At 49.8% G+C, this 109,233-nt stretch overlaps 6 protein-coding genes across 9 annotated transcripts; 3 read left to right on the forward strand and 3 right to left on the reverse strand.

Moving 5' to 3' along the window:
• Nucleotides 1-10,631: 10,631 nt before the first annotated feature.
• Nucleotides 10,632-32,302, forward strand: Eloa (elongin A). The gene is made up of 11 exons (XM_042688560.1): nucleotides 10,632-10,758; nucleotides 17,493-17,549; nucleotides 18,724-18,830; nucleotides 22,097-23,297; nucleotides 23,988-24,102; nucleotides 27,048-27,203; nucleotides 27,306-27,403; nucleotides 28,728-28,908; nucleotides 29,115-29,226; nucleotides 29,649-29,824; nucleotides 31,910-32,302. The coding sequence occupies exons 1-11, from the start codon at nucleotides 10,684-10,686 to the stop codon at nucleotides 31,969-31,971; spliced, it is 2,340 nt and encodes a 779-aa protein (XP_042544494.1). The 5' UTR covers nucleotides 10,632-10,683; the 3' UTR covers nucleotides 31,972-32,302.
• Nucleotides 32,303-39,908: 7,606 nt separating this feature from the next.
• Pithd1 (PITH domain containing 1) lies at nucleotides 39,909-50,207 on the forward strand. Its single transcript, XM_042688715.1, has 6 exons — nucleotides 39,909-40,209; nucleotides 40,817-40,860; nucleotides 41,251-41,328; nucleotides 47,645-47,749; nucleotides 48,898-49,006; nucleotides 49,325-50,207. The coding sequence occupies exons 1-6, from the start codon at nucleotides 40,012-40,014 to the stop codon at nucleotides 49,424-49,426; spliced, it is 636 nt and encodes a 211-aa protein (XP_042544649.1). The 5' UTR covers nucleotides 39,909-40,011; the 3' UTR covers nucleotides 49,427-50,207.
• A 2,586-nt stretch (nucleotides 50,208-52,793) lies between these two features.
• Nucleotides 52,794-57,989, forward strand: Lypla2 (lysophospholipase 2). The gene is made up of 10 exons (XM_042688460.1): nucleotides 52,794-52,912; nucleotides 55,270-55,375; nucleotides 55,622-55,653; nucleotides 55,755-55,820; nucleotides 56,240-56,287; nucleotides 56,366-56,436; nucleotides 56,561-56,634; nucleotides 56,711-56,812; nucleotides 56,903-57,076; nucleotides 57,152-57,989. Exons 2-10 carry the CDS (start codon nucleotides 55,298-55,300, stop codon nucleotides 57,200-57,202), a joined length of 696 nt encoding a protein of 231 aa, XP_042544394.1. The 5' UTR covers nucleotides 52,794-52,912; nucleotides 55,270-55,297; the 3' UTR covers nucleotides 57,203-57,989.
• A 60-nt stretch (nucleotides 57,990-58,049) lies between these two features.
• On the reverse strand, nucleotides 58,050-62,952 carry Gale (UDP-galactose-4-epimerase). Of its 2 annotated transcripts, none has more exons than XM_042688457.1 (11): nucleotides 62,891-62,952; nucleotides 61,436-61,561; nucleotides 61,209-61,324; nucleotides 60,949-61,062; nucleotides 60,538-60,714; nucleotides 59,295-59,408; nucleotides 59,145-59,211; nucleotides 58,960-59,045; nucleotides 58,783-58,860; nucleotides 58,527-58,641; nucleotides 58,050-58,436 (listed from the first exon to the last, which is right to left on the reverse strand). In XM_042688457.1, exons 2-11 carry the CDS (start codon nucleotides 61,554-61,556, stop codon nucleotides 58,378-58,380), a joined length of 1,047 nt encoding a protein of 348 aa, XP_042544391.1. In that variant the 5' UTR covers nucleotides 61,557-61,561; nucleotides 62,891-62,952; the 3' UTR covers nucleotides 58,050-58,377. The 2 variants fall into 2 exon arrangements, with proteins under 2 accessions (XP_042544391.1, XP_042544390.1); XM_042688456.1 differs by having other exon boundaries at nucleotides 61,436-61,600; nucleotides 62,891-62,948.
• A 573-nt stretch (nucleotides 62,953-63,525) lies between these two features.
• Nucleotides 63,526-80,221, reverse strand: Hmgcl (3-hydroxy-3-methylglutaryl-CoA lyase). 2 transcript variants are annotated; one of them, XM_042688458.1, is made up of 9 exons: nucleotides 80,141-80,221; nucleotides 74,237-74,320; nucleotides 71,705-71,812; nucleotides 70,736-70,831; nucleotides 69,868-70,016; nucleotides 69,189-69,252; nucleotides 67,593-67,781; nucleotides 65,619-65,744; nucleotides 63,526-64,102 (listed from the first exon to the last, which is right to left on the reverse strand). In XM_042688458.1, exons 1-9 carry the CDS (start codon nucleotides 80,198-80,200, stop codon nucleotides 64,001-64,003), a joined length of 978 nt encoding a protein of 325 aa, XP_042544392.1. In that variant the 5' UTR covers nucleotides 80,201-80,221; the 3' UTR covers nucleotides 63,526-64,000. The 2 variants fall into 2 exon arrangements, with proteins under 2 accessions (XP_042544392.1, XP_042544393.1); XM_042688459.1 differs by having other exon boundaries at nucleotides 80,165-80,214.
• A 3,828-nt stretch (nucleotides 80,222-84,049) lies between these two features.
• Fuca1 (alpha-L-fucosidase 1) lies at nucleotides 84,050-104,677 on the reverse strand. 2 transcript variants are annotated; one of them, XR_006148736.1, is made up of 9 exons: nucleotides 104,275-104,677; nucleotides 103,172-103,306; nucleotides 100,916-101,053; nucleotides 98,040-98,145; nucleotides 94,835-95,035; nucleotides 93,379-93,569; nucleotides 91,779-91,878; nucleotides 84,247-84,458; nucleotides 84,050-84,215 (listed from the first exon to the last, which is right to left on the reverse strand). XR_006148736.1 is itself a non-coding variant. In XM_042688618.1 (8 exons), exons 1-8 carry the CDS (start codon nucleotides 104,646-104,648, stop codon nucleotides 84,318-84,320), a joined length of 1,386 nt encoding a protein of 461 aa, XP_042544552.1. In that variant the 5' UTR covers nucleotides 104,649-104,677; the 3' UTR covers nucleotides 84,050-84,317. The 2 variants fall into 2 exon arrangements, 1 of the variants encoding a protein (XP_042544552.1); XM_042688618.1 differs by having other exon boundaries at nucleotides 84,050-84,458.
• Between the last annotated feature and the right edge of the window lie 4,556 nt (nucleotides 104,678-109,233).

Genomic DNA, 109,233 nt, shown 5'->3' on the forward strand with positions numbered 1-109,233 from the left:
AATCCTAGCTACTCAGGAGGCTGAGATCTGAGGATGGCGGTTCAAAGCCAGCCCGGACAGGAAAGTCTGTGAGACTCTTACCTCCAATAAACCACTAGAAAACTGGAAGTGGCGCTGTGGCTCAAGCGGTAGAGCACTTGCCTTGAGCTGAAGAGCTGAGGGACAGCACCCAGGCCCAGAGTTCAGGCCCCACGACCGACCAAAAAAAAAAAAACAAAACAAAACGGGAACACAGAGAACATTTCTTTGCAGCTGTGAAAACAATGCTCATTCAAGAACATGTGTTAGTCACTAGTATCATGCCCACATAAGCCTTCCAGTCAGTGAAGCTTCTAGACATAGATTATTTTGTTTTGTTCCTTTTAGGGTTGTAATCTCAGCTGGTAATTCAAGGAACAAGGCACCTTGAGTGTAGTAGAGAAGGAGATAGGAAGAAGAACCTGGATGTGGGTAAGGACGTGAGAACAGGCTCAGTGTGGGTAGAGATGGGCACAGTAGGGCCTTTACAAAGGGCATCTGTACAATGTCCATCAAAGCCTTGGTTGGATGCTGGTGGCGCATGGTTGTAATTCTAGATACTCAGGAGGCTGAGATCTGAGGATCCTAGTTCAAAGGTCTGGGCAGGAAAGTCAAAGAGACTCTTATCTCCAATTAACCACCAGAAAACCAGAAGTAGAGTTGTGGCTCAAGGTGGTGCTAGCCTTGAGCAAGAAGAGTACAGGTACAGTGCCCAAGCCCTAAGTTAAAGCCCCATGACCGACCAAAAAAAAAAAAGCCTATGTATGTATGACTGACTCCAGAATTCTGCTTAGAATTACCCTATAAAAACTGAGTGCAATGGGCTGGGAAGGTGGCTCAGTGGTAGAGTGCTTGCCTTGCATGCCTGAGGCCCTGGGTTTGATTCCTCAGCACCACATAAGCAAAAAGAAAAAAGCCGGAAGTGGCGCTGTGGTTCAAGTGGTAGAGTGCTAGCCTTGAGCTGAAGAGCTGAGGGACAGCGTCCAGGCCCAGAGTTCAGGCCCCACGACCGGACCCAAAAAAAAACCAAAAAACTGAGTGCTAGTGACTCAAGCCTATAATATATAATTTGCTGCTCAGGAGGTTGAGGTCTAAGATCAAAGCCAGCCCAGGCAGACAAATCCAAGAGACACTTATCTCCAATTAACCATTGAAATGCCAGAACTAGAGGGGGGTAGTTCAAGTGGTAGAACACCAGCCTAGTAAGGCTGAGTTCAAACCTCAGTATAACTAAAAACAAAAACAAACACAAAAAGTCTACATGTCTGAAATAAGGTGGAGAAAAACCCTAAAAAAGTTGAATCATGTCCTGTGTCAAGAAGATAACATTTCTTTTTTCTTTTTGGCTAGTCCTGGGGCTTGAACTCAGGGTCTGGGCGGCATTGTCCCTGATCTGCTTTTGCTCAAGGCTAGCACTCTGCCACTTGAACCACTCTGCTACTTCTGGCCTTTTCTTTTTGTGTGATACTGAGGAATCGAACCCAGGACTTCATGCGTGCTAGGCAAGCACCCTACCACTGAGCCACATTCCTAGCCCAACATTTCTTTATTCTTCAATTCTTGGCACCAGTATTTTTTTTTTTTTTCCATCGTGGGGCCTGAGCTCTGGGCCTGGGCACTGTCCCTCAGCTCTTCAGCTTAAGGCTAGTGCTCTACCACTTGAGCCACAGTGTCACTTCCGGCTTTTTTCTGCTTATGTGGTGCTGAGGAATCGAACCTAGGGCCTCAGGCATGCAAGGCAAGCACTCTACCACTGAGCCACCTTCCCAGGCCCTTGGCACCAGTATTATTGACTCAGCCATGGGCTGATTCAATAACCATAGGGCCCCACTTTGATAAGAAAACAAATGGAAAAGATTTTTCTATATCCTGCTCCATTAAAATCAGGAAGTAGAAGGGCTGGAGGTGTGGCTCAGTTGGTACAGAGATAGCCAATGAGCTATGGAGTGTGAGTCCCAGTCTTGGATCTAAAAAAAGAAAAGAAAAGAAAAGAAGAGAAAAACCAGGAAGTAGAAAGTAGGGGAGAGGCGGGCACTGGAGAGGGCAGTGCTAGATGATGGTAACTGACTGCATATAAGTTACTCAAACATGAGGCCAAGATCTGAGTGTCCAAGACACAGCCCCCCATCTGCCATTAGTACAGAGGGTACTCTTGGGGTAAATCAGAAAGACGGCCTGAGGCCTAGGCTCCAGCCTCACTGGTTCCAGTTACCTGATCAAGCCTCTATTTGTCTTTCTGTAAAATAGCAGAGCTAAGGCTACTCTGGAAGTGAATTAACCTTTAAACTCCCTGCCTCTGCTGGCAATTCTGAGCTTCCTTTTGGCTTTGTACTTATGGCCAGAGACTGGCCTTCACCATTGTGGCTCAGAGGGCTTTGCTCTGATGGGGAAGGCCCTACACCAGATGTCCCTGTCCATCTCCCTGGCAGGTCCACTCCCTGGCAGGCCTACTCTGCACCTGGTGCAAGGCTCTGCTGCTTGGTTACAGGGCCACTTCTCTAGAGAGTTTGTTCCTGGAGGGCTGCAGGTAGCCATGCTTCTTTGAGCACGGTTGTTCCATGTGGCCGGCTTTGCAGCTGCTTTAACATCGAAGCATCTGAAGCATCATGCTCCCAGGGGACAGGTGGGTGTTTAGCCGTTGTGGGGCATTTTCGTGAAGATTGGGGGGGGTGTACACTGAGACTGCCTATTTGTCTCAGCTCTCCACAGATCTCAAAAGTGCAGATACTGCAGACCTCAGCCTCTGCACCTGCCCTGGCAGTACCTGGAGTAGACCCACCCCCCACTTATATGTCACATGCCACATTCCTTCCTTCAGGATCTAGGTCAAATGGATCCGCTCTGTAGCCACCTGTCATCAGGTCAAGTGGGACTGCCTTTGCTACAGACACTTATTTACTGTTTTCTGCAGTCCTGAGATGGAACACAGGGCCGTGTGCATACAGGGGAGAGCTGAGCTACTGGGCCACACCTGGTCCTTCACTAGCTTCTCATTCACCAGAGGAGAGGAAATAGAAGAAAAAGATGAAGCCGGGCATCGGTGGCTCACACCTGTAATCCTAGCTACTCAGGAGGCTGAGACCTGAGGATTGAGGTTCAAAGCCAGCCTGGGCAGCAAAGTCCGTAAAGACTCTCAAAAAAAAAAAAAAAAAAAAAAAAAACACCAGAAAACCGGAAGTGGTGCTGCGGCTCAAATGGTAAAGCACTAGCCTTGAGCCGAAGAGCACAGGGACATTGCCCAAGCCCAGAGTTCAAGCCCCACGACCAACAAGAACAAAAAAAAGAAAAGAAGATGAGAAGCCAGGCACTGGTGGCTCACTCCTGTAATCCTAGCTACCCAGGAGGCAGACAAATCTGAAGATTATGGTTCAAAGCCAGCCTGCGCAGAAAACTCCATGAGACTCTTCAGTTAACCAACAAAAAGCCAGAAATGGAGGTGTGACTCAAGTAGTAGAGTGCTACACGTGAACAAAAAAGCCAAGTGACAGTGCCCTAGCCCTGAGTTCAAGGCCAAGTACTAGCACACAGGAAAAAAGAAAAGAAAGAAAGGGAGAAAAAGAGCATTTAAAGATTTGAACGTTAAGGAAGTGTGTCCACAGTGTGAAAGAGCTCGCTCAGTTCCAAAGCGCCCACTGCCGTGAACTCCAGTCCCAGAACCGGGTGCCGCACCACCAGCTCCATCTCTCTCTCCCTGACTTGGGCCAGGCCGGCTCCTTCTCTGTTAAGGAAGATGAGTAGAGAATGGATGGCAGTGACAGAGAGGAGGACCGCTCTGACTCTCCAGGACTTACAATGTGCCAGGCATCGTGCTAAGCATTAACTCAGCTTCACCCTTCATCCTGCAGCATAGATGCATAATCTGAGCTTCACAAAGGAGAAAATGGAGCACCACAGAGGACGTCTGACCTATCCCAGGTTACCCAGCCAGGACAGAAAGAAAACCCAGTCTGCCGAGCACCAGAAGTTTCTGTATCTCCTGTTGCCAGAGAAGCCACCTAGGAAGATGCCATCCAGTGCCTCATTCATCCACTCATTCATTTTCTCCTGCGACCCTTCTTCTCTGTCCTGCTATGACTTAGCAGGTTAAGAATGACTCTTTTACTGGCTTGTACTAGGATTTGAACACAGGGCCTCCTGATCTCACTTGACTTTTTTTTTTTTTTTTTGTCGGTCATGGGGCTTGAACTCCGGGCCTGGGCGCTGTCCCTCAGCTCTTCAGCTCAAGGCGAGCGCTCTACCACTTGAGCTACAGCGCCACTTCCGGTTTTCTAGTGGTTTATTGGAGATATGAGTCTCAGGGTCTTTCCTGCCCGGGCTGGCTTTGAACCGCGATTCTCAGATCTCAGCCTCCTGAGTAGCTAGGATTACAGGCATGAGCCACCGGCGCCCGTCTTACTTGACTTTTTTACTCAAGGCTGGTACTCTACCACGTTTGCCACATCTTCTGGCTTTTTGCTGGTCTCAGATTTGTCTGCCAAGATTGGCTTTGAACAGTGGTCTTCAGATCTCAGCCCCCTGAGTAGCTAGGATTTATAGGCATGGGCTACAAGAACCCTACTTTTATGGACTTTCTCATCTTTTTCTTTTCTTTTTTGTTTTGTGCCTGTCCTAGGATGTAAACTCAAGGCCTGGCTGCTGTTCCTGAGCTTTTTTTTTCTCAAAGCTGCGACACTTGAGCTACAGCTCCACTTCTGGTATTATTATTATTAGTAGTAGTAGCAGTAGTAGTATAGTAGTAGTAATTGGAGAGATGGATCTCATGGACTTTTCTGCCCAGGCTGGCTTTGATCTGTGATCCTCAGATCTCTGCCTCCTGGGTAGCTAGGATTACAGGCGTGAGCCACCAGCACCTGGCTTCTCATCTTTTTCTTACATTTCCTCTCTGGTGAATTAGGAGCTAGTAAAGGGCCAGGTGTAGCCTGTGGCTCAGAGCTTCCTTGTATGCACATGGCCATCTCAGGATTGCAAAAAACAATAACTGAGTGAGTGAATGGGTGTCTGTGGCAAAGGCAGGCCAGCTCAACCTGATGACAGGTGGTTGTGGAGTGGATCCATTTGACCTAGATCCTCAAGGAATGTGGCACATGACACACAAGGGGGGGGCCACTCTAGGTGCTGCCAGGGTATGTGCAGAGGCTGAGGTCTGAGGCTGAGGCAGCAGGACATGCGTGTACTATCGCAGTCTGTGGAGAGCTGAGATGAAAAGTCAATCTCAATGGACCTCCCAATCTGCTCCCTAATCTGTAAAGCAGGCAGCGATCATGGAGTGAGACAGCTGTCCCTATATAATCTCATTTAATCTATACAAAGTTGGAAGATCAGTATTTACTGAGCATCTACTGGGTTCCATAAACAGAAGAGATGTAAATACAGGACCCCCCAAATTAAGTCATTTCAAATTGTGGCAACTGCTAGTACCAAATGAAACAAGATGAAGAATTAACAGGTGCAATTACTAACTGGATACGTTTTATATACATTAGAAAGTTTGAAAGTATCAGTGGTACTTGTTACATTGTGTATCCTCTTGTACCAAGCATGTAGTTAGTCTACCACTGAGCTGAAGCCCTGCTTTTCTGTGTGTGTGTGTGTGTGTGTGTGTGTGTGTGTGTGTGTGTGTCCCAGTTGGAACTGAGGCTTGAACTCAGTTCTTGCTTTAACTCAGTTTTTTTTTTTTTGTCAGTTGTGGGGCCTGGGCCTGGGCACTGTCCTTCAGCTTTTCAGCTCAAGGCTAGCACTCTACCACTTGAGCCACAGCGCCACTTCTTGCTTTTTTTTCTGCTTATGGGGTGCTGAGGAATCGAACCCAGGGCCTCATGCATGCAAGGCAAGCACTCTACCGCGGAACCACTTTCCCAGCCCTTAACTCAGTTTTTGTTCTTGGTTGGCTGTTTCACTTAAGGCTGGTGCTCTACCACTTGAGCTTTTTATGCTAGTTAATTGGAGATAAGATTCTTGTGGGCTTTTCTGCCTGGGTTGGCTTTGAACCTGGATTCTCAAATCATTTATTTATTCATTTATTTATTGGTCGTGGGACCTGAACTCCGGGCCTGGGCGCTGTCCCTCAGCTCTTCAGTTCAAGGCTAGCACTCTGTCACTTGAGCCACAGCACATCTGGCTTTTTCTGTTTTTGTGGTGCTGAGGAATCGAACCCAGGGCCTCATGCATATAAGGCAAGCACTCTACCACTGAGCCACCTTCCCAGCCCAGGATCCTCAGATCTTGCTTTTACTTTTATGGTAGCTTTTACAGCTACAGATTCTTTACAGACTGTTCTCCTGAGGGCTCATGCTGGATCTGTCCTCTCTAGATGCTGAGCCTCAGAGCATGCCTTATGCAGTTGATGGGAAGTTCACTGCAGGTTCAAGGCATTCTGTGGAAGGCATTAAGCACCTACTCCTCCCTGGCCTGGCCATCTCCAGCTGGGAGACTTCTCCTCTGCCTTACAGAGGAGTACAAGAATCCCTTTACGGGGCTGGGAAGGGGGCCCAGTGGTAGAGTGCTTGCCTTACATGCATGAGGCCCTGGGTTCGATTCCTCAGCACCACAAAAACAGAAAAAGCCAGATGTGCCGTGGCTCAAGTGACAGAGCACTAGCCTTGAACTGAAGAGCTGAGGGACAGTGCCCAGGCCCAGAGTTCAGGCCCCATGACCAGACACCCCCCCCCAAAAAAAAAAAGAATCCCTTTACATGTCTTCCTAACAATTGCTGTTTTACAGGAAAACAGCTTTATGCCAGTTTATTAACATATGATGGGTCTCCCCAAAAGTCTAGGAAGCAGAAGGAAACCATTTCAGTGACTTCAATATCTTGGTCAGGCGACAGGGTTAATTAACATGGTGAAGTTGGAGGCTGGAGATTGGGTTGTTGCTGATCCCTAACCCTGTATTTTTATTTTATTTTTTTAATATACCACCACCCAGGCTGCTTCAGACGCTGCCAATTTGCTACAATACAGTGGCAGAGGCCAGGGCAGGAGAGGCTGAGGGAGGAAGGCTCTCTCAAACCAGTGTCCCTCTCTCCACCAAAAGTCTGCCCAGCCCACAGGATGTCACTTGAATGCCCTGAGTGCTTCTTCGTTATTGATGGTTGACTTATTTTTGTTGCTATTTTTACTTGTCTTCCAGGGTTTTGAGTCATCCTAAAACCAGTCTAGGATTGCTGTTTTTCAAAATTAAAAGATCTCTAAGTTCCTTTCTTTACGAACAGAGACCATATTTGTTCCACAAACTTAAAAAAACAACACCAAAAAACAGTATGCAGGCCAGAAGATGGCAGTTCCCTGCTCATCTTTGTCCACCAGTAAAGTGAAGCTTTCCTTTCCTTCCTTCTTTCCTTCCTTTCCTTCTTTCCTTCCTTCCTTCCTTCCTTCCTTCCTTCCTTCCTTTCTTTCTTTCTTTTCTTTCTTTCTTTCTTTCTTTCTTTCTTTCTTTCTTTCTTTCTTTCTTTCTTTCTTTCTTTCTTTCTTTCTTTCTGTTTCTTTCTCTCTTTCTCTCTTTCTCTCTTTCTCTCTCTCTCTCTCTCTCTTTCTCTCTCCCTTTCTCTTTCTTTCTCTCTCTCTTTTTCTTTCTTTCCTTTTCTTTTTTTTCTTGATGCTGATCCTGAGGCTTGAACTTAAGGCCTGGGCACTGTCCTAAGTTTTATTTCACACAGGGCTGGTGCTCTACCACTTGAGCCACAGTTCCACTTCTGGCTTTTTAGTGGTTAATTGGAGATAAAGAGTTTCATGGGCTTTCCTACTTGGGCTAGCTTTGAACAGCTATCCTCAGATCTCAACCTCTTGAGTAGCTAGGATTACAGGTGTGAGCCACCATCACTAAGCTAAAATAATCTTACTTGTTCTCATCCATGGCTCTATAAATTGGTTAGGGCTCTTCTAAGATTTCCAGATGGAAATTGAAGCTACCCTTATAGTTTTTTTTTTTTTTTTCTGGTCGTGGGGCCTGAACTCTGGGCCTGGGCACTGTCCCTCAGCTCTTCAGCTCAAGGCTAGCACTCTACCACGGCTTTTTCTGCTTATGTGGTGCTGAGGAATCGAACCCAGGGCCTCATGCAAGGCAAGCACTCTACCACTGAGCCACCTTCTCAGACCCTAGCCTTATGTTTAATAATTAGTTCAGCTGGGTGCTGGTGGCCTAGCTACTCAGGAGGATGCCATCTAAGGATTGAAGAGCAGGAAAGTCCATGAGACTCTTATCTCCAAATTAATCACCAAACAAACAAACAAACAAACAAACCAGGAAGTGGAGCTGTGTGTGATTCAAGTGGTAGAACAGCAGCCTTAAGTGGATAAGCTCAGGAACAGTACCCAAGCACTGATGCTCATGCATACACACACACACACACACACACACACACACACACACACACACACACACAATTAGTTCAGTGTTCAACAAATTTTTATTGAATGCTATTTGTGATTCCCCGTTCACCCCCAGGATTTGGCCAGGAACCAGTGTCTCAGGCCTGTAATCCTAGCTACTCAGGAGGCTGAGATCTGAGGATCATGGTTCAAAGTCAGTCAGGGGAAGGAAAGGCTGTGGGACTCTTATCTCCAATTGGCCACCAGAAAACTGGAAAGTGGTGCTATGGCTTAAAGTGATAGAATGAATGCTAGCCTTAAGCAGAAGAGCTCAGGGACAGCTCCCAGGTCCCAAGTTCAAGCCCCATGACTGACAAAAATAAAAAAGGAAAAGAAAAAGGTTTGAACTCAGGGCTTCACGCTTGCTAGGCACTGGTTTACCACTTGGGACCGGCTCCAGCCCTTTATGCTTTAGTGATCTTTTCTGTAGAGACTTTCATTTTTGCCCGGGGCTGACTTTGAACTGTCTCCTGAACAGCTTCCACTGCAGGTACATGCCATCACACCTGGCTTGTTTGGTAGATGGGGTCTCCCTAACTTGCCCAGGCAAAAGCTCAGTCCTCCCAATCTGTGACTCCTGCATTTGTTTTTGTTTGGATGGTTGAGACCTCTCTGGGGATTATTTGCAATGATCTTGTGTTCTAAGTATGGGCCAGGCAGTTAGTCAGCAATTCTGCCTCAAGAATCGGCCTGCATTCCATGACACCAATGTTATATGTTCAAAATGGAATTTAACAGGTGATAGCTGTGCAGAGGAGACTCTAGGCTTAGGACTAGAATCCAATTCCTTTTTTCACACACCTTTTCTGTACAGTCTTTCATCCTGCAAGGGCTCCTGCCTAACACATCCCCTCCCCCACCTCCCACTGGGGACAGAACTCAGAGCCTTGTATGTGCTGAGCAAGCATTCTGCCACTGAGCTGCAGCCTCAGCCCTTGTAAGGGCTTTTCTTCCAATGCTGACTATATGGCTGGAGTATAGTAGGCCTCAGACATTCAAAGCTGGAGAGGTTGTTCATTGAACTTGATAAATCAACAGCCCAGGGACAAGGCAAATCAATATACTGATAATTTACACTCTGACAAAGGTTGGTTGGTGAAGGAGTTTGGGGAGAGTCCCCAAATAGAGGAGCGGGGCATAATGAATGAATGCCCATTCGAAGAAACAGTTTCCTGATTCGTTTTTGTTTTCTTCCCGAGCTGGACTGTGGGAGAGTCTCTGGGCTTCCCTTCTTTGCAGGAGAGGTTTAGCCTCGTTGCTTTGTTTGTTCATTTGCTGCTGGAGATCTAGCTAGGGTCTAACAAAATCTGACCTGTCAAGAAAGATCTAATCCATGTGGATGTTTTGTCATCGTGGGAATAGATTACTTTCACTAAATAGTAACCACCTGTGTGTGGCCTGTGGTCGGTTCGCGGCCTGAGCTGTGCGGATCTGGGATATTTTGGTGACCGGCAGGTCCTCAGCGGACATAGGAATTCATACATCGAGAAAGTGTTTGAGCGAACTCTGTGGTGGAGGGTTTATTACTTTCAGAAATTCAAGTGTTTGACGTTGGATGAGTCCCTTTCTTTCTCTGGTCCTCAATTCTTCAACCTATTCCGTTTTATTTTTCCCTGGAGAGTGAGGCTGGCTGGCCACCGCCTCCAAGTGATGGGATTACAAGGGGGCGCCACCACGCCCGGCTGGGCCTTGCATTCAGAGTCCAATTCCAGTTCCTTCCCTGTCGTCGTGGGCCTGCTGGCACATTTATCTGGGCTCCCGGGAGCCTCCGTTTCCTCATCTGTAAAGTGGGACGAATCCTTCCGATGAGCTCGGAATTAAGACTGTCCACTGGCAGCGAGGGGACTTAGGGTGGTGACGACAGGGGGCTCCCGAGCTGGCCGGGGCCCAGCCTCAGGTGCGCAGAGGGGCGGGGCCGGAGGGAGAGGGTTTAGAATGCCGGGTCCGAGGCCGAGCCGCGGGACTTAGCGGCCCGCACTAGGCGGGGAGGTCTCGGGCAGCACCAGCGCCCCAGGCCCGGCTCGGCGGGGGCCAGCGCGGGGCTCCGGGCCCCGATCCCGGAACACCAGGCGCTCGGGCTGCGGGCGAGGCAGGGGTGCGGGGGACCCCGGCCCGCGGGCGCGGCCTGCGCGCGGCCGTCCCCGCGCCCGCGCCCCGCGCGCCCCGCGCGCCCCGCGGCCGAGGCCCGGAAGGGGCCAGCCGCGCTTCCGTCTCCGCCGGGGCCACACGGAGGGCGGAGCTCGGCCCGAGGACGCGACGCGAGCCCAGTTCCGGCGAGGAGGCCGCGCCAGTGACAGCGATGGCGGCGGAGTCGGCGCTGCAAGTTGTGGAGAAGCTGCAGGCGCGCCTGGCCGCGAACCCGGACCCCAAGAAGGTGAGCGGGGCGCCGCGGGCGCGGACGGGCGTTGGGCGCGGCGCGGGCCCCGTAACGGTCGCGGGCGGCGTCGCCATTGGGGGCTCCGGGCGGGGGGGGGCGGCTCCGGGCCCCGGCGGGCGCCGGGGGGTCTCCCCGCGGCGGGTCCCGCGGGCCCCCTCCTCCCGGGACCGCACCCCGAGAGCCGGGCGCCCCCCCCAAAAGGGCAGCGGCGCGGGGTGGGTGCGGGCCGCGCGCGCCCCGCCTTTGCGTGGCCCCCCGGCGGCCCCCGGACGGCCCTTGGCCGGCGACCCCCGGCTTCCCCCAGCCCGGCCGGGACGGGGGACCCCGCGCTCCCCAGGAGCCCCTCCCCCGGGGCCGGCCGGGACGGGGGACCCCGCGCCGCCCGGCAGCGCTCGCACGAAGTTGGGTCTGGCCGAAGGGGGGGGGCAGAAGTTGTGGTTAGGTGTCTTGAACTCGTGGGGAGCCGGCGGCCGCCGCGTCCCGTCCGGGGCCTGGGGTGCGGGGTGCGGGGCCGCCCGGGGCCGCCCCCCGCTTCCCGCTGGGCTCCGGCGCTCCTTTCAAAACTTGTCTCCTCGTGCGCCCTCGTCGCGGCGGCCGGGCCGCGGGGGGCCGTGCGGGGCGCTGCGCGGGGTCCCCGCCGGGCCCACCCCGGGACCGGGGCCGGCGCGGGTCCCCGTCCGCCGCTCGCTCCGCCGCGGGCCGACCGACCCCTGGTCTCTTCCCTCTCCTCCCCCCCCTCCCGAAGGGTCAGCTGGACCTGATCGCCATTTTCCAGTTTTTCTGGGAGCGCTCCTTCCACCGCGGCCCTGGCCGGCCACCGGGGGCTCCCCCGCCCGCCCAGGCCCCGCGGCCCCCGGCGGGCCCCCTCCTCCACGCCCAGCTCCGGGAGCGACTTCTCGGGGAGCGCTGCGAGTTATCAGCGCTCCTCGGAAGCTGCGGGGCTCGCCTCTACCTGTCTCGGGTTACACTTCCTCCGGGCCCCCGTGCGCAGCGGCCGGCGGAGTTAGCAGTCGCTCGCTACAATAACCCTTTGTGGACATCTAATAAATGGTCATTATTCCTGAGTACCGGTTTGTCTCCCCAAACACTGTGGGATCTGTGACTGTCAAAAATCTTTTTAAAAAGCAAGTTTTATGTAATCACCCCCATTTGGTCTGTATTTCTGTCTCCCCTTTAATAGCTGTGTGTAGCGTCTAAAGGTATTTTTCCACCAGAATTGAAAACCTGCAGGACCTTTTCTGGTACTGTCGCTGTGAAATATGAAGCGTCAAGTCCGGGGAGGGCGGGAGTATATTTACTTGAATCATTAGTGATTGGGTTTGTTGTTTTTAAAAAAGTGTTTGAGCTTTTTCTGACCAGATAGAAAAGCACACTAGGACCGGGCAGGGGGGTGTAGTTTCTTGGCAGACTGCTTATGAATGAGGCCCTGGACTCCATACCCAACACTGAAAAAGTGGGGGGTGGAAATCACTGAGAACTTGTAGCTTTGCACTGTGAAGTACTATGAAGATTAGAAAATATTGAGGAATCCTCTTTCTGTGTGTTTTCTTTTCCTTAATTTCATTTGTTCATTCGTTTGTTCTTCTTTCTTTCGTTCTTTTTCTTCTCTTTTTTTTTTTGTGCTGGTCTTGAACTTAGGTCCTAGATGCTGTTCTTGAACTTTTTTGCTCAAGGCAACCATTCTATTACTTTCAGCTTTTCTTTTTTTCTTTCTTTTTTTTTTTTTGTTGGTCGTGGGGCTTGGACTCTGGGCCTGGGCACTGTCCCTCAGCTCTTCAGCTCAAGGCTAGCGTTCTACCACTTGAGCCACAGTGCCACTTCCAGCTTTTTCTACTTATGTGGTGCTGAGGAATTGAACTCAGGGTCTCATGAATGCAAGGCAAACACTCTACCACTGAGCCACCTTCCCAGCCCTTTCTTTTCTTTTTTTTTTTTTTGGTAGTTAATTGGAAACAGGAGTCTCACAAACTTTACTGCCTGGGCTGGCATTGAACTGTGATCCTCAGATCTCAGATCTCAGCCTCCTGAGTAAGATTGTAAGTGTGAGCCACCGAGCACCTGGCAAGGGAATAATAGTTGACATTCAAAAGTGAATGCCAGGGAAAGCTGCAGGCTGGCACCCTGGCCTTCTTCCTCTCAGCCTTCAGTTAACCCAACAAGCTCCCACAGGTTGTGCTTGATTATAGAGCAGCACTGAATTGTAACCACATCTTGCTTTCACGCCATTATCAGCCAAAGGGCTTGATTCCACACCTGTGTTAATGAGTCTTCTGGTATTGAACATCAGGGTTCAAGTTATAACTTTTTTTTTTTGTCGGTTGTGGGGCCTGAACTCTGGGCCTGGGCGCTGTCCCTCAGCTCTTCAGCTCAAGGCTAGCACTCTACCACTTGAGCCACAGCGCCACTTCCAGTTTTGAGTGGTTTATTGGAGATAAGAGTCTCACGGACTTTCCTGCCTGGGCTGGCTTTGAACCGTGATCCTCAGATCTCAGCCTCCTGAGTTACAGGCGTGAGCCGCCGGTGTCCGGGTTCTTACTGTACATTCACCTGCAATCCACCCATACGTGGGAGAGGTTCTAAGCGGAGCAACTCAGTTGGCTTTTTAATTTAATTGTTTTTGGTCAGTCATGGGGCTTGAACTCAGGGCCTGGGCACTGTCCCTGAGCTTTTGTGCTCTCCCACCTTGAGAGCCACAGTACCACCTCTGACTTTCTGGTGGTTAATTGAACTAACTTTGAACTGCAATCCTCAGATCTCAGTCTCCTGAGTAGATAGGATTACAGGGGTGAGCCACCAGTGGCCCTGTATCACTTGGCTTTTTGTTCCTGCTGAACAGGAACTGATTTGAACCAGAACTGATTTTCATGGCCGTCCTGTGTTAAATCTTGAATGTGACTACCTGGAGAACACCATCAGGTGGTATTAAGGCAACTGAGATTTTCACCATGTTGTGTGCATACATTTGACGTTTCTCAGTCTCTGGTTACCAGTACTTAGAAAACTGTACCCCTGCTGGGCACCGGTGGCTCATGCCTGTAATCCTAGCTACTCCATTTGAGGATCGAGGTTCAAAGCCAGCCTGGGTAGGAAAGTCCATGAAACTCTTATCTCCAATAACCTACCAGAAAACTGGAAGTGGTGCTGTGGCTCAAGCAGTAGAGCGCTCACCTTGAGTTGAAGAGCTGAGGGACAGCAACCAGGCCCAGAGTTCAAGCCCCCCGACCTACAAAAAACAAACAACAAAACCAAACAAAAAAATAAAAAGAAAGAAAACTGTATCCTTGGTACCTTGGTTTGATAACATCAAGTTTGCATCTGTCTCAGGATACTGAGTGCCATGTTATTGCTTCCTTGGAACTGACTGAGAATAATAGTGATGGGAAGGCCTTTCTTGTGTTGGGCTAGATCAGTTTGAAAGTCTTGGGCTTGAATTTTTCTGGTCAGTTCACTCCTACTCACCTGAGGTCAAGCAGAAAGGCAGCAGGTACTCAAGGTAGTGCTGGGTATGGAGGTCCACACACCCTGTGTCCTGTGCGACTTACAGCAGTGTTAGGTGTGGAGGTGCACGCCACTGTGCTTCCAGTGCTCTTCTCCTGTGCTGCCTTCACAGAGGTCCTGACACTCTGTTCCTGGGTGACCTTTACCACGTGGGCAAGTGGACTGTGATCGAGGAGCTGCTTCTGTACTTTCTTCCAGGCTTGTGTTAGGCATATGCACTATTTTTTTTTGGGGGGGGGGGGGAGGGTCCGGTCGTAGGCCTGAACTCTGGGCCTGGGCGCTGTCCCTCAGCTCTTCAGCTCAAGGCTAGTGCTCTACCACTTGAGCCACAGCACCACTTCCGGCATTTTTCTTTTTGCTTATGTGGTGCTGAGGAATCGAACCCAGGGCCTCAGGCATGCAAGGCAAGTGCTCTATCACTGAGCCACCTTCCCAGCCCCCATATGCACTATTTTCTATTCCTAATGACACAATGTTAGTTATGTTGGGTGCTTCTCAGCTTGTGAAGCAACTTACCAAACTTCACTGCTCAGTGTCACTGTCTGTCAAATAGGATCAAGGTTAGTCATGGGAGGACTGGGCAGAGCAGCCTCACTCAGTGGATCCATGTAAATGCATTAGAACGGAGGCTGAGATCTGAGGATCACAGTTCAAAGCCAGCCCAAGCAAGAAAGGCCATGAGATTCTTATCTCTAATTAACCATCAGAAAACTGGAAGTGGCACTGTGGTTCAAAGTGGTAAAGTGCTAGCCTTGAGCAAAAAGAGTTCAGAGACAATGCCCAGGCCCTGAGTTTAAGCCCCAAGACCAACAACAGAGTAAAGGAAGAAAAAAAAAAAAAAGAAGAAGAAGAAGAAGAAAAGGAATTGGCAAGCTGGGCACTGGTGACTTATGTGTGTAATCATAGCTACTCAGGAAGCTGAGATCTGAGGATGCAGGTTCAAAGCCAGTCCAAACTGGGCAGACAAATCTGAGAGACTCTTTTTTTTTTTTGGGTCCGGTTGTGGGGCCTGAACTCTGGGCCTGGGCGCTGTCCCTCAGCTCTTCAGCTCAAGGCTAGTGTGCTACCACTTGAGCCATAGCACCACTTCTGGCTTTTTTTTTTTTTTTGCTTATGTGGTGCTGAAGAATCGAACCCAGGGCCTCATGCATGCAAGGCAAGGGCTCTACCACTGAGCCACCTTCCCAGCTCCTCTGAGAGACTCTTATTTCCAGTTAACCAGCAGAAAGCCGAAAGTGTGACTCAAGTGGTAGAGTGCCAGCTCAGAGTGGAAAAAGCCAAGCAAAGAGCTCTAGGCCTAGAGTTCAATTCCCAGTAATGGCACCTGCACACCCAGAAAGGAAGGGAAGCAGGGAGGGAAGGAAAGAAAGGAAGAAAGGAAATTGGTACTAGTCTTTGAACCTATAGCCTGGATGACAAAGATGAGCACAACCAGATATGGTGGTCCTCACTTATAGTCCCAACACTCAGGCTGAGGCAGGAGGACCAGGCATTCAGAACCAGCCTGGTTTATGCAGCAGAACTCTTGACTCAAAGAATCAAACAAAAAGGCAATACACATTTTTTTTCCTGAATTTATTACAGTGGAGATAGAATTTAGTAGAGGACAATTTTCACTCCATTCTAAAGTTCTACACTACTGCCCACTTGACCTCTTATTCCTAGTTAAACAAGATTACCATCTGGGCTGGGAATGTGGCTTGGTGGTAGTGTTTGCCTAGCATGCATGAGGCCCTGGGTTTGATTCCTCAGTACTACATAAACAGAAAAAGTCAGAAATGGCTCTTGCCAGAAGTAGAGTGCTAGCCTTAAGCCAAAGCAGCTTAGGGACAGTCCCCAGGCCCTGAGTTCAAGCCCCAGGACTGGCAAAAAGAAAAAGAAAAAAGAAAAAAAGATTACCATCAGTATTCCAGTTGCTCTGCCTAGCGTCAGGGTTAAGTAATTATTCAAGGAGAATGGCCAGAAAAACATACTCTTTACTCCACCTATTAGCAGCATGGCATGGCAGTTAAGAGTTGAAGCTACAAGGCAGAGAGAACAGGTCTTACTAATGATTAAGTGTAAGGATAGCCACAGTTACCTACTGAACTACTTAACTGTGCAATGCTCCTTGTATGGAAACTGCCCACGCACATTTTCTGGAGAAAGGCTCCTGGTATAAACTGGCTGAGCATTGTCTGGTTGAAGATCCACATTAGAGTGTTTAAAGAGCTGTCAGCTGATAAGTGATGAATAATAAGCATGGTGAGCTTTTACAGTATCAGAAACTATGACGAAGCACCTCATTGCTTGTGTCGTGGAAACAGGATCCAATTTCTTCTGCAGTTTGGTGTAACAGGTTCAGAGAGGTTACTTACTTGCCCAAGATTACCTGGAAAGAAGATGAGCTTCTCTGACTCCCAAACCCCACCCTCACGGCTCTTTTATACTGAGTTTGACCTAGTTTTCGGGACTGAATAAAGGAAATGTGGCCAAACCAGGATTTCCTTTCTAACCACCCAGGCATTTTGTGTGTAGCATCAACACAATCTCAGCAAAGCTCCAACTCTGCTGCTCAGGATTACTCTTGGCTTCCTACTAGTGAATGTTGTGTTGGCACCACGTTGCTACCATCTTCCTGCAGAGGCCTCTTCTCTCTACCATCCTCTGCCAGGTCCATGGGAAGTTCCTCTAAACTTGGTATCTTTCTCATAAATCTCTGCCACAGTGAGACAGATATGGTTGCCAGTGACGAGCAGAGTAGGTTTTGGTGCTTCCTGTGTCTTCACCTTGGTGTGGCAGAGCAGTTGAAAGTGCAGTCTGAAGCTAAGGACTCCAGTAAGTCCTGCCCTGCCTGTGTCCTGGGGCTAGTGACAACACTTCTGGAGCCTGTTTTTACTTGTGAACTACATAGTAGCCATACTCATTCCTGGAAGATGCATAGCACTGTGTGAGCAGTGAACATGAGAAATTCTTTTTTCTTTGCTTCCAGTCCTGGGGCTTGAACTCAGGGCCTGGGCACTGTCCCTGAGCTTCTTTAGCTCAAGGCTAGCACTCTACCACTTGAGCCACAGCACCACTCCTGCCTTTTCTGTTTATGTGGTACTGAGGAATCAAACACCCAGGGCTTCGTGCATGCCAGGCAAGCACTCTACCACTAAGCCACATTCCCAGCCCCCATCAGTTATTCTTGTTCATTCCTGTAAATGTGATTGTGACTTTATAGAAGCTAATGTTTGTTTTATTCTCTGCAGCTATTGAAATATTTGAAGAAACTCTCCACCTTGCCAATTACGGTAGACATTCTTGCGGTAAGAACTGTGCAACTTTAAATACTATAAAACTCTGTCCCATAGCCTTGCTACTGACGAGCATAGAGGAAGTTTAGGGGATGGGCTTTTGGAAAGGTTGCATAATGGTTGCATAATTATGACCTTTTTATATGAGATGTCCAGTCTAGACAAATTCAAAGACAGGAAGTGGGTGAGTAGTTATTTGGTGTTGTGGGACTGGAGGGAACAACGTATCTTTGGAGGGTGGTGGAAATGTCCTGGTAAGGAAATCTGGGTTTGAAACCCCAGGCCCAGCTCCAGGAGTTCCACAGGTCCAACTACTTGTCCCTATGTGCCAGATAAAGAGACATTGAGAGGAGAGTTATTTTATGGCACCGGCTGCCACAGGAAGACAGCATGTGAGTTCTCTCTCCCTCTTCTGGGTGCAGGCAGAGCTTATAGGTTTAAATAGACAAAGAATGAAGGGTAGCAAGTGAAAGGTATGCATAGTTAAACAGTCCCAAGCAAGAGTCATTGATGCCTGGCAGCTGGTCAGGTCAGCTGTCAGCTCCTAACTGGCTTCCAAGATGGCCGTAAAGTGACTGCACAGGAGAATGGCTCAGGGCAAAGGACACAGATACAAGATGGAGGAGGCTTGAATTCAAGCTTCATTTCTGTCTTCTGCTTGTGGGCCCAAGTAAGAAATCATTGTTTCTCAGCAAAGTTATGATTATGTCCCTGTTGTAGTAATGATTATATAGTATTAGGAGTATCCTGGAAATCACTGAGCTTATTTACATTGTTAAAATGGTGATTAATTGCAGTGCTGGGGAATAAACCCATTGTGTTGGGAATGTTAGGCAAATACCCTACCACTTAGCTACACCTATGAATGTGACTTGTATTTCAGAATTAAAATAATGAATGAAAAGATTGGTTTTGACACCTGGATTTGAATCCAGGTTCTCTAACTTGCTGTCCACTGAGGCTGACTTCTGCTCCAGGGTTATGAAGAGCTTTTAGATCTTGCTTCAGACCTGAAACATCGTTACATTGTTAAAGTTCTGGAAGTCTTTTAATGACATTTTCCCCTGAGTTTGTATATATTGTTACTATGTGTCATTAGAGACTTGGCCATCAGGCAACAAAGTAACTGATTTGCAGCATGCATCAGTTCCTCTGTCAACTTCTATGTTGCATTTGCCATTTGCAGGAGACTGGGGTCGGGAAGACAGTAAATAGCTATCGAAAACATGAGCAAGTTGGAAGCTTTGCCAGGGACCTAGTGGCCCAGTGGAAGAAGCTGGTTCCTGTGGAACGGTAAAAACATTTATCTTTAGATTTGTTCAGCTTTATTGCTGTCTTTCTTTCCTTTTCTTTTTTTAATATGCTGGTCCTGGGGCTTGAACTCAAGGCCTGGGCACTTGGGTCTGCTCTAGCTTTTTTTTTTTTTGTCAGTCAGTCCTGGGGCTTGAACTGTGGGCCTGGGTGCTTGTCTCTTAGCTAGCTCTTCAGCTCAAGGAGAGTGTTCTACCACTTGAGCCACAACGCCACTTCCAGTTTTCTGGTAGTTTATTGGCAGTAAGAGTCTCATGGGCTTTTCTGCCCAGGCTGGCTTTGAACCGAGATGCTCTCAGCCTCCTGAGTAGCTAGGATTATAGGTGTGAGCCACTTGTGCCTGGCTTCCCTGAGCTTTTGCTCAAGGCTAGCACTCTACCACTTGAGCCACATTGCTAATTCTGGCTTTTTCTGTTTATGTGGTTCTGAGGAATCAAACCTAGGGTTTCATGCATGCTAGGCAAGTACTCTACCACTAAGCCACCTTCCCAGTCTACACCCAACTTTTTTTTTTTTTTTTTGGTTGGTTGTAAATTGGAGAAGAGTCTCATGGACTTTCCTGCTCAGGTTGGCTTGAACAGCGAGCCTCAGACCTCAGCTTCCTAAGCAGCTAGGATTACAAGTATGGGCTGCCCATACCCAACAGCTTTTTTTTTGGTATTCCTCTTCCAACTTCGTCTTACCCCTGCCCCCCCCAACCCCCCCCCCCCCCCCAGGTTGTGGGGCTTGAACTCTGGGCCTGAGCACTGTCCCTCAGCTCTTCAGCTCAAGGCAAGGGCTCTACCACTTGAGCCACTGTGCCACTTCCAGTTTTCTGAGTGGTTTATTGGAGATATGTCTCATGGACTTTCTTGCCTGAACTGGCTTTGAACTGCAATCCTCAGATCTCAGCCTCCTGGGTAGCTAGGATTACAGATGTGAGCCACCAACACCTGGCTCCAACTTCGTATTTAAAATGCCTGTTTGGGGCAGGGAATGTGGTTTAGTGGTAGAGTGCTTGCCTGCATGCAGAAAGCCCTGGGTTTGATTCCTTAACATAAACAGAAAAAGACAGAAGTGGCACTGTATGCACGCGCGCGCGCGCACACACACACACACACACACACATGCACACACGCACGCATGCACACACACACATAAACTTAAAAAATATTTTGTATCATTATAAAAAGAACCCACGATCATTATAGAATGTTAGAAAGTATCTAAAATAGAGATAATACAATTTTCTACTTTGACATTTAAAAATAAGCATGAACATTTTTGGCTTTTTGTTGGGGCAATGGTAACTTTAGTTGTTCTGGAAATTGAACCTAAGGTCTTGCCATACTGCTGTTAGCTATATCCCAACTCTTCCAACATTTTTTTCTTCCTTCCTTCCTTCCTTCCATTTTTTTCTTCCTTCCTTCCTTCCTTCCTTCCTTCCTTCCTTCCTTCCTTCCTTCCTTCCTTCCTTCCTTCCTTCCTTCCTTCCTTCCTTCTCTATTTCTTTTCCTTTTTTTTTCTTTCCTTTCTGTACTGTAGCTTCAACTCATCCTCATATTCTTGCTTAGCTTTTCCACTTGAGGCTAGAGCTCTATCACACCTTTACTCCGGACTTTTTGCTTGTTCATTGGAGATAAGAGTCTTGATTTTTTTTTTTTTTTGGTTGATTGTGGGGGTCTTGATTTTTTTTTTTTTTGGTTGATTGTGGGGCTTGAACTCTGGGCTTGGGCGCTGTCCCTGCACTCTTCAGCTCAAGGCGAGTGCTCTACCCTACCCCTTGAGCCACAGAGCCACTTCTAGTTTTCTAGTGGTTTTTATTGGAGATAAGAGTCTCATGGACTTTCCTGCTTAGGCTGGCTTTGAAATGTGATCCTCAGATATCTATCTCCTAAATAGCTAGGATTTCGGGCATGAGCCCTCAGCGCCCAGATTTACTTCCCATTTATGAATATTTGTTTTCTCAATTTTTTTTTTAAATTAAATTTAATTTTATTTGTGAACATACTGTACAGAGGAGTTACAGTTACATGGGCAGGATAATGCGTACATTTCTTACCAAGCATTGCAGCCTCCTCCTTTGTTTACCCTTCACATCCCTTCCCAGCCTCCCCCCTCCCCCCCTAATCCCAATCCTTCTCCTTCCCCCCCCCCCCCCCCCCCCCCCCCCGCACCAACGTTGTAAAGCTCGTTTTGGACATGACAAGTTGTACTTCTCATTGTTGCAACAGGTCCACCTGTATCCTTAAACAACTGGTTTTTCCCCATCTCCTCCACAAGTTATACTGACATCAAATATAGTGAAAGCAGGGGTTATACTGTGGAGGAGGGACATACAAAGCAACAAAGAGATAATCTTATAAATGAGTTAGAAACACATGCATGAAAGAAAAAAAACATTAAAATACACATCTAAGGGTTCATTTTCCTGACATCACATTATCTGAACTTTTCCGCTTGACTCATACATATACTAGATATTACAAATAAGGGAAACCATGGGACCTACGTTTCTTTGGGCCTGGCTTACTTCACTTAATATAATTTTTTCCAAGTTTTTCCATTTCCTAACAAATGGGGCATGTTTTCTCAATTTTTAAAATTAGTTGAGCTTATTTATCTTGGTGCTACTGGGATTTGAACTTAGCACCTGCTGGGCAAATACTCTATCACTTTACCTATATCCTCATCCTATTTTGCTTTCCTTATTTTCTTTTTTTTTCCAGTTCTAGGGCTTGAACTGAAATCCTGGGCTCTGTCCCTGAGCTTTTTTTTGCTCAAGGGTAGCACTTTACCACTTGAGCCACAGTGCCATTTCTGGCTTTTTCTGTTTATGTGGTATTGAGGAATTGAACCCAAAACTTCTGCATGCTAGGCAAGCACTCTACCACTAAGGCACATTCCCAGCCCCATGCTTTCCTTATTTTCAAATGATGCCTCCCTTTTTGCCCAGGCTTGCCTGGGCCAAGATCCTCCAACTTACAATTCCCACATAGCTGAGATGACAGGTGTGTGCCGTTTGCCCAGCATTACATTGGTTGAGATGAGGTCTCAAGAACTTTTTTTGTCTAGCTCCTTTGATCTCCACCTCCCAAGTAGCTATGATTATAGGCACGAGCTACTGCAACCAGCTATTTAATAAAACAAAACAAATAGCAACACACACACACAGCATTTTTTTTTTTTTTTGGCAGTACTGAGGCTTGAACTGGAGTCTGAACAAGGCTTTACACTGATGTGTATATCTGTTTTTAATTCGATTTTAGAAACAGCGACGCTGATGAACAGGACTTTGAGAAGAGCAGCTCCCGAAAGCGACCTCGGGATGTTCTTCAGAGGGAGGAGGAGATGCAGGGGGAACACCAGGAAAACTGGAAAGCCTCCAGCAGCCAATCCTACAGCCCTGAGCATAGACAGAAGAAACACAGAAAACTCCCAGAGCTAGAAAGACCACACAGAGTGTCTCACAGCCATGAGCGGAGAGATGAGAGAAAGAAGTGCCACCGAGCATCACCCCCATATTCTTCAGACCCTGAGTCTTCTGACTATGGCCATGTTCAGTCCCCCCCAGCTTCTGCTAGTCCCCATCACCATCAGGTGTTCATGAACCATTACAGGTCCCCAGAGGAGGACCACGAGGCCATAACTCCTCATCAGAAGCCTGGGAGAGGCCACAGTAATGCCCTTCAGGACAGACTGGGGGTCAGTCAGGAACGGCACCTGGGGGAACCCCAGGGCAAAGGGGTTACGAACCAAAACAAGGAGCACAAAACTTCCCACAAGGAGAAGCGCCCTGTGGATGCCAGGGGAGACGAGAAGGCCCCTGCTCTGAGCAGAGAGAAATCACACAAGGCCCTTGCCAAAGAGGAAAGCCGAAGGCCACTATCAGGGGACAGTATTAAGGAGAAACAACCCTCTGGTGCTGTCAAGAAAGAGAAGGAAAGAGAAGGTAGCAGTCTGAAGAAGAAGTTCTCATCCACCCTGGAGGTTGCTTCAGACAACCTCCTTAAAAAAACAAAACACAAGGATTTGGAGAAAACCAAATATGAGAAGACTAAGCAAAGTGTGGATGGGCTAGACATCGGGAAGGGGGCTGGAGACCTGTTGCCCAAAACAAAAGAAAAGGTCTCCAACAACCTAAAGGCTCAAGAAGGGAAGGTGAAGACTTCTCATTCAGGTAAAAAGTCCCTGAGCTCATTCCATAAAGAGGAGGAGGCAGATGTGGACGATGAATTTGAGCAGCCCACCATGTCCTTCGAATCATACCTCAGCTACGACCAGCCCAGGAAGAAAAAGAAGAAAATTGTGAAAACTTCCACCACAGCACTTGGAGAGAAAGGGCTGAAAAAAAGTGAATCTAAAAGCACTAGTAAAAACTTGGACTCAGTTCAGAAATTGCCCAAGGTAAATGAAAATAAGTCAGAGAAGCTGCAGCTGGCTGGAGCTGATTCAGCCAAGCCAAGAAAGGTAAGCCCGCAGTGAGGGGGCACAGGTCTGCCTGCACCCTTCTCCTGGTCCTGCCTGGAGAGGCTCGCCCGGCCTTGGCAGCTGCCATATAAATAGCACCCAGGGAGCCGGGTGCCGGTGGCTGACACCTGTAATTCTAGCTACTCAGGAGGCTGAGATCTGAGGATCACAGTTCAAAGCCAGCCCGGGCAGGAAAGTCCATGAGACTCTTATCTCCAATAAACCACCAGAAAACTGGAAGTAGCACTATGGCTCAAGTGGTAGAGTGCACACCTTGAAAAGCTCAGGGACTGTGCCCAGGCCCAGAGTTCAACCCCCATACCATACCAAAAAAAAAAAAAAATAGCACCCATCATAATTTTCTGGGGATGCAGCTGAGGCTCCCATAGTAGAAGGCTTCCTAGCAAGCATGATATCTGAGTTCAAACTCCATTACCACCCTGAAAAATGACAATTTTCTGGACTGAGAATATAGGTCAGTGGTAGAGTATGTGCTGAATGTATGTAAGGCTCTACGCTCAGTCCCTAGTACCCAAAATATTTCCCGTCTGCATTCGTTTCCTGACTTAGCTGTGTCATTCATGACTCCGGCCTCAGTTCAGCCTGAGGTGTGCAATGTTTCAGTGCTCTTAGGCTGGCCTGGAGAGAGCACCCGCGGTGGAGGGCCTCTGCTCACTCTCTCTTTCACAGGTCTCCATGGATGCTGTGCCAGTGCTGCCAGACCTGCCATTACCTGCCATCCAGGCCAATTACCGCCCACTTCCTTCCCTTGAACTGATATCTTCCTTCCAACCAAAACGAAAAGGTGATTTTCTGCATCTCTTTTTTTAAATGGGAGCAGGGGAGTGTAAATCTCATTTGTGCTCTATCTTCACAAATTCTGGAGTTTGATGGCTCGGGTGGAATCCCAGCATTGGTCTGTACAAGGTGTCTGGCCTTGGATAATAATCATTTCTTTAAACCTCAGGGTTTTTGGGGGTTTTTTTGGTCATGGAGCTTGAACTCTTGGCCTGAATGCTGTCCCTCAGCTCTTCAGCTCAAGGCTCTACCACTTGAGCCTCTGCATCACTTCTGGTTTTCTGGTGGTTTATTGGAGATCAGAGTCTCACAGACTTTCCTGCCCAAGCTGGCTTTGAACCGAGATCCTTAGATCTCAGCCTCCTGAGTAACTAGTATTATAGGCGTGAGCCACTGGCACCTGGCTAAACCTCAGTTTTATAACTCATAACTGGGAGTAATAATATTTGCCTACTGTGGTAAAGTAATGCAAATGCGATAATGCTAATAAAGCTTTTAGCTCCAGATTTTTCGTATAGCAATGTTCAATAAATCTTAGCTGTTGCTGTTATTAACAGTCCTTTATTCTTTTTTTTTTTTTTTTTTTTGGTCATGAGGCCTGAACTCTGGGCCTGGGCGCTGTCCCTCAGCTCTTCAGCTCAGGGTTAGCGCTCCACCACTTGAGCCACAGCGCCACTTCTGGCTTTTTCTGTTTATGTGGTGCTGAGGAATTGAACCCAGGGCCTCATACATGCAAGGCAAACACTCTATTACTGAGCCACCTTCCCAGTCCCCTTTATTCTTTTTGTTAGATGATTTTTTTGGGGGGGGGAAAGGGAGGGCAGTCATAGGGCTTGAACTCAGGGACTGTGTGCTGTCCTTCAGCCTCTTTGTGCTCAAGGCTAGCACTCTACCAGTTGAGCCACAACATCACTTCTGGCTTTTTCTGTTTATGTAGTACTGAGGAATTGAACCCAGGGCTTCATCATGCTAGGCAAGCACTCTACCACTGAGCCACCTTCCCAGCTCAGGTTGATTTTTTTTTTTTTTTGTCGGTTCTGTGGCTTGAACTCTGGGCCTGAGTGCTGTCCCTCAGCTCTTAGCTCAAGGCTAGCACTCTGCCACTTGAGCCACAGCGCCACTTCTGGTTTTCTGGTGTTTTATTGGAGATAAGAGTTTCACGGACTTTCTTGCCTGGGTTGGCTTTGAACCACTATCCTCAGATCTCAGTCTCCTGAGTATCTAGGATTACAGGTGTGAGCCACCGGTGCCTGGCTGATATTTTCTTTCTTTCTTTCTTCTCCTTGTTTTTTTTTTTTTTTGGTTGGTCATGGGGCTTGAACTCGGCCTGAGCACTGTCCCTCAGCTCTTCACTTCAAGGCTAGTGCTCTACCACTTGAGCTACAATGCCACTTCCATGATTTTTATATTAAAAGAAAAATGTCAGGCTCAGTGGTAGAGTGCTTGCCTTGCATGCTTGAGGCCCTGGGTTCAATTCCTCAGCACCACATAAACAGAAAAAGCTGAAAGTGGCCTGTGGCTCAAGCGGTAGAGCGCTTGCCTTGAGCTGAAGAGCCTGAGGGACAGCGCCCAGGTCCAGAATTCAGATCCACGACTGGCAAAAAAAAAAGAAAAATGTCATTTGGGCACCAGTGGCTCCTGCCTGTAATCCTAGCTACTCAGGAGGCTGAGATTTGAGGATCACAGTTTGAAGCCAGCCTGGTCAGGGAAGTCCCTGAGACTCTTCAATTAACCACCAGAAAACCAGAAGTGGAGCTGTGGCTGAAAGTAGTAGATTGGTATCCTTGAGTAAAAAAGCTGAGGGAGCCGGGTGTCAGTGGCTCACACCTATATTCCTAGCTACTCAGGAGGCTGAGATCTGAGGATCATGGTTCAAAGCCAGCCCCGGCAGGAAAATCTGTGACTCTTATCTCCAATTAAACCACTAGAAAACCAGAAGTGTCGCTGTGGCTCAAGCGGTATAGTGCTCGCCTTGAGCTGAAGAGCACAGGGACAGGGCCCAAGCCCAGAGTTCAAGCCCCACGACCGACCAAAAAAAAAAAAAAAAAAGCTCAGGGACAGTATGCCCAGGCCCTGGGTTCAGGACTCAAAATTAAAAAAAAAAAAAAAAAAGTCGTTATTTTTGTTTGCTTATTTATTAACTTTTGTTGTCAGTACTGAGGTTTGAACTCAGTGCCTGGGTATTGTCCCTGAGCTTTTTCACTGAAGGCTGATGCTCATCACTTGAGCCACATTCTCACTTCTTGCTTTTTGCTGGTTAATTGGAGATAAGAGTTTTACAAACATTCCTGCCCTGACTGACTTTGAATCATGATTCTTAGATCTTATCCTCCTAAGTAGCTAGGATTATAAATGTGAATCACTGGTACCCAGCAAAAATATCCAGTTTGAATAGCAAAAACATAAAGCCTTGAGCTGGGTGCCTATAATCCTTGCTACTCAGAAGGCTGAGATCTGAGGATTGTGGTTTGAAGCCAGCCTGGGAAGAAAAGTCTATGAGCCTCTTACCTCCAATTAATCACAGAAAAAGCTGGAAGTGGCATTGTGGCTCAAGTGGTAGAGTGCTAACCTTGAGCAAAAAGAAGCTCAGGGACAGTTGCCCAAGCCCAAAGTTTGAGTGTCAGGACCAGAAATAAGCAAGTAAATAAAGCCCTGTATGTGTCCATTAGCAAGAGATGAACAGAATCCCAGCTCACCCACATGGTGGCCTCTTATGCCACTATAAATGTACAGACATGGAATGATCACTCCAATATAAATGAAAAGAGTGATGTGTGAATATGATACTAAGATACACATGGGCTTATTTTTCCATGTGTCTGAAAGGATCCATAGGAATTGTAACATTAGTTGTCTTTGAGAGAGGGAAGGAGAGGCTGAGCACAGGGTGGAAGAAGAGTGTCACTGTGTGGCTGGGGCTTGTGTGACACTCTGGTTTTTCTTGCCCTGTAGCATTCTCTTCACCCCAGGAAGAAGAAGAAGCTGGATTCACTGGGCGCAGAATGAATTCCAAGATGCAGGTGTATTCTGGTTCCAAGTGTGCCTATCTCCCCAAAATGATGACCTTGCACCAGCAGTGCATCCGTGTGCTTAAAAACAACATCGACTGTGAGTAGTCGCCGGCTTTTCTCAGGCACTTTCCACCATGACCTTGTCACTGGGTGGCCAGGCTGCTAGTCAGCACTCTCACCTCTGATTTTCCTTCTGCAGCCATCTTTGAAGTGGGAGGTGTCCCCTATTCTGTTCTTGAACCTGTTTTGGAGAGGTGTACACCTGATCAGCTCTACCGCATAGAGGAATGCAATCACGTGAGTGTCCCATCTGGGTGGGAAGAGGGCAGTCTTTTTTTTTTTTTTTTTTCTTCCAGTCCTGGGGACTGTACCTGAGCTGCTTTTGCTCAAGGCTCATGCTCTACCACTTGAGCCACAGCACCACTTCTGGCCTTTTCTGTTTCTGTGGTACTGAGGAATTGAACTCAGGGCTTCATGAATGCTAGAGAAGCACTCTACCACTAAGCCACCTTCCTAGCCCCAAGAGGGCAAGCAGTCTTTTGGCTGTGTCTTTAGATGTAGCTTTGTCTCTGCAGATTTGCCAGGGCTGAAGGGCAGGTCAGAGGTCAGATTACTGTTCTAGGCATGTTTGGTTTCCCTCAGGGCCTTCAAACATGTATTTTCTAGCACCTGTGCCTGACTTCAGGGTGGGAGTCACAGGGAGTGAAAATATTTCATTGCCTCCCTTGGGCTTGCCTGCTCACAAAGGCCATAGTCATGGGAGAATTGCAGCAGTAGAGCACCTGCTTTGTGCTGACACTCAGGTGTCTGAATATGAAGAGCTCAGATTGTCCACATATCTCTTAGAGGCGTACCAGCCTTGCAGTTCCCTTTTCTTTGGTGTAGATATGCTTTCCTGACTGTCAGCTGCTCTGCTCTGATCCATCTGAACTGTGCATCCTCATTGCTGACCACTGTGCCCAACAGTTCAGTGTGTTGCTGGGGAAGCTCCTGATGGCTTCACAGCTACCCAGAAGCTGCTGACACAGTGCCTCACACATCACATTTTCTAATTTTTTTTTTTTTTTGCCAGTCTCGGTGCTTGGACTCCGGGCCTGGCTGAGCTGCTGCTGCTCAAGGCTAGCTATCCATCACTTGAGTCACAGTGCCACTTCCAGCTTTTTCTGTTTATGTGGTACTGAGGAATCAAACTTAGGGCTTCATGTATGCTAGGCAAGCACTCTACCACTAAGCCACATTCCCAATCCCTTCTTCTTTTTTTTTTTTTTGGCCAGTCCTGGTACTTGAACTCAGGGCCTGGGCACTGTCCCTGAGCTTCTTTTACCCAAGGCTAACACTCTACTACTTGAGCCACAGCATCATTTCTGGCTTTTTCCGTTTAATATGATACTGATGAATCGAACCCAGGGCTTCATACATGCTAGGCAAACACTACCACTAAGCCACATTCCCAGCCCTGTTTTCTAAATTTTTAAAATTAAAATTCTTTTTTTCTACTACAATTGTGGGAAATAGGCTACTAGGCATACTAAAAAGTCTTAGAGCATTTGTTGCTCCTAGATGAAACCAGATTGTGTAAGAGTGCTTAATGTAAGTGACATGTTTTATTTCCTGATTTCAGGTATTAATTGAAGAAACAGACCAATTATGGAAAGTTCATTGCCACCGAGACTTTAAGGAAGAAAGACCAGAAGAATACGAGTCTTGGCGGGAGATGTACCTGCGGCTTCAGGATGCTCGAGAGCAACGGCTGCGAGTGTTAACCAAGAATATCCGATCTGCACATGCCAACAAACCCAAGGGTAGGGACAGGGGACTGGTAGCTGGGAAAGGTCTCTTGCATCTGCAGGTGGACAGGACTGGGCTTGTCTTTAGCTACAATCCTTGTTGTCACACTGGGGCTATTGACACTGATAATCCCCTGGTTTGGGGCACTTGAAAGCCTGTCCATTACTTAATAGCAATGTCTCTGCTCAAGACAGACACTAACATCCACATTTCTCCACAGGCCGACAAGCCAAGATGGCCTTTGTCAACTCGGTGGCCAAGCCACCCCGTGATGTGCGACGAAGGCAGGAGAAGTTTGGAACGGGAGGGGCAGCTGTCCCTGAGAAAGTCAGGTGAGAGCTTTGTCAGGGCAACGAGCCCGAGGGAGCTGCACAGGCAGGCAATGTGGACTGTGAGACTGGGAAGTAGACCTCCCTGAGCCACAGCTTCCTGGACGGCAGCATGGGGTGGGCTCAGGCCAGTAAGTGGTCAGCAGACCTGGCTGATAGGAGGATGCACTTCCTCATGCTTTCCCTTATTTAAGTAGTACAGATTTCTTGGGTGACCAGATTGTTTCTTCTAGGCCACATAAACAGTTTCAATGAAGTCTGACACCTCAATAGAGAGGTAAAGGTTGGCTGAGAGTTGCTCACACAGTGGCTGCCAGGCCCACTGCTGTGCCCAGCACGAGTCTGCCTACAGCAGGCCAGCTTCAGGCTGTGCATGCAGGAAGCAGATTTCTTCCACTGGCATTATCCACTTTGTTCTGATACAGGATTAAGCCAGCCCCGTACACGTCAGGAAGCAGCCATGTTCCCGCCAGTAGCAGCAATAGCTTCACTGCCAGCCCAGAGGAGCCAGCCTACGACGGTCCCAGTACCAGCAGTGCTCATCTGGCTCCAGTGGTCAGCAGCAGTGTGTGCTATGATCCTAGAAAACCCGCTGTGAAGAGTAAGTAGTTTGGATGCCTGATCAGATATTCAGAATGCTTTTGAACCCCTTGAATGTCATTGTGGCTTGTGTCGGTGTGGTTTGTAGGATGCCTGGCACCTGCTCATTGGGACAGTCGGCCCTGACCCTGCTGGGTCCATGCCAACATGAACCCACTGACTGTTCATTTGTGTTCTTTACTTTTTTTTTTTGGGGGGGGGGGTCAGTTGTGGGGCTTGAACTCAGGGCCTGGACACTGTCCTTGAGTTTTTTTGTTTTCAAGGCTAGCACTCTACCACCTTGTTAGAGTGGTTAACTGGAGATAAGAATCTCATGGACTTTCCTGCTTTCCTGCCTGGGCTGGCTTTGAACCCTGATGCTCAGGTCTCAGCCTCCTGAGTAGCTAGGATTACAGGTGTGAACCACCTAGCTTGCTTTTTTTGTTTGTTTGTTTGTTTGTCGGTCGTGGAGCTTGAACTCTGGGCCTGGGCCCTGTTCCTGCATTCTTCAGCTCAGGGTGAGCACTCTACTGCTTGAGCCACAGCTCCACTTCTGGTTTTCTCGTGAGAGTCTCATGGACTTTCCTGCCCGGGCTGGCTTTGAACCATGATCCTCAGATCTCAGCCTCTGGAGTAGCTAGGATTACAGGTGTGAGCCACCAGTGCCCAGCTTTTTTTTTTTTTTTTTGGTTGTGGGGCTGAACTCTGGGCCTAGGCGCTGTCCCTTAGCTCTTCAGCTCAAGGTGAGAGCTCTACTGCTTGAGCTACAGCACCACTTCTGGTTTTCCAGAGGTTTATAGGAGATAAGAGTCTCACAGACTTTCCTGCCTGGGCTGGCTTTGAACCGTGATCCTCAGATCTCAGCCTCCTGAGTAGCTAGGATTACAGGTGTGAGCCCTGGGCGCCCGGCTCTTTTTTTCTTTTTTTTTTAACCTAAGTGTAAACCTGCTTTTTTAGGCAGTAACAGTTCATATTCACTAATACTACATGACAAGTCCTTTTTACAAAGGTGTGTGTGTATATATATGTGTGCTTGTGTGCACAGATGAACTCAGGGCCTAGGCACTGTCCCTGAGCTTTTTCACTCAAGGCTAGTGCTTTGTATCACCTGAGTCACAGCTCCACTTCCAGCTTCTTGGTGATTAATTGGAGATAAGAGTCTCACAAGATGAGGCTGGGAAGGTGGCTCAGTGGTAGAGTGCTTGCCTTGCATGCATGAGGCCCTGGGTTTGATTCCTCAGCACCACATAAGCAGAAAAAGCTGGAAGTGGCACTGTGGCTCAAGTGGTAGAGTGCTGAAGAGCTGGGAGACAGCACCCAGGCCTAGTGTTCAAGCCCCACAACCGGCAAAAAAAAGAAAAAAAAAAAAAGAGTCTCACAGACTTTTCTGCCCAGGCCAGCTTCAAACCACAACCCTCAGATCTTAGCCTCCTACGTAGCTAGGATTGCATGTATGAGTCATCAGTGCCCAGCTCAAGCTGAATATTTTACTCCTTTATCATCTGTTTCCTAATAATTTTCGTATTTGTTTGGTACCAAACACAAAATTTGAGGCTGTCATCAAGGGTCTAGCATGGGAAGAATTGCTGCATGGTCACCACCGGGCCCATGGTGGGCAGGAAATCCAGGTATAAGCCTCAGCCATGACCATATTAACCAGCCAAGGGCAGGCTGCCCTGCTTAGCTGTGGTTTGTATAGCTTACCTGAGCGATGGAAAGATGTGGGTGGTGGTACTGTTTCCTGCTTCCATGTTTCTGATGCAGTTACACCAGGCAAGTGGCCTTGGCATTGGCAAGGATCAGCTTCCCTGCCTGCCCCTTAGTGCACACCCATGGGCACACTCCAGTCTTCCTAAGCTGTGAAGCAGGAATCGGGTGGTTAGGTTAGGGATGGTGAGGCTATGCCCTGGGCAGGGCGTCTGCAAGTGTCTATTGCTTTCTTACAGTGTCAGCAGACAGTTACAGTGTCAGCAGATTATTGCGTGTATCCCTCATGAGGTGATACACAGCCAAGATCAGCGAGATTTCGCTCGGCTTTGTGTGTAACCTATTGTGGTGTGTGTGAGCTGCCACCAGTCTGAAACAACTGCCTCATTTCTCTCCACAGAAATTGCACCAATGATGGCCAAGACAATTAAAGCTTTCAAGAACAGATTCTCCCGACGATAAACTGAGGACTTGCCTTGGAGATGGAATTTGAGGGGGCAGAAATACAGGGACATGGGGGGCTGGGAAAGTGGACTTGCAAAGGAGCTGGGCATCCATCTTTTGTTATGTGGAACCTTTTGGTCTGTCAGTGCTGCACGATGACAGGGGTTGCCCCGAGCACCACAGCCCCCGCCCTGCCTGGAGCACATGGCAGACTTCCGAGCGCGATGTGAAGCCTCAGTCTCACTGAGGATTTTAAGGTCACTTATACTTTTGTTGCTGATTAGCATCTTTGTAAACTATAAGACATAGTTTTAATGAATAAATATTGCCCCAGATTGTATTTATATTACCCCAGGTTTTTCTGATTTTTTTTGTTTTGTTGTTGTTCTCTACCACACATAGCCTTGTATTGTCCAGGTCCTTTAGACAAAAGCCTAGCAAAAGCCATCCCTGCCCCAGGTCAGCTCTGGAGAGGCCTGTGGTCTGGCAGAGGGCGGAGGAGCCTTGGCCTGTGTTATTGCACATAGTGCAGGAGTGTGTGCCAGACAGAGCGTGCTCTGACTGCCCTGGATGGGAGACGGCATGGAGCCCCGCCCCCGCACTCCGTGTCCCCATGCAGGTGCACCTCTTTCATACCCATTCAATAGTATGTATTTAGGGAGGCTGTTTGTAAACGCCGTGTCCTTTCCCGTCCTCTTTGCAAGTCACCCACCCCCTTCTTTTTTAATACTCAGTAAGAGGACACAGAACTTTGAGAAGTCAATTTGCACAGAACCTCAGCAATTTTATAACTTGTAGTTTCTAGTTCAAATTTTAGGTGTTTTTGTCCCCCCCCCCCCTTCCTTATCTTTCCTTCTGCCCACCAGCATGGGGAGGGGGGAACAGACATGGCAGGCTTTTGTAGCTCTGTGTTGACTTGGGAGTTTTAAAAGCAAGCACTTTAATCTCTTGCTCCCTGTGAATGGTAAAAAGTCGTGAGAGTTGGAACGCTCTGTTGAAAATTGCTTTTGTTCCTGCCTTTTCTTTGAAAGAAAAGGTGATATAGGTAGAAGAGCACAGCGCTATGCTATGTCTGGTAGAGAACTCTACCCTCTGCCTTCCAAGTGTGCCAGCCAGGGTGTGAAGGGCCTGTGTCTGGAGGAGGGGGAACCACAGGGTGCGTCCATCCAGCTGGATAGAGGCTCTCACCTCCTAGCTGTCAGGAGCAGGATCAAAATGAGGAGGGCAGCACCAGCTCCTTCCTGGCTTCCAGGTTGGAACCCATGTAGAAATAGATGCTATGAATTTGAGATTTACACCCCATGGAATCTGCAAAGCAGAAGGGAGAGCTGGCTGGTGGGACTGCCAGCCAGCCTGCTAAGTCTGGTCATCACATCAGTTCTCAAAGTCTGGAAGGTGGAATTCACCCTTCCAACCATCCTGGAGACCTCACTTAGGCAACACAGGAAACCCACATAACCAGGGCTCCTCAGTTCTCAGTGTGCATTGCTGGCTAGGGTGCCTGTTGCAATGGGACACAAGTATGACAGTGTTTTAATTTGCTGTATTTTTGAATTAGTAAAGAACTATTTCTCTTGATCACTTGTTGACCATTGCTCTTCTATCTCTAAGCCTGATCTACCTACCAAATCCAATATTAGAGACCTTTCTTCCCTGAAACCAGATGAACATTTTAGATCACAGCCAGGTTACCTCTTGCCGGCAACAGCTTCCTCTAAGTGCCACCTTCAATCTGTCTTGTCGCTGTGTTTCCAGTTGTTCCTAGTTCAGATTCACTCGTGTGTGATTTAATTTCCTTTAGTAGAAGTCTTTTGGTGGAAAGAGAAGAAAGGACGCGGTTATGTATACAACATCTGAATCCAGTTTGGGCACCTAAAGATTTCCTGTAAGCCCTGTTCGCAGAGCCAGATCTTCCTGGGTCTTTCTCTCATGGTCTAGGACTCTTTTTGTTTTTTACAGTGAAAGGGGGGTTATTGTCAGCAGGGGCTGACAGGCTAGCTCTCTTGGGATAGAGTTGGGGACTGTTTGGGGGGGAAGAGGAAACACTGACTTTCCTCACGATCTGCCCACCTAGCTCATTGACATGACTGCCAAGCAAACATACAACAATGTTGAAATTTTAGTCTCTGAAAATGTACAATTATTTTGTACTACATTACATACAAACCACCAAATTACAGATTAGCCTTTTGTGACCCTTCATTCAGGTTCTCCAGGCGCCTTCCTGGAGGCAGGAGAGGCAGGAGCAAGGGCTCATCCTGCTCTTCATTTGTATTTTGGTCCCAAAATGTAAATACAATTTTCTATGTTACTTTTTTGTGGTAATGATGAAGATGAATATTTTAATTAGATAAGTTATACAAAAAGGAAAATCCCATGTCTAAATAAAGAACAAACTCTACCTATTGGAGTCTTTCTTGCATGTTTGGTCAAGGAATGGAGGTCTCACAGGATTTTGTTTCCTGGGCTGAGGCGGTGTGCTTAGTCTTGGGGCCTGGCCTTAGGGGAAGCTGGGTTTCTGTTGATGATACAGGAAGAAGGTTAGGGGAGTGGAGTTTTAGGGGTGGTGAGCCAGAGTGCAAAAGGAGGGGGGAAACTCAGGTGTAGGGAGTACTAGTTGAGATCCACACAGTCCCTGGGGCTGAGCTAAGTGCAACGTACAGGTAGAAACTACAACCCAAAGGTGTGCTAATGTCCATGCTGCATGGTTCACGTGGCAAGAAGGATTTAAAACCCTGAGCTCTTTCAACTTGCAGTCTGTCCCAGGGGGCATGAAGGGCACAGGTGTCCCCTCAGTCTTCTGTTAGCACTGTAGCAAGATCATGAACACGAACACACCTATAATTTTAGCTTCTTGGGAGGCCAAGACTGGGGAAGTTCAAAGTCAGACAGGGCAAAAGAAGTTTGAGAGACTCCATCTCAACCAGTGTTGCCTCTGCCATCCCAGCTAAGGGGAATATAGCTGGGTATAGAGACCTGCATCTGTCAGTGTTGTGAAGCAGATTGCAGTCCAGGTGGCCTAGGCATAAAGCAAGATACTGTCATGAAAATAATACAAAAAGAGTAGAGTGACTCAAGTGGTCCAGTACCTGCCTACCAAGTTCAAGTCTTAAAAGAGTTCAGGGGCTCCAGGCTGGGGATGTGGTCTAGTGGTACAGTGCCTGCCTAGCATATATGAAGCCCCGAGTTTGATTCCTCAGTACCACATAAACAGAAAAAGCCAGAAGTGGCACTGTGGCTCAAAGTGGTAGTGTTAGCTTGGAGCAAAAGAAGCTCAGGGACAGTGCCCAGGCCCTGAGTTCAAGCCCCAGGACTGGACAAAAAGAAAAGTTCAAACCACAGTGAGGGATGGAGGCAGACAGATCAGTCAGCATTAGGAAGGCCCCAAGTACACTGCAGAAATCTCAGCATGTGCTGGGCTTTAGCCCTGCATCCATAGAAGGCACTGGACCTTACACCAAACCAAACGTGTATCACAGAGACAGTTTTCTTAGCCCTCCTCCTAAGGAGGGTATTCTTCACCTGTGATATGGACTTATTTTTCACAATCCTTTACTGGATCTCAGGAAATTGCTTTGAAGTTAATTATGGAATGTGACATTGTGATGGATGATTGCATCTAGAGTTTGTAAGTCAGTCCTTTGTCCCTTCACTACAACATCTGCTGAGATGGGACCTTTTTTTAGATTCTGGGATATGGAGCAACACACAGTTGGGGAGGACTAACCCAATCTGCTCATGCACCTGCATGCACTGTCCACAGGATCCTGTGGGGTACAGAATCTCATGGCCCCATTTGGAAAATAAGGAAAGGGCCAGGTGCCTTTAGCTATGCCTGTAGTACTAGCTACTCAGGAGGCTGAGACCTGAGGATCATGTTTTGAAGCCAGCCTGGGCAGGAAAGCCCATGAGACTCTTACCTCCAACCAACCCTCAAAAAGCCAGAAGAAGTAGCCCGGCACTGGTGGCTCATGCCTGTAATCCTAGCTACTTAGGAGGCTGAGATCTGAGGACTGCACTTCAAAGCAGCCCAGGCAGGAAAGTCCGTGAGACTCTTATTTCCTATACAAACCTGTGTCATGTGAGTATGCCATCTTGGAACTGGATCCTGCAGATCCACTCAGACTTCTGAGAGACCCCAAGTGGGAAGCACCCAGCCTGAGACACCCCCCCACATTCCTGACATACTGAAACTATGAAACAGTAAGTATTAATTGTTGTGGGAAGTCAGTAAGTTTGGGAGTAATGCGTTATACAACAGAAGGAAAGGAACACAGGTAAAATAGGTGGTAGGAATCATAGTTCTTCTAACTTAGAGGTGAAGTCTATCTCTCTATTGAAAAGTGTTTGTAAGCCAGGCGCTGGTGGCTCACACCTGTAATCCTACCTACTTAGGAGGCTAAGATCCAAGATTGGGGTTTGAAGCCAGCCTGGGCAGGAAAGTCCATGAGACTCTCATCTCCAATTACTACCAGAAAACCAGGAGTGGAGTTGTGACTCTAAGTGGTAGTGCTCTAGCCTTGAGCAAAAAGAGCTCAGGGACAGCATCTAGGTCCCAAGTTCAAGCCCCACAACTGGCAAAAAAATAAGTAAATAGAAGTTCAACGTTAGCCCAGGTAGGAAAGTCTATGAGATTATTATCTTCTATTAACCAGAAAAAGCTGTAAGTGGAGCTGTGGGTCAAGCGTACTAGGCTTGAGCAAAAAAGGTCATGGACAGTGCCCAGGCCCTGAGTTAAAGCCCCAGAACATACATACAAATATAATTTCAGTCTGGCTTTAACTACATAGCAAGATTATCTCAAAAACCAAACCCACAAACCAAATACAAAAATCTCCCAAAAGCCGGACGCTGGTGGCTCATGCCTGTATTCCTAGCTACTCAGGAGGCTGAGATCTGAGGATCATGGTTCAAAGCCAGCCCGGGCAGGAAAGTCTGTGAGACTCTTATCTCCAATAAACCACTAGAAAACTGGAAGTGGCGCTGTGGCTCAAGCGTTAGAGTGCTCGCCTGAGCTGGAGAGCGCAGGGACAGCGCCCAAGCCCAGAGTTCAAGCCCCATGACCGACCACCCCCCCCCCCCAAAAAAAATCTCCCAAATACCAAAACACGCATGCTGTGCTCCAGGGAAGGTGGTGACTATCATCTCTCTCTTTTTTTTGGGGGGGGGGGTCCATCGTGGGGCTTGAACTTTGGGCCTGGGCGCTGTCCCTCAGCTCCTCAGCTCAAGGCAAGTGCTCTACCACTTGAGACACAGAGCTACTTCCAGCTTGTTCTGCTTATGTGGTACTGAGGAATCGAACCCAGGCCTCACGCATGCGAGGCAAGCACTCTACCACTGAGCCACCTTCCCAGCCTGTGACTGTTATCTTTTAACTAAGTTCAGGTACTCTACGGGCCCCATCATTCCATACCACAATATCAACGACTCCAAACTTCCAGCCCATGAGGAACTGGCCCAGGAAAGAACGATTACCTAACTAATCCACAAAGCTGAAAAACAAATGCTTGCTGTTTAAAGTTACTAGGTTTAGAATGCATTTTACACACCATCAACCAATTAATACAACACAATGACTTCCTGAACATCATCTTCTGCCCCTCCTCCTCCCTCCCCTAGAAAACCTGAGGAGGAGCTCCTCGCTACTGCACGACTCCAAAGCCTGGTACTTCCTAATAGTATCTGATCTCTTCCCAATTCACCTCTTTTAGCTTTCATGTCTCATGTTCAAGTTAAGAGTTCAGTTAGCTTTTTCTCACGTGACAATTAAGATAATAATCATTGTGCTTTGCACAATGCCTGGCCCATCGAGCTCCATAAACCATCCAAGGATGATGATGGAGATGAAAGAAGTCCAAGTGTATACATGTCCTGCATAAGGCCTGCCATGGTCATCCAGTGGGAGTTAGTCTTTCCAAAGAAAAGTTAAGAAGTACATATTATTCAATAAAAACAACATTGTCTAAGTCTTTACTACATGTAAAAGCAGAAATAGTGAGTGGTCTTGAGTCACTTTGAAGCAGAATTATGCTTGCCTTTTTCACAGATAACTGACATAGGGCATTAAAACATTCCTTTTTTTTTTTTTTTGGTCATGGTGCTTGACCTCTAGGCCTGGGCGCTGTCCCTCAGCTCTTCAGCTCAAGGCTAGCACTCTACCACTTGAGCTACAGCGCCACTTCCGGCTTTTTCTGTTTATGTGGTGCTGAGGAATTGAACCCAGGGCCTCATGCATGCGAGGCAAGCACTCTACTGCTGAGCCACCTTCCCAGCCCTCAAAACATTTCTGAATGGAGGCTGGGCACCAGTTGCTTACCCTGTAATCCTAGCTACATATGAGGCTGAGAACTGAGGATTGAGGTTCAAAGCCAGATTCTGAGACTCATTTCCAATTACCCAGAAAAAGCTGAAAGTGGAGCTGTGGCTCACATGGTGGAGTGACAGCCCTGGGGATGTGGTTTAGTGACAGAGTGTTTGCCTAGCATGTAAGAAGCCCTGGGTTCGGTTCCTCAGTACCACATAAATAGAAAAAGCCAGAAACAGTGCTATGGCTCAAGTGGTAGAGTGCTAGCCTTGAGCAAAAGAAGCTCAGGGACAGTGCCCAGGTTCAAGCCCCAGGACTGGCAAAACAAAACAACAACAACAAAACTCCCACAAAATAAAGGGACAGTGCCCAGGCCCCAAATTCAAGCACTGTCACTAAATAAGTATTAATGGGCCACAGGCAGCTGTTTGAAAGATCAGTTCTGAAAAGTCATTGTAAGAAGGCAAGTTAGGGCTGGGGAGGTGGCTCAGTGGTAGAGCGCTTGCCTTGCAGGCCTGAGGCCCTGGGTTCGATTCCCCAGCACCACATAAGCAAAAAGAAAAAAAAGCCGGAAGTGGTGCTGTTGCTCAAGTGATAGAGCGCTAGCCTTGAGCTGAAGAGCTGAGAGACAGCGCCCAGGCCCAGAGTTCAGGCTCCACAACCGGACCCAAAAAAAGAAAAAAGGCAAGTTAAAGATCATATTAGCTATCACCATAGCTCACACCTGTAATCCCAGCCAGCTACTCAGTAGGAGGGTGAGATCTGACTATTGCAGTTGGAAGCCAGCCCAGGTAGGAAATACCACGCGAGACTCTTATCTCCAATTAACCACTGTGGATCAAGTGGTAGAGCACTAGCCTTGAGCAAAAAAGTTCACAGTCAGTGCCAGGCCCTACGTTCAAGCCCCAGGACACACACACACACACAGTTTAGCCTTTCACTTTACAGGGAATAAGCTTAACTTCAGAAAGACTAAAGCACTGGCCCAAGACCTTACAGCTAAGTGAGTGCCAGTGCTTGGACTTAAGTATGACGTATCTGCTTTGTCTCAGCCACTGAACTGCGATCTTTGGTTGTGTATTTTTGGTCCATCTTCTGTTTTGAGGTGGGGTCCCGTGATGTGGCCTAGGCTGTCCTCTAACGCCTGATCCTCGGGCCTCAGCCCGGCCTGGGCCACCACGCCCGGCGCTGAGTTCTCGAATTGCTCCATTTCATGCATGGCTCCTGGAGATCCTGACGACAGACACCGTTCTTCACGTCACAGATAGGAACCTGTCTCCGCAGGAGGGAAATGCGTTTCTCGGGGCCTCGGGCGTAGGGCCGGCCCAGCACCGGCCTCGGTTTGGGCGCGCACACAGCCCACCGACCAAGCAAAAGGGTCAGGGAGGCGGGTCTGTGAGCGCGCACGTGGGAACAGCGCGACGCCTCTTCCCGGAAGAAACGAAGAAACCCGGTTGTCAGAGAAGAGGGCGCAGGCGGTCGGCCCCGGGGACCCCGGGCGGGACAAGGCGCTAACGCCACTCTCGGGGAAGGTTAGGTAGCGACCACACCCACCTCAGCAGACGCAGATCCGACGTCAATCCTGGAGGGCCACGCCCCCTCCGCGAGACCACACCCCCTCTCCAGGGCGCCTGCGCGGCGCGAGAGCGCTTTTTACGACGCGGCGGACGCGGCGGCGCTTGGCGGCCGGAGCGGGGCGAGTTGGGCGCCGGCGGGCGGCGGGGTAGCGAGACGCGCGGGGCGGTGGCATCGCCATGTCGCACGGCCACAGCCACGGTGGGGGCGGCTGTCGCTGCGCCGCCGAACGAGAGGAGCCACCCGAGCAGCGCGGCCTGGCTTACGGCCTGTACCTGCGCATCGACCTGGAGCGGCTGCAGTGCCTCAACGAGAGCCGCGAGGGCAGCGGCCGCGGCGTGTTCAAGCCGTGGGAGGAGCGGGCCGACCGCTCCAAGGTGGGCCCGGCCCGGCCCGGCCCGGCCCAGGTTGAAAATAACCACAGCCCGGTCGCCGGCCGCTTTCCTATGCCGACCTCTTACTAGCCGTTTGGGAAACGAGTGGGGTTGAGTCTCCCCATCCCCACGTAGGGAAACTGAGGCCCAGAGAGGCCAGGCGGGCGCTCTGGCTGTCCGCAGCTCTGTTCCGAGGCCGGGAGGGGAGGGGAGGGTGTCCCTGAGAGCGTTTTCTCTGCTGGTTGACCCTCCCTGGGCCCGATGGGTGCCCGAGCGGATCGCCTGGTGGAGACCAGCGAGCGGGAGGTGATGGGTGTTTCCCAGCTTCGAGCCTGTTGAGGCCAAGGACCCTCTCTCCAGAAGAAACAAACCCTGGTCTTCCAGTTCGCGATCCAAGAGGCTTTCCCCATTGGGAACCCTCTATTTGGATGATCTGCGTCTGTTGAGAGCACTGTGGAGGAAATAAATTAGCTCCTCCAAGCTAATAAATCCTGGAAGACCAGGAAGCCTGTTTGCGTTGTTCCCAGTTTGTAGAACAGAGTGGGAGATGCCTGAAATTGTAGCCTCTCAGCAAATATTTTGCTTTCTCCTCCTCCCCCCTCCCCCCCAGTTTGTTGAAAGTGATGCAGATGAAGAACTTCTGTTTAATATTCCGTAAGTATCACCTGCCTGAGGCAAAGTCTGTACCCAGCTGCCTCTTCACTCAGCTTGTCGTTGGTTGTCTAGAGTACACATCTGTTTTCTAGAAATAGGGTAAATTACTTCCGGTGGGCTTCAGGAAGAAAGCATTCTGGCTCTCTTGGTGCAGACTAGAAACAGATATATTTATCGAATGATAGCTGAGAGGTTGAGGAAAATTTTTAGAATTTCAGACTGCCAGAGATGGACAGGATCTTAGAAATCATCTAGTAGAAGACTGCCAGATGAGTAGACTGAGGTCAGAAAGGGGTCTTGCTTGGGGGGGGGGGGTTGGTAATAGGGCTTGTCAAAGTTCAACCAGGACTGAATCCCAAGTTGACCAGGTTCTCTTTTGCATTTCGGCAGATTTACGGGCAACGTCAAGCTCAAAGGCATCATCATAATGGGAGAGGATGATGACTCACACCCCTCTGAGATGAGACTGTAAGTGATAAGAGCTTAGGCCCTCAAGAAGCTCCTAGTTCTCTTTCTCTGGTAACACTTTGTTCCAGAATGCCGTTTTTTTTTTTTTTTTGTTTTGTTTTGTTTTGTTTTTTCCTTTCTTTTACCAGCCTCAGTAGATTCTTTCTGCAACAGGTTCTGGGTCTCATCTCTTCTGGCATTAATGACTTTTATTTTTTGTGCTAGGGATAGAACCCAAGACCTTTGCAAATGCACCAAGGCAAGCACTGTACTCCTGAGCCCCATTCCCAGCCCGCTGACATTTTAAATGAAGCATCTTTAGGGCCAAAAGCTTATCTCTTTTTTTCCAAAGTGCTTACCATGGCATCATGCATTCAGAGAGCATTCAGTAACTGCCAGTTGCGTCGATGACTCTGCACTTTTCTAAACCCAGCTGCAGATCTCCATTGATCTTTATGACTCTACACTTGGAGGAAGCGTCAAAATTCCCTCTTGCCATTTCATGCAGTAGTCATCTTTGCATGTGTTGTGTTGATGTGGAATTTCTCCGGTCGAGTTTTTGTGGACTTTAGTTAGCAAGGTTCTGTGTACCTCTTGCAAAATGACACCTGTGGATGCCACCAGAGCTTGTGTTATGGATCCAGACACTTACTATCCGAATTCAGAGAAAATGACAGGCATGTACCAGTCCTTCACGCCTGAAATTCTAGCTATTCAGAAGGCTGAGACTTGGAGGATGGCTGTTGGAAGCCAGTTAGAGTAAAAAACGAGTAACAAGCCAGGCTGGAGATTTGGTTCAAAGGTAGAGTGTCAGTCTAGCAAGCAAGTTAAGCAAATTCAAGGCTTTAAAGTCAAACCCCTATACCACATAGATAGGAAGTGGGCAAATAGGTGATAGATAGATAGATAGACAGACAGACAGATAGATAGATAGATAGATAGATAGATAGATAGATAGATAGATAGATAGATAGATAGATGAGTCTATCTTCTGGAGGTAGGGTTCTTGTAGGTGCCTATTATCACTCCCAGCGTGAAATTTCCTACCGGAATCCTAATTCCAGGGTAGCCTTTCTTAAAGAAGAAAAGTGCTTTCTGAGTGATGGAGGAACTTTACATAAATCTTTTGTGTGTGCCTTCTACTTGAGCCATGCCTCCACTTCCAGCTTTTAGCTGGATAATTGGAGATAAAAGTCTCCAGATTTGGCTTCTTCCCAGGCAGGCTTTGAACCTCAAATCTTTCTATCTCAGCCTCCTGAATAGCTAGGATTACAATCATGAGTGTAGAAAATTGCTTTTAAATTTGTTGTTTTGTGGTTTAGAGATGAGCCTCTGAAATAAACTGCCTATATGTGGCTAGCTGCTCCATGGCTATGCTTTGATTTTCTTATATAAATGACAGTAGTGATAGTTCATTTCATGTGACTGTGATGAGACTTATATGAAATGCTTAGAACGACGGGGCTCTGAAATGTATGTAGCACACGTGTTAAGTATTTGTACCTGCTCATCCAAAACTGGGCAAACTTATGTTCCAGATTCTAAGCTGTCACTGATTGCAAATGCACTATTGATTTACATACAGTTAATAGAGGGGGAATAATAATACTTGGATTTAATGGCCTGGCATTGATAGGTTCAGAAACGTTGATAATCTTAAATCAGGGAAATATGAGGACAGAATAGATGTTAGGTGATATTAAGGAATTACTGTGTGCCTCAGATACGTTCTTTTTTTTTAGTCGGACGTGGGGCTTGAACTCTGGGCTTGGGCATTGTCCCTATGCTCTTCAGCTCAAGGCAAACGCTCTACCGCTTGAGCCACAGCACCACTTCCGGTTTTCTAGTGGTTTATTGGAGATGAGAGTCTCATGGACTTTCCTGCCCGAGTTGGCTTTGAATTGCAATCCTCAGATCTCAGCCTCCTGTGTAGCTAGAATTATAGACATAAGCCACCGGCGCCCGGCTTCAGATACGTTCTTTTAAAGAAATCCTTGATTTTTAGGAGTGTATGCTGAAATCTTTTTTGGGTAAAATTGTATATCTGTGTGTGGGTGTGTATGTGCGCACGCGTGCATGTGTACGTAACAAACTAGGGCTTGAACTTAGGTTCTGGATCCCTTTTCTCTTTTCTGTCAGTTGTGGGGCCTGAATTCCGGGCCTGGGCGCTGTCCCTCAGCTCTTCAGGTCTTCAGCTTAAGGCTAACGCTCTACCACTTGAGCCACAGCACCACTTCCAGCTTTTTCTGTTTATGTGGTGCTGAGGAATTGAATCCAGGGCCTCATGCATGTGAGGCAAGCACTCTACTGCTGAGCCACCTTCCCAGCCCTGTCCCTTAGCTTTTCTGCTCAAGGTTAGTGTTCTATCACTTGAACCCCAGCTCCACTTACAGTCTTTCAGTGTTTAATTGGAGATGAATTCTGTTTTTTTGGTGGTTCATTGGAGATGAGTCTCACAGACTTTCCTGCTGACTTTGAACCACAATCCTCGGATCTCAGCATCCTGAATAGCTAGGATTACAGATTATAGGCATGAGTCACTGGTACCTGGTAGTGTGAACATTTAGTTTTTGTGCTGGTCCTAGGGCTTGAACTAAGAGCCTGGGCACTGTCCCTGAGTTTCTTTTGCTCAAAGGTAGTTCTCTATCACTTGAGCCATACCTCCACTTTCAGCTTTTTGATGGTCAGTTGGAGATAAGTCTCATGGAGGGCTGGGAATGTGGCTTAGTGGTAGAGTGCTTGTTTGGCATGATGAAGCCCTGAGTTCGATTCCTATATAGGAAAAGCAGGAAATGGTGCTGTGGCTCAAGCCTTGAGCAAAAGAAGCTCAGGGACACTGCTCAGGCCCTGAATTCAAGCCCCAGGACACACACACACACACACACACACACACACACACACACACACACACACACACACACACACACACACACACACACACACACACACACACACACACACACACACACACACACACACACACACACACACACACACACACACACACACACACACACTCCTCTCTCCCCCTCCTTCCCTCTCCTTCACACACACACTCACACTCTTCTCTCCCCTTCCTCTCCTACACTCTCTCTTCCTCTCCCTCCCTTCCCCCCTCTCCCCCTCTCTCTCTCTCCCTCTCCCTCTCCTTCCCTTCCCCCCCCTCTCCCTCTCCCCTCTTTCCACCCCCCTCCTTCCTGGCCTGGCTTTGATTCTTGATCCTCAGATCTCAGCTACCTCAGTAGATAGGATTATAGGTGTGAGCCACTGGTACCTGACCTAAGCACTATTTCATGCTCTGTTTCTGTGAGATCAGCTTGTGTAGCTTCCATATGTAAGTAAGGACATAGTTTTTATTGTTCTGTGTCCGACTGTCTTAACATAATGTCCTCTAGGCTCATCCATGCTGTTCCAAATGACAGAAGATGCTTTTTATGACTAATACTTCACAGTGTATATATGCCACTTTCTATGTTCTTTCACTCATGAGTCTATATCTGAGCTACTGTGAACAGTGCCATAATAAGTAGCAGGTAGTAAAGTGTTGGTGTTTTTCTGTGTATTGTTTGTCCATACTGGGATTTGAACTTGACCTTGGCTTTCTTGTTCAAGGTTACTAGCACTACCCCACTTGAGCCACAGCACCACTTATGGCTTTTTGGTGATTAATTGGAGATAAAAGTCTCACGGGCTTTCCTGCCCAGGCTGGTTTGAACTGTGGTCCTCAGATCTCAGCCTCTTGAGTAGCTAGGATGACAGGTGTGAGCCATTGGTGCTGGTGTCTCCGACATACTGACTTTGTTTTCTTTGAGTAGGTGTCCCTGTGGAGCATGTGGCAGTTCTTTTCCTTGTTGTTTTTCTGTTTTTTTTTTTTTTTTTTCTTTTCTTCTATTGTTTGTTTTTGGTAGTTCATGGGGATTGAACTCAGCCTGGGTCCTGTCCCTGAGCTCTTCAGCTCAAAGTGAGTGCTCTACCACTTGAGCCACAGTGCCACTTTCCTGCCCGGGCTGGCTTTGAACTGTGATCCTCAGATCTCAGCCTCCTGGGTAGCTAGGATTATAGGCATGAGCCACTGGTGCCCAGCTGTTCCTTGTTTTTGTTTTCTTTCCAGTCCTGGGGCTTGAATTCATGGCCTGTACATTTTCCCTCAGCCTCCTTGTGCTCAAAGCTAGAGCTCTACTACTTGAGCCACAGCTCCACTTCACTTCCAGCTTTTTCTTTTCTTTTTTGGGTCCGGTTGTGGGGCCTGAACTCTGGGCCTGGGCGCTGTCCCTCAGCTCTTCAGCTCAAGGCTAGTACTCTACCACTTGAGCCACAGTGCCACTTCCAGCTTTTTTCTTTTTGCTTATGTGGTGCTGAGGAATTGAACCCAGGGCCTCAGGCATGCAAGGCAAGCGCTCTACCACTGAGCCATCTTCCCAGGCCATTTCCAGCTTTTTCTGAGTAGCTTATTTCTGCCCCAGCTGGCTTCAGACCACAATCCTCAGATCTCAGCCTCCCGAGTAGCTAGGATTATAGGCATGAGCCACCAGTGCTGGGCCCTATTCCTTGTTTTTGAGGATTCTTCTTATAGTTCTCCATCGTGACTATTCTAATTTGCATTCTCACTAATGGTATATACTAGTTCCTCTTTCTCTTCATTCTTACTAGTGTTTGTTACCTTTTTGATAACAGGTATCCTAACGGAGTGAATTGAACCCACAATGAAATTGTGGGTTTTATTTATTTGTGGTTTGAACTTGGGGCCTCATATTTCAGTTTATCACAAAGCCACACCTCCAGTCCTCCTTTTTGGCTCTTTGAGATGGGGTCTTACTACTTTTTGAGATTGGCCTCAAACTGGTGATCTTGCTTCTGTTACCTCAGTGCTGGGTTTACAGATGTGGTCTACCAAGCCTAGCTGTGAGTTCTGTATATATTCTGCCTTTTTTTTTGCTGGTATGGCCTCTCATTCTTACCTTTTGGCTTTTCAAGTTTACAGCTTGTGCTTTAATACTTGAACCTTCGCTTCTGGCTTTTTTTTCCTGGTTTTGAATTTGTAGGACTTGCTTTGAACTTTGATCTTCTGATTTTAACCTCCTGAATAGCAAGGATTATATATATGAAAGCTACCAATACCTGGCCAAGCCCTTATATATTATTATTTATTAATTATATTATATATTATTCCCTTGACTATTAATCCCTTGTTGAATGAATAAGTTTGAACTATATTTTGTTCTATAGGTTGAGAAACTGCTTTTACCTAGAGCGCTGCTGCACTGCCTTGTAAATACTGCTCAGAAATAGCCACCATTATTATTGTGCTCTGTATCATTCTTAGAAACACTTCAAAACTAACATTTGCTCTTTTAAGTTATATGTGTTTTGCTGCATCTAAAATCTAGGTGCCAGCTGGGCGCCAGTGGCTCACACCTGTAATCCTCGCTACTCGGGAGGCTGAGATTGGTTCAAAGCCAGCCTGGGCAAGAAAGTCTGTGAAACTCTTCAATAAACCACCAAAAAACTGGGAATGGTGCTGTAGCTCAAGTGGTAGAGCACTATCCTTGAGCTGAATAGCTGAGGGATAGCGCTCAGTCCCAGAGTTCAAGCCCCACTACTGACAAAAAATAAATAAAATAAAATCTAGGTGACTTTTTTTTTTTTTTGGCCTAGATTAACCAAACACCCTGGAGGTGGTGGTAATATGTAGGTTGGTGCTTCAGAATTTATGGGTGATACAGACCGGTGTTCCTTTCTAGAGGTTTCACCTTGTCTTTCCAAAAATCATTTGTGTGCTTGCAAAGTTAATGTGCATTTTCAAAATGGAAATCCCCAAATTGTGTTATCTTCATAACTGTAAGATGTGTAATCATGATGACTGACTGTATCAGGTACTGTTTGGACATCACAAATGCTTGAGGGTTGGGTCACATGATCTTATCTCTCAACAGTGTTTAATGTTTCTGCCAAAGTATGTATTGTTTTCCATGAGTACTCGTTGAATTTCACGTCCTCCGCTGAGCTGCTGGTTTTGTGCTGAGTTGCTTGTTCTCTCCAGGCACGTGACCTAGCCATCTCTGTATATTGCTTGTCATGCGATCTTAGCCTGCTCATAGATCCCACTGGTTTCTTTTTCTTTTCTTTTTTTTTTTTTCCTGAGGCAAGGTCTTGCTGTGTACCCCAGATCTCAGCAATTTTCTTGTTGGCGTAAAGATTTTCTAAAATTCAACCCCACTTTTTTTTTTTAATTTCCTTTTGATGGAACTAAAGCCAGGTGAACAGTTAAGGCAAAAGTGTAGACAAACTGAAAATTTTGATTATATGTATTTTTTGACTTTTGACTTTCCCTTCTCAGGTATAAGAACATTCCACAGATGTCATTTGATGACACAGAAAGAGAGCCAGATCAAACCTTTAGTCTGAACCGGGATCTTACCGGGGAGCTAGAGTATGCTACAAAGTAAGCATGGAACCTGTTTTGCTTCTCTGTGGCTTTTTAAATTTTTTCTTGTTAGAGTCTCTCCATATAGGCAGGGTGGCTACATGATCCTGCTGTCTCAGCCTTCTGGTGTTGGGATTGCAGGCATGCACCTGCATCTGTGGTTTTTCTCTCACTTGCTGGAGGTAGGAGTGTGTGTGTTTGTGTGTGTGTGTGTGTGTGTGTGTGTGTGTCCATGTTTCAGCTTCCTGAGTAGCTAGGATTTACAGGCATGAGCCACTCGTGCCCAGCTTCCAGTCTGACATTTTTCTGGATAATTGGAGATAGAGCCTTAAAAGCTTTTCTGCTGGTCTGGCTTCAAATCGTGATCCTCCAGGTCTCAGCCTCCTGCGTAGCTAAGATTACAGCTATAAGCCATCAGTGCCTGGAAACTTGGGAAATGTTTGGCAGAGGTTCAATGCCAGCCACAGAATTGTTAAAGCACCTGGCAGATTTGGATGTTGACCTAGTCTCAGGAAATATGTTTTTAGAATTCCTTTTTCTGTAGTAGGTTTCTAGTGAGTAGGCTGAGTTACATGTGACCACATCACCTTGTCATTAGTTTTCCCTTTTTCCTATGGGTAAGGTCAACACCAATACTTTAGAAGTCCATTTGGTTATACCCTGTTTCTCCTTCCTGTTCTTGTGGGTAAAAGCTGTGCTTCTTCGCTTTTTTTTTTCCTTTTCTTTTTTGGTCGTGGTACTTGAACTCTGGGCCTAAGTGCTGTCTCTGAGTTCTTCAGCTCAAGGCTAGCACTCTACCACTTGAGCCACAGCACCACTTCTGGTTTTCTGGTGGTTAATTGGAGATAAAAGTTTCACGGACTTTCCTGCCCAGGCTGGCTTTGAACCTTGATCCTCAAATCTCAGCCTCCTGGGTAGCTAGCTTTACAGGTGTGCACCACCCGCACCTGGCTTTGCTTTTTTATCTCTACTGTCACAGGCAGGATCTGACAATGCCTAGTAAATATTTACTGAATTATTACTTGTCCAAAGGAGAAAGAAGAATCCAAGCATGTTCTCTGATTTGCCTGACTTGCCACAAGTTGGAGCTGAACTGTTGTTTGCCTTAGTGGTGGAATGCTCACTGAGTAGTAACATGTCTTTTCTCCCTCCTTGCCATCTTCTAGAATTTCCCGCTTTTCAAATGTCTATCATCTCTCCATTCATATTTCTAAAAACTTTGGAGCAGATACCACAAAGGTCTTTTATATTGGCCTGAGAGGAGAATGGACTGAGGTAAGAGTGTTAATACATGTCCGAACATCATGGGGGCTTAGTGAGATGTCACTTGCTGTATTTGGGATTTTTCTTGGTTTCATAATTATGCACTGTCCTCCAGAGTCAAGGTGGTGTAAATGAGACAGGGCCTCTTTTCCCAGTGCCCCACTGGAGTGTCTGGGTCGATTAATGGCCTTTGCAAGTTTCTTAAGTTGGTCTTCACAGAGGAGAGCTTTAGAGACAGTTTCTAGTGAGGCACTGAATAAGCACCCTGCAGAGTGCCCTGGGAGAGAGTGGTTCTTGTGGCCACTGACCTGGCCTCCTATTGTTTTGCAGCTTCGCCGACACGAGGTGACCATCTGCAACTATGAAGCCTCGGCCAACCCGGCAGACCACCAGGTCCATCAGGTTTCCCCCCAGACACACTTCATTTCCTAGGGTGGCCTGGGCTCCCTCGGTGCTGTCAGTGGATGTGTATGACCGCCTGCTGGGAAGGACGAAGATGAGGCTCCAATGAGAGTTTCTGCTCCGGCCAGACTTCGTCTTAGAGGCTTTGCAGAAACCTGGCCTGAGGAGTGGCATGGGTGCCCAGGTCCACCATGGCTCTCTAGGCCCTGCAGATAGTGTAGGCCGGGTGGCATCTAGCAGTCATGGATAACACTTGCTTTTCCAGTCAGCGTGGCCATGGGTCCCAAGTGCTTGTGGGTTTGTGTGATTTTTTTTTTTTCATAATGGAAACTTCCTGGGCTGTAGGAATCCTACCACAGCCTCTGGTTTGTAGGGTTTTTTCCTTTTTTTTTTTTTCCATCATGAGGGTCTCTACCTAGAGACACGTGTCCCTGCTTGTTCCTTCTCTCTGTCATTGCTCGGCATTCTTGTCAAGTTACCCAGCTTGGAGTGGTCTGACACGCGCAGTGTCCTGTGGCGATAGCTGGAAAGGCAGGAAAGAGTCTCCTGTGCTTGGTCGCCTGGGAAGGTCTTCCTCATTACCTACCTAACCTGTTGGGGAGAGCATGGGATTTGTTTTTGTGTGTGCAGTAACCTGCTTGGGCTAAGTTTGAGAATTATCAGATTCCCTTTGGAGTCTCCCTAATGTTTACTAGCTTCTAACTTGTGTTGTTAGCCCATTGCTGAAATTTGGAGATCTCTTGAGTTCTCTGTTCATGGCTTTTATTCACTGTGACTAATAAGCTTCCTAATAAATCCTTGCCAGACTTAATGTTTGTATTTTCTTTTGTGTACTTGTTAGTACTGACGAAATACTTAGAACTATATTGTACTTTGAAATTTTTTGTTTTGATTTAGATGGATCATATGTGCCACAATTAAATCAAGACTAGATCAGTTTTTTTTAGGAAAAGTCAAGCTTGATTTTGTACAATGTGGCAAAAACACTTCCTCTTCCTCTGTTTTGTGAAGAGGTTGCTGTGGGTTCATCTATGTCCATTTCTCACAGGGGAGTAATCTCTGGGGCAACATGGGAAAAAACCAAGGAAGGACAGCTCTGGAGCACATCAAAAGCAAGGCTGGGGGCTGGGAAGGTGGCTCAGTGGTAGAGCGCTTGCCTTACATGCTTGAGACCCTGGGTTCAATGCCTCAGCACCACATAAGCAAAAAAGAAAAAAGCCAGAAGTGGCACTGTGGCTCAAGTGGTAGACCGCTAGCCTTGAGCTGAAGAGCTGAGGGACAGCGCCCAGGCCCAGAGTTTAGGCCCCATGACCGGACCCCTCCCCCCCCCCCCAAAAAAAAAAAAAACAAGGCTGAGGACATTACTCCTAAAGGTGAACCAGAGACTTGCAGCTTTCATTTGTAAGTCAGCACAGCAATTGAACAGAATTTAAGTATGTGAAAAGAGGTTTGCTCCCTTTCAGAAGACACAGAGTAAGGGCAGTTAGTGCTGTGTTTGATCCTCCTGCAGTTCCCCAAGGGGCTTGGCCCACACTTGTTAGGAGGATAAGAGTCACTTCTCTGGTTGGTTCTTAAAAATTCCACCATGCCAAGCCTTGTTGGGTTTCAAAATCCTGAAATGCAGCTGAAGTCAGCTGACTGTACATGTGGGGCCTTGGTGCACCAAGTCCCCTACCTACTCTTCAGCCACAGCCTCAGTTCCACTTGATTGTTTTGAGGATTAAGAGAGAATTTAAAATTTCTTACATGGAGCTGGGCGCTGGTGGCTCATGCCTGTAATCCTAGCTACTCTGGAGGCTGAGATCTGAGGGTCCCAGTTCAAAGCCAGCCTAGGCAAAAAAGTCTGAGACTTATCTCCAATTAACCACCAGAAAACCAGACGTGGCACTGTGGCTCAAGTGGTAGAGCACTCGCCTTGAGCTGAAGAGCTGAGGGACAGCGCCCAGGCCCAGAGTTCAGACCCTACAACTGACCCCCCCACACACACCAAAAAAAAATCTTACATGGGCCAGAGAAGGTGGAATCTCAGAGCAGTCTGGCCGTTAGTTCTGACTGAAGTAGAAATCACAGCCCTTGGGACTGGGCTCTTCATCTGAAGCTTCACTGAAGAATTCTGTGCTCTCTAGGAATGGTATACTTCTGGAGGCAGACCCAGCAAGGGTACAGCTGGTAGAGGGGGCAGTTTTTTGTTTTTTTCTTTCCTCTTTTGCAACACCCACTGGCCACTTGTTTCCTGTGACTCTGTTCCCACAATTCTTCCCTGTAGAATCCTTTTTTATTTGTTCTTCCTGTGCGCATGCCAGTCCTGTGGCTTGAATTCACAAAGCACTGTCCCTGAGCTCTTTTGCTCAAAGCTAACACTATACCACTTGAGCCATAGCTCCATTTTTGGCTTTTTGGGAGTTGGTGGACTTTCCTGCCTAGGCTGGCTTCAAACCTCAATCCTCAAATTTTAGTCTCCTAAGTAGTTAGGAGTATATGTGTGAACCACCTCCACCTGGCCAGAATCCTGGCTTTAAGGCTATCTCTGGATAAAGACCTCCTCTTGGTCTGGAGAAAAGTGCTTTGTTGAGTTTCCAAGTTTGTAGTTTTCTTCAGTTCACAGAAAAGACTAGGTTAAGCTGGAGAATTGAGGGGCAGCATGTCTTATTTCCTGTTTGCATATCCACATGCAGGGATATAGCTCCCAACTCAGCTTGCCTTCCAGCCTCCGTGGACCCTGAGCCCCTTTTCCACCCAGTGGTGGCCAAGTGAAGCCCTTCTGTTCTTGGCTCATTGGGTGGAGATTTGTGCACCCTGCATGGCATTGCCGGTCAGCACTGTCCTAGGAACGCCGCTGATGCCGATCAAGCTGTCCTGATGTGGCCTTTCCAGAGTGAGGAAGGCCTGGCACTGCCTTTACGGTGCTCACATGGCCTCACGGAGCCTAGAAGCAAAGCTCTGGAGTAGCAGGTTGGTCATTATAATTTTATAGCTTAGGAAGCAGGTCAAGAAAGGCAGTTCTTGTGATCTTGAGGTCGCTGATTATTTACTTATCCCTGGGTCTCAGCTTTACCATCTTTACGATAGGGCTGGCGGGGCCAGGTCTCTCGGGTCAGAGTGTGACTCCATCCGTGATCGTGGAGTGGGTCCCGGGGGGCAGGTCCCAACAACACGGCGCAGGAACAGCAGCGTCGGGCGTTGCGCGGAAGGCGCGGTCGCGGCTGTTCCTGCTGAGGGGAAGAGCAGTTCGGCGGCGGCGGTGCCCGGGCCGCAGCGCGGGGCGGCGGTGGCAGGGGAGGGGCAGGCTCCGCCGCCGGAGGCGCGGCCCCGGGTCGCAGCATGGCAGCCCCCGCCGGGAAGCCCGGGCCCGCTTCCGGGTTTGGTACGGCCGGCCGGGCCACTTCCGGCAGCGCGATGGCGGGGCTCCCGCGGCCCGGGCGGAAGTTCCGGCGGGGGCGGCCGAGGGGGCACAGTGTCTGCGGGAGGACGGGCAGCATCGCCGAGCCCGCGGTCTCGCCAGCCCCAGGGAGTGAGGTGCGGGGCCCTGGGGGGCGGCGGCCCGGGGCGCAGGGGGCGGCGGCGCGGCCGGACCCGGGGGCGCGGGGGGCGCGCGCGGCCGGGCGGGGGCTGCCCGCGGGGGGCGAGCGGGGCTTCGCGGTCGGGAGGACGGCGGTCCGATCCCCCCGCGGGGCGGGGCCTCCCCGGGTCAGAGGTGCTGGCCGCTCGGTGGGGAGGGGCCCATCTTGAGTCAGGTCGGGAGTTGTGGCAGCTGGGGGACCCGGGGTCTTGCCGGGGGATGGGGAGGGGGGGACCGGGGAGTCGGGCGAAGGGGGCGGGCGCCCCGCGGTGGAGACGGAAGGGGACCCCGTCGGGGTGCGCTGCGCGGAGGACTGAGGACCCGGGGTAGTAGGGCCAGCCCGGTGAGGGCCGGGCCGGGCCGGGGCTGGAGGGTGGGAGCGGGTCGGGGAGGCTGGCGCCCCAGGAGGGTTGGGTGCTTAGAGGCAGGTGGCGCCAGCTTCCGGACCTTGAAGGATGCTAAGCGCGGGGAGGGGCCAGCCGGCTTGACGTTCTTGGGGTGTTGGGAGTCCCAGAACCTGTTCAGCTGGGGGCCCATTTGGAGTCACTTGGCCCCAGCACCAGCAGCCGCACCAGCAGCAGCAGGTAGCCTTTGCGCCGGGGCGTGGAACACTGGTTGTGGGGTGGGTGGCAGGTGGGGTGGGGGGGTCCTTAGCCTCTCAGGGGATCCCGGGGGCCCTGGGAATGGTTGAGCCAGAAATGATGGAGTGGGGGCTAGATGGAAGGAAAAGGAGGAAAGATGGAGAAGACGGGGACAGGGAGCTGGAAACATATTTCTCTGGCATTTTTCTCCCCTTCATTTTCCCTAAGTGCTGAGATTTGGGGAGGAGGAACCCCAGGAGTCTAGAGAAGGGATACTAGGGGACCAAGGAGGAGGCAGTTTGCAACGAGGGAGTTACCATCTTCCTCCCACTTCTGCTCCCTGCCTGTCTAGAGCAAGCTCAGCCTCTGGGGTTCAGCCAGAACCAGGGAATGAGTTCTGGACCACTTAGGAGACTACCTTTGCTTCTTTTGGAGGCCAACTTCCAGTCGTTCTGTCTTGGACTTTTTGGTGCCAGTACTGAGACGTCAATATCCTACCCCTATCCTTCCCCCTTATTTTGGTGCTGGTTCTGGGGCTTGAACTTGGGGTGTAGATGCTGTCTCTGAGCTATCTTGCTCAAAACTGTTGCTCTACCACTTGAGCCACAGTTCCACTTCTGGCTTTTTTGGTAACTAATTGGAGAAAAAAGTCTCAATGGATTTTCCTGCCTGAGCTGGCTTTGACCCTCTCAGCCTCCTGAGTAGTTAGGATTACAGGTGTGAGCTCTTTTGGATTTGTGGTGGTTAATTGGAGATAAGTCTAGCCCAGGCCCAGTGGCTCAACGCCTGTAATCCTAGCTACTCAGGAGGCTGAGATCTGAGGATCACAGTTCAAAGCCAGCCTGGGCAGGAAAGTCCAGGAGGCACTTTTTTTGTTTTTGTTTTTGGTCGGTTATGGGGCTTGAACTATAGGCCTGGGTGCTGCCCCTCAGCTCTTTAGCTCAAGGCAAGTGCTCTACTACTTGAACCACAATGCCACTTCGGGCTTTTTCTGTTTATGTGGTGCTGAGGAATCAAACCAAGGGCCTCATGCACGCAGGGGAAGCACTCTACCACCCAGTCACTTTCCCAGCCCTCCAGGTTCAGCCACTAGGGGTCCTAAAAACCAGGGAGGTTGAGGCAGCAGTGAGGTAAGGAACATTTTTGGTTTTGTTTTTTTTTTTGTCAGTCATGGGGCCTGAACTCTGGGCCTGGGCGCTGTCCCTCAGCTCTTCAGCTTAAGGCGAGTGCTCTACCACTTGCGCTACAATGCCACTTCCGGTTTATTGGAGTAGTGGTTTGTTGGAGATAGGAGTCTCACAGACTTTCCTGCCCTGGCTGGCTTTGAACCGTGATCCTCAGATCTCAGCCTCCTGAGTAGCTAGGATTTCAGGCCTGAGCCACCGGCGCCCGCCCCCAGGAGACTCTTATCTCCAATTAACCACCAGAAAACCAGAAGTGGCGCTGTGGCACTGAGGCCCTGAAGCCAAGCCCGACAACTGACAAAAAAAAAAAAAGGAAGATTGCCTGTCCAAGCTGGCTTCCCGCCATGATCCTCAGATCTCAGCTTCCTGGGTAGCTAGGATTATAGGCATGAACTATGAGTGTCTAGCTAGCTTGCACCTCTTGCCTGTCTTTTCTGCACCCAAGATTGAACCTGGGTGCTGTGGGGTCTGTTGGCCTGTGTGTGCCTCTTGAGCTAGGAGGCTGTCTGCCTGGCTGTGTTCTGAACCAACTGCCCCTCGTTCTTCCAGGCCCAGCCTGCAGGGACTCCTGCAGTGTATGTGTGGTAACACCATGTCTGTGCCCCTGCTCACTGACGCCGCCACCGTGTCTGGAGCTGAGCGGGAAACAGCTGCGGTAAGGTCCCTGGCACTCTTAGCAGCCTCTAGACCAGATCTAGTAGAGGACGATGGCCTGGAGAGGTGTGGGAAACGTGGAGGTGGCAGTGAGGAGAAGGGAGTAGCCTCAAGCCAGGAGGTCAGGGTTAATCACCTGTTGGCTCCTGTGTCAGCTCCCTCAGGGGACTGGGCTGGGGAGGGGTGAGCTGAAGCTGAGGATGGAAAGGGGAGCTTCCCACCTCCCCGTGTGTTACTCTTTTTCCAGGTTATCTTTTTACATGGACTTGGAGACACAGGGTGAGAGCAAGGATGGGGTGTTCCTTGGGGAGGGGGCAGGGCCTAGCAGGCAGGGGCTGCCCGTTCCCACAACACTGTCTCTTTTCCTTTCCGTCCTACAGGCACAGCTGGGCTGACGCCCTCTCCACCATCCGGCTCCCTCACGTCAAGTACATCTGTCCCCATGCGTAAGTATCTCAGCGAGGGAAGGCTCAGGGGGTGTCCTGTGCTTCCCAGCCTGCCCCGTTCTCTGTCAGCTGCTTCCTCCGTCAGCTGCTTCCTGGGCTGGGGCACTGAGCATGTGCTCCTACCCCCAACCCCAGGGGCTTAGACCCCAGATCTCCTGGAACCAGCGCTTCCTGGGCCCCTTCCCCAAGTACTCACCCACCGATCTGGAATCCCTGTCACCATGTTAGATGGATCTTCTTCACTTCCAGTGCTCCAGCCACAGCCTCCAGCCCCACGTGGCAGGTTGCCTGGCAACACCTTAAACACAGGCCCTGCCTGCTGGGAGGGGCCTCCAGGGGCTGCTCTGTTCCCTCCCTGTTTCTCTGCTGTGGCTTCCTTATCCCTCTAAGCATCATGGCCCTCTGGCTCTCCCTCCCAGGCCTAGGATCCCTGTGACACTCAACATGAAGATGGTGATGCCCTCCTGGTAAGTTTAGAGGGGAGCTGGGAGCTGCAGGGGGCTGGCTGGGCTTTCCAGCTGCTTCCAACGCCTCTGGTCACCCAGGTTTGACCTAATGGGGCTGAGTCCAGATGCCCCAGAAGATGAGGTTGGCATCAAGAAGGCAGCAGAGAACAGTAAGACCCCCCCCCCCCCGCATCCTCCCTTCCTGAAAGCACTGGGCAGTGACCACCCGACTCCCTTAGGTGGGGGGAGCTCCCCAGCCACTTCCTTCACCCAGAGTCATGCCCCTCTCCCCAGTCAAGGCCTTGATTGAGCACGAGATGAAGAACGGGATCCCTGCCAATCGGATCGTCCTGGGTGGCTTTTCACAGGTGAGGGAGGAGTGAAGGGGAGGGGCTGGGTGGGTGAGCTGTACCCTCATGACCTGCCCTTGTGTCCTTTCTCCAGGGTGGGGCTCTGTCCCTCTACACAGCTCTCACCTGCCCCCACCCTCTGGCTGGCATCGTGGCATTGAGCTGTTGGCTGCCCCTGCACCGGAACTTCCCCCAGGTGATTGTCCCACAGCCCCTCCTACCCTGGGTGTCCTAGCTGCGTGGTCCTCGTGCTGCAGCCTGGCATGGCCCTCTGTCTGCTCCACAGGCAGCCAATGGCAGTGCCAAGGACCTGGCCATCCTTCAGTGTCATGGGGAGCTGGACCCCATGGTACCTGTTCGATTTGGAGCCCTGACAGCTGAGAAGCTCCGGTCGGTTGTCACACCTGCCAGGGTCCAGTTCAAGACCTACCCAGGTGTCATGCACAGCTCGTGTCCGCAGGTCAGTGCGGGCAGCTGTTACCACCTTCTCCCTTCTCCCTCCAGCCCAGAGCCTCACCATTTTCTCCAACCCCAGGAAATGGCAGCTGTGAAGGAATTCCTTGAAAAGCTGCTGCCTCCAGTCTAGCCGGAGTCACTGGCCCCAGTGCAGTCCCCAGCTCCTGGGAGACCCAGCAAGCAAGCACCGCACTGTCTTGGATCTGAGCCGGTTGAGCAAGCCCCTGTCCTCTCCCCACCACCCTGCCCTCTTCCTACCGGCCTCTGGGGCAGGCAGCTGAGGCCTGGCCAGGCCTTCCCTGCCGTCCCCTGCCACCTGGTAGTCTGCAGCAGGAGTGGGCTACTCTTCACCCCACATCCCCGGAGGCGGGGCCCCCGGCAGCAGTATTGGAGGGGCTGTAGGCAGCGGGAGAAAGGGGCCCAGCTGCTGACCCACTCACTCAGGACCTCACTCACTAGCCCCGCTTTGGGCCCCCTCCTGCGACCTCAGGGTTTGGCCCCTGGGCCCTCCCAGGCCCCACCCCAGCAACTCTGCCCAGATAATCGTGTGTCTCCTGCCTCACTGCAGCTGCTTCTCAATCATGAATGTGTTCGTGGCCCCGGCCCCTGGCTGCTGCGGGCTGCTTGCTGCAGGGCAGGCAGGTGGAGTGGAGTCCAGGGGCCTTCCCTCAGCTGGTCCCCCACTTGGGGGCTGGACCCTGCCTCCCTGCTGCCCTCCACCCTCACAGGCCTGGAGCCTGCAGGGCTGGATTGAGGCACAAGGTTCCCCCTGGCTGTCTGACCCCCACCATGTCCCCACTCTAGTACTAGGGAGGTTGTGGGGGAGGATTGTGTTTCCATGTCTTCTGTCTTCATGTGGTTTTGGGTGTTTTTCTTGTGTCCTGGATTCCAATGAAATTAAAGAAACTGCTTCCTCAGCTCTTAGGCCTGCCTGGTTCTGTTCAAGGTGTGCGTGCAGAGTAGATGTAGCAAAATGCTCAGTGTAAGAAAAGGTTTATTAAAATACTTAGGAAAACCCCCCTGTGGCAGTCTACATCAGTGCCTGGGAGGTGTGTGGTCCGGGAGCCCCGCCTCCTCCGCCCCTCTGGTGGTCCTGCAGGAGCTAAGGGATGCTGCCCCAGCTCCCCGTCAGTGGAGCCGGTGGCCTCTTGCCTGGAGGGCTGAATGGACCCTGCTTGGGTTTGAGGTAGGATAGCCTCAGCTTGGCCCCAGAGCTTCAGGGTGATGTGTCCTGCAGGAGGCTGGGAGGCCGCAGAACAGGCAGCTGCTTCTCTTCCTTTCCTGGTCCATGGTAGGGGAAGTTCCTCAGGCCTGCGCCCCAAATCCTGACGGATTCTGCTGCTGCCAGCGCCACAGATCTTCACCTATGACGGGTGTGGGTGTCAGGGCCCGCCCTGAGGGCAGCCCAGGGAAGACGCCCTTGCCCTCGCTGTCCCAGGTCAGTCAGCACTCACACATCCTGTCCAGTCCCAAGACTGCTGTCCAGCCCAGCTCCTCGTGGGCCAGGCTGGGGTTAGCGTAACAGGCTGCCACATCGCCTTCCCGCCGTGCCACCACCTTGTATGGGATCTGTGAAGAGGGAGAAGTTTCACTGAGCGCCTGCCACTGAAGTGCCAGGCAGCCACAGGGTTCTGGGTATGCTGGGTGCCCAGTGGGTGGGCAGAGGCAAGCGCCCAGGCTCTCCACTGCCAAGAGCTGGGCGGGGCCTACCTTCTTCCCTGAGGCCTTCTCCATGGCTTGGACCATCTGCAGCACCGAGTAGCCCGTGCCCGTGCCGAGGTTGTAGATCTGCCCCGGGGAACAGGGTTCATGGGTGAACTAGACTGTGCGGGCCCCGCTGTCCACAGCTCTGTTCCCCTCCCTCCCTGGCTGCTCTACGCTCCCTACCCGGCAGCCACACTGTTCCTTCAGCTTCTTCAAGGCTGCGATGTGGCCTTTGGCCAGATCCACAACATGGATGTAGTCCCGGACCCCTGCAGAGAACAAGGTGGTAGGACGGGGAAGTTGCCCCCCCCCCCCCCCCCCCGTCTCTCCTGACCCCCACTCTTGGGCCCTCCTGGTCCTGGGCTCACCGGTGCCATCCTCTGTGGCATAATCATCACCAAAGACATTCAGGGCCTCCCGTCGTCCGATGGCCACCTAGGGCAAGGCTCAGGTCAGCTCCTTCGAGGTCCTCAGCTATATCCCTGTGCCAACCCCTCCAGCCCTTTGCTGCCCCCTACCTGGGAGACATAGGGCATGAGGTTGTTGGGAATGCCCTGGGGATCCTCGCCAATGCGGCCGGAGGCGTGGGCACCGGTGGGGTTGAAGTACCGCAGCAGCACTGCATTCCAGGTCTGAGAGATGCAGGCACGGTGGAACAGGGGTGCAGGCAGTGCGTTCCAGTTCACAGTTCTCTGCCTCACCTCTGTCGGTTTTCTAGAAATGGCCAAGGGATGGGGATCCTCCCTCCTTGCTGTGACCTTGGGCACATCACCTCAACTTTTTTTTGTCCATTGCAGGGCTTGAACTCTGGGCCTGGGCGCTGTCCCTCAGCTCTTCAGCTCAAGGCGAGCGCCCTACCACTTGAGCCACAGCGCCACTTCTGGCTTTTTTTCTGCTTATGTGGTGCTGAGGAATTGAATCCAGGGCCTCATGCCTGCAAAGCAAGCGCTCTACCACTGAGCCACCTTCCCAGCCCTCAACTTTTTTTTTTTTTTTTTTTTCCATACTGGGGATTGAACTTAGGGTCTTATACTTGCTAAGCAGATACTCTTACCACTGAGCTACTCTGGGGGGTTGGTTACTTTCTAGACAAGGTTGCATTTTCTGTTTAGGCTAGCCTGGACTGTGAGCTTATTTGCACTTCCCTGTGTCACTGAGATGATGACTGGACTCTTAAGTCCTAAAACTGTTTTTTTTTTGTCCAAGCTGGCTTGGAACCATAATCATCCGATCTCTGCCTCCCAAGTAGCAGGTGTAATAGGCTTAAACCATTGCACCTGGCTCAGCACTACCACTTTTTTAAAAATTTTTATTTTGTCAAGGTGATGCACAGAGGGGTTATGGTTACGAAAGATAGTGATTCCATTTGTTGTCTAACTACCACTTCTTTTTTTTTTTTTTTTTTTTGGTCTGTCATGGGGCTTGAATCCTGGGCCTGGGCACTGTCCCTCAGATTTTCAGCTCAAGGCTAGCACTCTACCACTTGAGCCACAGCACAACTTCCAGTTTTCTGATGGTTCATTGGAGATAAGAATCTCATGGATGTTCCTTCCCAGGTTGGCTTTGAACCGTGATCCTCAGATCTCAGCTTCCTGAATAGCTAGGATTACAGGCGGGAACCACTGACGCCTGGCCAGCACTACCACTTCTAAGCCTTAGCTTACTCTTTGGGGTGGAGAGTGGTCAGGAGTCCATCTTCAAACTCAAGGGTAGCACCAGGAGCCAGTAAGTGAAGCCAGTGCTGGGTCAAGGGGCTCTCACCTTGTCTGCCCGGCATAGGTCCTGGATCATTTCCTCAATGAAGAACTTGGACTTGCCGTAAGGGTTGGTACAAGCCCCGGTTGGGTGGGCCTCGTCCAAGGGCAGGTACTGGGGGTTCCCATAAACAGTAGCTGAGCTGCTGAACACCAAGTTCTTCACTTCATGAGCCCTCATGATCTAGCCAAGGGAAGGGAAGGTGAGGAGTGGCCTGTGGCACACATCTCAGTTCCACCTGCCACCCCTATCACTGGGAGGGTAGGCCTAAGGTGGCACTAACAAACAGGGACATTAAGGCTGGGAGGAAAGGAAAGACGTGTTCAAGATGATGCAGCTTGGGGCCTATCTGACTCCCATGAAAGCCCTTACTCATGGTGGCCAGCACTGCTGGCCAGTGCAGCCCAGGCCTCTTACCTCCAGAAGCTGAATGGTCCCTGTCAGGTTAACTCTATAGTAGTCCAGAGGCTTCTGCACTGACTCGCCCACAGCCTTGAGCCCAGCAAAGTGGATGACAGCTTTAAAACTGTGCTGTGGGGGCAAAGCCAGGGTTGGAGGCAGCTTGGAGGGCCTAGCCCTTGGCAATGAAAGGACTCTTCAGCTTACCTGCTTGCCTGCTAGCTCTGCCAGACCCCACCTTCTTGAGAAGGCCCACCAATAACCCCCTGAGCACCCACCTTTTTGAAGAGATATTGTAAGGCTGCCTGGTCCAAGATGTCCATCTCCTCAAACTCTACAGAGCGGCCAGTCAGCTCCTGTACCCGCTGCAGGCTCTCAGGCAGAGTGCCCCCTCCTGGTGAGGGAGTAGAAGACATCCACATGAAGAGATGGGGTTCTGGATGCAGGGTTTTCCTCCTCCATGCCCTCCACAGCCCCAGCCCCAGAGCCCCACGCCCACACTCACCGCGGATGGCATTATGGAAGTTGTCGATGACCACGGGTGAGAAGCCTGCCTCCAGCAGCTCCAGCACTGTGTGGCTGCCAATGTAGCCGGCCCCGCCTGTGACCAGGACCTTCTCTGCCATTGCACCTGGCCCAGGGCAGTGTCAGCTGTGGCCAAACTCAGGGCCTTGGATGGAACATTTCTCATTAGGTGAGCCTAGGGACTATCTCAGCCTCCTGAGAAGCTAGGATTACAGGCGTGAGCCACTGTACCCAGCTAGGTACCCTATTTTCAAGTTCCAATTGACTCAGGGTTGGGAAGATGGACTCGTGAGGACTCATACTTCCAGTCCAAATGTCTAGAGACTGGACAGTCCGGGCAGACGGGAAAATGGCAGCAGGACTGGGACTCCAGGAGCCCAGCTGGAGGTTCTGTCCATGCAACTGAGGCCTCTACTCTCGCTAGGTGTCAACTGTTTCCAGCTCTAGGCATCCCGCTCCCTTCTTCCCTTTCCCTCGAGTCAGTTTAGAGGAAGCAGGAAATGCACTATGCATATGTCCTCCAGGGTGGGGTCCCTTAGCCAGACAGGCTGAGTCCAACTCCGGGACTGGTGACCCACAGTCCTGAGCTGCCCGCCTGCCCCACCCCAGGGCAGCGGCTGAGCTCAGTCTGCCAGGGCCGGCCCAGCCCCACTCTTAGCTTGGAACTACGGAAACCGTCCAGCCTCCAGGCCACTGGGTGGGCCAGTGTCGACGTGGACCTGGCCCAGGCTCCACTGCCAGGTGTGCATCCCCGCCCGGAACAAATTCTGCCAGCGGAGGGGGCGGGGCGGGGCGGGGCGGGGCGGGGGCCCCGGACACTGCGGCCTTTCATTCCGGCGACCTGGCCGGCTGCCGCCTTCCTCCGAGCCACCTAACCCCCTTCTGTGCTCATCCGGTGCCGTCCCCGGCTGGGCGCCCGCTCGTGCCAGGCTCCGTACCCCGCGCCTGTGCGTGCTGACCCTGGCCCTCTACAGCGGAGGGTATCGGGGCCAGCGGGGCGAAGTGCTTTGCCTGCGATCCCACCGCAGGCGAGGGCCCGGCGGGAGCGGCCGTCCAGGCTCGCCGCCCGCCCCCTCCACGCGGCTCCCCGCCGGCCTCGGCTCGCCCGGTGCCCCCGCCGAGCCCCGCAGCGGCCGCGGCCCGCCCTGGGAGGCGGCGAGGTTGGCCCGAGGCCCGCGCCATCCCGACCCGGGGATGACCTTGGTCGACTGCCACCGCCTCAGTTTCCCCAGTCTGTACAATGGTGAGGAACGGGTGCCGGGCCGTGGCTCCGTGGCTGTCGGGGCCGGGAATGAATGAACCCAGAGCACTCGGGCCATCACAGCGGGACGCGAGAGCCGAAGAGGCCCGGAACACGCCCAGCGCTCCGGCAAGTCCCTTGCTCCCCGCCGACCACCCGCCCAGCCCTTCCTTCCCTTCATCCCTCCGCCCGAACCTGCCGGGGTTGCGCGCCCTGCGCTGGCTCCTGCGGCGCCGCCTCCCGCGCCCCGCGCGGCGGCCCCTTTAAGGGCTGGCAGCCCAGCCTGGCTCCGCCCCGTCCCGCCCCCAAGGAAACGTGTCGTGGGGTTACGGGGTCTCCGCGGGGACAAAAGGCCGGAGCTGCTGTCAGGCGGCCGCGCGGCGCGTTCCCACGGAGGCCGGAAGGGGGCGGTGCGTCCCGTGAAGCACGGGGAGCCGGGACGGCGCCGGCGCTTTGGATGTCCGTGCCGAGGCGGAGCCCGGTTCCCACTCGGAAACGTCCGAAGGGATGTGGGGCTCCGCCGGCGGCGGCGGCGGCGGGCCTCGGGGCCGCGGGCTGGGAGTCGGGCTGGCGATGGGGCCGCTCAGGACGCGGCCGGGCACGGGCGCGCTGAGAAGCCCGGAGCCACCAGCCCGGACACCGTTCCCCCACCTCCGGGAAGGGCTGGCTGCCAGCAGAACCGCGGGCAGAGTCGCACCCCTAGACTGTGTGGGCACAGCGGGCGGGGTGAGAGCCGGAGCCCGCGCTGGCCTCGCCGAGCAAGGCCTGGCTTTACTCCCCGCCCGCCCGAGTGCAGTGCTGCAGTCGTAAACACACGGCCTCACCACAAGTACTGGAAAATTAAATCTTTAATAATTTTAAGAAATCACATTCGGTGTGAAGACTCCCGGAGACACTGGAGTTGGCGCATGCCCACCAGAGAAGCCCAGTCCTCGCCCCTATCAGCAAGTGCCCTCTGCCCTCAGTAGAGAGCAGTGGCCCGGATCATGTCAGCTGTGTACAGGTCTAGCTGACAGACTCCCCGAAACTGACTCAGGACCTCCCTAAGCAGGTTCCCATGTGTCTCCCAGCACTCAGCTCCTGAGCTCTGGGGCCTGGTGAATGGAGGCTGCGCTGATCTTCAGGTCTGGCCTGAGGGTAAAGCAGCAACGCGGCCACCTTCCTGCCAGGAGACACCTCAGTGCAGAGCGGCCTGTGAAGTGCCCACTCCTTTTTATTTTATATTCATTTCCATTTCCTCATTCTGAAATCACCCCCGCACGTCCTACTCCCATGAAGTCCAAGGGGCCACAGTAGACAAGGGGCTCAGAGTTTACAGGTCGCCTGAGCCACTTTGGAGCTGGTTTTTCTGTTCAGGGCTTGACAGATAAAGTCCCCAGCTTCCAGGAGCTTCTGGAGGTTCACACCCTTGGAGACACAAGTTAGAGGATGCAGTCAGTCATGACAGGCCGGCAACATCCAGGGAAACAGAAGACTGGACAGACAACTGGGACACTGAAAGAGGACAAGCAGGCCCCTTGTCCCTGACAGTGGGACCCAGCTGCCTGAGAGGCGTCTCTGCCTGGCATCTGGGGTTATTCTTCTGACAACCCCTTGTATAGTTCGTGGAGACACTGCCAGGGACCTCTTTAGTCTGAGTCTCTACTTCCAGGGCCTGGCCTACAGACAGTCTGTTTATGTTCACCCCTTGTGTATGCCTTGTGCATGCTAGGCAAGCATTGGGCCACCCTGCTACCCCCAGCCCTGGAGAGCTCTGTGTGCACACACGCTGCTTCTCTTTGCTGATGTGTACTCTACCCTCAACTCTGTGCTAAGTGGTTTTTTTTTTTTGGTCGTGGGGCTTGAACTCTGGGCCTGGGTGCTATCCCTCAGTTCAAGGCTCAAGGCTAGTGCTCTACCACTTGAGCCAGAGCAATACCTCTGGTTATTCTGGTGGTTAGTTGGAGATAAGAATCTCATGGACTTTCGTGCCAGGCTGGCTTTGAACCACAATCCTCAGATCTCAGCCTCCTGAGTAGCTAGGATTACAGGTGTGAATCACCGATGCCTAGCTTGTGCTAAGTGTCCTACAGTTTGTTTGGTTTTGTTTCTCTGGTGCTAGGAGTGGACCCAGGGTGTCAAATATGCTAATTGGGCACATTACACCCTCAGCCATACATTTTCTTTCTTTTTTTTTTGGGGGGGGGGGGGGAGTCAGGTCGTGGGGCCTGAACTCTGGGCCTGGGTGCTGTCCCTCAGCTCTTCAGTTCAAGGCTAGCACTCTACCACTTGAGCCACAGCGCCACTTCTGGCTTTTTTCTTTTTGCTTATGTGGTGCTGAGGAATCGAACCCAGGGCCTCATGCATGCAAGGCAAGCACTCTACCACTGAACCACCTTCCCAGCCCATCAGTCATACATTTTCTTACTTAATCCTCCTAGTAGACTAATGAGGTAAGTGTTATTATTATTGTTCCCATTTCTCAGACTTAGGATTTGTCTGAGGTCAGCAGCCTGTATAAAGATGGGCTCAGTTGCATTGGATCTCAAAGCATGTGTGTGGTGTGACTTCCATGCTGCCACGGGGGTCCTACAGCCTCTTACAGAGCCTGCAGCAGGGGTGGGAGGAGCAAACTGCTGCTCACAGCTCACAGAGAGCAAACAAAAGCTCAGGAGAGTGATCATTTCAGCTTAGGAACCCGGTGCCATTCCAAACTCTTTCCATACTTCCGGACCTCCGAGACATGACTATGGATGTTATTCTGAGACCCTGGCTTTCTTGTGCTTTGGCTCTGGCCAGGCTCACCCCACCTGATGCCTCAGCAATAAAAACATCCCACCCCCTCACCCCCCTTCTTCACCACAACCCCACACATGCCCGGGGGCTTCTTTACATGGTGCCCTTCAGCTCTGGGCTGTTGCCACCAGGTAGCAAGCGGGCTTACCGTGTGAATGCCCAAGCCTGAGAGCATGTATACCAGGTCCTCAGTGGCCAAGTTCCCTGATGCCCCCTGTGCATAGGGGCAGCCTCCGAGTCCCGCCACAGATGCGTCCACAACAGTCACTCCCATCTGGAAACAAAACAACGGTGACTCGTGGCTATGCTCCTGGAGACCTCCCATCGATTACTGCCTGAAATCCCCTCTGTGTCATCAGTCTTTCAGCCTGATTCTGAGCAGTGAAAAACCCGAGGCAGTGCTTATCTTAGTGCCAGGAACTGCCTGCATGGTCTCCTTTCCACCATCTTGGCTCACTCCTCACCCTTCAGCTCTTGGCTTAAAGGGCACCTCTCCTGAGAAAAGCCCTTCTAGATCACAACTAATCCTTCCCACTCTTGAGATCTCCACCCTCAGAGGCTGTTTACTGATCTCTACACGTCTACACGTGTGTGTGTGTGTGTGTGTGAGTGTGTGTGTGTGTGTGAGTGTGTGTGTGTGTGTGTGTGTGTGTGTGTGTGCATGAGCACGTGGCTGTTCTTACAGCTGGGTCACTAACCCTCCCAAGGGCTCCATCCTATTTCCCAGGCTGCTTGGCTCTGCTAATGCTCATGTCCTAGAAGGCACTTGGTACTGATGCTCAGGACACTCATGTCCAAGAGATTACCAATGCTTAACTAAGCTACAAAGAGAATTTCAAATTTCTCAAAAACCTCAATATTCTTTTTTTATTTTTTTTTTGGGTCCAGTCGTGGGCCTGAAGTCTGGGCCTGGGCGCTGTCCCTCAGCTCTTCAGCTCAACGATAATACCCTACCATTTTAGCCACAGCTCCACTTCTGTTTTTTTGGTAATTACATGGAAATAAGAGTCTCATGCATGGACTTTCCTGTCTGGGCTGGCTTTGAACCGCAATTCTCAGATCTCAGACTTCTGAGTAGTTAGGATTACAGGCGTGAGCCACTGGTGCCTGGCTCTTGCTTGTAGAAGCATGTTTTCTCCTTTTTGCTTTTGTTTTTTTGGCCAGTTCTGGGGCTTGAACTCAGGTTTGGGCACTGTCCTTGAGCTTCTTTAGCTCAAGGCTGGTACTCTATCACTTGAGCCACCACACCACTTCCAGCTTTTTCTGTTTATGTGGTACTGAGGTACCGAACCTAGGGCTTCATCATGCTAGGCAAGCACTCTACCACTAAGCCAAATTCCCAGTCTTGCTATTGTTTTTGTTGTTGTTTTTGTCAGTTGTGAGGCCTGAACTCTGGGCCTGGACACTGTCCCTCAGCTCTTCAGTTGAAAGCTAGTGAGTGCTCTACCACTTGAGCCATAGCTCCACTTTCGGTTTTCTGGTGGTTAATTCGAGATAAGAGTCTCACGGACTTTCCTGCCTCGGCTGGCTTTGAAGCACGATCCTCAGATCTCAGCCTTCTGAGTAGCTAGGATTCCAGGTGTGAGCCACCAACGCCCGGCTGTTGTTTTAAATTATTGTTGTGATGTAATGGATTGGAGCCTTGTGCGTCGGCAGGCCACAGCTTGGCCCCTGATTCACGTTTAAGTATTGCGCTAAACTGATTGCGCCACTGGAGCTCCATGGTTCATATTTCTTAAGCAACGCCACTGTAAAGGTTGTACCACTGCGTGCCTAGGAACATGTTCTCAAGACCTTTTCCTCCACTCCAGTTAACCCTCTCTTTCCTTACTTCCCCTCCCTCCCCATTTCCTCTTTATCTCTCTACTTCATTAAAAGAGAATTGTTTTCAAATCCGTTTTTGAGATAGAGTGTTACTATGTAGCCCAGGCTGGCTTCAACTTTGTGATCCTCCTGCTTCAGCTTCCCAACTGCTGGTTAAAGGAGTATGCCACCACACCTGGCTTGCTAAACATTCTCACTAATTTGCCTATCATTAAGTTGCCTAAATAAAACCCAGGCCTTATCCCTGTGTCCTCTGAAGAGTGTGTGTGTTCCTGTGCACAAATGCACCTTTGATTACCTGCAGAGCCATCAAAGTGTTGGCCAGGGCTTGGCCATAAGTGTCATGGCAGTGGACGGCCAGGGCGGCCAGAGGCACCTCTTGCATGACAGCGGACAGCATGTCTTTCATGAGCCCTGGGGTGCCCACACCAATGGTATCCCCCAGGGAGATCTCATAGCAGCCCATGGAGTACAGCTTCTTGGCAACCTGGGGGGGCAAGCAGGCTCTTAGAGGACTCCAGACCCACCAATAAGGGGACAGGGATCCTGGGACCAGGCAGATATTCCATGTCTGGGGTGCTAAATTCCTACTGGGTCCTAGGCTCTTGACAACTATGTGTTAGCCTCACCCTTCCCAGCAGGAAATTGTGACTCAGGTATAGATCTAGCCACAGGGGTAGCCCTCTGCTCCCTGACTTCAGTCCTTCATAATTTCTGTCCTTCAGCTTCATCCCTGAAAAACCATCTGCTATGAAATCGTGGGTCTGGGAAGCCACTGGGTACTTTTAAAAGCCCTGGGTCATGGCACAGCGGCAGCAGCAGATGCCTCTCCTGAGGAAGGGCACCCATGACTGGCTGCTGAACAAGGCTGTGCGAAGCAAGAGGCAAGGATGACACCTACCAATCACCAGCTAGATAAGTGACATGGTGACATCCCTATTCCCTGCACACAACAGGACAAGGGCTGACAAGGGCGGTGGCAGGAGGGGCAGGTGCAGGGGTACAGAGGAAGGACAGGCCTCGGGAGTCATGTGATGCTTGATGAAAGTCCTTGTGTTGGGCTAAGGGTTTTAACTTCTTTGAGCTTTGATTTCTGCTTTTGGAAGGAACAATGGCTGCTTGCAGGGAAGGTTAGGGTGGGAAATGGCAGCATTGTGAGGGTACTATTGGGCCCAGCAGCCTCTCAGTGAGTGGGTCTTCTTCCTATTTGGATGTTCCATGTACTAGGGAAGGGCAAGTAAGACCTGTTCCACCATCTTTAACCTGGCAGAAAGTTCTGTTCCCTCTTATATAAATCAGCAGTGAAGCTTTGAGGGCAAAATGACATGAGCGCCTGGACTGCTGAAATCTAATCCCCCTCTTAAGTTTTCCAGTATTGACGTGGCCACTTTTTTTTTTTGGTGGGGGTGGGGGGTCTGGTCGTGGGGCCTGAACTCTGGGTCTGGGCACTGTCCCTCAGCTCTTCAGCTCAAGGCTAGCGCTCTACCACTTGAGCCACAGCACCACTTCCGGCGTTTTTCTTTTTTCTTATGTGGTGCTGAGGAATGGAACCCAGGGCCTCAGGCATGCAAGGCAAGCGCTCTAGCACTGAGCCACCTTCCCAGCCCCTGACATGGCCACTGTTTACTCTGCAAAGCTGTGGCCCCTCACCTATGAGGACCCTGGGCAGGCCACCTTGAGGTCACCTCTTCACCCATCAGGCATGGTCACCGGCTGCTGGGACTAGAAGCTGAATGGAGGCTTTCTGGCTGGGCAGAAGCCTGGCTAGCAGGGAGCCTGCAGAGATCAAGTGAGGCCTGGAGTGGCCTAATGAAGGAATTGGGTGACAAATGCTATCAATGACCAGGGCACCTGTGCAAGCAGGGACAGGCGAAGCAGCCCACAGTACACACACCTCAGCGACTTTAGCTGGGGAGATCTTCCCTTCATAGGGACATCCAAGGGCACAGGAGATGTACCTGCGGGAAGATGGGAGGGATGGCGTCAATGCCCCCAGCCAGGCTGAGGCTGGGTAGCTGCTTGACCTGAAGCTAGGAGTCCCAGGGCCTGGACTAAAGGCTAGCTCACTGTGGTGGCGCAGCAAGGCAGGCAGCGGGGCTAAGCACTAGGAGACGCAGTGGAGAACCATGGCAAGGAGCTGGGCCAGTGCTCAAAAGACCAAAGATGAGAACAGGAGTAGGTAACAGTGAGAGCCAGATGGGGCTGGCCTGAGAGCCAAGTAATCAGCTGAGATGACTCACGTGCCAGGCACAGAGCAGTGAGCAAGACCAATTTGGTCCTGTCCTAGAGCACTTTCAGGTTGGGACTAGGCAACAAAGAGGCAATCGAGCAAGGAGCAAGGTGAGCGCCATGAAGAAACACAGGGAAAAGCGACAGAAACAGCTAGAGGGGGCCATCTGTGGAGAGGGCCACATTTACAATCAAGGGAAGGGCTTCCTATAGGGTTTCTGCCATACTTACCTGGAAAGAGGTGCTGACATGTGAGGCTTGGGCTGACCCAGATACTTAAGTCAAAACTGCTTATGATATAAGGTGGGAAGGATAGCTGGGGCAGGGGCTGAGGGCTGACTCACCCGCGCACAGGAATGCTGGCGGCCTGTGCAGCCTTCATGATTCCATCAAAGCGCTGGAAGCTCTCAGCTATGGAGCAGTTGACGTTCTTCTTGGTGAAGAGCTCAGAGACAGCACCAAAGATGCTTACTTCTTTGGCTCCGGCAGCCACCTGCCAACACCCAGGCAAAGAAAGACTTCAGCTTTCCTCAAGAACATTGGGTGTCTAATGTAAAATGTACAGTATAGGAATTGTGCCCCTATAAAATGATGTGGTGACGTCCTATCCCCAGTTCTTCTGAATGTGGCCTTGTTTGGAAACCGGGCCATTGAAGGCATACATAAAGGAGGTCATGTTAGCTCAGGATGGGCTCCTGGGGGAAGTAGAGGCCAGGTGCCAGTGACTCACACATCTACCTACTCAGGAGGCTAAGATCTGAGGATTGAGATTCAAAACTAGCACTGGCAGAAAAGTTCTGGAGACTCTTATCTCCAATTAACCTGCAAAAAGCCAGAAGTGGAGCTCTGGCTCAAGTGGTAGTATTCCAGCCCTGACTGAAAGAGCCAAGTGAGAGTGTAAAGCCCTGAGTTCAAGCCCCAGTGATGACAGCAACAGTAATAACAGGTCTCCCGTCAGGCACTGGATAGGTATCTGTGTACACTCCACATTCTGGAACTATCCCAAAGGTGGTCACTCATGTGAAGGTACTCATCAGCACTCATGCATAGGCAGACTATGTTCTGAAAAGTTAAGTACGCATCAAGATCACAGAGTAATCACAAAGCAGTGGCAGGGCCAGGACTGCTTGCCATCACTGAAGAGGGACATCCCAGTACAGGGACGAATGCCTTCGATCTATTCCAGGAGCCCCCACCAAGTGAGCCTCTTACCGCTGCCTCAAAGCCTTTCATGTTTGGGGTCAGGACCGGGTAGTTGATGCCAGGAAACTTCTGAATGCCCCTCAAGACTTCAGTGTGGTCAGCCATCTGGAACCGAAGAAGTCATTGTCAACTAATTACCAAAGCAGGCAGAGATCTCAACAGGTAGAGAACGATCTTTCACCAAAGTCTCTGTTCTGTAGACCCTGGAAAAAGCCTTCTTCAGGGCTGAGTCTGCCCAGGGCTTTTGCTATCTGCTTGAGTGTGGAAGGACTGGGAGGCCTGGGGGTTTGGATGACACCTCCCATTTCTTTTTTTTTTTTTGGTCAGTCGTGGGGCTTGAACTCTGGGCTTGGGAACTGTCCCTCAGCTCTTCAGCTCAAGGCCAGCACACTACCACTTGAGCTACAGCGCCACTTCCGGTTTTCTGGTGGTTTATTGGAGATAGGAGTCTTACGGTCTCTCCTGCCCAGGCTGGCTTTGAACCGCGATCCTCAGATCTCAGCCTCCTGAGTAGCTAGGATTATAGGTGTGAGCCACCAGCGCCTGGCAACACCTCCCATTTCTTCATATGACCAACACTGTCAGAGTTATATAAGTCATACCTGTGGTAACACCACACCAACATTTGCACAGTCCCTGGACCACTCTTTGCATTCTCTGTAACAGGATCTGTCTAACCTTCTTGTCCATCTGTGACTTGGGTCATGGGTTGTGCCCTTCTACACACATGGAAACCACAGACACAGAGAGTCTTGTCATTTGGCCAGAGAAGACCTGAGCAACCACCTCCAACATGCAAGGGGGAGAAATCTTAGGAAAGCTACCAATAGATTGGGGCAGGCCCCCGAATGAATCCACACTGCAGTTCCCAAGTCATGCCCTTCAGTGCCCCACAGTGCGGGGGATGGTGTAAGACCTCTCAGAGAAAGTGTGGAAACCCATGTTCCCAACTAACTCCCACTTGAGGCTGCAGCTCACCTGAGGAACCCACTTGGGAGACACAAAGCTGGTGGCTTCTATGACAGGAAGCCCTGCTTCGGAGAGCATGTCGATCAGCCTGATCTTCACGGCAGTAGGGACAACATTCTACAGCAAGATGACACCACAAGATAGGTTAGCAGCACTGGTACTGAAACGGCCTCAGTGGGCGCTGCTGTTAGTTCAAGGCTTTTGCTACAGCAAGCCCTTCAGTCTCAGCCTCCAAACATGAGCAGGAATTCACAAGAAATCTTTGCCTGTCTTCACATCTATAAAGGGCCTTTGGTGGAAGCAGCCTCTCACTTGAGTTCATATTTACTGGGAAATCACATTTTCCTGCCATGCACACTGTCTCTGAACTGAATGTCTGTTAATTTATGACCCATCGTAAACAAATGGGGAGCCTGCATGTGCAGAGATGACTCCCACTCTTGCCTCTTGGGCTTATGGCTTAGGGCCCAAAGTATCCCAACCCTCCTCTTTCCTGTTCTCAGGTGGCACAGGACTTTATTCTCACAAGGCTCAGCCTACTGCTTTCCTTCTCCGGTCACCTGGTTGCTCACCAGATCCTATGGGTCCTGAGTTCCCACTCATGGACATTATGCTTAAGTCTCAATTCATAGTACACAGAATCCGTTACCTTTCTGCTCAAACCTTCCATTAAGAGTATTAAGCTGAGTGCTGGTGGCTCATGCCTGTAATCTTAGCTACTCGGGAGGCTGAGATCTGAAGACTGAGGTTTGAAGCCAGCTGGGACAGGAAACCCCATAAGACTGTTACCTTTAATTAACCACCAAAAAAGCCAGAAGTGGAGCTGTGCCTCAAGTGGCAGAGTACCCAGGCCCTGAGTCCAAGCCCCAGGATTGTCACAAAAAACAAACAGATGTACTATTTTACAACCTAAACTCAACAACATACTTTTTTTTTTTTTTGGGTCTGGTTATGGGGCCTGAACTCTGGGCCTGGGCGCTGTCCCTCAGCTCTTCAGCTCAAGGCTAACACTTTACCACTTGAGCCACAGCGCCACTTCCGGCTTTTTTCTTTTTGCTTATGTGGTGCTGAGGAATCGAACCCAGGGCCTCAGGCATGCAAGGCAAGTGCTCTACCACTGAGCCACCTTCCCAGCCCGGGGTGTGTGTGTGTGTGTGTGTGTGTGTGTGTGTGTGTGTGTGTGTGTGTGTGTGTGTGTGTGTGTGTGTGTGTGTGTGTGTGTGTGTGTGTGTGTGTGTGTGTGTGTGTGTGTGTGTGTGTGTGTGTGTGTGTGTGTGTGTGTGTGTGTGTGTGTGTGTGTGTGTGTGTGTGTGTGTGTGTGTGTGTGTGTGTGTGTGTTTTGCAGCCTGGATGATGTCCTTGAGCTTTTTCACTCAAGGATAGCATTCTAGTACTGTGAGCCACAGGATGACTTCTGGTTTTCAGGTAGTTAATTGGAGATAAGAGTCTCCTGGGGCTGGGAAGGTGGCTCAGTGGTAGAGCTCTTGCCTTGCATGCATGAGGCCCTGGGTTCAATTCCTCAGCACCACATAAGAAAAAAGCTGGAAGTGGGGCTGTGGCTCAAGTGGTAGAGCACTAGCCTTGAACTGAAGAGCTGAGGGACAGTGCCCAGGCCCAGAGTTCAGACCCCATGACTGGACCCCCCCCCCCAAAAAAAAAAAAAGAAAAAGAGTCTCCTGGACTTTCCTGCCCAGGCTGGCTTTGAATCATAATCTTCAGATCTCAACATACCTGAGTAGATAGGATTACAGGTGTGAGCTACCAACACCTAGCTACTCTTTCTTTCTCCGCGCTCCCCCCCCCCCCCCCCAGTCCTGAGACTTGACCTCATAGCCTGCACACTGTCCCTGAGCTTCTTTTGCTCAAGACTAGCACTCTACCACTTGAGCCACAGCACCACTTCCAGCTTTTTCTGTTTATGTGGTACGACTGAGGAACTGAACCCAGGGCTTCAGGCATGCTAGACAAGCACTCTACCACTAAGCCACATTCCCAGCCCTACATACTTTTTTTTTTTTTTTTGTCGGTCGTGGGGCTTGAACTCTGGGCCTGGGCGCTGTCCCTCAGCTCTTCAGCTCAAGGCGAGCGCTCTACCACTTGAGCTACAGCGCCACTTCCGGTTTTCTGGTGGTTTATTGGAGATAGGAGTCTCACGGTCTCTCCTGCCCGGGCTGGCTTTGAACCGTGATTCTCAGATCTCAGCCTCCTGAGTAGCTAGGATTACAGGCGTGAGCCACCAGCGCCCGGCTCATACTTTTTTTTTGTTGGTTGTGGGGCCTGAACTCTGGGCCTGAGCGCTGTTCCTCAGCTCTTCAGCTCAATCCTAGCTCTACCACTTGAGCCATAGGACTACTTCTGGCTTTTTCTGCTTATGTGGTGCTGAGAATCAAACCCAGGGCCTCATGCATGCAAGGCATGCACTCTACCACCAAGCCACCTTCCCAGCCCCCCTACATACTCTTATACTGACAACTTCCTAATATTCCATTTTATCAAAAGTCCGTAATTTGCATCTCTTTTTGGTAAGTCTCCATCTTTTACCTTTTCATTTTGTAGACCATCTCGGGGACCAACTTCCACAATCTTCACCTGCTTCGGAAAGGTGCCCATAGATGAGGTGCTGACCTTTGGTTTAAGAGGAAAGAAAAGTGAGAGAGAGTGTCACAGTTCTCCATGGACGGTTCTCATAGGATGGGTCTTCTTGGCTAATGCTGAGACAAGTGTATTTCTCACTGTTCAACGCATACGCAATTTCCTCTGGTATTAACATCAAAAGCACATTGCAAGCCAGGTGCCAGTGGCTTGTGCCTATAACTCTAGCTACTCAGGAGGCTGAGGCCTGGGGATTAGTTTGAAGACACCTAATGCCTTGAGACTTCCCTTCCACTCTGCTCACCATTCCTGGGCCTTGAACTCAGAGCCTCACGCTCTCTCTTGGCTTTTTCACTCAAGTCTCATTATCACTTGAGTCACACCTCCACTTCCATTTTTTGGTGATTAATTAAGAGCTTTTGCCAAATGGGCTTTTGAACCTTAGATCTTAGAATTTTCAGATCTCAGCCTCCTGTGTAGCTAAGATTACAGACATGAGCCACCAGCACTGGCTCCTTAGGACTCTGATGACTCAAGTGGTACAATACCAGTCTTGAGGAAAAAGTAAGTTTCAGCTTACTGCCCCAAGTTCTTAAGTCCCAGTACTAGCACACATGAAAAAACAAAAAAGAAAAAAAGAATATTGTACTTTGGGACAGGAATAGAAAAGAACAAGAGGCCCGAGCTCCCAGGCCAGTCCTCTCCTGAAAAGAGTCCAGACCCACTTCTAGCTGCCTACTCAATGGCTTTATTTGCTCTTTTCCAATTCAGTAGTCTTCCAAACTCTGTAATTTCTCCTGAAGTCCATCTAACTCATTTCCTTCCTATCTTGTAAAAAGAGGCCAAGGCAAGAAAGTGTTTTTGTTTTTTTTTTTTTTGGTCGGTCATGATGCCTGAACTCTGGGCCTGGGCACTGTCCCTCAGCTCTTCAGCTCGAGGCTAGTGCTCTACCACTTGAGCCACAGCGCCACTTCCAGCTTTTTTTGCTTATGTGGTGCTGAGGAATCAAACCCAGGTCCTCATGCATGTGAGGCAAGCACTCTACCACTGAGCCACCTTCCCAGACCTGATAGTGATGATTTTGAGGCTAGATGAGTTCCCAGAAAGATCCTGTCTCAAAAAATGAAACATCTGGGTGCCAGTGACTCATGCCTGACATCCTAGCTACTCAGAAGGCTGAGATCTGAGGATGCCCGGAATCCTAGCTATTTAGGAGGCTGAAATCTGAGTTTCAAGCCAGTCTCAGCAGGAAAGCCTGTGACTCTTATGTCTAATTAACCACCAAAAAGCTAGAAGTGGAGCTGTGGTTCAAGTGATAAAGCACTAGCCTTGAGCACAAAAGCTCAGGGACAGCACACATGCCCCAAGACCAGCATACAACATAGACACAACAAAGCTGTGGTGGTGCACGCCTATAATTCCAGCTATTAGGACTGGGGAGGTAGCAAGATTGTAGTATGAGGCCAGTCCAAGCAAGGTTAGTATGGGACTTTTTTTTTTTTCTCGTTAGTCATGGGGCTTGAACTTGGGGCCTGGGCACTGTCCTTGAGCTCTTTTGCTCAAGGCTAGCACTCTACCACTTGAGCCACAGGGCCACTTCCAGCTTTTCTGTAATTTAATTGGAGATCAGAGTCTCACAGACTTACCTGCCCAGGCTGGCTTTGAACTGTGATCCTCAGAACTCAGCCTCCTGAGTAGCTAGGATTACAGGCCTGAGCCATCAGCAAAAATACTGGGGCATGGTTCAAGAAGACACTGAGTACTGCCAGTACCACAAAAAACAAACAAACAACCCCCCAAAACAATAAACACAAACCCAGTGTGCTTTTTTTTTTCTCCATGTGACATAATTGTTTACCTTTTACTCTGTATAAAGGCATGGCACAAGCTCTGTTGCTTAAGCTGGAACCTGACTCACTGCACGGCCACAGGCTCAGTACAACTTGGCTCTCACAGAACTCATAGCTTCCCCTGTTGCTCCCCTCTCCACCAGCATAAGCAGTGCGCTCAGCGCCAGCTCCACTCGCTTTCTCTCCCCGAGCGGGTCTGCCCCCCCACCCCCCCACCCACTCTCCTCACACCCCACTCTCAGCCTGTGCAAATCTACCCACCCTCTCACCTCCAGTTCTTATTTATTTCAGGGCTATAGTTATTTCCTTCAAAGCACTGGGAGCATGCCGATGCTACCTTTCCTCCAAGAGGTTATAAACTCTGGGGAGCCTCATTTGTTTCCACACCTTTGTCCTGACTGTCCAGTCCAGCACTGCGGCTGCTTCATGGTAGTGCTCCTTAAAGTGACAGAACAACCCATAATGCATAGGGCACAGGTGTCCAGGAGAAGAGCAATCACTGAGAACAGCTAGCCTGGTTCTGTGGTGGTGGTAGGTTCACAGGAAGACCTCTGTACTGGGGTGAATGGGCGCCGGTGGCTCACGCCTGTAATCCTAGTTACTCAAGAGGCTGAGATCTGAGGATCACAGTTCAAAGCCAATCCAGACAGTAAAGTCCGTGAGACTCTTATCTCCAATAAACCACTAGAAAACCAGAAGTTGTGCTGTGGCTCAAGTGGTAGAGTACTTGCCTTGAGCTGAAGAGCACAGGAACAAAAAAAAAAAAAGAATCTTAGAAGCTTGAAGCCTCCTCAATGTAAAATGTGTCTCAATCTCTCCTCCTCCCAAAGTAACATGGCCTTCTTTACCTCTTTCATCCTTAGTACAACTCGTCAAATAAACTTCATTTTACCACATTTAATCTAGGTAAACACGTCTCCTTCCCCATGGCAGTGACTAAGCTGGAAGGCCAGCGATGTCCTATTGCAGTTGGTCTAGTACAGAACACTAACATTACTCCAGGGGCACTTGAGGCTTATGCCACAGGGAGAGAAGACCTTGCTTTGTTCCCTGCTTTATTTCCAAGGCCTTAAGCCACAATAGGGGCTCAATAAATGACATAATTGTTGAGGGGACATAAAACTTGCTTCCAGGTTTATAAAACAGGTTAAACTGAAACTCACCTAAGTTTTCTATAACAGCACTTCGATAACAACAATAATTTACAGTGTCAAGCACCAGTGGCTGATGCCTGTAATTCTAGCTACTCGGAGGCTAAGATCGGAGGATCGTGGTTCAAAGCCAGTTTGGACCAGCTCACCATCTAAAAAGCTGGAAGTAGAGTGGTGACTAAAGTGGTAGAGTGCTGTCCTTGAGCAAAAAAACAGCTAAGGGTCAGTGCCCAGGCTCTGAGTTCAAGCCCCAGTGCCAGCACAAAACAAAGAGCCAGGCACTGGTGGCTCACACCTATAATTCTAGCTGAGATTTATTTTATATTTTTTGCCCTGAGTTTCCTTTGCTCAAGGCTAGTGCTCTACCACTTAAGCCACAGAACTACTTCCAGCTTTTTCTGTTAATGTGATATTGAGGCTTCATGCATGCTAGACAGGTGCTCTACCATCGAGCCACATGCGACAGAACTGCAGTTCAAAGTCAGCCAGAGCAGGAAAGTTCATGATACTTATTTTGTCGGTCGTGGGGCCTGAACCCTGGGCCTAGCATTGTCTCTCAGCTCTTCAGCTCAAGGCTAGTGCTCTACCACTTGAGCCACAGTGCCACTTTTGGCTTTTATTGCTTATGTGGTGCCAAGAAATCAAACCCAGGAATTCATGCATGCTAGGCAAGCACTCTACCACTGAGCCACCTTCTCAGACCCCTATGATACTCTTATCTCCAATTAACTACCAAAATAGCTGGAAGTGAAACTGTAGTTCAAGTGGTAGCTCTGAGCAAAAAAGGCTCAGGAACTGTGCCCAGAGCCTGAGTTCAAGCCCTAAGACCAGCACAAAAACAAACAAATGAACAACAACAACCACCCCCAAACACAACAATCTATTCTTTAATATTTGCCAGGCTTGAATACTAATCCACATTATCCTCTCCATAACCTTATTAGGTAGGAACTATCATAATCTCCACTTTGCTGGGAAAAATCTGAAGCCTAAAGAAGTTTTGCCGGGCGCGGTGGCTCATGCCTGTAATCCTAGCTACTCAGGAGGCTGAGATCTTGGTTCAAAGCCAGCCCGGGAGGGAAAGTCCATGAGACTCTTATCTCCAATAAACCGCTAGAAAACCAGAAGTGGCACTGTGGCTCAAGTGGTAGAGCGCTTGCCTTGAGCTGAAGAGGGCAAGGACAGCGCCCAAGCCCAGAATTCAAGTCCCACAACTGACAAAAAAAAAAAGGCGGGGGGGGGGGGGGGGGGGGGGAGGGCTGGGAAGGTAGCTCAGCGGTAGAGTGCATGCCTTCCTTGCAAGCATGAGGCCCTGGGTTCGATTCCTCAGCACCATATAAACAGAAAAAGCCGGAAGTGGCGCTGTGGCTCCAGTGGTAGAGCGCTAGCCTTGAGCTGAAGAGCTGAGGGACAGGACCCAGACCCAGAGTTCAGGCCCCATGACTGGCAAAAAAAAAAGTTTTCCCAAACCTTTTGACACCCAATTCCATTGACACCAAAAATAAAGTATCCCAAGATTCCATGGCTCACTGGTCACAGAGCAATACTGGAAAGCTGGCAGAGTGGCTTGTAGAGTGCAAGCTTCTAACCCTTAGGCCACTGCTGCTGCCTACCTGCCTTGCTCTGGTCTTCTATTTTCTTGGTTAAATAAAAAAAAGCCCCCTCAGAGATGACCCTCTGTAACCACATTAGGTTCTGAGCTAAAGTGCCCTGAGATGGGCGGTTTATCTCCATCAAAACTAACTCGAACACGCATAGCTGGGGTTATTCTTACTCCAGGACAGAAAAAGACTGCACCTCAGAAAGATTACCCCCAAATCACATAGCTGGAAAGTGCCTGGGACTTGGATTGGTTCCGATTCCTACTTTCATTATGCCACCCCTCCCATCTAGAGGATTATCTCTATTATCCCATTTAATTTTCTTAACTTCCTAAGCTGAAGTTAGGGTCTTCATTTTCCACATGACTAATTGGTGGAGGTGAGGTGAGTGGCCTGGAGACATTAAAGTGGTTTTCTGAAAGAGAACCAATGTTTGGGAATATAATTTCTCCAATTTCTAGTAATCCCTTCCTGGAAACCCCGTTGAGTTTATAGCTCAGTGGTAAAGTGATTTGAGGTCCTGGATTGATGCCTAGAACCACCCAAAACCAACGAACAAACCAAAACCCAAAACACAAAGCAAAACAACCAAAACCCAGCATGCCAAATGCTTTTACCTACTTGTTCTCACTCTCCAAAACCACCCCGAGAAAACGTAATCCACTTTACAGACGAGACAACTGGCGTTCGGAGAGAGTAAATAACTATGTCCTTGGGCCTAGAAAGTGGCTGACCCACTGGGCTGGTGCACAGCTGTGCACCTAGCACGGCTGACTCCACCCGGTAGCAGCTGGCTGTCGCCTACACTCGCTGAGCAAGAGAGGCACCCCCCCCCCACGGTCGAACACGTCCAAAGTACAACAGCGCGGGGGTCGCAGCCAGCCCCCGGCGCCGGCTCCCCGCAGCGTCCTCCAAACCATCCGCAGCTGGGAAGGCAGCGGCTGGGCTGGGAGGCTCCTCCCGCCGCGGGACCTGGAAGGTGAGCACTGCGGTTCGCCAACGAACTTGGGAGCCCGGCGCCACGAGCCCGGGCCAGCGGGAAGGCCCAGGGTGGCGTTCACGTCGGCCGCGGGTCGCAGCACCACTGCCTGCCTCAGTTTCCACACAGCCCGTAAGGGTCCAAAAGGCTTCCGGCGGGAAGGGCTGTCGGGCTCCGCCTCTCAGACAGCCGCCGCCGAACAAGCCCCGGCCCCGGCCCCGACCCGTCCCGCTGCCCCCGGGGGTGGGGAGGGCGCTGTCCGCGGCACTTACAGCCCGGAGGGACGCCCAGCCCACCGCTCGCCGCGGCAGCACCTTCCTCACGCTCGCCATCTTGGCTCAGCTGTGGCGGCCACGTGACCGGAGTGGGCGTGGCCGCGCACCTGGGCGGAGTCTGTGGGCTCCAATCCCGGGTCCGCGCCTGGCCTCCCCGGGTGGTGCTGATGGTCTTGTTGCCGTCGCCCCAATCCCTACCGTTCCAGTAGATTGGCTGAGCGCTTGTTGCATGCCAGACAATCTGAGGGGCAAAAAACGCAGACCGACAGAAAGCCAGGCTCCGGCTCCCGTGTTCGGTCTGGGAAGACACAAACTGGGGCAGTGAACGTCAGGGAGAAGCATCCTTTGAGGGGTCTGCAGAGTAGATCTACCCCGGTGGACAAGCGTTCCAGACAGACAGCAGGTGCAACGGCCAGAGGCGCAGACACCGGTGCTGCCGTTTCTGAAGTTTTTTTTCCTCCTCCACTACTTCTTCTTCTTCTTCTTCTTCTTGATTCTTCTTCTTCTTCCTCCTCCCCCTCCCTTCTTCTCCCCCTCCCTTCTCCTCCCTTTTCCTCCTCCTTCTTCTTAGCACTCTACCACTTCAGCCACAGTTTCTCAAACTTTTGGTAGAGAGAAGACTGATTTTTGCCCAGGCTGGCTTTGGACTGTGATGCTCAGATCTTAGCCACTTGAGTAGCATGGGGCTAAGGCAGCATTTTGCAGGTTGTGCCCCATTAATTGGTTTTAGGATTAATTTAATAGGTACCAGTGCCACTTCCGGTTTTCTGGTGGTTTACAGGAGATGAGTGTTTCATGGGCTTTCCTGCCCGAGCTGGCTTTGAACCATGATCCTCAGATCTCAGCCTCCTGAGTAGCTAGGATTACAGGCAAGAGCCATCAGCACCTGGCTTTTTGTGTGTGTGTGTGTGTCGGGTCGTGGGCCTGAACTCTGGGCCTGGGCGCTGTCCCTCAGCTCTTCAGCTCAAGGCTAGTGCTCTACCACTTGAGCCACAGCACCACTTCTGGCTTTTTTTGTTTATGTGGTGCTGAGGAATCAAACCCAGGGCCTCATGCATGCGAGGCAAGCACTCTACCACTGAGCCAACTTCCCTCAACATTCTGTAATAGAAAATAAAGAAGCCGGGCGCTGGTGGCTCACGCCTGTAATCCTAGCTACTCAGGAGGCTGAGATCTGAGGATCGAGGTTCAAAGCCAGCCCGGGCAGGAGAGACCATGAGACTCCTATCTCCAATAAACCATCAGAAAACCGGAAGTGGCACTGTGGCTCAAGTGGTAGAGTGCTCGCCTTGAGCTGAAGAGCTGAGGGACAGCGCCCAGGCCCAGAGTTCAAGCCCCACGATCGACCAAAAAAAAAAAAAAAGAAAGAAAATAAAGAAAACTTATAAGAGTAGAAAGTATAATTAACAACATTTTTATTATATATGTCAAGTAAAATAGTTTTTGTGTGTGTGCTGGTCCTAGGGTTTAAACTTGGCCTGGGGACTATCCTTGAGCTAATGTGCTCAAAGCTAGTGCTCTGCTACTTGAATCACAGCTACACTTCTGGTGTTTTTTCTTTTTTTTTGGTGGGAAATTGAAGATAAGAGTCTCACAGGTTTTTCTGGCTGGCTTTGAACTGTGAACCTCAGACCTCAGCCTCTTGAGTAGCTAGGATTACAGGTGTAGGCTACTAGTGCCTGGTAACAGAATAAATATCTAGCTGGGTGTGGTGGTACACACTTGTACTTCTAGCTACTCAGTAGGTTGATACAGGAGGGTCACTCAAATAGTGGGCTGCAAACAGAAATGCCCATAAAACACTATTAGAAAGATGGAAAAGGCCAGGTAAGGTAAAAAGGCACACCTATAATCCCAGCACCCAGGAGTCTGAGGTAGGAAGATTGGCTTGGGGACAGCTTGGGCTATGTAGCAAGATCCTGTCTCAAAAAGAAAGGCCAGATGGTGGGGGCTCACTCCTGTCATCCTACTCAGGAGGTGGAGATGGGCAAAATAGCAGTTTCAGGCCAAACCAGCTCCCTCCCTTCCCCCAATGCTTGAAAAACTCAATAGAAAAAGTTGTAGCCAGGTGCCCGTGGCTCATGCCTATAATCCTAGCTACTCAAGAGGCTGAGATCTGAAGATTGTGGTTCAAAGCCAGCTCAGGCAGGAAAAGTCCGTGAGACTTTTTTTTTTTGGTTCCAGTTGAGGGGCCTGAACTCAGGGCCTGGGCACTGTCCCTCAGCTCTTCAGCTCAAGGCTAGCGCTCTATCACTTGAGCCACAGCGCCACTTCCGGCTTTATTTCCTTTTTGCTTATGTGGTGCTGAGGAATCAAACCCAGGGCCTCATATATATGAGGCAAGTGCTGTACCACTGAGCCACCTTCCCAGCCCCAGTCCATGAGACTTTTATCTCCAATAAATCACAGAAATTTGCTGTGGCTCAAGTGGTTGAGTGCTAGCCTTCAGCTGAAGAGCTGAGGGACAGTGCTCAGGCCTAGAGTTCAAGCTCCATGACCGACAAAAAGAAAGAAAGAGAAAGAAAGAAAGGAAAGAAAAAAGATGAGCATGTTGGCAAGTGTCTGCCATCCCAGCTATAGGAAGAAGCTTAAGTAGAAGATTAAGATACAGGTCATCCTGGGCAAAAGTACAACAGCAGGTTGTCCTTTTTTTTTGTCGGTCTTGGGGCTTGAACTCTAGGCCTGGGCGCTGTCCCTGCTCTCTTTAGCTCAAGGTGAGCGCTCTACCGCTTGAGCCACAGTGCCACTTCGGGTTTTCTAGTGGTTTATTGGCGATAAGAGTCTCACAGATATTTCTGCCCAGGCTGGCTTTGAACCATGATCCTCAGATCTCAGCCTCCTGAGTAGCTAGGATTACAGATGTGAGCCACCGGCACTCGGCTAGGTTGTACTTTTGCTACCTCAAAAATAACCAAAGCAAGCTGGGTTCTGGTGGCTCACACCTGTAATCCTAGCTACTCAGGAGGCTGGGATCTGAGGATCGAGGTTCAAAGCCAGCCTGGGCAGGAAAGTCCATGAAACTCTTATCTCCAATAAACCACCAGAAAACTGGAAGTGGCACTGTAGCTTAAGTGGTAGAGTGCTAGCCTTGAGCTGAAGAGCTGAGGGACAGTGCTCAGGCCCAGAGTTCAAGCCCCACAACTGACAAAAAAAAAAAAAAAAACAACCAAAAAAACCCCAAAGCAGCCAGAAACCAGTGGCTCATATCTGTAAACCTAGCTACTCAGGAGGCTAAGAACTGAGAATCAAGGTTCAAAGCTAGCCTGGGAAGGAAAGTCTATGAGATTCTACTTCAATTAATCACCAAAAAACTGGAAGTAGAACTGTGGCTCAAGTGATAAGAGCATCAGCTCTGAGCAAAAAAGTTAAGAGGTCAGCACCAAGGCCCTGAAAATAGAAGGGGGAGCTGGTGGCTCACGCCTGTAATCCTATCTACTCAGAAGGCTGAGATCTGAGGATCGCAGTTCAAAGCCAGTCCAGGCAGGAAAGTCCATGACTCTTATCTTCAATTAACCACCAGAAAACCAGAAGTGTTGCTATGGCTGAAGTGGCAGAGCACTTGCTTTGAGCTGTAGAGCTCAAGGACAGTGCCTAGGCCCAGAGTTCAAGCCCCACATCCAACAAAAAAAAACCCCAAAACTGGGGTCATGCCTCAAGTATACAGATCCTGCCAAGCAAGAGTGAGGTGCTGAGCTCAAACCTCTGGACCCAAGTACCCCCCAAAATGAACAAAAAGCATGTGGATGAGCCATCAAAACTGTTCCGTGTCCTGTCACAGCGGCAGGGTGAAGGGTGCATTCTTTATGGGTGACGAAGGGGGCTTCCTTGTAGAATATCCCCATGTAGGAGGAAACAGACTAGCTTACCTGGTTTGTCCCTTCTTTTGCAATGGATCTGAGACTTAACAAATTTTTATTCATTTATTATTTCTTTGAGAGGCTGTAATGGTGGGCGAATGCTCGACCACCTGGGCCACGCCTCCACACCTGGATCTCAGATCTCCCATACCTTAGTGATCAATAGACTGTATTCCATTCTTTGATTAAAATGTGTGGGAAGATCCCCCTATGGGTGGGGAAGAGAAGTTAACTTTATTCAAAGATGGCACTACAAGAGAAACTCAAAGCAGTGCCCAGTTATCAGGGGCCCCTGGTCCTGCCTGGTACGCCAACCATCACTTCACATTGGTCATCTTCACCGTCCAAGCAAACTTCACTGGGAGACCCGAGGGGGGCAGTGAGGGTAGAGTGATGAGGAGACTGTCTTTAGAGTCTTTGGACCATTTCAGATTGCCATGCATTCCCAGCATCATTATCTGCAGAAAAGAAAAAGCAGTGGAAAACTCAGTAAAGCATCCAGAAGCATACACTCTGACCTGACCATGGAGGGAAGCAGCGTTTCAGACAGGGAGAGAGGAGGGAGTAACAGGGCAGGGATGTGGGAGGGGCCTGAGGAAGGCAGGAAGGAGGAGGGAAGGCCTTTCTTTTTTCTTTTCTTTTTGCCAATGCTGGGCCTGGGCACTGTCCCTGAGCTTCTTTTGCTCGAGGCTAGCAGTCTACCACTTGAGCCACAGCGACACTTCTGGCTTTTTCTGTGTATATGGTACTGAGGAATTGAACCCAGGGCTTCATGCATGCTAGGCAAGCATTCTACCACAAAGCCACATCCCCAGCCTGGCCTGTTAATTTCTTCAGAAACACTTAACATCTGCCAGGTGCCTGTGGCTCATGCCTGTCATCCTAACCACTCAGGAGGCTGAGATCTGAGGATCCACAGTTCAAAGCCAGCCTGGGGAGGAAAGTTCATGAGAATCCAATTAACTACCAAAAAGCAGATAATGGAGCTATGGCTCAAGCAGTACAGTGTCATCCTTGAGCAAAAAAGTTCAGGGATAGTGCACAGGCCCTGAATTCAAGCCCCAGGAACAGCACAGAAAAACAACAAACAAAACAAAAAGCTGGATGTGTACTAGGCGTGGGAGCGAGGAGAGTGGTGAGTCTAGCCAGCAAATGGCACAGCAGCAAAAATGTGTGGGCCTTGCCACCACATGCCCAGGCTGAGAGTCTGTAGCCCAGGTTGGCCTTGAACTTGCTATGAAACTCAGGCTTGTTTTGAATCCATGATTCTCCTGCCTCCACCTCTTGAATGATGGAATTACAGGTATATACACCACAACCAGAGTGGATTTTACACTGGAAGGCAATGCTAGCCATGCAAAATGAACTCAACAGGCACCGGAGGATAACCAAGCACTCCAGTGCTGACGCAGATGTCCAAGGGCTCTGGAGTGGCAGAGAACGGCCCCAGAACCTGACTCTAGACACATTATACATCATGTGGAGTGGCACTGTGGCTCAAGCAGTAGAGCGCTCGCCTTGAGCTGAAGAGCGCAGGACAGCGCCCAAGCCAGAGTTCAAGCCCCATGACCCACCAAAAAAAAAAATCTTTCATATAAGAAATATTTTGGGCTGGGAAGATGGCTCAGTGGTAGAGTGCTTGCTTTGCAGGCATGAGGCCCTGGGTTGGATTCCTCAGCACCACATAAGCAGAAAAAGCCAGAAGTGGTGCTGTGGCTCAAGTGGTAGAGCACTCGCCTTAAGCTGAAGAGCTGAGGGACAGCGCCCAGGCCCAGAGTTTAGGCCCTACGACCAACCAAAAAAACGAAAAACCAAAAAACACATCATGTAGATGTGGCTGACTTTATTTATTTATTTTTTGGTCCAGTCGTGGGGCCTGAACTCTGGGCCTGGGCACTGTCCCTCAGCTCTTCAGCTCAAGGCTAGCACTCTACCACTTGAGCCACAGTGCCATTTCTGGCTTTTTTCCTTTTTGCTTATGTGGTGCTGGGGAATCGAACCCAGGGCCTCATGCATGCAAGGGAAGCGCTCTACCACTGAGCCACCTTCCCAGCCCCGATGTGGCTGACTTTAGTCTGGAGCGGCATTACTCCCGTGATTTTGTTTCTGGATCCTTTAAGATCATCTGCCAAAGTGTGCAGAACAAGTTCTGCGCTATGGCTATGCATGGCCTAGATGTGCTACATGCAGCATGGCCAATCTTCATGGAAAGGATCTCTGGACCCCGGATGTCCTGTGATGTCCCTGTATCCTCCAGTCCCAGAGGCTTCCTGATCAGAATACAAGTGTCAGTAAATATGGTCAGAACAATAGAGCTACTTCCGCATGGAGTGAAAACCTCAAGACCTTGGACGTGCACAGATAGTTGTGTTTCTTGATGCCACTTTGTGGAGGGCAGTTGGAAGCCGGGTGGAAACTCTGGTGACCACAGTTGTGTGGAAGCCAGGAAAGGTGACTTGTAAAACTGTGCACCTATCCAGCTAGAGCAGGTCCCACCTTCCCTCAGTCAAAGTGGACAGGGTTGTATGGGAGAGGGGCTGCAGGAACAGCTCTCATGGTGACTCCACACATCCTGCCTGGATCATGATATTCTGGCCACGCCCCCTATTTTTCCATGTTTCTCTCAGACCAATGGGGTACAAGACTCGAGGCCATGCCTACATTCCATGCTACCTAGTAGCACTGGTATCCCCTCCATTGGCTCACACCACTACCAGCAGTAGAGGGAGGTAGAGGTGTGGAGTGGTGAGTGACCGAATTGAGGTGATGTTGGAGTTACAGTAGGAAGTAGACGTCATTAGTGGTGATTGGGAGGACAGAGGTGATTTCAGAGAGCCTGGGAATGTGGCCCCCCCCACCTTCCACGTCCCAGGGCTGGGATGTCTGAGCTAACAAAGCAAAAAAAAATTAGCTGCAGGAAAGAAGCTCTTGCAAGAATACCAGCAGAGGAATTGTCCTGATGAGCCTGTAGAATTCAAGAACACGAAGAAAATTAAAAAGGGAGGGAATCCCAAGACAAACACCACTGGGGACTGCAGTTCAACTGAGGGTACAGCCAAAGACCATGTTGACCCTGAACTTCCCCCTCCATTAGGCACAGTTAGAGCTGCCAGGGTCAGAAGTGTTTCTGGTCCCAATAACACTGAGGACTCTGAAAGGCGCTACCAACACCTAGTGCTTGCCTTGGACTCCAGCCGAACATAAAACCAGCAGCTCTGCAGTGAGCTCCAACCACTGAAGCAAGAAAAGAAAGACCTGCAGGATCAACGAGAAGATGGCTTGTGTGCAGGAAGCACCGAAAACAAAGCTGGAGCTCCGCAAGTTATCAATACAGAACTTGGCTTCAGAAAAATTCGATTTCCAATCTGCACTGGCCCACATGCAGCAGGTGGCCAACAAGGAGCAAGGAGGTCTCACCAGCCGCCTGCAGGCTGCACAGCAGTGGGTGGCAGAGCTAGAGATGGCACTGTCTGCAGACAGAGAGAGACCAACAAGAACAACATAGAACTCATTAAAGACCTGAGTAATGTGAAGCTGCAGCTACAGAAGAAGATCAGAATGTATGATGACCTGGAAGAAGTGAACACCGACCTGCAGGAGAGGCTCGAAGTGCTCCTGACACAGAAGGCCGACATGAAGATCAAAATTCACGAGTTACAACAAGCACTGGAGGAGCGGGCAGCATCAGAAAGACAAATTGACAATATGAGAGAGTTGGTGACAACATTAAAGTTGGAGAGAGACACCTTTGCAGAGGACCTGAGGGTGGAGAGCTCCAGGGGGAAGGAGAAGGTCCAGCAGCTATTAGAGCAGATGAGCCGACTGAGAGAGGAGAAAGAGCAAGGGGTGAGGCAGGTGTTGGACCTAGAGACCAACCTGGTGCAGCTCTCAAAGCAGCTGGCAGAGCTGCCGCCCCCGCAGCCCCCTGCAGAAGCATCTCAGGCTGAGCAGCAGCTGCAGGCTGAGGCCCACCAGATGCAGAAGGAGCTCAAGAACCTGGAGGAAGAACTTCACATCCAGATACAGGAAAACCAAAGCCTCAATCTCCAGAACCTGGAGCAGCAGCAGCAGCAGCGGCTGTGGATACTGGAGAAGAGGACTGAGGAATGGGATCAGCATGTTGAGGATCAGCACAAGACCCTCAAGAGAATGGAAAAGGAACATGAGTCCATGAGATGCACCCTTGTGCAGAATGGAGAGCTGAAAGACCAGCTGACCCAGCTGCAGGATGCCTTCCTTCCACAGGCTGCGCGGTGAGAAGGAGGAGCTCGCCAGCATCCTGCACGCAGAGCAGCAGGTGAAGAAACATCTGCAGGAGAAGCTGGACCAGCAAGAGGAGAAGTTAGAAGAATGGAAAGAGATGGCCGAGTTCAAGAGCCAAGCAGCTCAGAATCTGCAGGAGCTGCGTGACCAGTCCCTGGCCCAGCTCAGGAGCTCAGAGCTACCTGTGAACAGCACCTGGCTTCCAATCAGCAGCTGAGCTCAGAGAAGGAGGCCCTGCAGCAGCACCTGCTGAGGCAGGCCCAGCTGCTGGAGCAGCTAGAGCAGGAGCAGGTACAGAGCAAGATGGAGGACCAGATGGTCTCTCAAAATTTACAGGACACACTGAAGTGCCTGGAAGCGAGAAGACAGGAGAATGAGCAGCTGCGGGCCCAGCTGAGCTTCCTAGCTCTCCCTAGGAAAGGTGAAGGAGTGAGCAAAGAGGAGAAGGGTGAGGAGGCCACTCCCCCTGATGTGACTGTCCCAGAGGACGAAGACAACCCACACATCATGTGGAATTTTTACCTACAAATACTATCCACTGCTGAATCAAGGAAGGCGAAGCTTAGGCAGCAGCTGCAGGAGCAGCAGGCCCGCTGCAGGTGTCTGGCCAGCCTGGCAGCCCAGTACCAGAGAAAGCAACAGGCCCTCCTCCCCAAGAACTGGAACCACGGTGTGTCGGTATGTCTGGGGACAGGAAGGACACACAGGTGCCCAAGAAGCAGCCGAAAATCTGCTTCATCCACGACCTGCCCGACAAGGTGGACTCCCGGAATCAAGTGGATGACCTCCACCATCGGTGCAGCCAGCTGTCAAAACAGATCAGCGTCATTGAAGAGTCCCTAGTTGGCTATAAAGAACAGATGGAAGTCCTGGATGAGCTGTATCAGGAGAAAGATGAGTGTCAATCAGCTGTCCCAGGAGAAGAGGGAGAAGAAAAAGGAGCTGCAGGAGCTGTTGTTGCGCCTTGCAGGCGAAGGCACAGAGTGCCAGGAAAAGACACTAGAAGCTGTGCAGACCCCTGCTGCTAACACCTCAGACCTGTTGGGCTCCATGAAGATGGAAGTTATGGAGGGGCAGCAAGGTTCTAAAGGGGTGCGACTTGAAGACAACATGGAGCCTGCCCAGGGAGAGGCTGGGGTGCCATGCTCCCAGGGGACCTTACCACAGAACAGATCCTGCCACTGAGGCCCGATATCCAGCACCACCAAGAGAGTGCAGGCTTGTGCAACCCACCTTCCTTCCCTTTCTTCTTGGGACTCATGCAAATGATGGGAAGGCTAACTACAAGCCAGAAAAGGCAGGGGCTGCTGGGAAGTGGCCCAAATACTAGGGACATCTAATAGTCCACTGGTAGCAAGGGAACAGGGCCCACATGATGGATGGTTATTGTAAGGTCTGCTCCAGGATGGCAAGCAGACTCCACCCTCCTCCCTCCTCGCAGCAAAGTCTCCACCCAATACCTGGGTTACCTAGGCAACTGGCAAACCAGGAAGAGGTCACATCTGCATCCTGAGGTCACATCTGAATTTGATGTGGCCACACCTTTCTCTGCCCATACCCTAAATAAGGCCTAGCCCAGGCCCAGAGGCTCTCTTTCTTTTCTAGCTCTCTCTTTCCCAGCTCTCCCCTCTCTTTCCCAGGCCTTTCCCTGCTACGTGGAGGGCCAAGATGGCCTGGTGCCAGCCAGAATGATGAATAAACCTACCCCTTACCTGAATACCATGTGCGTGGTGCTGTTCTAAACGTTAAAAAGAGGTAGCCCAGTAAGAACAGCACCACGCACGTGGTATTCAGGTAAGGGGTAGGTTTATTCACAGTTCTGGCTGGCACCAGGCCATCTTGGCCCTCCATGCGGCAGGGAAAGGTCTGGGAAAGAGAGCTGGGAGAGCTGGGAAAGAGCTGGAAAAGAAAGAGAGTGTCTGGGCCCGGGCTAGGCCTTATCTGGGTATGGGCCGAGAAAGGTGTGGCCACATCAAATTCAGATGTGACCTCTTCCAGGTGTGCCAGTTGCCTAGATAACGCACGTACTGGGTGGAGACTTTGCTGTGATGAGGGTAGAGTTTTGCTGGCCATCCACGAGCGGACCTTACAGTTATTACAGAGTAAAGTCTTTACAAAGGAAGATAGGGAGTGACGGTAGAGTTTTCGATTAACATATTAGACATATTAGTGATATTTCATGAATGACTTCCATATTAGCAAACTCATTATATTATTATGTTAATTTATGGAGTCATTTTCACAATTCTTTATACTTTTTAAGGAAAAAAATTATTTTTTCCTTAAATGAATTATTTCATTATTTCACATTATATGTTGGTGCATTCATGTGTTAAAAAAATCAGTGTGGGCTGGGAAGGTGGCTCAGTGGTAGAGCGCTTGCCTTGCATGCATGAGGTCCTGGGTTCCATTCCTCAGCACCACATAAGCAAAAAAGAAAAAAACTGGAAGTGGCGCTGTGGCTCAATTGGTAGCTTGAGCCTAAGAGCTGAGGGACAGCGTCTAGGCCCAGAGTTCAGGCCCCACGACCGGACCAAAAAAAAAAAAAAATCACAGTGTGGCTAGCAACACTGAATTTTCTTGTTTGTATCTTAATATACTACAACAGGACACTGAAGTGAAAAAACAGTACAAACTGAAAAAGAAAATGTTATTAAAGCTGACCGTTTGGGAAAAAGAAGTAATATTAACAGAACAAATGTGGGTATCCTACAGTGGAAAAACATACACCAAAGAAGTGCAGGAATATAATACAGAATAACATACACAGTTACTGAACAGCTATAGTGAGAATATCAATTATTTCAAATTTCACTTACAAATTGTTCAAATGACAAATGTGGCATATTGTTCATTGGATCAAATAAAATATTAAAAATTTTTAAAAAATGAAGTAGTGTGGCTGAAATCCTGAGTTTAAGTCCTAATAGGACAGAAAGAAAGAAAAGAAAGAAAGAGAGAGAGAGAGAAAGAAAGAAAGAAAGAAAAGCTAGGCACTAGTGCCTCATACCAATAATCCCAGCTACTCAGGAGGACCTCGGTTTGAAGCTAGGACCAGGCAGGAAAGTTCATGAGACTCATATCTGTAATTAGCCACCAGAAAGATGGAAGTGGAGATGTGGGTGGCTCAAGTGGTAGAGTGTTAGCCATGAGCAAAAAAGCTCAGGGACAGTACCTAGGCCCAAGCCCCAGGACTGGCACAGAAGGAAGGAAAGAAGGAAGGAAGGAAGGAAGGAAGGAAGGAAGGAAGGAAGGAAGGAAGGAAGGAAGGAAGGAAGGAAGGCAGGCAGAAGGAAGGAAGGAAGGAAGGCAGGCATTGAGGGAGGGAGGGAGAGAGGAAGGGGGAGAGGGAGGGGGAGAGAGAAGGGGAGAGGGAGGGAAGAGAGGAAGGAGGGAGGGAAAGGGAGGAAGGGAGGGAAGGAAAAGAAAAGAAAAAAGGAAAGGAAGAAAAAAAGAAGGAGGAAGGAAGGAAGAAAGGAAAGAAAAGCAAAAAAGGAATAATTGAGGCTCCTTACCTTTGTACTTTCAGTAGTTTTGGGGGATTTAATCTTCAAGATTCCATGTTCTGGCCAATGCATAAAAATGGCATAAACAGTTGACCCTTTGGAGGTATACCTGGCAACAGAGAAATATCATTGTCTAAGATCCCTGGCTTGTTTCCCTGAACACAATCTTAGACTTTCCCCTTCAATCACCTACTAAATCCAAGCTCTGCGGTCTGTCATTGCTGCTAGGAAACATCATTACCCCAACCCAATTTAGTCTGGAGGATGGAAGTGGCCTGTAAAACTCTGAGATCAGCCAGGCCATGGGGGCTCATGCCTGTAATCCTAGTTACCCAGGATGCTGAGATCTGGGCATCACAGTTCAAAGCCAGCCTGGGTAGAAAAATCTGTTAACTTCAATTAACCCATAAAATGCCAGGGAGGAGGTACAGGTGTGGCTTATGTGGTAGAACACCATATGTGCAGGGAAAAAGCCAAAGGAAATCACCAAGTGACAACCTCCCATGTAGCTCCTATTTTTCCTCTCACAGGGTATAGATTTTCTAATTACAGAAGGTGGTCTTGTATAACCTAGGCTGGCCTCCAACTCTCAGTCCTCCTGCCTCAGCCTCCGAAGTGCTGGGAATGCAAGTGTGTGTCACCACACACGGCATACATTTCCTTTCAACTCTTGCTGGGTGTAGCAGTACACCTTAGTTATAGCTACTGGGGAGGCGGTGGCAGGAGAATCACATGAGCCCAGGGCCAGGCCTGGCTGATCAAGTCAAACAATAAAAACAACACACTGACTCTTGTGCTAGCTCTCTCACTGTTATCACGACAGCCATTTCCTTATTGTTCACATCTTTAGAACCTGAGAATAGCAGGAGAGACAATTTCCCTTGATTGAGGGACAATAGACAAGAAGACAAAGTTGTCCTCGGATTTTACTGTGTCTGAGAAAGAGAATGAAAAACCACAAGTAGCCATTCAGCTAAGGCTTTTTGTATTAAGCTGGCACTGGGGCTTGAACTCAGACCCACTGAACTCTCATTTGGCTTTTCCTGATCAAGGCTGTTACTCTACCACTTCTGGCTTTTTGCTGGTTGACTGGAGATAGAGTCTCCATCCTTGAATCTCAGCCTCCTGAGTAGCTAGGATTATAGGCAATGGGTCAGCTGTGTCCAGCCCTAAGGGATACATGTGTTTCCCTGAGCCAAGACCGAGCTGCTTGGTGTAACATGGTCATTCACCAGTTTTGGATACTTTCTGAACAGTTAGTGCTACATTCTCTCATCATCAAAACAACTCTACACAGTATACCATCCTATTCTGTAGTTGAACAAAGCTGAGGCCTAAGATCACATAACCAGAAGTCCAAGGCCAAAGGGAAGGACTTAGAACAGGTGGCTGTCCTTTGCTGATGCTATAGGAGCATCAACTAGCAGCATTTCCCGCTGGGTAGGAGAAAATGCTTTGTAGCCCCAATACCCGCCTCTCAATTCTGGTGTCCTAAAACACACCCAAAGGGGACACCAAGTTGATAGCAAGAGAGCAGCCGTTGAATTTTCCAGGCCTGGCTGACAAGCAGGACAAAGGAAGTCAGGTCAGCAGGGGCCTCAGAGCTCACCACACAGTCCTCTTGTCCTTCTCCATTTGGACCCTCCATGGTCTGGTGGAGTAGATGGCCTCACCACTGACATTCAGCCACTTGCCAATAGTCAGAAGCCTTTCTTGGAAGATAGGGTCAATCAGTCCCTCACGAGTGGGTCCGATGTTGAGCAGGTAGTTGCCTCCCAAGCTTACTGTCTTAACCAGTTCCTACACAGCGAGAAACAAGGCAAGTCAAGCTGTGGCAGATGTGGGAAAGAAAACCTAGGTCACAGTCTTCCAGCCCTTCCCCAACCCTTTTTTTTTGTCAGTCCAGGGCCTTGAACTCTGGGCCTGGGTACTGTCCCTGAGTTCCTTTTGCTCAACACTAGTACTCTACCACTTGAGCCATAGCTCCACTTTTTTCTGTGATTAACTGGAGATGAGAGTCTCATGGAGATAAGAGTCTCATGGACTTTCCTGCCCTGGCTAACTTTGAATGCTACCCTCAGATCTCAGCTTCCTGGGTAGCTAGGATTACAGGCATGAGTCACTGGTGTAGGCCTTACCCCCCACCTCAACTTTTTTTTTTTTTGGGTCCGGTCCTGGGGCCTGAACTCTGGGCCTGGGCGCTGTCCCTCAGCTCTTCAGCTCAAGGCTAGCAATCTACCACTTGAGCTACAACGCCACTTCTGGCTTTTTTCTTTTTGCTTATGTGGTGCTGAGGAATTGAACCCAGAGCCTCATGCATGCAAGGCAAGCGCTCTACCACTGAGCCACCTTCCCAGCCCTTCCCCTGCCTTTTTTGGCTGGTATTAGGGCTTAAACTCAGGGTGCACTTGCTTGGCTTTTTCTTCAAGGTTGGTGCTCTACCATTTGAGCCACAGCTCCATTTTTGGCTTTGAAAAATATACAATTTTATTGTTAAGGTATAACTTCTAGCTTTTTTTGTTGGTTAATTGAAGATGAGTCTCACGGACTTTCCTACCTGGGGCTGGCTTCAAGCCATGATTCTTAGATCTCAGCCTCCTGAGTAGCTAGGATTATAGGTATGAGCCACTGGCACCAGGCTTCATCAACAAATTTTTTTTTTTATGGTTGTGGGGCTTGAACTCTGGGCCTGGATGCTGTCCTTCAGCTCAAGACTAGTGCTCTACCACTTGAACCATAACACTACTTCTGGTTTTCTGAGGATTTTGTTGGAGATGAGTCTCACAGACTTTCCTGCCTGGGCTGGGCTGGCTTTGAACCTCGATCCTCAGATCTTAGCTTCCTGAGTAGCTAGGATACAGGTGTGAGCCACCAGCGCCCAGCCATCAACAAATTTTAATGACGGAAACTCTCAGATCTATTACCTGCCACACTAATGTTAATAGGGCTGAGAGTGTGACCAGAGGCAGAGCACCTGCCCAGCCTGCCTGCACAAGGCCCCTGTTCAATTCCCAGCACTGAAACAAAGAGAGACCAACCAACCAACCTAATATGGGGGTGCTTACCTTAATGATCTCAAAGGCAGGTAAGATGTCAGACAGGAGCATGTCACATCGGTAACCCCAGGACTTTCTGTCGATGCTTGTACACATCTCCCACTTGTGATCTGGCAACTTCTCAGGCTTGTACTTATCTTGACAGTTGAAGTATCCACCATGATGGCAGGAGCAGCCCTGGCCCCATCTGTCATTCACCACCACCTCATCCTAAAGGAGGGAAGAGTGGGGTCACTGTGGTAGCTCCACAGGGCAGCCAGACTAGAAACAAGCAAAGCAAATCTATCCACAGCAGTTGTTTTCCAACCAGTTGTGCTCAGGAGGGGAGGCCTGGCAGTCTAGAGACCTCTCAGGCTGTCACACAGAGTGCTACTGCCCTCTAGTGGGAAGACACCAAGGTTGCCAGTAAAAAACACTACAGTTGGGGCTGGGAGAAGCTGTGGTACAGGGCATCTGGGACAGAAAACACTTTCAGGAGACAAGACATGAAGAGGAACTTGCCTGAGCTCAGAATTTCCTTCCTTCCTTCCTTCCTTCCTTCCTGCCTTCCTTCCTTCCTTTCTTCCTGCCTTCCTTCCTTCCTTCCTTCCTTCCTTCCTTCCTTCCTTCCGTCTTCCTCCTTCCTTCCTTCCTTTCTTTCTTTTGCTGGACCTGGGGCTTGAACACTGGACCTGAGGGCTGTCCCTGAGCTCCATTTTTTGCTCAAGGCTACCACTAGAGCCACAGAGCCACTTCTAGCCTTTTCTGTGACTAACTGAAGAGTCTCACAGACTTTCCTGGTTGGGCTGGCTTTGAACCATGATCCTCAGATCTCAGCCTCCTGAGGTAGCTAGGATTATAGGTTTGAGCCACTGGTGTCTGGCCAAACTCTGCCTTTCTAAGTAACCAGGCATACAGGCAGAAGCCATGACACATGGATTCTTCTTCTTCTTTAAATTATTTTGCTGTTTTTTTTTTTGTTTGTTTTTTGTTTTTGTCGGTTGTGGGGCCTGAACTCTGAAAGGCCCTGTCCCTCAGCTCTTCAAATTAAGACTAGCACTCTGCCACTTGAGCCACAGCGCCACTTCCGGCTTTTTCTGCTTGTGTGGTGCTGAGGAATTGAACCCAGGAATTCATGCACGCGAGGCAAGCGCTCTACCACTGAGCCACTTTCCCAGCCCTATTTTGCTGTTTTGACAGGAGGCTCTTTCAGCTGCCTTTGCCCAGTCTGGACCTAAACCTCAAGTCTAACTTTTACCTCCATCTCCACTGCAACTGGGATTAAAGAAAAGTCAGCAAGCCAGCAAAAACCAAAAGTAGATATGTGCATTGTTACAATGGGTCAGGCTGTATCCTTATTTAAGCATTTTGTTTTTTCCCTTCCCCTCCCTGAATTAGAGAAGTGTACTAAGGCTACCAGCACAACTATGTTTATCATAGCATTATTTACCATAGCTAAGATATGGAACCAACCCAGATGCCCCTCAGTAGATTAATGGATCAAGAAAATATGGTATATATACATGCAATGGAATTCTATGCCTCCATCAGAAAAAATGACATTGCCCCATTTGTTAGGAAATGGCTCTCTTAAAGAACACTGGGGGCTTGGAAGGTGGCTCAGTGGTAGAGCACTTGCCTTGCATGCTCGAGGCCCTGGGTTCGATTCCTCAGCACCACATAAGAAAAAAGCCGGAAGTGGCGCTGTGGCTCAAGTGGTAGAGTGCTAGCCTTGAGCTGAAGAGCTGAGGGACAGCACCCAGGCCCAGGGTTCAGGCCCCACGACCGGACCCAAAAAAAAAAAAAAAAAAGAACACCAGAAGGCAGTGTGTTATTTATTTATTAATTTTTAGTGATTTTATTAACAGTTATGAATTCTAGGAAGTGGCAGTTTCATTATGCTCTTTCCATAATATATTTAAAATACTTTATTATACACTATTTTCTATTTATTACTCCTTCCTCCAAAGATCTTGTTTTTCAAATAAAATTACATCTTTATATATGTGCATATAATGTAATTTGAAAGCTTTAAGGCAAACTGCAACTTAATTCAAGATGTACAATGGATTAACAGGGTGAATAAAAACTTGAATATTTTTTGTTTTAAAAAAAAAAAGTAGAGGGGCTGGGAAGGTGGCTCAGTGCTAGACCGCTTGCCTTGCATGCCTGAGGCCCTGTGTTTGATTCCTCAGTACCACAGAAGCAAAACGAAAAAAGCCGGAAGTGGTGCTGTGGCTCAAGTGGTAGAGCACTAGCCTTGAGCTGAAGAGCTGAGGGACAGCGCCCAGGCCCAGAGTTTATGGCCCACGACCGGAACTCCCCCCCCCCCCCCAAAAAAAAATAGAGATGTGGATCAAGTAGTAGAACTCCAGCCTTGAGTGAAAAAGCCAAATGAAGGCAGGCGCCGGTGGCTCATGCCTGTAATCCTAGCTACTCAGGAGGCTGAGATCTGAGGATCGAGGTTCAAAGCCAGCCTGGGCAGGAAAGTCTGTGAAACTGTTATCTCCAATAAACCACCAGAAAACCGGAAGTGGTGCTGTAGCTCAAGTGGTAGAGCGCTTGCCTTGAGCTGTAGAGCTGAGGGACAGCGCTCAGGCCCAGAGTTCAAGCCCCATGACTGACAAAAAAAAAAAAAAAAAAGCCAAATGAGAGTGTGAGGCCCTGAGTTCAAGCTCTAGCACTGGTAATAAACTCAAAGAAAATTCAGAATTAAAGACAAAAAGAAGCCAGGAGATGGCAGCTCACGCCTGGAATCCTAGCTACTAAGAAAGGTGAGAGCTGAGGATTTTGGTTCAAAATCAGCTGTGGCAAGAAAGCCCAGGAGACTCTTACCTCCAGTTAGCCACCAGAAAACCAGAAGTAGGGCTGTGGCTCAAAGTGGTACAGTGCTAGCCTTGAGGACAAGAGCTCAGGGACAGTGCCCAGGCCCTGAGTTCAAGTCTCACAAATGAAAAAAAAAAAAAAGACAAAGGTCCCATTGTACCGTGTTGATGTTACTGTCTGAGATTTCTGGAGTCCTCTGCAATAGTCCTCTCCATCTTAGCTATTGGTATTAATAGTAGTAGTAGTATTACTATTTTGATAGGGTTTCACTATGTGGCCCAGGCTTGGAACTCCACAAGCCCCCTACCTTAGATTCCAAAGCTGTGATTATAGGCATGTGCTACAACATCTGGCCATACTTCCTTTTACCACAACAGAAAAATAAGAAAGAAGTTAGATAAGTGTCTACCTTGATGGGACTGTCATTGTAGAGCCAGGCAAGAAAACTTGTGGAGTTCCAGTAAGTGTCTGGGCATTCCCAGTCCCCGTCAGACCAGATCAGATCAGGCCTGTAGCTGGAAGACAGGGAATTACAGAGGTTTATTACCCAGATATGGTTACAGTACAGTCCTTTTTTTGTGTGCATGCCATTACTGGGGCTTGAATTCAGGGTCTTGAGTTCTCTCTTAGCTTTTTTGCTCAAGACTGGTACTCTACATGTGAACCCTGCCTCCAGTCTAGCATTTTTGTTGGTTAACTGTAGATAGAGTCTCACGGTCATTCCTGCCCCCACTGACTTTGAACTGCGATCCTCTGGTCTCAGCCTCCTGAGTAGTCAGGATTACAGGTGTGAGCCAGTGGCACTCAGTCATTATTCTCTTTTTGGGTGACACAGCTGGAAATAAAGGTGCTAGATTGGAACACACCTGGGGCAGATACTCTGTCCTGCACAGGGAGGCCAGGAGCAGGCTCTGGGAAAGGCTGCTTCCCTGAGCAGTGATCGCATGCAGTCAGTCTGGTCTGGCTGTGTACCAGCAGCCGTAGGTAGTCCCTGGATAGCAATGACCTCATTGGCTCTCAGTGCTCTTGTCATATTAATCCCATTGGAGGGACAGAGAAAACAAAGCCTAGGGCTGGGAATGTGGCTTAGTGGTAGAGTGCTTGCCTAGCATGCCTGAATCCCTGGGTTCAATTCCTCAGTACCACAAAAACAGAAAAAAGCTCGAAGTGGCGCTGTGCCTCAAGTGGTAGAGCACTAGCCTTGAGCCAAAGCAGCTCAGGGACAGTGCCCAGGCTCTGAGTTCAAGCCCCAGTACTGGCAAAAAACAAAAAACAACAAAAAACAAGATCTACAAAGATCAGGTGCTTTGTTCAAGACCACATAATAAGAAAAAAGAGGGCTGGGAAGGTGGCTCGGTAAGAGCGCTTGCCTTGCATGCCTGAGGCCCTGGATTCGATTCCTCAGCACCACATCAGCAAAAAGAAAAAAGCCGGAAGTGGTGCTGTGGCTTAAGTGGTAGAGTGCTAGCCTTGAGCTGAAGAGCTGAGGGACAGTGCCCAGGCCCAGGCCCAGAGTTCAGGCCCCACGACCAGACCCCAAAAAAAAAAAAGAACCAGGATTTCAGTAATATCTGATCTGTCCAGGCCTCTGCTGGTCACCAACAACCATACCATTTCTCTGATGCAAGTCTTGTGTGTGTGTGTGTGTGTGTGTGTATGCACGCACATGTGTGTGCTAGTACTGGGACTTGAACTCCAAGCCTTAGCTCTTCCCACTCAAGGCTAGTGTTCTACCACTTCAGCCACATCTCCACTTCTGGCTTTTTGGTGGTTAACTGGAAATGAGGGTTTCACAGACGTACTTACTTTCCTGGAGCCTCAGATCTCATCTCCTGAGTAGTCAGGATTACAGGTGTGAGCCACTGATGCCTGGCAAGATTTCTGTCATTGTTCTAAGTGAGGGTCCAGGCAAAGATGACTGTCTCTAAGCTTCAAAGTTCCCTACCCTGAGGGCCCTCTCCCAACTGTGACAATGGAACTAAGCAGGGAACATGGTGAAGACCGTGGTCACTTTGTGAATAAGGACTGTGCAGCGCACCTCCTCTGCAAGCCTGGCAGTCAGCTTCACTCGTCACTCTCAGCCCTGACAGGAAGACACTGAGCCTGCTTCACAGCATGAGAACTGAGGCTCAGGGCCGAACTGTGATGACAACATGGGGTTCCAGGCAGGCTCCCTTAGCCCACACAGCTTTCTCCAAGGTTCTGACATGGGCTGGCTTTGAACACTGATCCTCAGATCTCAGCCTCCTGAGTAACTAGGATTACAGCCGAGAGCCACCGGTGCCCTGCTTAAGTTTTTTTTTTTTTTTTTTAATTTTTTGCTTTTCTCTGGTCATGGAGCTTGAACTTGGGGCCTGGGTAGTTCCTGCACTCTTTTGCTCAAGGCTAGCGCTCTACCACTGTGGCCAGAGCTCCACTTCTGGTTTTCTGGTGGTTAATTGGAGATCAGAGTCTCACAGATTTTCCTGCCCCAGCTGGTTTTAAACCATTATCCTCAGACCTCAGCCTACTGAATGGCTAGGATTACAGGCATTGAACCAACAGCACCCAGCAGGAAAAGAGGGTTTGGGTTTTTTGTTGTTGTTGTTGTTTGTAGGGCTTGAACTCTGGGCCTGGGTGCTGTCCCTCAGCTCTTCAGCTCAAGGCTAGTGTTCTACCATTTGGGCCACAGTGCCACTTCCAGTTTTCTGGTGGTTTACTGGAGATAAGAGTCTCATGGACTTTCCTGCCCGGGCTGGCTTTGAACTGTGATCCTCAGATCTCAGCCTCCTGAATAGCTAGGATTGCAGGCATGAGCCACCAGTGCCTGGCTAGGAAGGTTTGACACCAGCATCCTGGGTTCTGTGGGACTGCTCCAATTTCACTCTAGGATTACACTGCAGAAGATATGAAGAGCCAGGCATCAACCTTTCATCCTTGCTACTCGGAAAACTGAGATCTGAGGACTGTAGTTTGAAGGCAGCCTAGGAAGAAAAATCCATGAGACTTCCATCTTCAATTAACTAGCAAAAAGTTGGAAGCAAAAGTGTGACTCAAGTGGTGAAGCACCAATCTTGAGCAAAAAAGGGAAGTGAGAAACAAGGCCTTGAGTCCAAGTGGCAATACCAGCACAAGGGAAGAAGAAAAAAAAAAAGCTAGGAGGAAAGAAACTATTTTGTCTTATTTGACATTGTGTAGATTTTCTTTCATACCTGCCTGGGCCTCCCTCCCCTTTATCAGTGACTTCTAAGAAGCTCAGATTTCACAGGGAAAAGTGATGAGCCCGCAGCCACTGGTGCTGCTTACCTGTTCACGAGGTGGTACAGCTCTGGCATTGTCTTTGTATTGACAAAATGCTGGGTTTTGAGGCTGTTTTTCTTATCAATGACGTACAGTGGATGAAACCATTCCATGAGTGAGTGATAGAGGCCATAGCGGATGTTCCTAAACAGAGAAACGGAAGCAACTGGCATCATTCAAGGAACAGATCGGCTATGTGAGATCCTGTGGGATTTTGCGAGGTGTGTGTGTGTGTGTGTGTGTGTGTGTGTGTGTGTGTGTGTGTGTGTGTGTGTGTGTGTGTGTGTGTGTGTGTGTGTGTGTGTGTGTGTGTGTGTGTGTGTGTGTGTGTGTGTGTGTGTGTGTGTGTGTGTGTGTGTCCAAGTCGTTCTCCTAAATTCATTCTTACTTGCTTAAGCAGAAAGTATGGCTTTCTTATATTTTGTATGACATGGTTCAAGGAGTAGAACAATGTAAAGGGGCAACATCCAGACCCTGAGTTCAAGCCTCAGTACTGGCATTAAAAGGGGGAGGGAATTCAAACGAGGCTGGGAATGGCACAAACATTACTTCTGCACGCCCCTCCCCCCCCCCATTTCTTTTTCTGCAAATACTGGGTCTTAAACTCTGGGTCCAAATTGGGCGCTGGTGGCTCACGCCTGTAATCATAGCTACTCAGGAGGCTATCTGAGGATCCCAGTTCAAAGCCAGCCAGGCGAGAAAATCCACAAGACTCTTATCTCCAACTAACCACCAGAAAACTGGAAGTGTGGCTGTGGCTCAAAGCGGTAGAGCGCTAGCCTTGAGTGAAAAGGCTAAGGGAAGGGACAGCGTGTGGGCCCAGAGCGGGTTTCTGTTGTTGTTTTGTAGGTTGTGGGGCTTGAAATCAGGGCTTGGGTGCTGTCCCTAAGCTCCTTTTGCTCAAGGCTAGTGCTCTTCCTCTTTGAGACTCAGCACCACTTCCAGTTTTCTGGTGGTGAATTGGAGATAAGAGTCTTGGGGCTGGGAAGGTGGCTCAGTGGTAGAGCGCTTGCCTTGCATGCCTGAGGCCCTGGGTTCGATTCCTCAGCACCACATAAGCAAAAAGAAAAAAGCCGGAAGTGGCGCTGTGGCTCAAGTGGTAGAGTGCTAGCCTTGAGCTGAAGAGCTGAGGGACAGCACCCAGGCCCAGAGTTCAGGCCCCACGATTGGACCAAAAAAAAAAAAAAAGAGAGTCTCATAGACTTTCTTGGCTCAGCTGGCTTTGAACCATGATGCTCAGAGCTCAGCCTCCTGATTACAGGCATGAGCCATCAGTGCCTGGCCCATTTTCCCTTCTTATAGGCAAATATACCCAGAGTGTAAGGTTCAAATCCCATCTCTGGGGCTAGAGGTGTAGAGGGCTCAGTAGTAGAGCAGTGTTCAGCATGCAACAAGGCCCTGGTTCAATCTCCAGGACCACAAAAAATAGTTCTGCCTCTGACACTTACCTCTTCAATCTTGGGAAGTCACTTCCTCTTAAATAATGAGTATTAGGGAACATTAATTAGAAGCAGCCATGTGCTTCCTTTCCTTAACCAACATTTTCTAGGTACTGGGGTTTGGACACAGGACCCTTGGTAGGCAGAGGCTCTACCACCACTTGAGCCACATCCCCGCCTTTTTTTTTTTTTTTTTTTTAACCTGAGTTGTTATTTTTTACACAAAGTCTTGCAGGATTTTTTTTTTTTGTCTAGGGCAAGGCCATTCTCTTACCTATGAGCTCCTGAATAGCTGGAATTACAGATATAAAGCACTGCACCTGGCATTTTTATTGAGTTGGGGTTTTCACTGCCTTTTTGTTGGGGTGGGCCTCAAATCAAGATCCTCCTAATCTCAGCCTCCCAACTATCTGAGATTACTAGTATGGGGTACCATACATAGCCTTGCTTCCTGATTTTTTTTTTCTGCTTTAACTGCCCTGCCCAGTTTTCAGCTTGATCTATCATTCTCCAAACCTACCCTGAAGGCTCTTCATTGATGGCTAAGGAGGACAAAGATGAACCCTAGTCCCTGGCATGCATCCCACAGGGGAAAAGGCCTTGCACTAGAGATGGAGTATTGTGATTATACCAGTAATCACCCAACCAGACCATGGGTCACATGGAAATTGCTAAGACCTAAGCACTGTTGGTCCAAAGACCAGAAGCTGCTCGTCACTGGCTTAAATGCAACCTTAGAAAACACCCAAGAGCAGAGAAATTATGGGAACTTTGGGCGGCTAGGTTTGACAAGATGGCAGGGCTGTCATCCACAGACACGCACCTCTCCCGGAGAGCTGCTCCTAACTCACCAACCAAATCACGATGGGGACCCACGTCCTTTGAGTTCCAGTTCCAAGATGTGGGACTTGGCCAGTTTGTGAAGCCTTCATGATGCTTTGTCGTCAGGACCACATACCTGTGGACAGAAACAAGGAGAGGTCTGGCACTGTAATCACACCTGTAATCCTAGCTACTCCTGAGGCTGAGATATGAGGATTGCAGTTCAAAACTAGCCCAGGCAGGAAAGTCTGTGAAACTCTTTATCTCCAATTAGCCACCATCCCCCCCCCCCTCGCCAAAAAAAAGCCTGAATTGAAGCTGTGGCTCAAGTGGTAAGGTGCTAGCCTTCCCTCCCATTGACCAACTCCATCCTTCCCACTTCCCCATGCTTGAAGCTGAGTGGTTATTCTCTGGCACTCAACACAGAGCCCTCAAGAGCTCCTTCAGGCCTGACTTGACCTCAACAAACGGAGCTCTACTTCCCTCCCCACATAGGGTACATCCCAGCTTTCTGTTCTTCCAAAGAGGAACCCACACTCCCAACAGCCTGCAACACAGTACAAAGCTTTCTAGACTCTACTTTATTGCACAAGGCCCTGAGAAGGCAAGGTTGGGAGAATCTGCACAATACACTGTCCCCACCCTACTACACTGCCACGCAGAACCCCTTTCTTTCTTCCTCTTTGCATCCTGGAGACATCAGGGCTGAAAAGAACTCGTGCAACTCTCCCATCAGCATCCAGCGAGAAGGGGCTGGTGCTCCCACTTCTCCACCCTTGGACAAGGACCAGACTACAGACCCCAGGTTCAGAATCCCGGGGGTCTCGACCATCTGAGAGAGACTGGAGGCATGGCCCAAGTGGAAAGGGACATGAGGCATCAGGCCTCTCAATATACAGATGCCGATCGCCGCCCTGAACTCTTCATTTTTCAGAACACCCCCTCTCCCCATCAACCTGACGCACAGGCTCCTCATCAGGGGAACCACGTTCAGGTGTGCAGCCGTTAAGAGGCGAACTCAGAGCGCCCGGGTAGGTGTGTCGTGTGTGGCCTCGGGCCGGAGAGACCAAGTCCTCCACCCCTCGGGCCGGGGCCCACACTCACTTGGCCCCCGAGGCCTCAAACAGGTCGGCCCACTGCTCCGGGCGGAAGAAGCGCGCGGTGAACTGCGGCCCGAAGTCCGCGTAGGAGAAGCCGGGCGGGTAGTGCCGGCGCATGAACTGCTCGTAGCCGGCCTGCGGCTGGCCCTGCCAGTGCCACCAGAACCACTCGCTGCCCCACGCCGGCACCGAGAACACGCCCCAGTGCACGAACACCCCGAACTTGGCTTCATCGAACCAGCTCGGCAGGGGCCGGGTGTCCAGGCTCACCCAGTCAGCGGTGTACCGGCGCGGAGTTGCAAGGGTCGACTTGACCGAGACCACCACCGGCACCAGCCCGGTGACCACCAGACACAACCAGCATTTCGGCTCCCGCATCGCGGCTTCCGCGTCTGCACGATCTCCTCCTACTGCGCAGGCGCGGGCGAGGGAGCCCCCGCCAACCCGACTGACGATTGGCTCAGAAGTTAATAAAGAAAATTAGGAGGTCGGGTCAGAGCGGGCCAATCCGGTGGAGCTCTGTTAACTCCATCGCCCTCTGGCGTTCAAATGGAGAAATTGCAAGGAAGGCGTTGACCGCGCTGTGCTTTTAGTGGCTGGGAGACTGAAAGAGTCCCGCCCCCCACCCCTCCCCAAGGATTTACCTGTGAGGTTAAATCGCGAAGCCCGCAAGTATGCAGAGAACCCGGAATAGTCCTCTCTGCTGCACCAATCCTGCAGGGGTAGGCTGAAGCCACATCATGGGTTTTATTTAGTGGGCATTTGGAATCATAAGGAGAATACTCACACACACACAGACGTACATATATGTCTAAATATGTATATATATGTATATGTATATCAGAGGAAAGGATACCAGAATAGATTATTAGATTGGATGGTTATTATAACGGTCCTGACAGAAATATGTGGTACAAAAAAAAATGAAAAGAAGTGGGGTTTTTTGGTTTGTTTTTTGGTTTTTTTTTTTTTGTTTTTGGGTCCGGTAGTGGGCCTGAACGCTGTCCCTTAGCTCTTCAGCTCAAGGCTAGCGCTCTACCACCTGAGCCACAGCACCATTTCCGGCTTTTTTCTTTTTGCTTATGTGGTGCTGGGGAATCGAACCCAGGGCCTCAAGCATGCAAGGCAAGTGCTCTACCACTGAGCCACCTACCCAGCCCCTTGGTTTGTTTTTTGGGTGCCAATCAATTTTTTTGGGGTGTGTGTGTGTCAGTCATGGGTCCTGAACTCTGGGCTTGGGTGCTGTCCCTCAGCTCTTCAGCTCAAGGCTTGCACTCTACCACTTGAGCCACAGCGCCCTTTCCAGTTTTCTGGCGGTTCATTGGAGATAAGAGTCTCACAGACTTTTCCTGCCTAGGCTGGCTTTGAACTGCAGGATCTTCAGATCTCAGCCTCCTGAGTAGCTAGGATTACAGGTAATTGGTGGCAATCTTAAGGCATGAATTCAGGGCTTGGACGCTGTCCCTGGACTTTTTTGCTCAAGGCTAGAGCTCTATCACTTGTGCCACAGCTCCACTTCCAGGTTTTGGTGGTTAATTGGAGGTAAGAGTCTCCTGGACTTTCTTGCCTGAGCTGGCTTCAAATCGCCTCCTGAGTAGCTAGGATTACAGGCATCAGGTACCACTGACACCCTGTGGAAAGAAGCATTTTGAGGAAAGGAGTGGGAAAAGCGATGCTGAAAAAAGACGTTGAGTATTTTCTGAGCCAGGAATTCTGAGAAATTGCAGAGCTTATCATTTAACTAGAAATCAAGAGCTCAGCAGCTGGGATGTAGTTCAGGGGCAGAGTGCTTGCCTAACGTGGAGGCCTTGGTTCAGTCTCAAGCACTATCAAGCAACTGAAGAACACACATGGCTACTGAGAAACATTTACAATGCGCAGGCAAGAAAACTAAAAGCTAAGGGACACTGGCCCTTCCCCAGGAGTGTCAGTGTGAAGCTTGCCTGGCAGGGAAGTTACCTGATGGTTCTGTAGTTGACACATACTGTACATACATACTCAGACAGGTGAGAATTTGCAAGTCAGAAGTCACATGATCTCTGGAGATACCATCAGACGGAGGACAGCAGAATGCTAAAGATGGGAGGGACGTTGAAGTTCTTGGCACCATGCTCTTCCCTAACCTTCCAGTTTGCAAAAGAGGAAACTAAGGCACTTTCCAGTCACTGAAGAAAAGAAAAAAAGAGGGTAAGAGAGTTGCCCAAGATCAGGAAGCTAGTTTGGAGCAAAGGTTGTGGGACCAAAATTTAGAACTTCACAGCTTGGGAACCTGTGTGTCTTTTCACCTACTTCTTTCTTTAGCCTGGGAGAAGTGAGAGCCAGGGTTAGCAGAAGCAAACACTTCCTCAATGATACAGGAGCACAATGGCTGTGGTCTTTTTTTTCTGTAGCTTTTGTTGTTGTTGTTGTTGGTTGTGGGGCCTGAACTCTGGGCCTGGGCGCTGTCCCTCAGCTCTTCAGCTCAAGGCTAGCGCTCTAACACTTGAGCCACAGCACCACTTCCGGCTTTTTTCTTTTTTCTTATGTGGTGCTGAAGAATCGAACCCAGGACCTCAGGCATGCAAGGCAAGCACTCTACCACTGAGCCACTTTCCCAGCCCCCCACTTCTGGTTTTCTGGTGATAAGAGTCTCACAGAGTTTCCTGCCCAGGCTGGCTTTGAATTGCAATCCTCAGATCTCAGCCTCCTGAATAGCTAGGGTTATAGGTGTGAGCCACCAGCACCTGGATTTTCTGTATTATTTTCTTTATCTTTTGTATGTTTTCTCTGAAAGATTATGTTGAAATATCATCTACAATGGTGAGCACAGACAAGCTAAGGAAACAACAAACAACTTACATACTGGTAGATGCGAGTGTCAATAGCCTTGAATATGCGGAACTTGTCTTGGGGAAAATGAAATGGCCTACTATGATCTTCATTTGTCTTTATCTACATCACTTTGGTCTTCCTGAGCAGTCTTGCCCAATGGCCATGTCTATTTCCTAGTCTAAGCAATGAGGATCTTACACAGTGATCACCAGGTTCCTTTTCCTGCCTTTCTCTCCCGCTCCAAAAATTCTCCATCTTAGGGCTGGGAAGGTGGCTCAGTGGTAGAGTGCTTGCCTTGCATGCATGAGGCCCTGGGTTCGATTCCCCAGCACCACATAAAAAAGAAAAAAAGCCGGAAATGCCACTGTGGCTCAAGTGGTAGAGCCCTAGCCTTGAGGTGAAGAGCTGAGGGACAGCGCCCAGGCCCAGAGTTCAGGCCCCATGACCGGACCCAAAAAAAAAAAATTCTCCATCTCCACTTAAAGCAGAACTGCAGTGTGACTGTGAAAGGGGAGGTTGAAAATGTAGCCATGCACTTCATTCAGTAATACTTAAAACCTAGCTTCACTCATTCAACAACTATTTACCAAGTGCCAGTTTGTGTCAGGCACTTCGGCATTTCCCTCACCACAGTAAGAAAAGATCCCTACTTTAAGAAACTTTAAGAGCTGGGCACCTGTGGCTCACACCTGTAATCCTAGCTACTCAGGAGGTTGAGATTTTAGGATTATGGTTCAAAGCCAGCCTGGGCAGGAAAGTCTGAGACTCTTATCTCCAATAAAACACCAGAAAATGGGAAATGGTGCTGTGGCTCAGGTGGTAGAGAGCTCGCCTTGAGCTGAAGAGCTGAGGGACAGCGCCCAGGCCCAGAGTTCAAGCCCCACAACCAACCAAAAAAAAAAAAAAACAAATAAACAAAACTTTAAGAAACTACAATACTGCCAGGTGCTGATGGCTCATGTCTGTAATCATAACTACTCAGGTGGCTAAGATCAAGAGGATTGAAGTTTGAGACAGCCAGGTAGAAAAGTCTTTGAGAGTCCATTTGAAAGAAAGGAAGGAAGGAAGGAAAGAAGGGATGAACAAAAGAAGGACAAATGATCCCAGTTAAAAGCTGGCCTGAGGATGTAGCTCAAGCAAGCAAGCCAAACAATCTTGAGACCTGAATTCAAACTCCAGGAAAAAAAAAAAAAAAAAATCCTCCCCAAACCAGAAACAAACAGCAACAACAAAAAATAACCCCTTCCCTAAAATCCCCAAACAACAACAACAAAACCACAGAGTGACCTTAGACAAGTATTTTTGCCTCTTTGAGGTTTCCTCAACTGTAAAACGTGGCATACTAAATCTCCCTTCCTCAGGTTAGTGTGAAGACAGACTAAGGCATTGAAAAACATTTAGGCTGGAGGTGTAGCTCAGTGGTAGAGAGCTCATTTAGTATTCCTGAGGCCCTGTGTTGAATTTCCCAACACCAGGAAACAAAAAGAAAAGGGAAAGAAAGGAAGGGGGAGCCGGGCACCTTTAATCCTAGATACTCAGGAGGCTGAGATCTGAGGATCGCAGTTCAAAGCCAGCCCGGGAAGGAAAAGTCCATGAGACTCTTTTCTCCAATAAATCACCAGAAAACCGGAAGAAGAAAACTGGCTCAAGTGGTAGCATGCTCTCCTTGAGCTGAAAAGCTGAGGGACAGTGCCCAGGCCCAGCATTCAGGCCCCATGACCAGTTTAAAAAAAAAAAAAGGAAGGGGGAAGGGGAGGGAGGAAAGAAAAAAAGCACATAGTAGAGGCTCAATAAAAGCTGTGGTGTGTTTGATCAGAGCATTTAGAAGCTCTAAAGTTGCTTCTGGGGATCCCTGTCATGTGGCTGATTTCCTTCCTGGAGCCAACCACAAAGCATTTTAGTTATTTACTTATTGACTCTAGTCTTGTCACGTACAGCAAGCCCCGAGGGCCAAGCCGGAGCCCAGGTGGCACATGCTTATGAGGAGGGGTGGAGTGGCTGTGAGTATGACAGGAATCCACATTTCTTCACTCCTTCCTTTTATTGCATCTGTGGTCCGGGATAAGGGGGGCGGGGTCAGAACTTATCCTCCATCCACCATTTCTCTCACCTGCTGGTTTCAAGCCTGTGTCCTAGGAACCCAGGCCCCTGC

Source organism: Dipodomys spectabilis, unplaced genomic scaffold (genome assembly GCF_019054845.1).
Source record: "Dipodomys spectabilis isolate Male_0828 unplaced genomic scaffold, ASM1905484v1 ptg000118l, whole genome shotgun sequence".
NCBI classification, from domain to species: Eukaryota; Metazoa; Chordata; class Mammalia; order Rodentia; family Heteromyidae; genus Dipodomys; species Dipodomys spectabilis.

Coding starts and splice junctions, on each gene's coding strand:
- Eloa (XM_042688560.1), top strand. CDS start 10,684: ATGGCGGCGGAGTCGGCGCTGCAAGTTGTGGAGAAGCTGCAGGCGCGC. Junction 10,759..17,492: donor CGAACCCGGACCCCAAGAAG/GTGAGCGGGGCG, acceptor TATTCTCTGCAG/CTATTGAAATATTTGAAGAA. Junction 24,103..27,047: donor CTTCCAACCAAAACGAAAAG/GTGATTTTCTGC, acceptor CTTGCCCTGTAG/CATTCTCTTCACCCCAGGAA.
- Pithd1 (XM_042688715.1), top strand. CDS start 40,012: ATGTCGCACGGCCACAGCCACGGTGGGGGCGGCTGTCGCTGCGCCGCC. Junction 41,329..47,644: donor CACCCCTCTGAGATGAGACT/GTAAGTGATAAG, acceptor TTCCCTTCTCAG/GTATAAGAACATTCCACAGA. Junction 47,750..48,897: donor GAGCTAGAGTATGCTACAAA/GTAAGCATGGAA, acceptor GCCATCTTCTAG/AATTTCCCGCTTTTCAAATG.
- Lypla2 (XM_042688460.1), top strand. CDS start 55,298: ATGTGTGGTAACACCATGTCTGTGCCCCTGCTCACTGACGCCGCCACC. Junction 55,376..55,621: donor CTGAGCGGGAAACAGCTGCG/GTAAGGTCCCTG, acceptor CTCTTTTTCCAG/GTTATCTTTTTACATGGACT. Junction 56,437..56,560: donor CAAGAAGGCAGCAGAGAACA/GTAAGACCCCCC, acceptor CCCTCTCCCCAG/TCAAGGCCTTGATTGAGCAC.
- Gale (XM_042688457.1), bottom strand. CDS start 61,556: ATGGCAGAGAAGGTCCTGGTCACAGGCGGGGCCGGCTACATTGGCAGC. Junction 61,325..61,435: donor CTTCCATAATGCCATCCGCG/GTGAGTGTGGGC, acceptor CTCCCTCACCAG/GAGGGGGCACTCTGCCTGAG. Junction 58,861..58,959: donor AGGAACAGTGTGGCTGCCGG/GTAGGGAGCGTA, acceptor TCCCCGGGGCAG/ATCTACAACCTCGGCACGGG.
- Hmgcl (XM_042688458.1), bottom strand. CDS start 80,200: ATGGCGAGCGTGAGGAAGGTGCTGCCGCGGCGAGCGGTGGGCTGGGCG. Junction 74,321..80,140: donor GCTGGGCGTCCCTCCGGGCT/GTAAGTGCCGCG, acceptor CTTAAACCAAAG/GTCAGCACCTCATCTATGGG. Junction 69,253..69,867: donor GCCAGCATTCCTGTGCGCGG/GTGAGTCAGCCC, acceptor ATCTTCCCGCAG/GTACATCTCCTGTGCCCTTG.
- Fuca1 (XM_042688618.1), bottom strand. CDS start 104,648: ATGCGGGAGCCGAAATGCTGGTTGTGTCTGGTGGTCACCGGGCTGGTG. Junction 101,054..103,171: donor GGAGCAGCTCTCCGGGAGAG/GTGCGTGTCTGT, acceptor TTCTCTGTTTAG/GAACATCCGCTATGGCCTCT. Junction 98,146..100,915: donor CTGTACCACCTCGTGAACAG/GTAAGCAGCACC, acceptor CCTGTCTTCCAG/CTACAGGCCTGATCTGATCT.